Genomic DNA, 144,179 nt, shown 5'->3' with positions numbered 1-144,179 from the left:
TAGAACCGGTCCACCAGCACGGTCCACGCCAATCCCTCTCTGGCACAGAGGATCCACCTCCAGCCAGCCAAATCGTGACAATAAGGTAGTATAAATTGATTAACCCTCCTCCCATTACTTAATTCTACTATTCTTGTAAGGTCTGGACTCATTACTGACCACTTCAGAACTCTCCAGCGTCCGTTTCTGGGTGCTTTTTGACGTATGTTTGGGTTCATTGTCCTGCTGGAAGACCCAAGATCTCGGACGCAAATCCAGCTTTATGACACTAGGATGTACAGTGTGACCCAAAATCCGTTGGTAATCCTCAAATTTCATGATGCCTTGCACACATTCAAGGCACCTAGTGCCAGAGGAAGGAAAACAACCCCAAAACATAATTGAACCTTCACCATATTTCACTGTAGGTACTGTGTTCATTCCATTTTTGGTAAACAGTAGAATTACTGTGTTTTACCACAAAGCTCTATCTTGGTCTCATCTTTCCACAAGATGTTTTCCAAGAAGGATTTTGGCTTACTTACTTACTTAGTCTTGCTTTTTTATGTCTCTGTGTCAGCGGTGGGGTCCTCCTGGGTCTCCTGCCTTAGCATTTCATTTCATTTAAATGTCGACAGATAGTTCGCTCTGACATTGAGCTTGCAAAACAGCTTGGATATCTTTGGAGCTTTGTTTGGGACTGCTTATTAGTGATGAGCGAACTTACAGTAATTCAATTCGTCACAAACTTCTGGGTTCGGCGTTTGCTGACTTTAGCCTGCATATATGAGTTCAGCTTTCAGGTGCTCCGGTGGGCTGGAAAAGTTGGAAACAGTCCTAGGAGACTCTCTCCTAGGACTGTATCCACCTTTTCCAGCCCCCCGGAGCACCTGAAAGCTGAACTAATTTATGCAGGCTAAAGTCAGCAACTGTCGAGCCGAGAAGTTTGTGACAAATTGAATTACTGGAAGTTCGCTCATCTCTACTGCTTATCCACCATCCGGACTATCCTGCGTTGACACCTGTCAATAATTTTCTCTTCCATCCACACACAGGGAGATTAGCTACAGTGCCATGGGTTGCAAACTTCTTGATAATGTTGCACAATGTTGACAAAGGCAAATCTAGATCTCTGGGGATGGACTTGTAACCTTGAGATTGTTGATATTTTTCTACACTTTTGGTGCTCAAGTCCTCAGACAGTTCTCTTCTCCTCTTTCTGTTGTCCATGCTTAGTGTGGCACACACAGACACACAATGCAAAGACTATGTGAACTTCTCTCCTTTTTATCTGCTTTCAGGTGTGATTTTTATATTGCCCACACCTGTTACTTTCCCCAGGTAAGTTTAAAGGAGCATCACATGCTTCAAACAATCTAATTTATCCACAATTTTGAAAGGGGGCCAATAATTTTGTCCAGCCTATTTTTGGAGTTTGGTGTGACATTATGTCCAATTTACTTTTTTTTCCTCCCTTTCTTCGTTTAGTTCAAATATACACAAAGGGAATAAACATGTGTATAGCAAAACATGTACTACTGCAATCCTTTTATTTGAGAATTACATAATTTTCTTGAAAAATTTGAGGGGTGCCAACATTTACGACCATAAATGTATACAGATTCTCCTGTAGCCTATGTGACACACAAAGCTGCACGGTTAAAATAGCAACTATGTCCATATGTTTCCTTGCAAACGTAACTTCTTTAGGAGGGAAAATAGACACTAACTAGTGCCGCCAACATACTGATATATTTACAACCTCTGTCGCGATAACTAATTCCATCCCTCACCAGGAACCACAGTGATAACTCTATTCCTCAAAATAATCCTTACCAATCCTTGTGCTTATCCTTCTACTCCACATGCCGAAATTCCACTTCCCAACCAATCTGTGGAAAGTAAACATGTAACATCATCATTACATGCCCTATGATGTGCAGCGATGCTGTATCACACCTCCTCACTCACACGTGCACAGTATCTCCCTACGGGAATCCACACCTCCCGGCATGCACAGTGCTATGAAATAAACACTTAGGGGGATATTTATCAAAGGATTTAGACTGTTTTTTCCTGTCTAAATTTGTCGCACAGAAAGTCGCAGTCTAAATATGTGCGACTTTTCTGCGACTTTTGCTCTAGAGGATTTTTAGAACATGAAACATTCTAGTCTATTTTAGATGGAAATGCATTGGAAAATGCATTGGTGCTGAATTTATCAAAAGCGATTTTTCAGCGACAAGTCGCATTGGCTGTAAGTACTCCGAAATGTCAGACCATGTTGGAGCAGGTTTAAATACAGTCTAAAGCATAGCTCACAAAGTCTGTGCACAGAATTTATCAAGAGCCATGCGCCTTTTGATAAAGTAGGCGCACAATAGACCGGCCTAACACTCTGTAGTTTGGTCTATATTGATGTGGGACATCTTTGATAAATATCCCCCTTAGTCTCAAAAACCATCTTGGGTGTATCTTACCACTGCGCTCGCTCACATCAACATTAGATAGGTGTAGACTGATTATAAAATGGGAGCGACGTAGAAAAAACAAACAAGTCACTGATCACTAAATAATCCTAGCCACTACCTGTCATGATATAGAGTTAAAACACTATATGTGTTTATCTTTTAATGGATACAGTGTAATCCAGCTATTATTCATATGAGTGGAAATTTTTATAATATCAGTGATTTATCATGAACGTGATCTTATATGTGAGAATATCCAATTAATGCATGGGGTCCCATAAATGAAATAAGATTACATAGTAACATAGTAAAATTGTTCATAAGGTTGAATAAAGACCAGAGTCCATCAAGTTCAACCTATAACCCTAATGAGTCGATACTGAGTTGATCCAGAGGAAGACAAAAAACCCTCATACTAGAGGTAAAAATTCCTTCCCGACTCCAAATAGGACAGTCAGAATAAATCCCTGGATCAACGTCCCTATAAATTTAGTATACATAACCAGCGATGCTATTATTCTTAAAAAATGCATCCAAACCCTTTTTGAACTCTTTTTTACAGAGTTCACCATGACCACCTCCTCAGGCAGAGAATTCAACAGTTTCACAGCTCTTACAGTAAAGAACCCCGTCTGTGCAAGTGTAGAAACCTTCTTTCCTCAAGACGTAGGGGATGCCCCCTTGTTATAGATACAGTCCTGGGTATATATAGATCATGGGAGAGATCTCTGTATGGCCCCCTGATATATTTATACATAGTTATTAGGTCGCCCCTAAGCCTTCTTTTACTAAACTAAATAACCCGAATTCTGATAATCTTTCTGGGAACTGTAGTCCTCCCATTCCCCGTATTACTCTGGTTGCCCGTCTTTGAACCCTCTCCAGCTCCACTACATCTTTCTTGTACACTGGTGCCAGGTACTGTACACAGTATTGTATGTGGGGTCTGACTAGTGATTTGTACAACGGTAGAATTATTTCCTTGTCGTGGGCATCTATGCCCTTATTGATGCAACCCATGATTTTATTTGCCTTGGCAGCAGCTGCCCGACTCTGGTCACTACAGCTAAATTTACTGTTAACTAAGACTCCCAAGTCCTTTTCTATGTCAGTCGTCCCAAGTGTTCTCCCATCTAATACATAATCCCAGCCCAGATTTTTCTTCCCCATGTGCATAACTTTAAATTTATCAGTGTTGAACCTCATCTGCCACTTCACAGCCCAAACCTCCAACCTATCCAGATCCATTTGTAACAGTCAGCTGTTCTCTATTGTGTTTACCGCTTTACAGAGTTTAGTATCATCTGCAAATATTGTTACTTTACTATTCAACCCCTCTACAAGGTCATTAATTAATATTTTAAATAGAACAGGACTCAAGACTGACCCCTGTGGTACCCCACTAGTAACAGTCACCCAATCAGAATAAGTACCATTAATAACCACCCTCTGTTTCCTATCACTGAGCCAGTTACTTACCCACTTACACACATTCTCCCCCAGCCCAATCCTTTTTATTTTATGCACCAACCTTTTATGTGGAACCGTATCAAATGCTTTGGGAAAATCGAGATATACAACATCCTGTGATCCCCCCAAGATTGATACATGATCAATAGATTTCAATAATTCACTGTGGATAGTTAAAGTAGTACTCTGGTGGAAAATAATAATAACTAAATTACTATCTGAGTACCTGGTGTTGCCCGGTTTTTCCTTCCTAATCCTTGTTGTGGTGGAAAATCAACAGAGGAAGCTTTTGACTTCATATCCCATCCTCCTATATTGTTGTCATATCCCAACCCCATATCCCGACCTCCTATCCAGTCCTCCTTTCCCGTCCTCCTATCCCGTCCTCATATCTCAACCTCCTGTCTCGACCTCCTATCCCGACCTCCTATCCCGTCCTCCTATCCCGACCTCCTATCCCGACCTCCTATCCTGACCTGTAATATGTGTACCAGGTATTGAAATATCTCCAGCCGTACAGAACTTATGTGGGAACATACATTTCCCATTGATTTGCATGGGACTTTAAACAAAAACCCCGACCCTCAGAAATGGGGGTAGTTAAGCGTTAAACTAAGTGGACATATAAGTAACATGTGACCAAGTATTATCAAAATATCTCCAGTCCTTTGAAAGTTATGCAGTAACATATATTTCCCAAGGACTTGTATGGGACTTTAAACATAAACCCCGCCCCTGACAAATGGGGGTGAGTAAGGGTTAAATCACCTATCCTATGTTTGTTGTTGACATATAAGTAACATGTGTGCCAAGGTTTCATGTTAATATCTTAAGCCGTTTGAACGTGATGCTGGAACATACACACACATACACAAATTGAGTTTTGTATACAGTATATATATATATATATATATATATATATATATATATATATATATATACAGACCAAAAGTTTTGACACACCGTCTCATTCAGAGTTTTCTTTATTTTCATGACTATTCTAGGTTCTAGCCACCTTTTGCTTTGATTAATGCTTTGCACACTCTTGGCATTCTCTTGATGAGCTTCAAGAGGTAGTCACTTGAAATGGTCTACCAACAGTCTTGAAGGAGTTCCCAGAGATGCTTAGCACTTGTTGGCCCTTTTTGCCTTCACTCTGCGGTCCAGCTCACCCGAAACCATCTCGATTGGGTTCAGGTCTGGTGACTGTGGAGGCCAGGTCATCTGGTGCAGCACCCCATCACTCTCCTTCTTGGTCAAATAGCCATTCCACAGACTGGAGGTGTGTTTGGGGTCATTGTCCTGTTGAAAAATAAATGATGGTCCAACTAAACGCAAACCGGATGGAATTAGCATGCCGCTGCAAGATGCTGTGGTAGCCATGCTGGTTCAGTTTGCCTTCAATTTTGAATAAATCCCCAACAGTGTCATCAGCAAAGCACCCCCACACCATCACACCTCCTCCTCCACACCAGTGAAGTGAAAACCATTTCAGGTGACTATCTCTTGAATCTCAACAAGAGAATGCCAAGTGTGCAAAGCAGTAATCAAAGCAAAAGGTGGCTACTTTGAAGAACCTAGAATATGACATATTTTCAGTTGTTTCACACTTTTTTGTTATGTATATAATTCCACGTGTTAATTCATAGTTTTGTTGCCTTCAGTGTGAATCTACAATCTTCATAGTCATGAAAATAAAGAAAACTCTGAATGAGAAGGTGTGTCCAAACCTTTGGTCTCTACTGTGTGTGTATATATATATATATATATATATATATATATATATATATATATATATAATTTTAATTTTTTTTTCCAAATCAGCTGGTGCCAGAAAGTTAAACAGATTTGTAAATTACTTTTATTTTAAAATCTCAATCCTTTTCAAGTACTTATCCGTTGCTGTATGCTCCAGAGAAAGATGTATAGTTCTTTCCAGTCTGACCACAGTGCTCTCTGCTGACACCTCTGTCAGTGCCAGAAGAGGTTTGCAAAGGGGATTTGCTCCTACTTTGGACAGTTCCTGACACGGACAGAGGTGTCAGCAGAGAACACTGAAGTCAGACTGTAAAAGACTACACAACTTCCTCTGGAGCATACAGTAAATGAGATCCCCGCTCTGGAAATCCGGGCAGAGTGGGGCAAAGATGACGGCGGCGGTTACTGGCAGCAGACAGCGGGGGACTGGCGGCAGACAGTGGCAGACCGCGGGGGACAGTGGAGGACCGGCGGCGGGAGGGCCGGCAGCAGCAGAATGCAGCAGGGAAAATCTGGTAAGGGATCTTCACTGCTGCATTGTAGTTTCACAACCACAACTCCCAGCATGCCCAGATAGCCAAAGGCTGTCTGGGCATGCTGGGAGTTGTAGTTCTGCAACATCTGGAGGGCTACAGTTTGGAGACCACTGTATAGTGGTCTCCAAACTGTAAACTTTCAGATGTTGCAAAACTACAATTCCCAGCATGCCAAGACTGTCTAGGCATGCTGAGCGTTGTAGTTCGGCAACATCTGAAGGGCCAGATGTTGCAAAACTACAACTCCCAGCATGCCCTTCAGCTCTCCAGACATGCTTGGAGTTTTGCAACAACTGGAGGCACACTGGTTGGGAAACACTGTCTGTTTCCTAACTCAGTGTTTCCCAACCTGTGTGCCTCTAGCTTTTGCAAAACTACAACTCCCAGCATGCATTGACAGACCATGCATGCTTGGAGATGTAGTTTTGCAACAGCTGGAGGTACACTGGTGCAGAAACACTGTTACAAGTGTTACACTAACATGCTTGTGTTGCCCCATACTTTTCATTTTTACAAGAGGTAAAAGGAAAAAAGACCCCCAAAATTTTTTATATAATTTCTCCTGAGTACGGAAATACCGTGGGTGTATGTGGGTGTAGAGTGCTCTGCGGGCGCACAACATGGTTTAGAAGTGAGAGCGCACTATGTACATTTGTGGTCTAAATTGGTGATTTGCACAGGGGTGGCTGCTAGTTACAGCGGTTCTGACATAAACACAAAAAAAATCACCCACATGTGACCACATTTTGGAAACTACACCCCTCATGGAACGTAACAAGGGATATAGTGAGCCTTAACTGCCCACAGGTGTTTGACAAATTTTTGTTAAAGTTGGACGTGAAAATGAAAAATCTGATTTTTTTTCACTAAAATGCTGGTGTTTCCCCAAAGTTTTTATTTTCACAAGGGGTAATAGGAGAAAAAGCCCCCCAAAATTTGTAACACCATTTTTTCTGAGTATGGAAATACCCCATAGGTGGATGTGAAAAGCGGAATCCCCCACCATGCGACCCCATTTTGGAAACTACACCCCTCATTGAATGTAATTAGGGGTACAGTGAGCATTTACACCCCAGAGGTGTCTGACAGATTTTTGGAACAATGGTCTGTGAAAATGAAAAATGAAAAAAATCTGTCAAACACCAGTGGGGTATAAATGCTAACTGCACCCCTTATTAAATTCTGTGAGGGGTGTAGTTTCCAAAATGGGGTCACATGGGGGGGGTCCACTGTTCTGGTAGCACGGGGGCTTTGTTAATGCACAAGGCCCCCGACTTCTATTCCAAACAAATTCTCTTTCCAAAAGCCCAATGGCGCTCCTTCTCTTCTGAGCATTGTAGTTCGCCAGCAGAGCACTTTACATCCACATATGGGGTATTTCCATACTCAGAAAAAATCGCCCTATCACCCCTAGTGGGTTTTCAAGGTCATGTTAGTATAAAAAATGAAGATTTTGAATTTTCTCCTCCACTTTGCTACTATTCCTGTGAAACACCTAAAGGGTTGAGAAACTTTCTGAATGTCATTTTGAATACTTTAAGGGTGCAGTTTTCATAATGGGGTCCATTATAGGGTATTTCTAACATAAAGACCCTCAAATTCACTTTGAAACTGAACTGGTCCCTGAAAAATTCCGATTTTAAAATTTTCATGAAAAATTGGACAATTGCTGCTAAACTAAAAAGCCCTATAATGTCTTCAAAAAGTAAAAACATGTCAACTTTATGATGCAAACACAAACCAGACATATCGTATATTTGAATCAACATATCATTTATTTGGAATGTCCACTTTCCTTACAAGCAGAGAGCTTCAAAGTTTGAAAAATGCTACATTTTCATATTTGTCATGACATTTTAGATTTTTTCACCAAGAAATTATGCAAGTATCGACAAAAATTTACCACTAACATAAAGTAGAATATGTCATGAAAAAACTGTCTCAGAATCAAATTCATAGCATCCCAGAGTTATTAATGCTTAAAGTGACAGTGGTCAGATTTGCCCAAAACGGCTGTTTCCTTAAGGTCATAATGGGCTGCGCCCTTAAGGGGGAAAACAAAAACAAATAAACACACGTTTGGTATCACTGCGAGTGGAATTGTCCAAACTATCACATTGTAATGTTTATGATTCCGCACATTGCTAATTTTTGGTTCTTTTATGTATGAGAAATATTTTCTTTTTCTTTTTTTTACAAAGTGATGTGATCAATAAATTAAACTGACAAAAACTACATATCATGGTACAAAAACATGAGCCCTTATACAGCCCCATATACAAAAAAATATATATTTATAGGGGCCAGAAAAGGGCAGTTTTAACTCCTTCCTGCATTAGGACGTTTATGTCCTTACAGCTAACACGTTAGCGTGAATAAATGTAGCCGTACATCCTGGCGTTTCCAGGTACTTAAAAACAGAGCGCACGAGATCAGAGGGGAAGCCACAACCAGGGTCCTACTGCAACTGTACTGACCATGCCATCTATAGCATTGACAGGGCAGGAGTTTCGAGTTCCAGATGTTGCAATCCTAAAAAAGACTTTTGGTATGTATGAATTATTAACTATTTGGGGGGAATGACTACCTGTCTCAAAACCAGTTTTCGGTATATTTTGGTGTTTTTACAAATAATCACAGAATGTGCTGTCCAACATATACCTTTCAAATAAAGCATAATGTGTCATGAAGAAATATTCCCCAAAATACTTAGGTTACTATAAACATTAAAAAGTGATTCCCATCTAAAGTAATAAATTAGATTTGAGAAAAAAATAGGCTGTGTCATTTCATAATATGTTTTCAGTAAATAAAATGCATTTTATTCTTTTGTTCTAATCATGTAGTAGACGCACAAGTGCAGGGATGTGATAGTTTTAGCAGTTATAACAGTTTGGTCTTATAATATTGTATGACCATCATATGACCAGGGTAGATTTTTATACTCTAGAAGTAAACAAAGTTTTTTTCCACTTGACAGTATGCAAAGATATAGAAAAATGTGAGGAATTAATACAATAATAGTAAAACTTATACATGAAAACAGAATAACCGATTACATTTTGCCTCATATCAAACACATGTGAACATTTGTAACCCCTTTCATATGCTTTATATGTGCCTTGTACTGTATACATTGCATAATCACTTTAAAGTATGAAATCATTAAGTGTACCAGAAGAACACACCATGCAATTTTCATGGGTGTTCCCCTTCTTAAGATAATAAAACCTTAAATCCGTCCAGTAAAATTATACTTATTTTCCTAGTTTATGACCTTTTAATCTATAAGCTCACTTTAAAGGGTGTAAACAAAAAGATTCTTATCTAAGAAGAAAAAAGTTTTCTTATCAGTGTGGATTAAATTCCCTTGCTTTGTTTGTTCATCAGGCTCACTGCTAAAGGTTTTTCAGTAGTGTAATGTTAGACATAGCAGGTGGAAGATGCCATTTCCTCTTACCAAACCTCAGAGATGTCACTTCAAACATCATTTTGATGAGGAAAATATTTTTTTTACAAGAAAAAAAGGAAATTGCCCTAATCTGTTTTAAAAATATACAATAAAATATATAGCAACTATATATTCCTTCCCTTTTTTTGATAAATGTAAATTGAACACAATAAATTAGACCATATGTACTCTTATTTCGGAATACAGATATCTTAAGCAGGCCATCATTTTGAGATAGCTGGCAATTAAATGTGTATTTCTCAACTCCACCATAAATGGGTAAAGTTTGCATGGTTATCTAGACAAGTGTAAGGCTGGTGTCACTCATGGTAGTTTTTTTGAAAATGGCCACTAAATTTTTTCAGCCAAAGCAGTGGATTCAACAGAAAGGAGACATATATGGGACATTTATCAAGGTATTTAGAGCCTTTTTTGCATACAAAAGTCACACAAAAAGTTGCCTAAGCATTTTTTTGTGCGACTTTTGTGAGTAAGCAAAAAGTTACAAACTGCCTTACCTAAGCAAATTTCAGTTTTCACTTTGCAGTGGTCAGGTATTTATGATGTGCTAAAGTCGCACGTGGGCAAAAAGCCCTTACAAAAAGTCGCAAGTCTACCCCAGGTCTGGCGTGGAGTACAAAACTCCTGTACCTAAGCAAATTTAAAAAGTCTCAGCTGCAACTATTTTGTTTTGCTTAGGAGCTTCAAATTCATCAACCCCCTGTGATAGTATGAAAAATATGTAGCACATAAGCAAAACTAATGCAAAAAAAAATAAAAAATGCCTTCAGAACATGCTTACTAAAGCAAACAACATAATGATAAATGTCCCCATATGTCCTCCCTTTATATTTCTCATTCCTTCCTATTCCACTAGTAGCTTTGGCTCAAAAACTGCAATGCCAATTTTCCAAACCTACCATGTGTGACACCAATTTTAAAGGGTTTGCTGGATAATTATTTGCACAGTTAAATCTTAAAAACAAAAAAAAGTTCTCAATATGATGTGGAATATACCTACATAGTCTCCTTGGCTTGTTTGTGGCACAATTCCCTGCTCCCTGATGCACCATACTTTTTTTTTTTTACCTCCTCTGGATCAACACAGTAGGGTTTTAGGTTCAATTTGATGGACTCATCTCTTTTTTTCAAGTTTACAAAACTATGTAACTCTGTTTATTCCTTCTGTACACCTTATTAAAACTACATTCCCTGTCCTCACTGCAGAGAACGGTAGATAAGGGGTTTGGTTTGCCAATATGATGTCAGAAGAGGCATGACTTGACAAGTTATTCCAGAGAGAGGGGTGGCTTGATTGGATGATGTATGAAGGCAATGTATGAAGATGTATGAAGGCGTGACTTGCTGAAATCACATCAGAGAGAGGGTTGCTCTCCAAGGCGAGGATGCTGAAAGCTAGGACAAAGTGTCACATGATCTCTGTCTCTATTGGGAGAGGAGAGTAGACGAAACATGACAAGTGCACACACTCATCACCCCTCCTCCCATAGACATGAATGAAGGGTCGTGGCCAGGAGTGGACTCTGCTGCCTGTACCTACTGTGGGGGGGGGGGGGGGAGGACTCTAACTCTGCTGTCTACACCTTCTGGGGGGAGACTAACTCTGCTGTCCACATCTACTGGGGGTGCTCTAACTCTGCTGTCTACACCTACTGGGGGGGGGAGGACTATAACTTTGCTGTCTACACCTACTATTGGGGGCTCTAACTCTGCTGCCTACTCCTACTGGGGTGGATGACTCAAACTCTGCTGCCTACACCTACTGAGGGGGGACTCTAACTCTTCTGTCTACACCTACTGGGGGGTCTAACTCTGCTACCTACACCTACTGGGGGGACTCTAACTCTGCTGCCTACACCTACTGTGGGGGAATCCAGATGCCTACACCTACTGTGGGGGATCCTGCTGCCTACACCTACTCTGGAGGGTCCAGCTGCCTACACCAACTGTGGGGGGATGCTGCTGCCTACACCTACTGTGGGGCAACCCTGCTGCCTACACCTACTGTGGGGGACTCTAACTCCTACTGGGGAATTTTTTTAACTCTTTTTGGGGTAAAATGGGAAAAAGGAATGATTTATATTGGGGGAAGGGACTATTTATTGCAATCATTTGACTGCAAATACTGTTCAGTGCTATGCATATGCATAGCACTGATCAGTGTCATTGGCGATCTTCTGCTCTGGTCTGCTCGATCTCAGACCTGAGCAAAAGACCCTAGGAGATGGATGGAAGCAGGTGAGGGGACCTCCACCTCTCCAAGGGCGATCCAATCATCCAATATAATGCCTGCATGGCCGCAGATGCAGTGATTAGAGATGAGCAAACTTACAGTAAATTTGATTCATCACAAACTTCTCGACTCGGCAGTTGCTGTCTTATCCTGCATAAATTAGTTCAGCTTTCAGGTGCTCCGGTGGGCTGGAAAAGGTGGATACAGTCCTAGGAAAGAGTCTCCTTAGACTGTATCCACCTTTTTCAGCCCACGGGAGCACCTGAAAGCTAAACTCATTTATGCAGACTAAAGTCATCAACTGCCGAGCCGAGAAGTTCGTGACAAATCAAATTTACTGTAAGTTCGCTCGTCTCTAGCAGTGATCTGTATTGATCAAGGCCTCTGAGGTGTTAATGGCTGACATCAGCAGGATTGCTGGTGTTTGCCATTACCGTCGGGTCCCTGGCTGCTGATTGCAGCCGGGACCTGCCGTCCATGATGCGAGCACAGGTCCGGTGCTCACGTCATGTACAGGACAGAAATGTACAGGGTGGGCCATTTATATGGATACACCTTAATAAAAAGGGAATGGTTGGTGATATTAACTTCCTGTTTGAGGCACATTAGTATATGTGAGGGGGGAAACTTTTCAAGATGGGTGGTAACCATGGCGGCCATTTTGAAGTCGGCTATTTTGAATCCAACTTTTGTTTTTTCAATAGGAAGAGGGTCATGTGAAACTTATCAAACTTATTGGGAATTTCACAACAAAAACAATGATGTGCTTGGTTTTAACGTAACTTTATTCTTTCATGAGTTATTTACAAGTTTCTGACCACTTATAAAATGTGTTCAATGTGCTTGCTGGAAAAACTCAGGGAACGTGCCAGCTTCCGTGCATAAAGAGGGAAACACATCATCATGTAGCAACTTTTCATATCCAGTGGCCTTGAGGTTTTCATTGATGAAGAATGGCCCCACTATCTTTGTACCCCATATACCACACCATATCATCAATTTTTGTGTTCCAGCAGTCTGGGAGGGATCTATCCAATGTGATTTAGTGTCAGACCAATAGCGGTGGTTTTGTGTGTTAACTTGACCATTCACATAAAAGTTTGCCTCATCACTGAACACGTGACGTTCCCTGAGTTTTTCCAGCAAGATGGTGCACCACCACATTATGGGTGTCAGGTCCGAGCATTCCTAGATGAACAGTTTCCTGGAAAGTGGATTGGTCGTCGTGGGCCAGTTGAATGGCCCCAAAGGTCTCCCGATCTGACCCCCTTAGACTTTTATCTTTGGGGTCATCTGAAGGCAATTGTCTATGCTGTGAAGATACGAGATGTGCAGCACCTGAAACTACGGATACTGGAAGCCTGTGCTAGCATTTCTCCTGTGGTGTTGCTATCAGTGTGTGAAGAGTGGGAGAAGAGGGTTGCAGTGAAAATCCAACACAATGGGCAGCACATTGAACACATTTTATAAGTGGTCAGAAACTTGTAAATAACTCATGAAAGAATAAAGTTACGCTAAAACCAAGCACATCATTGTTTTTCTTACTTTAAGATCTTAAAGCTGCTGAAGAAAAGTCCTATGGAGGACTTGAAACGTGTCCAGCTCCGCTACTAACGCCACATATATCCAGTCTCTATATTGGAATACAGCTATTGCGCTTATACGGAATCTGCTAAGCCTCAGCTACTTATGCATATTGCCACGGCCACGAGGACGCCACATACCCTCTGACCTCATCGGGTATTACCTGTACAGCCTCAAAAAAACTGGATCTTTCATTATTGCTGTAACTTCTGAGACGGCTGAGTCTCTATCAGCATATGCCACACATAACAGGACCGTGAATTTGAACATTCTCTCTGCGCATTTTACACGATTTTGAGAAATTCACGGCTCATTGAAGTGCTGCAGTCCCCATCATTGAAGCCCACTATCACCGCTATCCACATGAGACGGCCAATCTATCCTTCAGCTCTTCAGTAGTGCAAGTATACTTAAGATTGCTACTGTTTGCTCATAAACACTGCTAGTATACCATTGCTACATTGTTATCATGCAATAATTGTTACATTGTTGCCAACGGACACCACTCATTCTACAAACAGCGCATCGAACAGTACAATTTTGCACTTTACATATTCGTTTCTATTCAAAAGACACGTGCACCACTATTTTATTCTTACAAGCTGGAATATCCACAGACGTGTGGCTTTTATATTGATTGTATTTTATTACATATTTTTATATTATAATGTATTCTATGCTATGTAATTTTATAATTTATTAAATTGTATTTTGTGTCCCCGCTAACCCACAAGGGCCCTGGGCGTCACGGAGCACATTACATATTTTAAACAATTAATGAATAAATGTCTATCCAGTATTCAAGATCCTGAGCCTCAATTTTCCTTTTAATCACTTAACTTTCCGACACTGTGGGTATAGGTGCCATTTGAGTTGCTAGGATCAAGGTAACTAGCAGATAGGAGCCTCTCCTAGTTTCTATAGATTTGTAAATTACTTAATTAAAAATGAATCCTTCCAGTACTTATCAGCTGCTGTATACTCCAGAGAAAGTTAGGAAGTTTTTTTCAGTATGACTACAGTGCTCTCTCTTGCCACCTGTCCAGAGTAGCAAACCTCTCCTTCTCTGGACAGTTCTTGACATGGACAGGGAAATAATGAGGAAAGGAAAAAGCCGGTAATTACTCACCGGTAATTCTGTTTCCCCGAGCCATGACAGCACTACCTGAAAGAGGGACTCCGCCCCTAGGGACAGGAAACTTGAGGATACCCTCCTCCCCGGCCTCAGTGAATTTCCGAGACCAGAAGAGCCTTGTAATATTAACCAGTACAAAAAAATCATTAACATAATATACTTAGAAACAACACCAGAAAAAAATAAGGTGGGATTGCCCTGGTGCTGTCATGGCTCGGGGAAACAGAATTACCAGTAAGTAATTACCGACTTTCCCAGTTGCCATGACAGAACCACAGAGGGGAATATCAGAAATAACCAAATTAGAATGGGACAACAGATTGCAAGACTTTGTGACCAAAAGCAAGAGAAGGAAAATTCTCAACGTCCACCCTATAGTGACAAAAAAAAGTATGTGGTGAAGACCAAGTAGCTTCTTTGCAGATTGGGTCTATAGAAGCACCCCTCCTTTCAGCCCAGGAGAAGGCAAGCGCCCAAGTTGAATGGACCTTAAACTCAACAGGAGGGACAACTCCAGAAGAAGAGTAAGCTAGAGAGATGGCTGGTCTAATCCATCTAGCTAAAGAACTACTGCTGGCCTTACTACCTTTATTCTTTCCTGGAAATTTAATGAAGATGGCAGGAGATTTCCTAAATTCTCTAGTTCTGCTAGATAATGGAGAATGCATCTTCTCACATCTAAATTAGGGAAAGATCTTTCTTTATCATTAGAGGGATTGGTACAAAAGGAAGGTGGTACAATATCCTGGGATACATGAAAGGCAGAGACTACCTTTTGGAGATAAGCCGGATCTGGGAGAATTACAATACAGTTTTCTAATATTTTAGTGTAAAGTTCTGTACTAGACAAGGCCGCCAAATCTCCTACTCTTCTAGTGGTAGTAACTGGTACTAATAACACTGTTTTAAGAACTAGATTTTTTAAAGGGATTGACTCAATTGGCTCAAAAGGTTCAGATAGAAAAGCTTTTAAAACTAAGGACAGGTCCCATAAAGGAAGTCTAGGAAATTTGCAAATAGAAAGTCTCTCAATCGCTTTCACAAATCTTATTATCCATGGATGATCAGCCATCTTAGTGTTATATAGGGCACCTAGGGCTGATATCTGGACTTTTAGAGTGGCCAGCTTTAAACATTTATCAAGAATTTTTGGAATGTTAGGGGCAGCGAAACCTGAAAAGGGCTCATTAAGGAAAGGCAAAAAGGCCCTCCAGGTTCTAAAATAGATTTTGTTGGTAACTGGTTTCCTACTGGCTCGCAAGGTGGTGATTACAGAATCTGAAACACCCTTACTTCTAAGGATCATCCTCTCAAAGGTCAAGCCTCCAGATGAAGATTTTTCACATATGGATGTGAAACTGGGCCCTGTGACAGTAGGCCCGGAATTTCCAGAAGGACCCAAGGGTCCAATAGGCACAGCTCTCTCAAAGGTGAAAACCAGGCCCTGCGGGGCCAAAAAGGCGTTGCTAAAATGACACGGGCTCTGTCCATCCTGATCTTCTTGATTACCCTTGGAATTAAGGAAATGGAGGGAAGGAGTAGGCTAGATCCCATTTCCAAGGGTATGCTAGGGCATCTACTGCCCATGGAATGTCTGCTGGATTCAGAGACCAGAACATTTTTACTTGGCGGTTCTGTTTCGTGGCAAATAGGTCTATTTGAGGAGTGCCCCATAGGTGACATATGTTTTCGAATACCTGAGGGTTGAGTCTCCATTCTCCTTGATGCAACCCGTGCCAACTGAGTCTGCTCTTGTGTTTAAAGAACCTTTTAAATGAACTGCAGATAAAGAGAGAAGATGGTTCTCTGCAAAATGGAAAATTCTAGTACATATATATGCATAAGGGATTTGCTTTTTGTGGTTCCCTGTCTGTTTATGACGGACACTGTAGTGGAATTGTCTGAGAACATTTTTACATTTTGTTGGTGTTGCAGACTTTGAGCTTTTAACAGACTGCAGTGAACTGCTAGGAGTTCTCTGTCCTTTGATGAAAGTAGTTTTTCCTGAAATTTCCTTGGAAATGTAACTCTCCTAAATGCACTCCCCACCCCCAGGGGCTGGCTGTAGTAGCAATTTTTGAATCTTCCACTACCCAGTTTAGACCCTTTTTGAAATGGTCTTCCACCAAAGAAGAGAGTCTCTATTTTCCTGAGTTAGAATTATCTTTTTGTCTAATCTCTCTAATGACCCGTCCCAAGACAACAGAAGATTTGTGTCAGGGACCGACTGGGGGGGGACAGGGAGAGTGAGCCCTAAACTGACCCTAAAACATCTCTCCCTGCCTACTTGCCCACTCACTCTAAACGTTGAGTCGACAACAGGGAGCCGGTCCCTTCCTACGCTAAAGTGCAGTGGCGTAAAAACAAATAATAAACATAGTCGGTCCAGGCAAGAAACGGAAAACTACTAGACATCCACATATACCAGACAATACAAATACTAACAAGGCAGAACATAAACTCACAAACAGAACAGAATATAGTGAATTAACAAACAGTTCACTAAACCAGATATCAGATAAACGGCAGACATGATAAAAATGAACAAGACTAGACATGATGAGTATACAGCAGAATCCAGGAGATGAAGGGGATAGCGGAAGAACCGAGAGCCAAAATACTAAAACTGAACGGGTAAAATAGAACACTGTTCACATACAGGTACAAGTACAAAGATCAGATCAACCAAACAGGATTTAAATAATGGACACTGTTCACACTGGGACACAGAACCAGGATACCAACCAGGAATATAAAATACAGACCACAGGTAACAAGCAAGAGTCAGACACAGTGTGAACACCAACAAAGCTGAACAGACATAATACTGAAACCGACTAAAGTAACATAGACCGAAATACAAGGAGCATGCTATATAACCATGGCTAAAAACCCAGATAAAAAGACAAGATAAATGCTCAAGCAGACATAGAAGTATAGCACTCAATAACCAGCAACTAGAATACAGACTGAGCTGGAGTTATATAGCCACACCTTGCACATTTGGCTTTTTTAAAGCAAATTTTGCTCTGGGGGCATGCCGCATTTAGGAAGCCCCTATGGTGCCAGAACAGCAAAAAAAAAAACAAAAAAACGCATACTATTTTGGAAACTAGACCCCTCGGGGAACGTAACAAGGGGTAAAGTGAACCTTAATACCCCACAGGTGTTTCACGACTTTTGCATATGTAAAAAAATAACTTTTGTTTCCTAAAATGCTTGTTTTCCCAAAAATTTTACATTTTTTAAAAGGGTAATAGCAGAAAATACCCCCCAAAATTTGAAGCCCAATTTCTCCCGATTCAGAAAACACCCCATATGGGGGCGAAAAGTTCTCTGCTGCCGCACTACAGGTCTCAGAAGAGAAGGAGTCACATTTGGCTTTTTGAAAGCAAATTTTGCTCTGGGGAATGCCGCATTTAGGAAGCCCCTATGGTGCCAGAACAGCAAAAAAAAAACACATGGCATACCATTTTGGAAACTAGACCCCTAGGGGAAAGTAACAAAGGGTTAAGTGAACCTTTATACCCCACAGGTGTTTCACGACTTTTGCATATGTAAAAAAAAAAATTTTTTTTTTTACCTAAAATGCTTGTTTTCCCAAAAATTTGACATTTTTAAAAAGGGTAAAAGCAGAAAATACCCTCCAAAATTTGTAGTGCAATTTCTCCCGAGTAACGAAATACCCCATATGTGACCCTAAACTGTTGCCTTGAAATAAGACAGGGCTCCAAAGTGAGAGCGCCATGCGCATTTGAGGCCTAAATTAGGGACTTGCATAGGGGTGGACATAGGGGTATTCTACGCCAGTGATTCCCAAACAGGGTGCCTCCAGCTGTTGTAAAACTCCCAGCATGCCTGGACAGTCATTGGCTGTCTGGTAATACTGGGAGTAGTTGTTTTGCAACAGCTGGAGGCTCCGTTTTGGAAACAGTGGCGTACCAGGCGTTTTTCATTATTGTGGAGGGGAGCGGGGCTGTGTAGGGGTATGTGTATACGTAGTGTTTTTTTTACTTTTTATTTTATTTTGTGTTAGTGTAGTGTTTTTAGGGTACAGTCGCACGGGCAGGGGTTCACAGTAGTTTCTCGCTGGCAGTTTGAGCTGCGGCAGAAAATTTGCCGCAGCTCAAACTTGCAGCCGGATACTTACTGTAAACCTCCGCCCATCTGAGTGTACCCTGTACGTTCACAATCGGGGGGACATCCAGCTGTTGCAAAACTACAACTCCCAACTGACAGGCTGTACATGCTGAGAGTTTTAGTTTTGCAACAGCTGTAGGCACACTGGTTATGTATCACTGAGTTTGTGACCTAACTCAGTGTTTCACAACCAGTGTGCCTCCAGCTGTTGCAAATCTACAACTCCCAGCATATACGGTGCAAGCTGGGAGTTGTAGTTATACAACAGCTGAAGGTACACTTTTCCATAGAAAAAATGTGCCTCCAGCTGTTGCAAAACTACAAGTCCCAGCATGCCCATAAGGGCATGCTGGGAGTTGTGGTGGTCTGCCTCCTGCTGTTGCATAACTACAGCTCCCAGCATGCCCTTTTTGCATGCAGGGAGCTGTTGCTAAGCAACAGCAGGAGGCTCTCACTCACCTCCTACTGCTGCTCCCGCACACATGTCAGTCCCTCGTCGCCGCCGAGGGGCCCTGATCCCAACAGGGATGCCAAGGATTGGGGTCCCCAGCTGCCGGGGTCCTCATCCCGCACACCCGCTCACGTCCTCCGGAAAAGGGGCGGAGCGGGTTGCGGGAGTGACACCCGCAGCAGGTGCCCTGATTGGTCGGCCAGTAAACCGGCCGACAAATCAGGGTGATCGTGATGTGGCACAGTGCCACCTCACCCCTGCTGGCTATGGCTGTTCGGGGCCATCAGAAACGGCCCTGAAAAGCCTGTAATTCCGGGTCACCTGGTCACTGGAGACCCGATTGACCCGAAATCAGCCTGTCTGCTTCAATGGGTGGAGTGATCGCTTGGTGAGATAAACTGCAACTAATGCAACAGCTGTAGGCACCCTGATTGAAAACCACAGGTCTTTTGATGGATGCAGCTCATTTATGTTTTAATAGGTGGGGTGACTGTGGGAGGGAGGAAAATAGAATTGTGGGATTTGTAGTTAAAAAAAGAAAAGTCAAACAGGAAATACCAGTTCACAAAAAGCTAGCCACAGTGTTATGGTAATCTCACAACATAGTTACCGTATATCGTGGGGGAAAAAAACGACTTTTAAACCCCAAATTTTCTTTTGAAAAGTCGGGGGTCGTCTTATACGCCGAGTATTGAGGTCCTGGTTAGGAAAACTTCTGATTATCTGCCCGGGCCGCCTCCCGTGTGTGGCTGCAGGCAGGGGCAGGCCAGAGCAAGTAAAAACTTATACTGTATACCAAAAACCAGGGTGCCTCCAGCTGTTGTGAAACTACAACTACCAGCACAGCAAAGGCTGTCCGGGCATGCTGGGAGTTGTAGTTTTACAACAGCTGGAGGCCCCCTGGTTTTTAGTATACAGTATTAGTTTTTAACTGCTCTGGCCGGCCCCCGCCTGCAGCCACACACGGGAGCCGGCCCGGGCAGATAATCATAGGTATTCCTATGCTGGACATCCCTGTGTCCCGAAAAATCTTTTCGGGACATAAGGATGTCCGCCGGTCACTTACCATTCCCCGGCGGCGCATGTCCTCCTGCGATCCTGCTTCGGTCCTCCTGCAGTCCGGTCCTCCGTCTCTATGGTTGTACGCACGGGACGTCAATGACATCACTTGCCTACAACCATAGAGGCAGAGGAGCGCAGGACCAGGAGGACTGCAGGAGGATGCATGCCGGGGCCTGGTGAGTGACCGGCCGTGCTATCTTAAGTGATCCAGTCCTGGCACCTACTGCTATGGTCCATAGGCCATAGCAGTAGATGGTGACCCGGGCCGGAGGAGCGGTGATCGGAACACTGTGGGGGCAGACCAGTACAGACATACAGCCTGCAGCCATACACTGTATATGGCTGGAAGCTGTATGTCTGTTGGGGGGAGCTGCCAATCTAATGAGGGGGGAGCTTCCTACTATTGTGGGGGAACTGCTGACCTAATGTGGGGGGAGCTGCCTACAAATGTGGGGGGAGCTGCCTTCAAATGTGGGGGGAGCTGCCTGCAAATGTGGGGGGAGCTGCCTACTATTGTGGGGGGAGCTGCCTACTATTGTGGAGGGAGCTGCCTACTATTGTGGGGGAACACTATTGTGGGGGAAATGCTGACCTAATGTGGGGGAATTGCCTACAAATGTGGGGGGAGTTGCCTACTATTGTGGGGGAACTGCGGATCTAATGTGGGGGGAGCTGCCTACAAATGTGGGGGAGCTGCCTATTATTGTGGGGTAACTGCTGACCTAATGTGGGGTAACTCACGACCTATTGTGGGGGAGTTGCCTGCTATTGTGGGGGAACTGCCGACCTAATGTGGGGGAACTGCCGACCTGATGTGGGGGAACTGCCGACCTAATGTGGGGGAGCTGGCAATCTAATGTGGGGGAACTGGCAACCTAATGTGGGGGAACTGGCAACTTAATATGGGGGAACTGCCAACTTAATGTGGAGGGAACTTTACTGCCTACCTAATGTGGGGGGAACTATACTGCCTACCTAATGTGGGGGAACATGATGCCTACCTAATGTGGGGGAACTACAAGGTACCGTACATCGCGGTAGGAGGGGTAGTCTTATATGGCGAGTATATCCCAAACTCTATATTTTAACTGTAAAAGTTGGGGGTCGTCTTATACGCCAAGTCGTCTTATACGCCGGCATATACGGTACATGGTTACATAGTTAGTATGGATGAAAAAAGACATACGTCCATCAAGTTCAACCAGGGTATTGAAGGGAAGGGTGTAATCTGCCCGGGCAAATAATCATAGGTATTCCTATGCTGGACATCCCTGTGTCCCGAAAAATCTTTTCGGGACATAAGGATGTCCGCCGGTCACTTACCATTCCCCGGCGGCGCTTGTCCTCCTGCGATCCTGCTTCGGTCCTCCTGCAGTCCGGTCCTCCGTCTCTATGGTTGTACGCACGGGACGTCAGTGACGTCACTTGCCTACAACCATAGAGGCAGAGGAGCGCAGGACCAGGAGGACCGCAGGAGGACGCACGCCGGGGCCTGGTGAGTGACCGGCCGTGCTATCTTAAGTGATCCGGTCCTGGCACCTACTGCTATGGTCCATAGGCCATAGCAGTAGATGGTGACCCGGGCCGGAGGAGCGGTGATCGGAACACTGTGGGGGCAGACCAGTACAGACATACAGCCTGCAGCCATACACTGTATATGGCTGGAAGCTGTATGTCTGTTGGGGGGAGCTGCCAATCTAATGAGGGGGGAGCTTCCTACTATTGTGGGGGAACTGCTGACCTAATGTGGGGGGAGCTGCCTACAATTGTGGGGGGAGCTGCCTTCAAATGTGGGGGGAGCTGCCTGCAAATGTGGGGGGAGCTGCCTACTATTGTGGGGGTAGCTGCCTACTATTGTGGAGGGAGCTGCCTACTATTGTGGGGGAACACTATTGTGGGGGAAATGCTGACCTAATGTGGGGGAATTGCCTACAAATGTGGGGGGAGCTGCCTACTATTGTGGGGGAACTGCGGACCTAATGTGGGGGGAGCTGCCTACAAATGTGGGGGAGCTGCCTATTATTGTGGGGTAACTGCTGACCTAATGTGGGGTAACTCCCGACCTATTGTGGGGGAGTTGCCTGCTATTGTGGGGGAACTGCCGACCTAATGTGGGGGAACTGCCGACCTAATGTGGGGGAACTGCCGACCTAATGTGGGGGAGCTGGCAATCTAATGTGGGGGAACTGGCAACCTAATGTGGGGGAACTGCCAACTTAAAATGGGGGAACTGCCAACTTAATGTGGAGGGAACTTTACTGCCTACCTAATGTGGGGGGAACTATACTGCCTACCTAATGTGGGGGGAATTATACTGCCTACCTAATGTGGGGGAACATGATGCCTACCTAATGTGGGGGGAACTACAAGGTACCGTACATCGCAGTAGGAGGGGTAGTCTTATATGGCGAGTATATCCCAAACTCTATATTTTAACTGTAAAAGTTGGGGGTCGTCTTATACGCCAAGTCGTCTTATACGCCGGCATATACGGTACATAGTTACATAGTTAGTATGGATGAAAAAAGACATACGTCCATCAAGTTCAACCAGGGTATTGAAGGGAAGGGTGTAATCTGCCCGGGCAGATAATCATAGGTATTCCTATGCTGGACATCCCTGTGTCCCGAAAAATCTTTTCGGGACATAAGGATGTCCGCCGGTCACTTACCATTCCCCGGCGGCGCGTGTCCTCCTGCGATCCTGCTTCGGTCCTCCTGCAGTCCGGTCCTCCGTCTCTATGGTTGTACGCACGGGACGTCAGTGACGTCACTTGCCTACAACCATAGAGGCAGAGGAGCGCAGGACCAGGAGGACCGCAGGAGGACGCACGCCGGGGCCTGGTGAGTGACCGGCCGTGCTATCTTAAGTGATCCGGTCCTGGCACCTACTGCTATGGTCCATAGGCCATAGCAGTAGATGGTGACCCGGGCCGGAGGAGCGGTGATCGGAACACTGTGGGGGCAGACCAGTACAGACATACAGCCTGCAGCCATACACTGTATATGGCTGGAAGCTGTATGTCTGTTGGGGGGAGCTTCCAATCTAATGAGGGGGGAGCTTCCTACTATTGTGGGGGAACTGCTGACCTAATGTGGGGGGAGCTGCCTACAATTGTGGGGGGAGCTGCCTTCAAATGTGGGGGGAGCTGCCTGCAAATGTGGGGGGAGCTGCCTACTATTGTGGAGGGAGCTGCCTACTATTGTGGGGGAACTGCCTACTATTGTGGGGGAAATGCTGACCTAATGTGGGGGAATTGCCTACAAATGTGGGGGGAGCTGCCTACTATTGTTGGGGAACTGCGGACCTAATGTGGGGGGAGCTGCCTACAAATGTGGGGGAGCTGCCTATTATTGTGGGGTAACTGCTGACCTAATGTGGGGGAGTTGCCTGCTATTGTGGGGGAACTGCCGACCTAATGTAGGGGAACTGCCGTCCTAATGTGGGGGAACTGCCAACCTAATGTGGGGGAGCTGGCAATCTAATGTGGGGGAACTGGCAACCTAATGTGGGGGAACTGGCAACTTAATATGGGGGAACTGCCAACTTAATGTGGAGGGAACTTTACTGCCTACCTAATGTGGGGGGAACTATACTGCCTACCTAATGTGGGGGGAACTATACTGCCTACCTAATGTGGGGGAACATGATGCCTACCTAATGTGGGGGGAACTACAAGGTACCGTACATCGCGGTAGGAGGGGTAGTCTTATATGGCGAGTATTTCCCAAACTCTATATTTTAACTGTAAAAGTTGGGGGTCATCTTATACTCCAAGTCGTCTTATACACCGGCATATACGGTACATAGTTACATAGTTACATAGTTAGTATGGATGAAAAAAGACATACGTCCATCAAGTTCAACCAGGGTATTGAAGGGAAGGGTGTAAGGGGATAAGGGGAAGGGATGTAGTTTTATAATTCTGCATAAGCATTAATGTTATTTTGTTCCAGGAATGTATCTTACACTGTTTTAAAGCTATTAATTGTTCCTGCTGTGACCAGTTCCTGAGGTACACTGTTCCATAAATTCACAGTTCTTATGGTAAAGAAGGCGTGTCGCCCCTTTAGACTAAAACTTTTCTTCTCCAGACGGAGGGAGTGCCCCCTCGTCCTTTGGGGGGGTTTAAACTGGAACAGTTTTTCTCCATATTTTTTGTATGGGCCATTTATATACTTATATATGTTTATCATATCCCCCCTTAAACGTCTCTTCTCAAGACTAAACAATTGTAACTCCTTTAATCGTTCCTCGTAGCTAAAATGTTCCATGCCCCATATTAGTTTAGTCACACGTCTCTGCACCCTTTCCAGCTCCGCAGTGTCCCTTTTATGGACAGGCGACCAAAACTGAACAGCATATTCCAGGTGAGACCGTACCAATGCTTTATAAAGGGGGAGTATTCTGTCCCTCGAGTCCATGCCTCTTTTGATACATGACAATATCCTGCTGGCCTTGGAAGCAGCAGCCTGACATTGCATGCTATTCTGTAGTCTGTGATCTACAAGAACACCCAGATCCTTCTCTACCAGTGACTCTGCCAGTTTAATCCCCCCTAAGACGCATGCATGTTATTTGTACCCAGATGCATAACTTTACATTTATCCACATTAAACCTCATTTGCCAAGTGGATGCCCAGACACTTAGTCTATCCAAGTCATCTTGTAACTTATGCACATCCTCTATAAACTGTACCGTGCTACAAAGCTTGGTGTCATCTGCAAAGATAGAAACAGAGCTGTTAATGCCATCCTCTATATCATTGATAAATAAATTAAACAGCGGGCCCAGTACAGAACCTTGGGGTACACCACTAATAACCGTGGACCAATCAGAGTATGAATTATTGACCACCGCTCTCTGGGTACAATCCATGAGTCAGTGTTCAATCCAGTTACAAACTAAAGTTTCCAAGCCCAAAGACCTTAACTTACCTGTCAGACAACTATGAGGGACAGTATCAAATGCTTTAGCAAAATCCAGAAACACTATATCCACAGCCATTCCTCTGTCAAGGCTTCTACTCACATCTTCATAAAAGCAAATTAGATTGGTTTGACAACTTCAATCCTTAGTAAACCCATGCTGGCTATCACTTATAATACAATTATCCCCTATGTATTCCTGTATGTAATGCCGTATAAGTCCTTCAAACAATTTACCCACAATGCACGTTAAACTTACCGGTCTATAATTGCCTGGCAAAGACCTAGAGCCCTTCTTGAAGATTAGTACCACATTCGCCTTGTGCCAGTCCCTTGGCACAATACCAGACACCAGAGAATCTCTAAATATCATGAACAAGGGTACAGATATTACTGAACTTACCTCTCTAAGAACTCTTGGGTGTAGTCCATCCGGTCCTGGAGATTTGCTTCCATTTACTTTACTTAACTTACCCTGTACCATTTCTACATTAAGCCAGTTCAGTACATTACATGATGTGTTCCCAGCACTGACCTGTCCAATGTCAGCTCCTCCTTCTTCCATAGTATATACAAAACTAAAGAACCCATTCAGTAGCTCCGCCTTCTCTTGATCGCCCGTGACAACCTCCCCATTATCATTATTAAGGGGTCCTACATGCTCTGTCCTTGTTTTTTTTCTATTTATATATCTAAAAAAATATTTAGGGTTAGCTTTGCTTTCTTTGGCCACCTGTCTCTCATTTTGAATTTTTGCTGTTTTTATTAAATTTTTACAGATTTTATTAAGCTCCTTGTACTGTTTAAATGTTATATCTGACCCATCAGATTTGTATTTTTTGAAGGCTATTTTTTTGTTGTTTATTGCTCTTTTAACATCATTTGTCAGCCATGTAGAATTTAGTTTTAATCGTTTATATTTGTTCCCCTTTGGTATTCATTTAGCTGTATAGTTATTTAGAGTTGATTTAAAAATTTCCTATTTACCTTCTGTGTCAGTATTTGAGAACACCTCCCCCCAGTCTATGTCCTGTAGTGCAGCTCTCGGCCCAGGGGAAATTTGCCTTTTTAAAGTTATATGTTTTTGCCTTCCCCGTCTGTCTTTGTTTTCTACATTTTAAGTCAAAAGTAACTATATTGTGGTCGCTATTACCAAGGTTTTCCCGCACAGTTACATTACCAACCAGCTCTACGTTGTTGGAAATGATCAGATCCAACAAGGCATCACTTCTTGTTGGGTCCTCCACAAACTGGCCCATAAAATTATCCTGCAATAAATTTAGGAATTTTCTCCCCTTTGTAGTTTTAGCCAGCCCCCGGCCCCAATCTATATCTGGATAGTTAAAATCTCCCATTATTACCACTGTACCTGCCCGGGCGGCCCTCTCTATTTGTTTATGCAGCCGACCTTCTATCTCTTCAGTGATAGTAGGGGGTCTGTAGATTACACCAAATACAATTTTTTCAGTATTTCCCTCCTTTTGTAATTCTACCCACAATTATTCCACATCCTCAAAATCATCACACACTATGGCATCGTTCACACTTACTTTCATACCACTTTTAACATACAGACAGACTCCACCACTAGTGTTGAGCGGCATAGGCCATATTCGAATTCACGATATTTCGCAAATATATGGACGAATATTCTTCATATATTCGCTAAATTCGCATATTCGGAATATTCACGTTTTATTTTCGCATATGCGAAAATTATTATATACACAAATTAACATAAGCAAAAATTTGCATATGCGAAAATTCGCACGCCAGTCTCCCACAGTAGTATTAGAGCCTTCTTTACACCACACAAGCTAGAAGCAGAGAGGGGTGATCACTGTGATGTGTACTGTGGAAAAAAAAACAATATTCGTAATTATGAATATATAGTGCTATATTCGCGAATATTCGTGAATTCGCTGATATGCGATATTTGCGAATAAAATTTGCATTGCGAATATTCGCGAGCAACACTATTGTCACGATGCCGGCTGGCAGGTAGTGGATCCTCTGTGCCAGAGAGGGATTGGCGTGGACCGTGCTAGTGGACCGGTTCTAAGCCACTACTGGTTTTCACCAGAGCCCGCCGCAAAGCGGGATGGTCTTGCTGCGGCGGTAGTGACCAGGTCGTATCCACTAGCAACGGCTCACCTCTCTGGCTGCTGAAGATAGGCGCGGTACAAGGGAGTAGGCAAAAGCAAGGTCGGACGTAGCAGAAGGTCGGGGCAGGCAGCAAGGATCGTAGTCAGGGGCAACGGCAGAAGGTCTGGAAACACAGGCAAGGAACACACAAGGAACGCTTTCACTGGCACTAAGGCAACAAGATCCGGCAAGGGAGTGCAGGGGAAGTGAGGTGATATAGGGAAGTGCACAGGTGAACACACTAATTGGAACCACTGCGCCAATCAGCGGCGCAGTGGCCCTTTAAATCGCAGAGACCCGGCGCGCGCGCGCCCTAGGGAGCGGGGCCGCGCGCGCCGGGACAGAACAGACGGAGAGCGAGTCAGGTAGGGGAGCCGGGGTGCGCATCGCGAGCGGGCGCTACCCGCATCGCGAATCGCATCCCGGCTGGCAGCGGAATCGCAGCGCCCCGGGTCAGAGGACGTGACCGGGGCGCTGCCGCGGGGAGAGTGAAGCGAGCGCTCCGGGGAGGAGCGGGGACCCGGAGCGCTCGGCGTAACAGTACCCCCCCCCTTGGGTCTCCCCCTCTTCTTAGAGCCTGAGAACCTGAGGAGCAGACTTTTGTCTAGGATGTTGTCCTCAGGTTCCCAGGATCTCTCTTCAGGACCACAACCCTCCCAGTCCACAAAAAAAAAATTTTTCCCTCTGACCTTTTTGGCAGCTAAAATTTCTTTGACCGAGAAGATGTCCGAGGAGCCGGAAACAGGAGTGGGAGGAACAGATTTGGGAGAAAAACGGTTGAGGATGAGTGGTTTGAGAAGAGAGACGTGAAAGGCATTAGGGATACGAAGAGAGGGAGGAAGAAGAAGTTTATAAGAGACAGGATTAATTTGACACAAAATTTTGAAAGGACCAAGATAGCGTGGTCCCAACTTGTAGCTAGGGACACGGAAGCGGACATATTTAGCGGAGAGCCATACCTTGTCTCCAGGGGAAAAAACGGGGGGAGCTCTTCTTTTCTTATCCGCGAACTTCTTCATGCGTGATGAAGCCTGTAAGAGAGAATTTTGGGTCTCTCTCCATATGATGGAAAGGTCACGAGAAATTTCATCCACAGCGGGCAGACCAGAGGGCAAGGGAGTAGGGAGGGGGGGAAGAGGGTGACGGCCGTACACCACGAAAAATGGGGATTTGGAGGAAGACTCAGAGACCCTGAAGTTATACGAGAATTCGGCCCATGGGAGGAGATCTGCCCAGTCATCCTGGCGGGAGGAAACAAAATGTCGCAAATAATCACCCAAGATCTGGTTAATCCTTTCTACTTGTCCATTGGACTGGGGATGATATGCAGAAGAAAAATTTAATTTAATCTTGAGTTGTTTACAGAGAGCCCTCCAGAATTTAGACACGAATTGGACGCCTCTATCCGAGACAATCTGCGTAGGCAACCCGTGAAGACGAAAAATGTGTACAAAAAATTGTTTAGCCAACTGAGGCGCAGAAGGAAGACCAGGAAGAGGGATGAAATGTGCCATTTTGGAGAATCGATCAACGACCACCCAAATAACAGTGTTGCCACGGGAAGGGGGTAAATCAGTAATAAAATCCATACCAATCAGAGACCAAGGCTGTTCGGGGACAGGCAGAGGATGAAGAAAACCAGCGGGCTTCTGGCGAGGAGTCTTATCCCGGGCACAGATAGTGCAGGCTCGCACAAAGTCCACAACATCCGTCTCCAGAGTCGGCCACCAATAGAAGCGGGAGATGAGTTGCACAGATTTCTTGATACCCGCATGACCTGCGAGATGGGAGGAGTGACCCCATTTGAGGATTCCGAGGCGTTGGCGAGGAGAAACAAAGGTCTTTCCTGGAGGAGTCTGCCTGATGGAGGCAGGAGAAGTGGAGATCAGGCAGTCAGGTGGAATGATGTGTTGCGGAGAGAGTTCAACTTCTGAGGCATCCGAGGAACGAGAGAGAGCATCGGCCCTAATGTTCTTATCGGCAGGACGAAAGTGAATCTCAAAATTAAATCGGGCAAAGAACAGAGACCACCGGGCCTGGCGAGGATTCAGCCGTTGGGCAGACTGGAGGTAGGAGAGGTTCTTGTGGTCGGTGTAGATAATAACAGGAGAACTTGATCCCTCCAGCAGATGCCTCCATTCCTCAAGTGCTAATTTAATGGCTAGAAGCTCTCGATCCCCGATGGAGTAGTTCCTCTCCGCTGGAGAGAAGGTCCTAGAGAAAAAACCACAAGTGACAGCATGCCCGGAAGAATTTTTTTTGTAGAAGAACAGCTCCAGCTCCCACTGAGGAGGCATCAACCTCCAATAGGAAGGGTTTGGAAGGGTCAGGTCTGGAGAGGACGGGAGCCGAAGAAAAGGCAGACTTGAGTCGTTTAAAGGCGTCTTCTGCTTGAGGAGGCCAGGACTTGGGATCAGCATTTTTTTTGGTTAAAGCCACGATAGGAGCCACAATGGTAGAAAAATGTGGAATAAATTGCCTGTAATAATTGGCGAACCCCAAAAAGCGTTGGATAGCACGGAGTCCGGAGGGGCGTGGCCAATCTAAGACGGCAGAGAGTTTGTCTGGATCCATCTGTAGTCCCTGGCCAGAGACCAAATATCCTAGAAAAGGAAGAGATTGGCATTCAAACAGACATTTCTCAATTTTGGCATAGAGTTGGTTGTCACGAAGTCTCTGAAGAACCATACGGACATGCTGGCGGTGTTCTTCTAGATTGGCAGAAAAAATTAGGATATCGTCCAGATATACAACAACACAGGAGTATAACAGATCACGAAAAATTTCATTGACAAAGTCTTGGAAGACGGCAGGGGCGTTGCACAGTCCAAAGGGCATGACCAGATACTCAAAGTGTCCATCTCTGGTGTTAAATGCCGTTTTCCACTCGTCCCCCTCTCTGATGCGGATGAGGTTATAGGCGCCTCTTAAGTCCAATTTAGTGAAGATGTGGGCACCTTGGAGGCGATCAAAGAGTTCAGAGATGAGGGGTAAGGGGTAGCGGTTCTTAACCGTGATTTTATTAAGACCGCGGTAGTCAATGCAAGGACGTAGGGAGCCATCTTTTTTGGACACAAAGAAAAATCCGGCTCCGGCAGGAGAGGAGGATTTACGGATAAAGCCCTTTTTTAGATTCTCCTGGACGTATTCGGACATGGCAAGAGTCTCTGGGGCAGAGAGAGGATAAATTCTGCCCCGGGGTGGAGTAGTGCCCGGGAGGAGGTCGATAGGGCAATCATAAGGCCTGTGAGGAGGTAGAGTCTCAGCTTGTTTTTTGCAGAAAACATCCGCGAAGTCCATATAGGCCTTAGGGAGACCGGTTACTGGAGGAACCACAGAGTTACGGCAAGGGTTACTGGGAACCGGTTTTAGACAGTTCTTGGAACAAGAGGACCCCCAACTCTTGATCTCCCCAGTGGACCAATCCAGGGTAGGGGAATGAAGTTGAAGCCAGGGAAGTCCAAGGAGAATTTCCGAGGTGCAATTGGGGAGGACCAAAAGTTCAATCCTCTCATGATGAGATCCGATGCTCATAAGAAGGGGCTCCGTGCGGAAACGTATGGTACAGTCCAATCTTTCATTATTTACACAATTGATGTAGAGGGGTCTGGCGAGACTGGTCACCGGGATGTTGAACCTGTTGACGAGAGAGGCCAAAATAAAATTTCCTGCAGATCCAGAGTCCAAGAAGGCCACTGTAGAGAAGGAGAAGGCAGAGGCAGACATCCGCACAGGCACAGTAAGACGTGGAGAAGCAGAGTAGACATCAAGGACTGTCTCACCTTTGTGCGGAGTCAGCGTACGTCTTTCCAGGCGGGGAGGACGGATAGGACAATCTCTCAGGAAGTGTTCGGTACTAGCACAGTACAGGCAGAGGTTCTCCATACGGCGTCGTGTCCTCTCTTGAGGTGTCAGGTGAGACCGGTCGACCTGCATAGCCTCCACGGCGGGAGGCACAGGAACAGATTGCAGGGGACCAGAGGAGAGAGGAGCCGAGGAGAAGAAACGCCTCGTGCGAACAGAGTCCATATCTTGGCGGAGTTCCTGACGCCTTTCGGAAAAACGCATGTCAATGCGAGTGGCTAGGTGAATAAGTTCATGTAGATTAGCAGGAATTTCTCGTGCGGCCAGAACATCTTTAATGTTGCTGGATAGGCCTTTTTTGAAGGTCGCGCAGAGGGCCTCATTATTCCAGGACAATTCTGAAGCAAGAGTACGGAATTGTACGGCATACTCGCCAACGGAAGAATTACCCTGGACCAGGTTCAACAGGGCAGTCTCAGCAGAAGAGGCTCGGGCAGGTTCCTCAAAGACACTTCGGATTTCCGAGAAGAAGGAGTGTACAGAGGCAGTGACGGGGTCATTGCGGTCCCAGAGCGGTGTGGCCCATGACAGGGCTTTTCCGGACAGAAGGCTGACTACGAAAGCCACCTTAGACCTTTCAGTGGGAAACAGGTCCGACATCATCTCCAGATGCAGGGAACATTGGGAAAGAAAGCCACGGCAAAACTTAGAGTCCCCATCAAATTTATCCGGCAAGGATAAGCGTATCCCAGGAGCGGCCACTCGCTGCGGAGGAGGTGCAGGAGCTGGCGGAGGAGATGACTGCTGAAGCTGTGGTAGTAACTGTTGTAGCATAACGGTCAGTTGAGACAGCTGTTGGCCTTGTTGCGCTATCTGTTGTGACTGCTGGGCGACCACCGTGGTGAGGTCAGCGACAACTGGCAGAGGAACTTCAGCGGGATCCATGGCCGGATCTACTGTCACGATGCCGGCTGGCAGGTAGTGGATCCTCTGTGCCAGAGAGGGATTGGCGTGGACCGTGCTAGTGGACCGGTTCTAAGCCACTACTGGTTTTCACCAGAGCCCGCCGCAAAGCGGGATGGTCTTGCTGCGGCGGTAGTGACCAGGTCGTATCCACTAGCAACGGCTCACCTCTCTGGCTGCTGAAGATAGGCGCGGTACAAGGGAGTAGGCAAAAGCAAGGTCGGACGTAGCAGAAGGTCGGGGCAGGCAGCAAGGATCGTAGTCAGGGGCAACGGCAGAAGGTCTGGAAACACAGGCAAGGAACACACAAGGAACGCTTTCACTGGCACTAAGGCAACAAGATCCGGCAAGGGAGTGCAGGGGAAGTGAGGTGATATAGGGAAGTGCACAGGTGAACACACTAATTGGAACCACTGCGCCAATCAGCGGCGCAGTGGCCCTTTAAATCGCAGAGACCCGGCGCGCGCGCGCCCTAGGGAGCGGGGCCGCGCGCGCCGGGACAGAACAGACGGAGAGCGAGTCAGGTAGGGGAGCCGGGGTGCGCATCGCGAGCGGGCGCTACCCGCATCGCGAATCGCATCCCGGCTGGCAGCGGAATCGCAGCGCCCCGGGTCAGAGGACGTGACCGGGGCGCTGCCGCGGGGAGAGTGAAGCGAGCGCTCCGGGGAGGAGCGGGGACCCGGAGCGCTCGGCGTAACAACTATCCACCACCTTTTCTGTTCATTTTATCCTTGCGAAACAATGTAAACCCCTGCAGATTAACAGCCCAGTCATACGAGGAGTCCAGCCATGTCTCAGTGACCCCAACTATATCAATATGTTCCTCCAGTATCAAGGCCTCAAGCTCCCCCATTTTATTTGCTAGGCTTCTGGAATTTGTGAACATACACTTTACATTTCCATTAAGTTTTACACATATAGTCTCACTAATGGGATTTTCTGAGTTATTGGGGTTAATGTTATTATTTGAGTTATAAGGGCTAATTGTACTATTTAAGTTAATGGGGCTAATGGGATTTTTTGAGTTATTGGGTCTAATGTTATTATTTAAGTTATTGGGGCTAATGGGATTTTTTTAGTTAATGGGGCTTATTGTAGTTATTGAGATATTGGGGCTAATGGAATTTTTTGAATTATTGGGGTTACAATTTTTCGGCCTACATTTATTTTTACGGCTGGTTTGTAACCCATGGATCTCCTTATCCACTGCTCTTAACCTCCCCCACAGGACTCCTCTCCACCCACCATTATGTCCTGACCCCTCTCTAACCTATCCATCCCACTGTCTGCTTTCTTTGCTTTATTATCCTCCCCTTCACTCACTTAGTTTAAATACTCTGCCACCCCTTCGAGGATTCTCTCCCCCAACATATGCATTTAGCCCCAAGGCAAGTGCAGATCCTTCCTAAGCATGTCCATTACTGCCTGCCAGGTACGTACTAAAATCACCTTGTGGTGGATAACCCCTTTAAAACCCAGGAGCTGTTGGAAATACTCTCCATTTCTGCCACAAAATTTCTCAGCCTGCCTCCAACTCGCCACAAATCGTCATTGCTGACCAGATTTTTTGGTACCTGAGGATGACTGATTAAAGAGGTAACCTTTTGTCTTTTTGGGAAACCGCCATCTAGCTGTTTCATCCGATCTCCGCCCCTGACCTCTGGACTTTTTACTGGAAAATAAAGGTCTATTAGGTCTGGTAAGAAGTAAAGTAGGGAACTTTTTCTGGTCAAATTTGACAGGGCTGTGGATATGGCAGCAAGTCTTAATGCATCTGATGAGGCATCAGCCAAAAATGCAGCAGAATGTATAATTAATGGTAAAGTATCCATTAACTGCTCATGTGGGGCCCCATTCTGAACATCCGTAGACAGTTGGCCCAACCAGAGTACCATTGATCTGGTCACCCAAGATGCTGCCACATTAGGCTTAAAAGATGCTGTAGAAGCCTCCCAAGAAGCTTTTTAATACATCGGATCTTTCAACCAGGGCCGGACTGGCTATTGGGCATACTGGGCATTTGCCCAGTGGGCTGAGCTGTCCATCTGCCCCGGAATAATTTTTAAGAAAACAAATGCGGTCCAGCCACTCTCAACAGCTCCTCAACCCTTTTCCACCCGGCCCCAAGTAAAGTGAGCGGGGCAGGGGCACTGCCGCTTTAAGAGAAGCAGACGTCCGCACGCAGGCACGCCTGACGTCACGGACGTGTCCCTGCCCCAGCTCAGCAGCAGAAGTATGATCCCGCTGCAGCTTCTACAAGGTGTGGACACTGTGGAGTTGTACAGAGGAAGGGGTGGGGGAAGGCTGGTGCTGAGGAGTGTTGAGGATGAGCAAGGGGAGGGGGGGTGCTGAGGATTGTGGAGAGTGACGCGGGTGGGGTGGTTGCTAAGCAGTGTGGAGGATGACTGGGGGGGGGGAAGAATGGGGGAAAGTGGAGGATGATGGGGTGTGTTGTAGGAGTGTGGAGGATGATAGGGGGAGGTCTGTGGAGTGTGTAGGATGACTGGGAGGGAGTACTGAGGAGTGTGGAGGATGACGGGGGGGTGCTGATGATGAGTGTGGAGGATGACAGAGGGGGTGCTAAGGAGTATGGAGTATGACTGGGGGGGATAGAGGAAAGTGGAAGATGACAGGGGGCTGAGGATTGTGGAGGATGACAGACTGGGGGATTCTGAGGGGCGCTGTAGTAGTTTGGAGGATGAAAGATTGGGGGGTTCTGAGGAGTGTGGAGGATGACAGAGGGGGGCACTGTATTAGTGTGGAGGATGACAGAGGAGGGCCCTGTAGTAGTGTGTAGAATGACAGAGAGGGTGCTGTCATGCTGTGGAGGATGACAGAGGGGGGGCACTGTAGGACTGTGGAGGATGACAGGGGTCACTGTAGGACTATGGAGGATCACAGAGGGGAGACACTGTAGCATTGTGTAGCATCACAAAGGAGGGGGCTGCGGAGTGCGGAGGATGACAGGGGGCACTGTAGGAGTGTGGAGGATGATGGGGGAGCTAACGGACTATGGAGGATGACAGAGGGTGGTACGCTGTAGCATTGTGGAGGATGACAGAGAGGGAGGGCTGAGAAGTGTGGAGGATGAAAGAGGGGGCGCACTGTAGGAGTGTGGAGGATGACAGGGGCACTGTAGGACTGTGGAGGATCACAGGGGGTGGTGGAAGCTGTAGCATTGTGGAGGAAGACAGAGGAGGGCTGAGGAGTGTGAAGGATGACAAACTGGGGCGCTGTAGGAGTGTGGAGGATCACAGAGGGGGGCGCTGTAGTAATGTGGAGGATGACAGAGAGGGCGTCGTAGGAGTGTGGAGGATGACAGAGGGGGCCCTGTAGGAGTGTGGAGGATAACAAGGGGGTTTCTGAGGAGTGTAGAGGATGATAGTCCAGTGCTGTGGAGGATGACAGAATGGGGGATCTGAGGAGTGTGGAGGATAACAGAGGGGGAGCACTGAGGAGTGTAGAGGATGGGGGGCTGAGTTTGGTGGATGACTGAGGGGGAAGGCACTGAGGAGCGTGGAGAATGAAAGGGGCTCGGCGAGAGAGAGTGGATAGTGGTCAAAAAAAGCGGAGGAGAAGGGATCTGGAAGGGAAGAGGAGTGTGGAGGAGGACTTAGGGGTCTGAAGAAGCAGGACTAAGAGGTCTGGGGCACTTAGTACTTGTCCACACTGGGATTCTCCTGCTCTGTGAATAAAAGTTTTAACCACTACCACAACATTAGGGAACTGCTGCACTCCGAAGTGGATAAACAATATGTAGGGGAGAAGAATGGCAAAAGGGAGGAGCTGCTCGTATGTAGAAGCAGATGGAATCACAAGCATAGCACAGGGCAACATAAAATTTATTGGTTTCAGTATGGACAACGCGTTTCAGCACACTCTTGTGTCTTCATCAGGTCCACCAGATATCTTTCCCAGGAAAGCCAGTAGTTTCAGTCTGGGAGCTGTTGGGGAGATCCTGCTCAGTATCTGTGCCGCTTTGATGAGGGCCTCCCAAGACCTCTTCTGCTGTTCTTCTCCTCTACGACATGGACAGAGGTGTCAGCAGAGAGCACTGTGATCAGACTGAAAAGAACTACACAACTTCCTCTGGAGCATACAACAGCTGATAAGTACTGGAAGGATTAAGATATTTTAATAGAAGAAATTTACAAAATATGTTTAACTTTCAATTGATTTATTTATTTTTTCCAGTGGAGTACCCCTTTAATAAAATAATAATAATAATATTCTTACATTTATTTATCCTCTCCTTCAGGGATATGACTTCATAGTCCTGCTTAGCTCAGTAACTGAGGCAGGACACACTGATTGGGTCCCCTAATGGGAAGTGCCACACAGCATGGACCAGAGCTTCATGATACCAGTGGTAGCAAGAGAAGAAGGAACATAAGTATGTGTTATTGGTTTTTATTTATTTATTTACCACCTCCCAGAGCAGAATAAAAAAAAATATGTTACCTCTAGGGTTAATAAATAAAGTTCTTAAACAGCTGTTCACTCCATTATCTATTTTATACAAACAGAGAAAAAACACATGGCCAGTCAATGTAAAAATGTAAATAACTGAATTTTTACTGCAATGTATATAGAACAGCACATTTTTTGTAACACAAGGAGCTATTGATTTTTAATAACAATGCTCAACTACAAACATATTTTGCATACATTTCATACGTGCCATTCTAGTATGAAATAAGCAACCTATTATCAGTAATCCTACATAATAAAAGATGGCTTTGGTATTAGCAAACACACCCACTATGATTTTGCATGTCAATGGTAAATAAAATGAATATAGCAATTGGAAACAACTTTTACACGTACATCAGAAATAATAAGGCAATTGACTACAGACAGGCCCTGCAGCAGTAACAAATGTAGATATGTAATATTGAAAATCATCAAGAGTCATCACTAGACCTTAGGGGTTAACTTTATTTACTTCTATTGATACTAGCATTAGCCCAGAATTAGACTATATGTCCTTTTTACCTGTCACTCAGGCTCAAGTTAAACAGGTTACACCCAATATCTTCCACGTACTCCTACAAAGATTTACATAAATTATCCCTTTTTCCTTAACTGATACTGAAAAATGCAGTTTAAACAAGCCTTCTTTTCCTTTCTGTCCATTATATCCTGTCTGTTTTACTGTACATACTACTTTGCACAATTCCATGCATACATTTTCAAGCAATAAACAGGCACAGATCCAGATTAAGAGGCCAAAAGTCAGATAAGGACAATAGATTTCTTTTTGTATTCAGTACAAGAAAAAAACGCTAAAACGTCTAGACAAGTAAAATACTTAACAAAAATGCCCTCTTCCAAACTAAACCAAATATATATATATATATATATATAGATTAGTTAGGAGTAGCCGTATTTATATATATATATATATATATATATATAACAAAGTTTACTTTATTATATTTCTAAATTTGAGTCTGGCAATCCACATCCTCCTCTATTTCCAACTAAAGTCAAAAAGAAGTACCCCCATATTATGAAGTTTTTGGTTCTATGCATGGATGTCTGCAGAAATCTTTCCAGGGGGGGTGGTAATAACTTCCACAGGGTACTCCACTACTTTAAAACCTATCCCCTATCTGCAGGATAGGGAATAAGTGTTTGATTGATTGCAGGTGTGTGTGGGTTCCAACTGCTGAGACCCTGACGATCTCCAGAACAGCCACCCATCTCTCCCTGTTCATGGAGCAGCATGTCAGCACATGCTCCATTCATTCTCTACCGGAGAGCTGAAGGTACACGAGCCCTGTATTCTGGCACTCCCATAAACAGTAGATACATACATAGATGAAGATAGGACTGATAGACACCCTCCTACCTGTAACAGATAAATGGGAGCAGACAGCTTATCTTCTCTCTACTGAGCATAGGAGGGGAGGTGCAACACCTAACCTGTTCCCCCTAGGGAACTGTTAGCAGTGATCTCTGGATTGGCCAAGTGGTTCTTTTCTACTGATACATGCTATGTTACAGATTGGGTGTTTATAAACATATCTACATACAACAGACTAAATCCAGACTTGAAATTTGTGATGAAAGTAGCAACATTGTATAAACTAGGATATTTGGACATTACGTTTCTCCCTGTGGTGACCACCATCTGGCATATGGAGTCTTACAGGCCAAGCAAATCTTCCTGGGGGGAAAAAAAAACAGTCTTCAAAGCATGTGTAAAGCGTCCATCAAGTTCAACGTAAAACCCTACTGTGTTGATCCAAAGGAAGGCAAACCCCCCATGAGGCTGATGCCAATTGCCCAATGACAAAAGAGAAATTCCTTCCCAGCTCCAATATGCAATCAGAATAAATCCCTGGACCAATGTTCTATCCAGATAAATCTAGTATCCATAACTTGTAATAATATTTTTTTCCATGTAAACATCCAGACCCCGTTGTTTATTTAGTCAGACTTCACAACATCATGTTGCAGAGAGTTCCATAGTCTCACTGATATGACAGTAAAGAATCCCCGTCTGTAATGATGGTGAAACCTTCTTTTCTCATAGAAGTTGCCCCTTTGTCATGGTTATCGTCCTAGGTATAAAATAATCAATTCAATGTCAATTGATATATTTGTACATTGTGATCAAATCGCCCCTAAGATGTCTTTTCTGCAAACTAGTGATGTACACTAGTTACAAATGGATCTGGATAGGTTGGAGGCTTGGGCTGGGAAGTGACAGATGAGGTTCAACACTGATGAATGTAAGGTAATGCACATGGGGAGGAAAAATACGGGCTGGGATTATATATTAAATGGGAGCACACTTGGGACTACTGACGTGGAAAAGGACTTGGGAGTTTTAGTTGACAGTAAATTTAGTAGTGACCAGTGTCGGGCAGCTGCTGCCAAAGCAAATAAAATCATGGGGTGCATCAATAGGGGCATAGATGCCCACAACAAGGAAATAATTTTACCGCTGTACAAATCACTAGTCAGACCACACATAATAATAATTTATTTAACCCCTTAAGGACTCAGGGTTTTTCCGTTTTTGCACTTTCGTTTTTTCCTCCTTACCTTTTAAAAATCATTACCCTTTCAATTTTCCACCTAAAAATCCATATTATGGCTTATTTTTTGCGTCGCCAATTCTACTTTGCAGTGACATTAGTCATTTTACCCAAAAATGCACGGCGAAACGGAAAAAAAAATCATTGTGCGACAAAATCGAAGAAAAAATGCCATTTTGTAATTTTTGGGGGCTTCCGTTTCTACGCAGTGCATATTTCGGTAAAAATTACACCTTATCATTATTCTTTAGGTCCATACGGTTAAAATGATACCCTACTTATATAGGTTTGATTTTGTCGCACTTCTGGAAAAAATCATAACTACATGCAGGAAAATTTATACGCTTAAAAATGTCATCTTCTGACCCCTATAACTTTTTTATTTTTCCACGGACAGGGCGGTATGAGGACTCATTTTTTGCGCCGTGATCTGAAGTTTTTATCGGTATGATTTTTGTTTTGATCGGACTTTTTGATCACTTTTTATTCATTTTTTAATGGTATAAAAAGTGAACAAAAATGCGCTTTTTTGGACTTTGGAATTTTTTTGCGCGTACGCCATTGACCATACGGTTTAATTAATTATATATTTTTATAGTTCGGACATTTACGCACGCGGCGATACCACATATGTTTATTTTAATTTTTTTTACACTGTTTTATTTTTTTTTATGGGAAAAGGGGGGTGATTCAAACTTTTATTAGGGAAGGGGTTAAATGACCTTTATTAACACTTTTTTTTACTTTTTTTTTGCAGTGTTATAGGTCCCATAGGGACCTATAACACTGCACACACTGATCTTTTACACAGATCACAGGCGTGTATTAACACGCCTGTGATCAGTGTTATCGGCGCTTGACTGCTCCTGCCTGGATCTCAGGCACGGAGCAGTCATTCGCCGATCGGACACCGAGGAGGCAGGTAAGGGCCCTCCCGGTGTCCTGTCAGCTGTTCGGGACGCCGCGATTTCACCGCGGCGGTCCCAAACAGCCCGACTGAGCAGCCGGGTCACTTTCACTTTCGCTTTAGAAGCGGCGGTCATCTTTGACCGCCGCTTCTAAAGGGTTAATACCGCACATCGCCGCGATCGGCGATGTGTGGTATTAGCCGCGGGTCCCGGCCGTTGATGAGCGCCGGGACCGACGCGATATGCTGCGGGATCGTGGCGCGATCCCGCTTCATATCGCGGGAGCCGGCGCAGGACGTAAATATATGTCCTGCGTCGTTAAGGGGTTAATAATAATTTATTTATATAGCACCTACAGATTCCGCAGCTCTTACAATTATGGGGTACAAACAAAGACAAGTATCAGACATAATATTACACAATAACTATTCAAACAAGAGGTGTGGGGATATGTTGAGGATATGTTGAGGCCAATTAAAGAATGTTATAGGCCTGTCTGAAGAGATGTGTTTCAGGCCACGTTTGAAACTATGGATGTTGTTGTTGAGTCTGAGGGATTGAGGGATAGCATTCCAGAGAATCGGTGCAGCACGAGTGAAGTCTTGGAGACGGGAGTGAGAAGTTCGGATTATAGAAGATGTTAGTGTGAGATCATTAGCAGATCGTAGAGAATGTGTAGGATGGTAGACAGGGATTAGAGAGGAGATGTAAGGAGGTGCAGCATTGTGTAGGGCTTTGTGAGTGACTGGCACAGGGAGGAGGCATCGGTGTAGTGGCTGGAGAGGAAGATGAGTCTAGCTGCGGCATTAAGGATGGACTGGAGAGGAGAGAGTTTGGAGAAAGGAAAGCCTATTAGTAAAGAGTTACAGTAGTCGAGGCGGGAGTGAATCAAAGCAATAATGAGAGTTTTAGCAGATTCAGTAGTGAGAAACGGGCGGATTCTGGAAATGTTTTTGAGATGCAGGTGACAAGAACGTGAAAGGGACTGAATATGGGGAGTGAAAGACAGATCAGAGTCAAGTATAACTCCAAGACAGCGAGCCTGCTGCCCGGGAGTTATGGTAGTACCACATACCGAGATGGAAATGTCAGGGTTAGGTACAGTAACAGTTGATGGAGAAAAAACAAGAAGTTCTGTTTTTGAAAGATTTAGTTTCAGATATAAAGAGGACATGATGTCTGAGACGGCAGAATGACAGTCACTGGTATTCTGTAGGAGTGCAGGGGTGATGTTGGAGGAAGAGGTATAGAGTTGGGTGTCATCAGCATAGAGGTGGTACTGGAAACCAAATCTACTGATTGTTTTTCCAATGGGAGATGTGTAGAGTGAAAAGAGTAGAGGACCCAGGACCGATCCCTGGGGAACCCCGACAGCAAGGGGAAGAGGAGAAGAAGTAGAGCCAGAAAACGAGACGCTAAAGGAGCGGCCAGAGAGATAGGAGGAAAACCAGGCGAGAGCAGAGTCCTTTAGACCGATGGAGCGGAGACTACTGAGGAGGAGTTGGTGATCCACAGTGTCAAAAGCCGCAGAGAGGTCCAAGAGAATCAGTAAAGAGAAATTGTCACTTGATTTGGCCGTCAGAAGATAGTCAGTGACTTTGGTTAGGGCCGTTTCTGTGGAGTGAAGGGAGCGGAAACCAGACTGTAAGGGGTCAAGGAGAGAGTTCTCGGAGAGATAGGGGATAAGGCGGGAGTAGACCAAGCGTTCCAGGAGTTTGGAGATAAAGGGGAGATTTGAGACGGGCCGATAGTTGGCTGCACAGGACGGGTCCAGAGATGTTTTTTTCAATAGTGGGGTTATGATAGAGTGTTTGAAGGAGACCAGAAGAGAGGGAGGGGTTAAAGATTTTAATTAGGTGACAGCTGATAGCAGGAGAGAGAGACTGGATGAGGTGTGAATGCATGGGGCCACTAGAGCAGGTAGTGGGGCGGGCGGAGGAGAGGAGCCTGGAAACCTCATCCTCCGTTACAGGCTCAAAAACTGAGAGTGATGAAGAGGAGACGTGGCTGGGAATTGGATCAGAACTTTTAGGGGACTGGGAGAGGATTTCATCAGGAATGTCATCGATTTTAGTTTTGAAGTATTTGGCCAGGTCTTCAGCACAGAGATCAGTGATTGGGGTCTGTACTTTAGGCCGAAGGAGAGAGTTGATCTTGTCAAAAAGGCGTTTTGGGTTTTTAGACAGAGAGGAGATGAGGGAGGTAAAATATGTTTGTTTGGCGAGATGAAGAGCGGAGTAATAGGATTTAAGCATGAATTTATAGTGCAGAAAGTCTGAAGAAGTCTTAGTTTTCCTCCACAGACGTTCAGCACACCTAGAGCATCGCCTGAGAAAGCGGGTTGTTTGCGTGTGCCAGGGTTGCTGCCGTCTGTGTCGGGAGGTTCATGTTTTAGGAGATGCCATTTGATCCAGGGTAGACTTTAGGGTGTCATGGTAATGTTTGGCTGTTAGATTAGGGCAGGAGAGGGAAGAGATTGGTGATAGTGAAGATTCTGTGAGAGCTAGCAGATTAAGAGAATTAGTGAGAACTAAGTCATGAATCCGGGTGAGTTTATTGCACACAGATCGAGAGTTTAGGAGAGCTCAGTTAAAGTTTGTTGTGGTTCCGCAAGAGGCAGGTAGTGTAGAGCAAGTATTAGTGAAAGGTGGGCCAGGGTTAGGAGCAATGTCCCCAGCAGCTAAAAGCAGAAGAAAGAAAAGGGAGAGCAGATGGCTGGGTGAAGTGATGGAGCGACTTCTGTGCTGTACCATGGAATTAGGTGTCTTTGGGTGGTTTATGATGGTGAGCAGTGCATGCGAGCAATACATAGGTGAGGGAAGGAGACATGGACAGATGTATATAGAGTCCACCGTAGAAATTGGTGGGGGATAGAAGAGAAAATGTATCGCAATGATGTAAATAATAAGTGTGTGCATGTTTGGTACAGTAACCCCCCGACCTACGATGGCCCCGACATATGATAAAATCGACATACGATGGCCTCTCAGAGGCCATCGCATGTCGATGTCAGCATCGACATACGATGCTTTTATATGTCGGGGCCATCGCATTAACTGCTATCCGACAGCGCAAAATGCTTAAGCTGCTGTCGGATAGCAGTGTAATGTGCCCCAGCAGGTTCACTTACCTATTCCCGATGCTCCGGGTCCACTTTGCGATCCTCCGGTGTCTTGCGCATCTTCTCCAGGGTCCGGGCCTTGCTTTCCGGCGTCGTTATTACATCACTACGCATGCTGCGCCGGCGCAGCAGCGTAATAACATCACCAGAAAGCGAGGCCCAGACCCTGCAGAAGATGCGCAAGACACCGGAGGATCGCGAAGAAGACACCGGAGCAGCGGGACAGCAGCGGGAGCCCCTGGAACAGCAGCGGGAGCGGTGAGGACCTGGTGCGGAGCGGTGGGGACAGGTAAGTATAACTTCCTATACTTTACATTGCACGGATCCCTCAACATACGATGGATTCGACAAACGATGGGTCGTTTGGAACGAATTACCATCGTATGTTGAGGGACCACTGTATTTGGTTTTTTTCCTGAAAAAGAGTGACTTATTTTTGTAGTTATAATGTTGAGTTAGTTCAATTCTGGTATACAAATCACTAGTCAGACCACACATAGAATACTGTGCACAATACTGGGCACCAGTGACTCTGTTCCCTGACATATTTAGACATATTTATACATAGTTATTAGGTTGCCCCTAAGCCTTCTTTTTTCTAAACTAAATAACCCTAATTCTGATAATCTTTCTGGGTACTGTAGTCCTCCCATTCTCCGTATTACCCTGGTTGCCCGTCTTTGAACCCTTTCCAGCTCCACTATATCATTCTTGTACACTGGTGCCCAGTACTGTACACAGTATTCCATGTGTGGTCTGACTAGTGATTTGTACAGCGGTAGAATTATGGCCTTGTCGTGGGCATCTATTCCCCTATTGATTAGTGTTGCTCGCGAATATTCGCAATGCGAATTTTATTCGCGGATATCGCATATTCGTGAATTCGTGAATATAGCACTATATATTCACAATTACGAATATTAGTTTTTTATTTTTATGAAAATTTTTTTTTCACAGTGATCATCCCTCTCTACTTCCAGGTTGTGTGGTGTAAAGAAGGCTCTAATACTACTGTGTTAGACTGGCGTGCGCATATTTTTCGCATATTCGAATTTTCGCATATGCTAATTTTTGTATATGCTAATTTTCCCATATGCAAATTCTTGCATATGAAATTGTCGCATATGCAAATTTTCGTATATGCGAAAATATGCTGTGAATATTACGAATATGCGAATTTAGCGAATATATGACGAATATTCGTCCATATATTCGCGAAATATTGTGAATTCGAATAGGGCCTATGCCGCTCAACACTACTATTGATGCACCCCATGATTTTATTTGCCTTGGCAGCAGCTGCCCGACTCTGGTCACTACAGCTAAATTTACTGTTAACTAAGACCCCAAGTCCTTTTCCATGTCAGTCGTCCCAAGTGTTCTCTCATTTAATAGATAATCCCATCCCAGATTTTTCCTCCACATGTGCATTACCTTACATTTATCAGTGTTGAACCTCATCTGCCACTTCTCAGCCCAAACCTCCAACCTATCCAGATCCATTTGTAACAGTGCACTGTCCTCTATTTTGTTTACCGCTTTACAGAGTTTAGTATCATCTGCAAAGATTGCTACTTTGCTATTCAACCCCTCTACAAGGTCATTAATGAATATATTAAATAGAATAGGACCCAAGACTGACCCCTGTGGTACCCCACTAGTAACAGTCACCCAATCAGAATAAGTACCATTAATAACCACCCTCTGTTTCCTATCACTGAGCCAGTTACTTACCCACTTACACACATTATTCCCCAGCGCAATCATTCTCATTTTATGTACCAATCTTTTATGTGGCACCGTATCAAATGCTTTGGAAAAATTCAGATATGCGACATCCAGCGAGTCCCCTCGTCCAGTCTGGTTCTCACCTCCTCATAAAAGCTGATCAGGTTAGTTTGACAGGACCGATTCCTCATAAACCCATGCTGATATGGAGTCATACATTTATTTTTTACTCCAAATTAGCATCTCTTAGAACGCCCTCAAACAATTTACATACAACGGAGGTTAAACTAACATTACACTAACTTTTTAAAAATTGGTACCACTTTTGCTATGCGCCAGTCCTAGGGAACCTTCCCTGTCACTATAGAGTCCTTGAATATAAAAAATAGTGGTTTGCCTATTACATTACTTAATTCCTTTAGAACACGGGGGTAAATTCCATCTGGACCTGGTCATTTGTCTATTTTGATTTTTTGTAGGTGGCACTGTACTTCTTACTGGGTTAAACAGGTGACCTGTACTGGGGAGTTTATCTTATCTTGCTGTATTTCACCTGGCATTTCATTTTCCTAGGTGAATACAGTGGAGAAGAATTTGTTTAAAGGAGTACAATGGCGCTTTTTTTTCATTAACCCTCCGTGCCCGGGCTGCAAAATGAAACAAAACAAACTTTAACTCACCTGCCTATGTTCCCCGTTGCTCCGATGTTCTGGCGTGTGATACCACCTAGTGAGGAGTTTATAGTGGCCCTCCTGCAGTTTCACACACTTGGAAAAACCATGAGAGTGTCTCAGTACCTTTCTGCGTTCCTCCATAGTGAGCGACACGTCTATCTCCTTCTCCATGGAACTAGAAACAGCGGAACCATGGACTCTGCCTCCTGTACCATGTGTGCAATGTGAGCCCAGTGGGGGGAGCAATCAACGCCACCCGCTCCAACCAATTTAGATCAGCCCCAGGACATACACCCTCAGCATAGCAGCACACGCTCTCCTAATTAAGTAGTAGAGATAAAAGTTAAATTTGGCCGTAGGTGGCAGCATTTGGATGTGTCCAGGTGTCAGAGGTTCGTTAGTAGGGCACAGGTTCTTGAGCGGGATACAGTCCAATTTTGACCAAATATCATCAATGTCTAACGATTGAGGGTGCGAGATGAAGTGTATAAGAGAACTAGGCATCGCTGGAGAAAGAACCTTATGATCAGAGTCCCTATCCATATGTCGTTTGTCATGAGTCTGTTTAAGCATTAGTGTAGCCTTCGTCAGGGGGTTAGTTCCTGTCCTAAGAGACTGTGTTGAAGGAGCTCGGGAGACCAGTCCTACTGCCTGAATCAAGTGGTGATATTCTAGAGAATGATCTGAAGAGGACTTCACCTCTGATACTAGCTCTGCCCATCTCTGTAAATGTACTGCCCTGTAGAGTTGAGCTACATATGGGACCCCCATTCCCCCTGACTCCTTGCAACGGATCAGGAGAACATGGGGTAAACATGTTTTTTTGCCTTACCACAGGAATGAGTGGAATAAGCGTTTCCATTGCTGGAGATGGTGGGCAGGTAGAACAATAGGAACCATCCTAAAGATATACAACACAGATGGGATAATATAGGTTTGAAGTAAATTTCTATGCCACATAAAGGAGAGGTAGGGTAACTTATTGTCACGATTCGACTGGCTGGAGGTGGATCCTCTGTGCCAGAGAGGGATTGGCGTGGACCGTGTCGGTGGACCGGTTCTAAGTTGCTACTGGTATTCACCAGAGCCCGCCGCAAAGCGGGATGGTCTTGCAGCGGCGGTAGCAACCAGGTCGTATCCACTGGCAATGGCTCAACCTCTCTGACTGCTGAGATAAGCGCGGTACAATGGAGTAGACAAGAGCAAGGTCGGACGTAGCAGAAGGTCAGGGCAGGCAGCAAGGATCGTAGTCAGGGGCAACGGCAGGAGGTCTGGAACACAGGCTAGGAACACACAAGGAAACGCTTTCACTGGCACAATGGCAACAAGATCCGGCAAGGGAGTGCAGGGGAAGTGAGGTATAAGTAGGGAAGTGCACAGGTGACGGTACTGATTAAAACCTCATGCGCCAATCAGTGGCGCACCGGCCCTTTAAATCGCAAAGACCTGGCGCGCGCGCCCTAGGGAGCGGGCCGCGCGCGCCGGGACAGCACAGACGGGGAACGGGTCTGGTAAGCGAGTCGGGATGCGCATCGCGAATCGCATCCCGGCTGGGAACATTATCGCAGCGCACCCGGTCGGCAGGTCTGACCGGGGCGCTGCGAATAGGAGAACGCTGTGAGCGCTCCGGGGAGGAGCGGGGACCCGGAGCGCTCGGCGTAACACTTATATTGTTCAATTTGTGTTTTCATTTCATTGAAGAGAGGTATATAGTTAACGGTAAAAAGATTGTCTAGTGAACTGGACAAAATGACACCTAGGTATTTAATGCCTTTCCTCGGCCAGCAGTATGGAGAGGAGGATTTTAAGGATGTCGCCTGATTTGGGGGAAGTTTGACATTTAAGATTTCAGATTTGGTGTAATTTACCTTAACATTTGACAAGGTTCCATATTGCTCTATGAGTGACTGAATTTTAGGGAGAGATTGCTGAGGATTAGTGGTCATGATCAGCAAGTCATCTGCGAATGTCCCCATTAAATGCGTGCGCCCCCCTACTGTGAGCCCCTGAATGCCATCATCCTGGCACAAGGCTTGTAATAATGTTTTCATAACTGAGATATGTAGAGACGGGGGGCAACCCTGTCTCGTCCCGTTGTGGATTGAGAAGGAAGGAGACAGGGTGACATTGATCCTAATTCTGGCCTTTGGGTCTGTATAAAGGGACATTATGGCTCGCACGAAGGGGAGAGGGAAGTTAAATTGAAGTATAGCGGGATGGAGGTAGTCCCAGGCAACCCTATCAAATGCCTTCACGGCATCCGTCCCCAGAAGGAGAAAAGGCGTATTGGTGTGCTTGGCATGATGGATTAAATGTAGTACTCTGTGTGCATTGTCTCTACCCTCCCTGCCCCTTACAAATCCCGTCTGGTCTATATAGAAGAGACCCAATAGGAGCAGCCCAATATGGAGTGAGAGGAGCTTGGCCCAAATCTTTACATTCAAATTGAGCAAAGAAATGGGCCTGTGGTTAGAACAAAGCGTACGGTCTTTGCCCTCTTTACGGAAGATTGTAATGTGTGCTTCTAGTGCCTGGGGTGGTAAAGGCACTCCTGAGGGGAGTGCGTTGCACCACACTGATAAGCGTGGAAGTAGGGTGTGTTTGAATGCTTTTTAATATTGGAGACTAAAGCCATCTGGTCCCGGACTCTTCCCCACCAGGAAAGAGGAAAGGACCTTCCCAAGCTCCTCTTCTGTGCAAGGGCTAAGTAGGGAGGATCCCTCGTCTGCCAAAAGTCCAGGAAGGTGCAACTTGTCCAGAAAGGACTTGATCGCTTGTGTCCTATCTAGGGGTACAGTAGCAGTGGGTGTTAAATTATACAGGGAGGTGTAACAAGCAGAGATGACTGACACAATAGAGGCTGTATCTAGACACTGGTGACCCTCCTCGATCTTTCGAGGTATGAACGTTTTTGCTCTCCACTTCTTAATCATTGCTGACATGAGCCTGCCTCCTTTGTCCCCATGAAGGAAAAGTTTTTGTTTAAAACGGGTGACATTCGCAGCATACTTGCTGTGAAGGGGGTCTCTCAGATCCTTCCGTAACTTGGCTAATTCCCTTAAGACTTCAGAGTCCATGGCTATGGTCGAACATCCAGACATGACTGCCGGCCAAAGCATGTATGTTGGCATGAAAAGGGGGGGGGGGACTGAGCATGAGGGGAAACAGTCCATGCGAGTTAGGATGATGGGCAAAAAAAAACAAAAATGAAATCAAAAAGTATAAAACAATTAGCAAAAACGGTCTTCTGCAGGAACATCTCCGGCAATAGGGTCGTGGCGAGCTTGTAAGCTCGAAAACAAGAGCCCAAAAACAAAAATGTGAGAGTCACATCAGGTCAGCTCCTTCGCCTGCAATTCTTGGGTCTTTTGCGCTGCTTTGCGGGCTTTAGGTGACTTCTGCTTCTCTGCCTTAGACCAAGCCACCAGTTTAGGCAGCGCGTGCAAGCGATGACTCATCTGTACAGGTAGCCATGATGGGATGTCCATCAGCAGTATTGTGAGGGTAATCCCAGAGTTTCTTGAGATCATCTGGAGAGCGTACAGCCAGTCGTTTTCCATCTTTCAATATGGAGAGGCCAAACGGGTAGAGCCAGGTGTAAGGCACCCGCAGTTCTCAAAGCTTTTGCAGAAGCGGGTTCAGGATCCAGTGTTTAGCCAGAGTTGCAGGTGAGATATCTTGAAATAATTGCAGTGGATGGCCTTCGAAGTGTACCGCCTCAGCTTCTCTGTTAGCGGACAAAACAGCCGCAGTCTCCATATAGCTGAGTACAGATCACATCGCAGGGTGGATCTTTAGGAGAAGGCTTCGGGCACAGCGCCCTATGGACTCTCTTAACTACAATGGTTGTCAACCGTTTCTCGCCAGGGAGTGAGGCGAAGATCTGGTGAGACACCGAGAGCAGTGTTTCAGCAGCGTATGATTCAGGTAGGCCTTTTATTCTCACGTTTTTCCTCTGACTTCGGTTTTCTTGGTCCTCCAGAAGCAGGAAGGCTCTAATAAGTTGCTCTTCTTGGTGCCTCAGCTGGTGCGTAGCTGTATCGCAGAACGACATCATCTCTGTAATGGCATCTTCTAAGAACTCACTGCAGTGGCCTATGTGTCTGACATCCGCCTTTATTTCTGCTAGCTCCAAAAGCACCGGGTTGCCTTAGCCACCGCCTGGTGCACGTCTTCTTTATCACTGAACGGGAGAGGATGCTGCGGGTCTCCTCACCTCCCGAGTCCACCCGGTTACTGGGTATGCTGTCCATATCAGACTTGTTTTCTCGCTCAGCCTAACTCACTGGCGCCGATGCCATCTTAGGAGAGGGTGTCGGACTGTGAGCAAACTTTTTACCGAAGTATTTTGCCATGCCAGACTTTTTGCATTTTTTTTTTTTAAATTCGTTTTATTGAAAAGTAAATAACTGTAGACCACAGGCCCATTAAAGTGAACATGAAGCATATCCACAGTACATAGAAAAGGGTCATGAGACCATACATCAATTTACAGAATGTAAGCGACAGGATACTCCAGGTTACATCACATGGTAAACATCGAAGTCATAAAACACTACCCAACTGAGGTAGGGAAACTGAAAACAAAATAGAACAAGAAGGCGAACATTCGCCAAAATTAGCAATCTTATACCATCCCGCGAGGAGCACCAATACTATCACTAGTTAGTGGTACCATCAAATAACCCATGATAAATAATCCCGAAAGGCACCCACGCATCCAAAGAGGTAGAAAAAGAATCGACAAACGTACACAGAAAGAGAAACGAAGGTTAGTAGAGACGACAGATAGCAAGCATAGCATCAATGTATCTTACACTGTCCCAGAGGGGATCACAGAATACGAGCATTGAGTCAAGGGAGAGGAACACCAACCACCCCACACAGAATAAAATTTACCCGGGCACTTCCTATTTTTGTACACTATGTGTGAGAAAGGCAATGTAGCATTTACCATAGCCTTCCATTGAGTCAGGGTAGGAGAGCCGGGGTCCATCCATTTAAGAGCAATAGCCTTCCTGGCCAAGAACAGAGTTTCCCGCAAAAACGTACGTACGTGATGTGTCCATATCTCTTCATCTAAGACACCAAAAAGGCAGATCAAAGGATCAAGAGATAGGGAAGGTTGAGCCAGAGTAGCTAAAAAAGTGAGCACTGCATGCCAGAAAGCTGCGATATATGGGCAAGCCCAAATCAAATGCCAAAAGTCTGCCCTGGCAGCGCTACAACGATGACAAGCATTGGAGTCCGAACGACCCATTCTATGGAGCCTTAAAGGAGTGATATAACTATAGTGTATAATGTTCAATTGGATCAATTTATTATTCGCCGCCGGGGACACTAACATGTGGGAGGAAAAAATGTCCTCCCATACATCCTTAGTCAAATTAGGGATATGGGATTCCCAATGCCGGACCGCCGGTACTGGATTGCGGGAGTTCTTGGCCTGAATAAGGTGCGTGTACAGGATGGACACCAGCCCCCTGGGACCCTGTGACTTCAGAACCCCAATGAGGGGAAACGCTGATATCAATGGGCTCCCAATGGGGAACTGGGCATTCAGGGCGTGTCGGAGCTGGAGGTATTTAAAAAAACTGTTTCTGGGAAGAGCATGACTGGATTGCAACTGATCAAATGAACAGAGCACATTGTCACGATAAACATGCCCCAAGGTGAGCACCCCCGCGTTCTGCCAGAAGACTGGGTCCAGAGCATCGCTCACTTGAGGAAGTTGAGGATTATGCCATAGAGGGGTATCCTCAGCGATGTCAGCATATCCATATATCCCCTTAACAGCCCGCCACACCTTTATAGCCAGCTTATGAAGTTGGAGATAAGCTCTACCACCCAGGACAGGACTATCTAGCAGCATCCTAAGGGACATTATCGGGACAGACCTAGCTAGGGACTGTTCGGAGTCCGGCACCACATCCCCAGAGATCCAGTGCCTGATATACCGAAGTTGACCGGCCAAATAATATAAATAAAAATCAGGGAGTGACATTCCCGCCGCCAACTTGGGGCGTTGTAACGTGGTTAGCCGAATTTTAGGTCTATTGGGGCCCCAAATAAATGGTGAAAGAAGGGAGTGAAGAGAATCAAAGAAGTGTCTAGGTACAGGCACTGAGGCATGCTCCAGCGCATGAAGGCACTTAGGTAAGACAATGAGTTTAATAAGATTGATACGGCCAGCGACCGACAATGGGAGCGTGGTCCACACCCGGAACTTCGCTTTAACATAAGGAAGTAGAGTGAGTATGTTGGCGGACAGGTCAAGCAAAGGATCTCTGTGAATGTGCACCCCCAAATACTTAAATGAGGAAACCACCGGGAGGCCATTCATTACCGGGGGCCAATCCCTAGACAGAAGCGGCATCACTGCAGACTTAGTCCAGTTGATGAGTAGACCAGAGAAATACCCAAATCGGTCCATGAGTGTCATGACATAAGGTAGCATCAATGTAGGGTCAGAGAGGAATAACACCATATCATCGGCATAGAGGCCTATGCGCTCCTCCCGGCCCCCTGTAGACATACCTCGGAAGCCAGGATCCTGCCGAATGCGGAGGGCGAGGGGCTCCACTGCCACCGCAAACAGAAGCGGGGACAAGGGACACCCCTGACGTGTGCCCCGGCCGAGAGCAAATGGGGAGGAACACACACCATTCACCAGGATCTGGGCCTGCGGGCATCTGTACAGGAGGGACACCCATTTTCTAAAATTAGGACCAAAACCAAATTTAACAAGGGTAGCCTGCAAATAACCCCATTCCACGGAATCAAAGGCCTTGGCGGCGTCCAGCGACGCCAAAGCCCAATCTCCCCCCAGAGCGTTACCCACCTGGACAGCCGCCTGTACCCTACGGATGTTATCGGATGTGGATTTGCCAGGCATAAAGCCGGATTGATCTGGGTGAATTATGGATAGGATTACCTTGTTCAATCGGTTAGCTAAAACTTTCGTAAGCACCTTATAATCCAGATTCAGCAGCGAAATGGGTCTGTAAGAACCGCACTCCACAGGATTTTTATCAGGTTTTAGGAGGACAACTATGGTTGCCTCATACATAGAGGCTGGTAGAATACCATCCTCAAATGCCCGTTCAAACATTGCAAGCAGGGAAGGAAGGAGCATGTCGGAATATCGCAAGTAAATCTCCAGTGGAAGGCCATCAGGGCCCGGAGATTTACCCTTAGTCATGGACTTTTTGCATTTTAACAGAGCCAGGGGTGTCCCCCATCCGATTCTTGTCCTCATTGCCCATGAAAACGGGTGGAAAGGGCTCTTTTAAGCAGGTTTATTGCTCGGCTGTGGAGAGCTGCTTTCTCAAGCGGCCATCCAGCTCCGCGGTCATGCTCCGCCCCCTACACTTTCATTTTTGACCTTTTTGCTATTAATATAGTTAAAGAACATTTTGGGGTTAGTTTTACTCTCTTTGGAAATAAGTCTTTCTGCCTCTATTTTTGCGGCTTTTTTTTTTTTTTTTTTTACATATTTTAAATTTTTCACTATACCTTTTTATTGCTTCTTCACTGCTGTCCTGTTTTAGTAGTTTAAATGCTTAATTTTAGTTTAAATAATTTTTTTTTCATTTAATGCCCCCTTAATATTTTTATTCATCCACATTGGTTTTCTTTTATTCCTGACCCTTTTATTCCCATAAGGTATATATCTCTTACAGTGAGAATTTTAAATATTCTTAAAAGTCTCCCATTTAGTGTCAGTATTTTTGTTTTTGAGGACATTATCCCATTTTAAATTGTTAAAGGACATCTGCAATGAATTAACACATATCCCCTATCCACAGGATAGGGGAGAAGTGTTTGATCGCAGGGGGTCCGACCGCTGGGACCTCCCGCGATCTCCCAAATGGTCCCTGGCATTGCTGCTCTGTGAGAGCGGCTAATGCGCGTATCGTTGATCTCAGTGAGGTTGACGATACGCCCCTCCATGCCCCATCCCCATACAGTGCTATTGGAGAGGCGGGGAGGTACAAACGCTGCCTCCTCGCCTCTCTCATAGAGGTACATGAAGGAGGCATGTCGGCTGCAACGTGACGCTGCGGCTGGCACGCCTCCTGCACAGGAGAGCCGCGGCAGAGCCGTGTCCCCATGCAGGAGATCGTGGGGGGGGGGGGTCCCAGCTTTCAGACCCCCTGCGTTCAAACCCCCGCGATCCTGTGGATAGGGGATAAGTGTTAATTCGCTACAGATGGCCTTCAAGGGCTTCTCTGAGTTGTTCAAACTTTGCCTTCCTAAAGTTCATTGTTTTTGTGGCCCCTCGAGTGGTTCCCTTATTGAAGAACAAGTTATAATGTATTATATTAGGATCACTATTCCATAGGTATCCTTCTATCTGTACATTGGTTACTCTGTCAGGTCTGTTGGTTAATATTCAATCTAGTAGGGCGCCCCCTCTGGTCCGACCCAGATAATTGTCTTTAGCTATAGTCAGAAACCTGTTTCCTTTATGAGATTCACAAGTCTCAGTCTCCTAGTTGATATCAGCATAGTTAAAGTCCCCCATTATTATCATATCATTTTGATTTGCTGCCTTGTTTATTTGCCTCAGTAATTGATCTTCTGCCTCTTCCATTATGTTTGGTGGCTTGTAGCAAACCCCTATCAGAATTTTTTTATTTTTTATCTCCATATAATTCTACCGATAATGACTCCACATTATCTTTCCCTCCCGTATATCCTCCCGCAGTGCGGCCTTCAGACTGGATTTTACATAAAGACAAACTCCTCCCCCATTCAGTTTTGTTCGATACTTCCTGAATAGACTATAACCCTGAATGTTGACCGCCCAGTCATAGCTATTGTACAACCATGTCTCTGTTATACCCACTATGTCATAATTTTCCTCAACTCCAGTTTGTCAGTTTTTTTGGTCAGACTTTTGGCATTAGTCAACATGCAATTCAAAGGTGTATGTTTTTTTTTCTCCTATGAAGCCTATCCCTATTCTAACCCTCCACTCCACCCCCAAATACATTACTATCTACCCCTCTATGTTGCTGGGTCCCACCCCCAGTCCCTAGTTTAAACACTCCTCCACCCTTCTAGCCATCTTCTCCCCAAGCACAGCTGCACCCTCCCCATTGAGGTGCAACCCGTCCCTATGGTAGAGCCGGAAACCGACAGCGAAGTCGGCCCAGTTCTCCATGAACTCAAACCCCTCCTTCCTATACCAGCTTCTGAGCCACTTTTTTACCTCCCTGATATCCCTCTGCCTCTCTGGTGCGGCTTGTGGTACAGGTAATATTTCAGAAAATATTACCTTGGATGTCTTTGCCTTAAAGGGGTACTCCGGCGCTAAGACATCTTATCCCCTATCCAAAGGATAGGGGATAAGATGCCTGATCATGGGGGTCCCGCCGCTTGGGACCCCCGTGATCTTCCACGCTGCACCCCGTTAGAATCAGCCCCTTGAGCGTGCTCGCTCCGGGTCTGATTACTGGCGATCATGGGGATGGAGCATAGTGACATTACGGCTCCACCCCTGTGTGATGTCACGCTCCGCCCCCTCAATGCAAGCCCATAGGCATTGATGGCAGAATCTTCCAGAATCTGGTGGGAGGCGACAATGTTTTTTGTTGATTTCAAAGAACAATTCACAGATTATGCCCTCCTTTGTGCAATATTCATTGATGATATCCTAATTTTGTTGCACGGAATGGTATCATCATTCAATGAATTTATCCAATCCCTGAATGGGAATGTCATAGGACTACACTTTATTTTTGAAACTCATGAGACAAAACTATCATTTTGGCCATCTGTATACAGAAGGACGGCTGTGGCGGACTACAGGCAACCATACATAGGAAGGCCACCAATGGACTCCCGAGGGGACAGTATCTCCGCCTCAGGAGGAATTGCTCTGAACAACAGGATTTCTTGAGAGAGGCTAAGAAACTGAGAAATCGGTTTAAAAGTAGGGGGTATCCGGAGCATGTACTGACATCAGCTTATAAACATGCTATTATGACATCTAGGAACTCCTTACTCACCCCTAAACAGCAAGAAACAGGCTTTAACACCTCCCGCATAATTGCTACCTTCGAGGCTACCTATCTGCTATCAAGGTTCTTTTACCATGTGAGAAATCCTAAGTAGACACTGGAACATATTATGCATGGACCAAGATGTTCGGAATATCATTTCGGAGTTCCCCCAAATAACATATAGAAGGGGTTGCAACATTGGGAATTTAGTTACCCCTAGTCATTTGACACCTGATATAACAGCACAGGAGACCTGGCTGAATAGATAATATAATGCGAACGGATGTGTTTACAAATGATTCCACAGGGGAAAGAATAAAAATGAGAGACTTTATAAATAGTGCCGAGCTTTTATCTATCTAGCTACCTGTGATTGCTCGCTGAAATACATTGGGAAAACCTCTAGAGAATTTTAAAAAATGCATTTTGGAGTACCTAGGGGACATCAGGCATGGCCATGACACCTCTGTGGCGAGACACATTAATGAGATGCATGGAGGGGATGCTAGGTCTCTTAGATTCATTGGCATAGAAAAAGTCAAACCAATGGCAAGTGGGGGGGGGATATTGACCACATACTGCTCCAAAAAGAATTCAGATGGATCTATAGGCTTGGCACAACTGCCCCCAGAGAACTAAGACCATTTAAATTTTGCGTGTTTTTTGCGTGTTGCATGTATAACTTCTAGTTTTATTAGTGGTGCCCCCCCCCCCCTTTTCAGAACAGTGAGCCCTAGGTAGAGAGTTGAGACCGTAGTGGGTCTACAGTTAGTCTCACCGTTAGACAGCTTTGGAGTAGGTTAGTAGGAGGTTCAGGAGTGGGGCCACACTTTTTAGGGTGTCATACCCTGCCTAGGTTTAGGGGTTATACTGGTTACACCAGGGACAGTTCAGGCACTCTAGACCCATGTTCCACCCCTATCCCTTATGCTAGCTAGAGACCCCAGGAGGGGCCACCATTATTTATTTATTTATTTATTTAATTTACCTTTGGTACATAGAAATTGAGGTCCCTTGGTCCTCCACAGTCGTCCTCTGTGTAAAACATAAAATAAAATAAAAAACATACGTCTTTGTAATTCTTATTTACAATCAAATAATTGCATATTTGCTAGGAGCCGCTTCCACAAAGCTGCAGTAATTTAGTGTTCCCTTTTAATCCTATAGGAAAACGGGGATGCAGCATCATATTTAGTCATTTGTTTTCCATCAATAGTAAGTCTGGCAAAATATGTCACTGTGAGAGACATTAATCAATGTCCCTATGTTATTCCTAACATCATTTGTGATACATATTTATTATGCACTTTCTTTTATTTTGCATATATCATATATTGATCGTTGATCACCTGAAAATTGCGCTGTGGGCTTAAAGTGTACCTGTCGCCAACAAAAACTTTTGATATAATGTAGATTATACCATTATTTGTATATTTGTAATATACATTGATTTAAAAATATGTTTATTTTTGGGTGACAAAAATGCTGTCTCTGCAGCTATTGCCAGTTTGTGTCTATGAGGAGTCCAAATACAGGAAGTGAGGGCAGGACAAGCAGTGGTCTGTGCAGGCTCCTTGATTGTCAATCATCCTGCTGTGTGAGCCGGGGGCTTATAATAGAGCCTCAGTGTGCAAAGCCCTGCTTGTCCTCAGTGCACAGAGCCCTGCTTGTCCACCCACACTTCCTGTATTTGGACTCCTCATAGAGACACACAGTCAATAGCTGTAGGGACAAAAGTATACAAATTTTTTAACCAATGTATATTACAAATATACATATAATGGCATTATCTACATTATATAAAACGTTTTTGTTGATGACAGGTGCACTTTAACATTAGTCCTAATATAGGTAATTTCTCATTTTAATATACCTAATACACCTAAAATACATATATACTGGTAGTATCCGGCACTTAGTTCTGCAACCCAGCCGGTCCTCTGGCTCTGAGTGCAAGGTAGCGATCGCAGTACCTGACTGCTCCCGCCACTGCAGTTTTGAGCCCCGGCGAAAAACACTGGACCAGCAGGAGATCGGGAGTAGGCTAGGATTTGGCATGTTGAATCCAGTTCTTTATCAGGTCACCGGAATATGTATTGTGATGGGGCTTTTAGTATACTTTATTGCAGATTATCTATGGAGGCTACTGTGGCCTTGAGTGATAACAGCATATGTGCTAAGTGCAGTACAATTGGTTTCCTTCCAGGTTGTATTATATCGGGGCCCTCTCCTTTGTTTTTTACAGGTGACCAGGACCTCTACCATGATACTCCTGACATACATATATATATAATTTTAACCTCAGTAGGTTTAATCGGCTACATTTTAATAATTTTGTATATTAATGTTTTACTCACCTGTGCACCGGAACTATTCAGGTGACCACGCTCACCTGCAAATAAAAATGCAAAGTGCGATGACGTATTCAGAGGCCGGAAGAAGCACATACGGCGCAAAATTGCCGGTAATCGCCTCACTTCTGAGTGCTATGCACCTGATGCTGCCCTGAACTGCATTTCCATACATATCAGCCTGATGGTTTACACATATCAGCTTGAGTTCTGCAATAATGCTCTAATAATATGTGAATTAAGCATGTGATAACCTCTGACATAAGTGTTTCCCCTGAAGACGCCAAGCAAATTCGGTAGTAAGGCATTGGAAATTGACATATATTCCACTTTTCGGTGTTGACAGATAATAGTGCTCCAGTGATTACCCATTACCAAATGTTTAAAAACTTGACTGGGATCAAGTCAAGATTTTAAACATCTGGTAATGGGTAATCACTGGAGCACTATTATTTTGGTGATATGTTTTAACCAGAGTCATTAAAGGTTACGTTTTAGGCATCCCTCCCCCCCCCCCCCCCCCCCCCCCCCACACACACACTGATACTATAGATGTTATTTTGGTTCTATCAATTGGCAAGGTAGAAAATCATTTCTACACAGCATAATACTAAACACAGACAGCACCACCTGACTGTGCTCCTTTTCTGGAAGTTTTTTTTTTTTAACCTACAGTTTTGCCAACACCTAAGCTGATCAGACCAGCAGGCCTACATCTGCTACATTTGAAAGGTGTCTTGCCCCTACCTCAGCTACACCCTTCTTCGTTGTCACTATCACTACCTTCTTGCTTTAAACATGTCACCTCCTCCTTAACTTGCTCCCACATCTTGTCCAAGACTACATCTTTATCATCAAACTCCTCCTCATTGTCTCCTCCACTCATCTCTACCAGTCAACCAGTCCACAAGGACTTTGCTATCCTCTATAAACAATGCAACCCTTGGAAGACTGTGAGAACTCTTGTTTGCTGACGTGGCTGCTGCTTCTGACACCAGGGACCTGGCTGCTGCTGCCACCAACATTCTTACTTGCAGAGGACATGGCAGATGTGCTCTGTCCACTGCCCTGTCTAACAATTCCTTTACCAGACATATTTTTTTGTAAAAGCTTTGGATATTTTTTTTTATCTTTTCAGGGTAATTTCTCACTCACCTACTAGTCAACTCTCACTGTCAGTGCTTTGAACTGTGTTATGTTACACACAAGTAGAAATAATTAACTACACATAAATGGCACTTAGATGGCAAAGCATTGTTCGATTTGAACGCCTTTAACTGCATTGTTATGTTACCCGCAGGTAGGAAAAATATGTGTGATTAAATTAGCAACTACACGTAACTGACACTTAGATGGCGTAGCCATATTCGATTGGAATGCCTTTAACTGCATTATTATGTTTCACACAGGATGGAAAGACTATGTGAGAATTAACTACATGCAACTGACATTGGTGACGCTAAAATACAAATCAGCCCACAGCTTTGCTCAGTTTGCTTGATATTTGTATGTGCACTGTCTTTAGGAATGCCTTAATCTGGTTGTTCCGGTGGTAGTGTACATCCCTTTGGGAACAATTCATGTCAGGCATGTGTTTCTTATTTATTGTAACATAGTAATATAGTTCATAAGGTTGAAAAAAGACCAGAGTCCATCAAGTTCAACCTATAACCCTAATAAGTCCCTATTGAGTTGAGTTGATCAAGAGGAAGGCAAAAAACCCTCACACTAGAGGTAAAAAGGGAAAAAATTCCTTCCCGACTCCAAATATGGCATAATATATCAGAATAAATCCCTGGATCAACCTTCTGTCCCTATAAATCTAGTATACATAACCAGTAATGTTATTACTCTCCGAAAATGCATCCAGCCCCTTTTTGAACTCTATTACAGAGTTCACCATGACCACCTCCTCCACGAGAGAATTCCACAGTCTCACTGCTCTTACAGTAAAGAACCCCCATCTGTGCTGGTGTAGAAACCTTCTTTCCTCTAGACGTAGAGGATGCCCCCTTGTTATTGATACAGTCCTGGGTATAAATAGATCATGGGAGAGATATCTGTACTGTCTCCTGATATATTTATACATAGTTATTAGGTCTCCCCTAAGCCTTCTTTTTTCTAAACTAAATAACCCTAATTCTGATAATCTTTCTGGGTACTGTAGTCCTCCCCGTATTACTCTGGTTGCCCATCTTTGAACCCTCTTCAGCTCCACTATATCTTTCTTGTACACTGGTGCCCAGTACTGTACACAATATTCTAAGTGTGGTCTAACTAGTGATTTGTACAGCGGTAGAATCATTTCCTTGTCGTGGGCATCTATGCCCCTATTGATGCACCCCGACACTGGTCACTACAGCTAAATTTACTGTTAACTAAGACTCCTAAGTCCTTTTCCATGTCAGTCGTCCCAAGTGTTCTCCCATTTAATAAATAATACCAGTCCAGATTTTTCTTCCCCATGTGCATTACCTTACATCTATCAGTGTTGAACCGCATCTGCCACTTCCCAGCCCAAACCTCCAACCTATCCAGATCCATTTGGAACAGTGCACTGTCCTCTATAGTGTTTACCACTTTACAGAGTTTAGTGTCATCTGCAAAGATTGCTACTTTACTATTCAACCCCTCTACAAGGTCATTAATGAATATATTAAATAGGACAGGACCCAAGACGGACCCCTGTGGTACCCCACTAGTAACAGTCACCCAATCAGAATAAGTACCATTAATAACCACCCTCTGTTTCCTATCAATGAGCCAGTTTCTTACCCACTTGCACACATTCTCCCCCAGCCCCTTATTGTGATATTATTGAGCACATTCCCAGGTTAAAATTCTCATGAAATTTTGGAGCTTTTCACAAAGAAACCCTGCAAGTATTGATGGAAATTTTCCACTATCATAACATAGAATATGTCACAAAAAATGATCTCAGAATTAGTAAGATAGGTAAAAACATCCCTGAGTTAATTTAAATAATATAAATGTAATATATTAAGTGACACAGGTCAGATTTGAAAAATGTGGCTGTTCCTTTAGGACTAAACAGGCTTCGTCTATAAGGGGATACATATAAACTAATACAGGAACATACATACATATAGCCACATACAGACACATAAATACACAAGTACAGATACATCCACATTGTATAATACAACCATAATACATACATACAAGTTCATTGCAGTGAAGTAGGCAGTGGAGAGCTTTCAAGATGTGAGGCCTGGAGAAACACCCCATGTGCCATTTCATCACCCCCCTTCATCATCTCCTGTGGCATTTCATCACCCCTCTTTTGTACCACCTTTGCCATTTCATCACCCCCTTTGCCATTTAATGGTCACACATCTGGCCTCTGAATATCCTGTGTCTCTACATCCCATTTCACAGCAGGCCCAGGCTCAGAGGCTACCACTTAGATCTGATGTCTCCTGGCGAGTGGCATCCTCCTGCTCTGCTCCTCAGGTTGAATGTCAGGGGCATTACAAATCCTAAGTCCAACAGACACCACTGCTCACTGACTTAAACTGCCATCCAGCATCTTGTCACTTTAAGATCAGGCAGCCTGGATCATGCCTACTTAAGAATAGGGACCTGCAGCAGCCAAATAGAATAGTCCTGCGACACATCTGCAGACTGCCACAGACACACAAATGTGTCACGACACACAATTGTAAAACTTTATTGTCTTCTACAAGCAACATTTACATATTTTGTCTGCACAAGGTGTGTTCCATGAAGATTAATATAACTTTAAAATTTGGAAGGATGCACAAGTGATCCATATAAAGAGGACGCAACAGTACAGGTTGAACTCATTTTCAATGTTTTGCTCCTACATGAAACATGTTAAAACCGCTGATTTTCAGATTATACGGTAAAAGAAATGTAATGACAGTAAACAAAATGTTCTTCTGCCTATTCGCCTTTACATTTTATTCATATCAATAAATTCAAATTAGTTTAAAATGCAGAAGGACATAAAGTGTAATTAAATAAAATACATTAAAGAAATTACAGTGGTTGTGCCAGAAGTAACAAATCAGACACTAGAAAACAAAAGAGCTTGAATCTGATTGGTCCTTATTAAAGTGTTTTATTTGCATTCATTTGTATGCATTGCATATAACACATGGTGACTTCCACTATTAAGACTTCCACGTGGCTGGTTTACCAAAATGTTACAGCCCATGGGAAAAAAAATGTGCAGTAGTGTGTGTAAATACTGTAAATGTCTTTCATCACTCTCCATTTGTCTGTAACAATAATGATTCACATTTTTTTCTTTCTGGTCCATATCTGCAATATTAACATTGCATACCATTATGGCTGCATACTTTGTGGTTAACTCTTTTCATGTCACCACAAGTTCTATTAGTCCTTTAATGTATGCTTCCTATTTATCAACATACAAAAACAGAATTAACACTGATGAAAACATAACTAAGGAAAAGGAAATAACCCTAACTGCTTTTGTCGCTCCATTTAACAAAAAATGTGGTCTTCACCTCAGTCTCATTCACGGCAGACATTATCTGCGTGCTATAAACACACGTTATCTTGGTCCTTTTTTGAAAATTTTCCATGTTTTTAGAGGAAGAAAAACAAGCTAGTCACAATGTCTGTTGAGCTTAATTTAATTTTTATGGTGACAGTATTATCTGATTTAGTTGATATTGTGCATTTTATAACGTTACATAAGAGGTTGTAATTCGTTATGTGACATCATCCTAACATTATGTCCAAAATTTAATACAGATTAAATGGATGAAATGCAATGTAGCAGTCAGCATAGTTACATGTGTGGCACTGCTGCTTCTTATGACTAAAAATCCCTGGTCTTTATGTAAAGAAGAGTTAACCCTTAGTAACCTAAATTTGCCACTTACAAAAAAACATTATAAGCATTTGCTTGTAAGAAGTGTTGATTGAACTTTTTTGTGTTAAGTACTATAAAGTTATCACCAAATAAACATATTTCCGGAAAACCTGGTAAAAGTGGTGTATACCACCAAATTATATTTATATTTACAGAAAAAAATACCTTAGTAACAGACAAGGGAAAGTGCACACAGACATATCAATAATTCCTAAATATATCTTTATTAAATTAACATAATAAAATACATATAAAACAATGGGACTATATGGACACCACAGCAGTGGTGGATCCAGGGGGGGGGGCAACGGGGCAATTGCCCCCCCCCCCCCCCCCCCGAGATTGCAGCATGCAGCACCCGCCCCACCACCTTGCATGGTGGAGCCGAAGCTGTAAACTCCAGCTCCACCATTCACTAAACTTTCACACACTGTGATTACACAGTGTGTGAGCTGCGGGGACACGATCCACTAGAGGCAGGCGCGATGACGTCACATCATCGCGCCGGCGCCTAGAGATCCTGTCCCCGCAGCCCGCATACTGTAAGTACTCAGAGTATGCTCAGGGCCCAGGGGATTTGGGGAACTATATCGTATAGGAGGAGGGGGAGGGGGATTTAAAAACTTGGGAAAAGGGAATATTTAATGTGAGGGGCTACAGGGCAAAGCACAGGGGGCATTATATGGGAAGAGCACATGGCACGGGGCCCCCCTGTGCTGTGCCCCTCACATATAATGCCCCCTGTGTGGTGTCCCACACATATAAATTATATGTGAGGGGCACAGCACAGGGGGCATTATATGTGAGGGGCACCGTACAGGGGGCATTATATGTGTGGAGCACAGCACAGGGGGCCTTATATGAAATAATGCCCCCTGTGCTTGGCCATTCACATATAATGCCCCCTGTGCTGTGTCCCACACATATAAATTATGTGTGTGGGGCACAGCACAGGGGGCATTATATGTGAGGGGCACAGCACAGGGGGCATTATATGTGAGGGGTGCATGATGGGGGCATTATATGTGAGGGGCAAAAAATGGGGGCATTATATGTGAAGGGCACAGCACGGGGCATTATATGTGAGGGGCACATGATGGGGACATTATATATGAGGGGCAAAGAACAGGGGCATTAAATGTGAAGGGCGCATGATGGGGGCATTATATGTGAGGGGCAAAGAACGGGGGCATTATATGTGAAGGGCACAGCACAGGGGGCAATATATGTGAGGGGCACAGCACAGAGGGCATTATTATGTGGGGAGAACAGGACGGGTCATAATTATTATATGTAGGGGCACAAGATGGGGGCATTATTACTATATGTGAAGGCACAGAGTGTTTTGTATTTTAGAAGTATAATGTATATGATGAGGAATTTCTGGGGTGGTATGTTTTTTATGGGCCACAAAACATTTGGGTATTTTATTCAGAGGGTGCACTGCACAGCAAGTTATATTCACAGAGTGCAGTGTGTGGTAGTATTAAATTTAGAGAACACAGTGTGTGGTAGTATTATATTCAGAGGGTGCAGTGTGTGATAGTATTATAAACAGAGGGTACGGTGTGTGGTAGTATATTCAGAGAGTGCAGTGTTTGCTAGTATTAAATTTAGAGGGCACAGTGTGTGGTAGTGTTATATTCAGAGGGCACAGTGTGTGGTAGTATTATATTCAGAGAGTGCAGTGTGTGGTAGTATTATATTCAGAGGGTACAGTGTATGGCGGTATTATATTCAGAAGGTACAGTGTGTTGTATATTCAGGAGGTACAGTGTGTCAGAATTATATTCAGAGGGTGTGTGGCGGTATTGTATTAGAAGAATACAGTGTTTGGTAGTATTATATCAGCTGACATAGAAACCATCTGTCACGATGCCGGCTGGCAGGTAGTGGATCCTCTGTGCCAGAGAGGGATGGCGAGGACCGCGCTAGTGGACCGGTTCTAAGCCACTACAGGTTTTCACCAGAGCCCGCCGCAAAGCGGGATGGTCTTGCTGCGGCGGTAGTGACCAGGTCGTATCCACTAGCAACGGCTCACCTCTCTGGCTGCTGAAGATAGGCGAGGTACAAGGGAGTAGGCAGAAGCAAGGTCGGACGTAGCAGAAGGTCGGGGGCAGGCGGCAAGGAACGTAGTCAGGGGCAACGGCAGGAGGTCAGGAACACGGACTAGGAACAGACAAGGGAACTGTCACGATGCCGGCTGGCAGGTAGTGGATCCTCTGTGCCAGAGAGGGATGGCGAGTCAGGTACGGGGACCGGGGTGCGCATCGCGAGCGGGCGCCACCCGCATCGCGAATCGCATCCCGGCTGGAGGCGGAACCGCAGCGCACCCGGTCAGTGGATCTGACCGGGGCACTGCAGCAACAAGGATGAGGCGAGCGCTCCGGGGAGGAACGGGGACCCGGAGCGCTCGACGTAACAGTACCCCCCCCCTTGGGTCTCCCCCTCTTCTTGGGGCCAAAGAACCGGAGGAAAAAAAACTCAATTTTTCCGTGATGAGGTCCGATGCACATTAGGAGGGGTTCTGTGTGAAAACGCACGAGACAGTCCAATCTTTTATTGTAAAAACAATAGATGTAGAGGGGTCTGGCGAGACTGGTCACAGGAACGTAGAACCTGTTGATAAGAGAGGCCAAAAAAAATTTTCCTGCAGATCCGGAATCCAAGAAGAGCATAGTAGAGAAGGAGAAGGTAGAGGCAGATATCCGCACAGGCACAGTAAGGCGTGGAGAAGCAGAGTTGACATCAAGAACTGTGTCACCTTTGTGCGGAGTCAGCGTACGTCTTTCCAGGCGGGGAGGACGGATAGGACAATCCTTCAGGAAGTGTTCGGTACCGGCATAGTACAGGCAAAGATTCTCCATGCGGCGTCGTGTCCTCTCTTGAGGTGTCAAGCAAGACCGGTCAACTTGCATAGCCTCCGCGGCGGGAAGCACAGGAACAGAATGCAGAGGACCAGAGGAGAGAGGAGCCGGAGAGAAAAAACGCTTCGTGCGAACAAAGTCCATATCCAGGCGGAGCTCCAGACGCCATCCGGAAGAACGCATGTCAATGCGAGTGGCTAGATGAATGAGTTCATGTAGGTCAGCAGGAGTCTCTCGTGCGGCCAGAACATCTTTAATGTTGCTGGATAGGCCTTTTTTAAAGGTCGCGCAGAGAACCTCACTATTCCAGGACAACTCGTAAGCAAGAGCACGGAACTGAATGGCGTACTCGCCAACGGAAGAAACACCCTGGGCCAGGTTCAGCAGGGCAATCTCGGCTGAAGAAGCTCGGGCAGGTTCCTCAAAGACACTTCGAATTTCCGAGAAGAAGGAGTGTACAGAGGCAGTGACGGGGTCCTTGCGGTCCCAGAGCGGTGCGGCCCATGACAGGGCTTTTCCAGACAGAAGGCAGAACACGAAAGCCACCTTAGACCTTTCAGTAGGAAACTGGTCCGACATCATCTCCAAGTGCTGGGAACATTGCGAAAGAAAGCCACGGCAATACTTAGAGTCCCCATTAAATTTGTCCGGCAAGGACAGGCGGAGGCTAGGAGTGGCCACTCGCTGCGGAGGAGGTGCAGGAGAAGTTGCGACTGAAGTTGGTGCGAAATGGTGGACATTTCCGACAGCTGACGGGTTAGAAGGGCGATCTGTCGGGCTTGCTGGGCGGCCACCGTGGTGAGGTCAGCGACAACTGGCAGAGGAACTTCAGCGGGATCCATGGCCGGATCTACTGTCACGATGCCGGCTGGCAGGTAGTGGATCCTCTGTGCCAGAGAGGGATGGCGAGGACCGCGCTAGTGGACCGGTTCTAAGCCACTACAGGTTTTCACCAGAGCCCGCCGCAAAGCGGGATGGTCTTGCTGCGGCGGTAGTGACCAGGTCGTATCCACTAGCAACGGCTCACCTCTCTGGCTGCTGAAGATAGGCGAGGTACAAGGGAGTAGGCAGAAGCAAGGTCGGACGTAGCAGAAGGTCGGGGGCAGGCGGCAAGGAACGTAGTCAGGGGCAACGGCAGGAGGTCAGGAACACGGACTAGGAACAGACAAGGGAACTGTCACGATGCCGGCTGGCAGGTAGTGGATCCTCTGTGCCAGAGAGGGATGGCGAGTCAGGTACGGGGACCGGGGTGCGCATCGCGAGCGGGACTGTCACGATGCCGGCTGGCAGGTAGTGGATCCTCTGTGCCAGAGAGGGATGGCGAGGACCGCGCTAGTGGACCGGTTCTAAGCCACTACAGGTTTTCACCAGAGCCCGCCGCAAAGCGGGATGGTCTTGCTGCGGCGGTAGTGACCAGGTCGTATCCACTAGCAACGGCTCACCTCTCTGGCTGCTGAAGATAGGCGAGGTACAAGGGAGTAGGCAGAAGCAAGGTCGGACGTAGCAGAAGGTCGGGGGCAGGCGGCAAGGAACGTAGTCAGGGGCAACGGCAGGAGGTCAGGAACACGGACTAGGAACAGACAAGGGAACTGTCACGATGCCGGCTGGCAGGTAGTGGATCCTCTGTGCCAGAGAGGGATGGCGAGTCAGGTACGGGGACCGGGGTGCGCATCGCGAGCGGGCGCCACCCGCATCGCGAATCGCATCCCGGCTGGAGGCGGAACCGCAGCGCACCCGGTCAGTGGATCTGACCGGGGCACTGCAGCAACAAGGATGAGGCGAGCGCTCCGGGGAGGAACGGGGACCCGGAGCGCTCGACGTAACACCATCTGGGCGTCAAGTTCTGCTGAGAGAAAATATAGCTGGAACAATTCCTGGCGGTATGTACATCTGAATAAGATAAGGAAAGACTATAGAGAAGACGTCACCTGTAGTCACTGATATCATTCTGTATTCTCCTTACTGTGTCCTATCAGAGCCGGAATCACTTGTAAGTTCTGCAGTAATGATGGGTGAAACAACAACTCCCAGCATAACCTCACCACTACTTAGGTCATACTGGGAGCTGTAGTTTTAAATGGTATAAACCTCTTTAGCACTTTCCCATTCTGTGACAATAGGTATATTTGATAATTATTCTGACATGTGAACACGGCTTAAGAGTCTTAAACAAGGTTAGGACTGTATGATACAGTTAATAATATTGTAAGTTCCGTGAGCAACATCTTGTTTTCTGTCCGCCAACACAAAATACTCTAATAGTGCCCCTCCCGAGACTCTACTCTGGATCCGCCCCTGCACCACAGGAGGATACACATAGATAAAGGCACACAAATATAGGACCTCAGGCTGCAAAAAAATAAAACATACAATGTACAAAACTGACAAAACTTACAATAACGAAACGCACGTTGGGGTAGGTACAAATTGATTGGGCATCACAGTAGGTTCTTTACGTTGCTTCCTCTTGCTCTGCTGTCGTACATTCTTTGTGAGTAATGTCACTTATCCAGCTTCTTTGAGTCTATCATTATATAACTCTATTAATCTGCATGGTGATTTTTCTTACATTTAGTTTTGTACATTGCATGGTTTTTTTTTGCATCCTAAGGTCCTATATTTGGGTGCTTTTGTCTATATGTATCCTCCTGTGGTGTTAATTTAGTCCCATTGTTTTATATGTATTTTATTATGTTAATTTAATAACAATATATTTTGTTATGAATTATTGATTTGTCTGTGTGCACTTTACCTTGTTTGTTACTAAGGTTTTTTTCAGTGAATGTAGTATAAAGTACTGAATATTTGTGCCATATACCAGCCACCTTCCTAGGATGTTGGTTAAGCTCTGGCAATCAACTGCACATAACTGAATCTCCTGTTTAAATCGAAGTCACCAAAGAATAACATTTTTGAAAGTATCCTGTAGGAGAAAGAGGTATCATAAGTGACCATTGCTATGACAAGGAACGCTGTGGCAATGATGGCACTGAAGGTGGGGATGAGGTGCATCCATAAAGGTGGGAATTTTACACTCAGTTGGTATATGCACAGTACTGCACATGGCAAGTGGCGAGACCTGCTGTAAAAGAGAATGGAAGTCTGAATCTAATTCAACCACAGCTCAAGGTCTGTACTAGGCCACTGTCGCTGTTGTCGTGTCTGAGCTTTTGTTACAGCCAATCAAATAATTGCTTATGCAAGTCCCATAGAGGGACTAAAAAGGTGTTAAAAATTTTTAAAAATCAGTAAAAATAAATAAATATATATATATATATATAAAAAATAGTAGTGAAACAAGAAAAGAGAGGGCACACAAGAGGCAACTTCACCTTGGCTAGGATGCAGCACAGTCTCGGCGACCTCTATGGTCATCTCCTGCAGGGTGCACATACAAAGATATGAAGTATGAATATAAACAAAAAAAAAGCACGTACGTGCACTCACCGCTCAGCAGAGACAGTTCGGTTCACGGGGAGCTGGATCACAGCATCAGAGCAGGTGTTATGGCACTCGGAGGCTACGCCGGCAGTTTCGCACTTGAATACGTGCATTCAAGTCTGAAACTGCCGGCGTAGCCTCCGAGCGCAATAACACCCATGCTGATGCTGTGATCCAGCTCCCCGTGAACCGGACTTCCACACCGAACTGTCTCCGCTGAACGGTAAGTGCACGTACGTGCTTTCTTTTTTGTTTATATATATATATATATATATATATATATATATATATATACATATATATATATATATTAAAAAGTAATGAAAAATTCAAATCACCCCCTTTTCCCATTTTCAAATTAAAAAATTTAAACAAATAATAAACAAATTTGTTATTACAAACAGATAAAATATAATGTTATCAATTCCAAATGGTGAATAGCATAAACAAAACCAGAACACCAGATTCCTTGATCTCATCAAATCCCAGAAAACAATCCCTTAAAGTGTACCTGTCGTTAACAAAAACTTTTTATATACCATAGATAATACCATTATATGTATATTTATAATAAACATTGATTAAAAAATGTGTATATTTTTGGGTGAAAAAATTATGTCCCTGCAGCTATTGCCTCTGTGTCTCTGTGAGGAGACAAGCAGGGCTCTGTGCAGGCTCTTGGCTTGTCAATCATCCTGATGTGTGAGCCAGGAGCGTGTCACAGAGCCTCACTGCACAGAGCCCCGCTTATCCTCAGGGCACAGAGCAATGAGACACGGGCAATAGCTGTAGGGATTAATAATATACACATTTTTTACCAATGTATATTACAAATATACATATAATGGTATGATCTACATTATATAAAAAGTTTTTGTTACTTTGACACCCTTCACTTGGGCTCCGGTCACGTTAATCGAAACCTCCCACTGCCCTGACACCTCATTGTGCAACACCTCGGATGTCCGGACCCCTGATGTCGATCCGCTTCGCAAGGTAAATTAATCCATTAGGTTAGACCATTCTACGTCCTCCTCTCCCTACACCCGCCTTTTCTTCCCCCCCCTTGCTTTCCTACCTGTTCTTGCTACCTGTTTTTCCTTTTCACCCTTTCTGCACATCTCGTGCCTGACACGAAATGCAATAAATAGATAACAATCTGTTCGGAATTGATGTTTTCAGTGTGCTCTAGCCGCATGTGATCCTAGTCCTGAGTTTGCAGATTTTGTTTATACTTTGACGAATTCACTAAGACTTGGATAGTGCCAGGATATGCATTAAGAAATAAAGACAAAAAAGACAACCGGGAGGCAGCGCCTCGTGTATTACCCTTGGCAGGTGAGGGAACCAAAAAGTATGCTGAATGTACACCCAGGACTTAAGTCAGGGTGGCCGCTCACCTTAAAGTAGAAAAATTGCGCATATCACCCCTTGATTGGGGTACCAGATAGAGTTGGATGAGCTGCCGAGCCTGATGGTCACAGGAGCGTGTCAACGCCCTGTAGAAACTGGAATACTTGTGAGAAAAAAGACCAATGGATCCAGGCGCTGCTCTATCCAGGTATACACAGGATGCAGGTAAGTGTTCTTAATCAAGCAATTTTATTGAACACAAAACAACAAAAGGATCATGACGCGTTTCGGGGTAAATTCCCCTTCCTCAGATGATCACGGAGATCACCTGAGGAAGGGGAATTTACCCCGAAATGCGTCATGATCCTTTTGTTGTTTTGTGTTCAATAAAATTGCTTGATTAAGAACACTTACCTGCATCCTGTGTATACCTGGATAGAGCAGCGCCTGGATCCATTGGTCTTTTTTCTCACAAGTATTCCAGGATATGCATTAGGAAGTGCTAGCCGATAGTATACTAAGAAGTAGTCCATCTCCTGTGCACTCTTTGTTGTGAACAGACTACCTAGAATGTATGGTTGATGTTATCTGCTCCAATGACCTTATTGTTCTATGGGTATTCTCTACATGGAAAACTTTAATAAACATATACTTTGAAAAAAAAAGTTTTTGTTAACGACAGGTACACTTTAACCCCTTCCTGCAAATGGACATTTTTCCTGTCACTTAACGCAAATGGACGTTCATAAACGTTCAATACATTTTCTATCACCATGTCCCATGGCATGGTGATAGAAACGTCATCGCAGCTGTTCTGAACAGCTGACCGATGACACTATGCAGCTGAGGACCAATCAGAATGGTCCCCTGCTGCTGATCGTTGTCATTGGCCAGTCAGTAAGTGACTGCCCAATGACAAGGGACTTTTGGGGTCCGCGGCGGTTCCAGGCTGATCGGGTCTCTGGTGACCCGATAGCCCGGAAAATAGGAATGATCTACAACTACAACTCCCAGCAAGCCCAGACAGTGGAGGGCCACAGTTTGGAGACCACTGTGCAGATGTTGCAGAACTACAACTCCCAGCATGCCTGGACAGTCTGGGCATGCTTGGAGTTGAAGTGTTGCAACATCAGTAGTCTCCAAACTGTTCTTCTCCAGTTGTTGCATAACTACATCTCCCAACATGTCCTTCTGCTGTCTGGGCATGCTGGGAGTTATAGTTTTGCAACAAATGGAGGCACACTGGTTGAGAAACACTGAGTTAAGTAACAAACTCTCAGTGTTTTGCAACCAGTGTGCCTCCAGCTGTTGCATAACTACAACCCCCAGCATGCACGGACAGCCAAAGGGCATGCTGGGAGTGTTAGAAGTATGCCTCCAGCTGTTGCATAACTACAAGTACCAGCATGCCCTTCAGTTGTCACTGCATGCTGAGAGTTGTAGTTTTTGCAATGGCTGAAGGCACACTGGTTGGAGAGTTTGTTACCTAACTCAGTGTTTCGTAACCAGTGTGCCTCCAGCGGGGGCAAACTAGAACTCCCAGCATGCACTGATAGACCATACATGCTGGGAGTTGTAGTTTTGAAGCAGCTGGAGGCACACTGGTTGTGAAACACTTAGTTAAGCAACAAACTCTGTGTTTTGCAATCAGTGTGCCTCCAGCTGTTGCATAACTACAACCCCCACCAAGCACGGACAGCCAAAGGACATACTGGTATTGGTAGTTTTGCAATAGCTGGGGGTTTGCCCCCCTCCCCCCCCCCCCCCATGTGAATGTACAGGGTACATTTACACGGGCGGGGATTTACAGCAAGCTTCTCGCTGCAAGTTTGAGATGCAGCAACTTTTCTGCCGCAGCCCAAATTCCCAGCGGGAAACTCGCTGTAAACCCCCGCCGTGTGAGTGTACCCTAGAAAAAACTACACTACGCTTACAAAAAAAAAAAAAGTAAAACACTACATATACACATACCCCTACACAGTCCCCCTCCCCCAAATAAAAATAAAAAACAATATTTATGTATCATCTTGTTGTAGTTAGCGAAAGCAGCCTTACTGTAGTGTAAGAAAAACATTAAAAAGCTTGGTTAAGTAAAGAACAAGACATATCTGGGCCCTGTGACACATGAACAATTCATGCACAAGGGGGGCTGGAGTCAATAGTGAGTGACTCTACAAATGGCGTAGATTCGCGAGGTTAAGGATTTAAACAAAGGTATCCCGGGAGGAGATTGTGCCCAACCTGGCCAGAAGAAGATTTAGGCAGTTGGCCATAACAAAGAATCATGTAGCTGGTAAAATTTATTTTAACATTTACTTTTCTATTGACCAGCTATATGAATTGGTTACAGCCACAACTGCCACACTTTCCCTTTACAGATGCTTTAAATACTAGCCCAACCATGGCTTTGGATTAAACGACAAGTATGAGGATTCCAAACTTAGTATTTCGGTGTGGTTCCTAGCGCTGAGACCCCACCGCGATCTCCTGTTTCTAGCCCCGGGTCTCCAGCCTAGGAGCGCATCACGCCCCCGCCCCAAAGCCAGAGCCGACACGCCCCCTCCATAAAGCTCTATGGGAGAGCCGAACCTTTATGAATGTCTCTCATTTAGAGCTATATGTAGGGGGCGTTGCGGCTCCAGATTCGGGCGGGGGGCGTAACGCGCTCCTGTGCTGGAGACCCGTGGCTACAAACAGAAGATTGCGGTGGGGTCCCAGCGCTAGGACCCACAGCAAAATAAAAGTTATACTCTATCCTTTTATAGGGTAGACTTATAAAATCATCATACTTGTCCTTTAAACTTTCATCAAACCATATACACAGTTAGAATTATAATCACCATAGCATCACCATCAATGTGTACATAAGTAAAGTTAAAACACGAGTTAAAGGGGGTTAGGCTTTTTTTTTTTGGGGGGGGGGGGGGGTATTTTGAAATTATTCTAAAAATAAAATGAATTCTTCCAGTAATTATCAGCTGCTGTATTATACAGATAAAATTGTGACTTTATTTTGAGTCTGACCACAGTGCTCTCTGCTGACACCTGAGTTGCAGAGTTGGCAATAGCAACCAATAAGATAGCTTATTTCATTTTGCTGAGTCCTTTTCAAAAATTACGGTAACTAAGTAATCTGCTTTTTTGCTATGGCCAAATGCATAAATGTTCCTCTGTACATTTTTTAAATAATACAATAATTTAGTATTTATTAATATAAAATTAATGACTACTAATTTTTATGTATGCTCAGGTTTGCTGTGCCAAGTTGGACATCCAGCCGAACAATTATAAACATGGACACACCTAAAGATGGTAAGTTGGCTTACATGTCAGGCTTCGCACACACTTGATAAAAGTAAAGGCAAGCCTTTTGTGTTGTGACCGTAGGGGGATATTTTTTGAAACATGTCCAGAGGCAAAGTTGCTGAGTTGGCCAGAGCAACAGATCACATATTTCTGAGGCCTAGTACAAAATGAACTAAGTTATGTGATTGTTTGCAATGGCCAACTCACCTGCTTTAACTGTGGACATGTTTTTGAAAATCTAACCCTCTGTGTTGCTTCAGTCTTTTAACCATTTTTTTTCTTTCAAACAACAATCAAGAATGTAATAACAACAAGCCAGAACTGTGATAACAACAAGCCAGAATGTGATAACAACAAGCCGAAGGAGGCAGAGGCAACTTCCAAAAATCTAGAGTCACAAAATCCTGAAGCTACCCAGCTAAGTAATATTCTTTCCTGATCAATCTAAAGAAAGTGAATCTTATCTTCTAACTAGATCAAATTTTTACCTTTTGTACTCATATTTTAAGGTTCTACAGAAGAACTGGGATGACAAATTAGACCAAATGGTCTGCCTTCTATTGGAGCCTCTCAGCCTCACACAACAACTAGAAGGGGAAGAGACACGCAACAATCCATTATGTTTAAATCCGGAACATAACCTTACTGATGTCCAACTCTCAAGAATAGAAAGCAATCCTGGTACAACCACTATTCAGATCCATACAGTTAAATTGCTTGTTACATTCCTTGAGGGGTGTAGTTTCCAAAATAGTATGCCATGTGTTTTTCTTTTTTTTTTTTTGCTGTCCTGGCACCACAGTGGCTTCCTTAATGGGACATTCTCCCCAAAAACCATTTCAGCAAAATTTGCTTTGCAAAAGCCAAATGTAACTCCTTCTCTTCTGAGCATTGTAGTGCGCCCGCAGTGCACTTGACATCCACATATGGGGTGTTTCCATACTCAGAAGAGAGGGGGTTACAAATTTTGGGGGGCATTTTCTCCTATTACCCCTTGTAAAATGTAAAATTTGGGGGAAAACCAGCATTTTAGTGAAAAAAAAAATCATTTACACATCCAACTTTAACGAAAAGTTGTCAAACACCTGTGGAGTGTTAAGGCTCACTGTACCCTTTGTTACGTTTCTTGAGGGGTGTAGTTTCCAAAATAGTATGCCATGTGTTTTTTTGTTTTTGTTTTTTTTGCTGTCCTGGCACCATAGGGACTTCCTAAATGGGACATTCCCCCCAAAAACCATTTTGGCAAAATTTGCTTTTCAAAAGCCAAATGTGACTCCTTCTCTTCTGAGCATTGTAGTGCGCCCGCAGTGCACTTGACGTCCACATATGGGGTGTTTCCATACTCAGAAGAGATGGGGTTACAAATTTTGGGGGGAATTTTCTCCTATTACGCCTTGTAAAAATGTACAATTTGTGGGAAAAACAGCATTTTAGTGAAAAAAAAATTATTAACACATCCAACTTTAACGAAAAGTCATCAAACACCTAAGGGGTGTTTAGGCTCACTGTACCCCTTGTTACGTTCCTTGAGGGGTGTAGTTTCCAAAATAGTATGCCATGTTTTTTTTGCTGTTCTAGCACCATAGGGGCTTACTAAATGCGACATGCCCCCCAAAAACCATTTAAGAAAAACTCACTCTCCAAAATCCCACTGTCGCTTCTTCCCTTCTGAGTGCACCCACAGAGCACTTGATATACACATTTGAGGTATTTCTGTACTCGAGAGAAATTGGGTTACACATTTTAGGAAGATTTCTCTCCTTTTACCCCTTGCAAAAATTCAAAAACTTGGTCTACAAGAACATGCCAGTGTAAAAAATGAAGATTTTGTATTTTCTACTTCAATTTGCTGCTATTCCTGTGAAACACCTAAAGGTTTAACAAACCTTTTGAATGTTGTTTTGATTACTTTGAGGGGTACAATTTTTATAAAGGGGTCATTTATGGGGTATTTCTAATAAGGCCCTTCAAATCCACTTCAAAATTGCACTGGTCCCTGAAAAATTTCGATTTTGAAAATGTTGTAAAAATTGGAAAATTGCTGCTATACTTTGAAGCCCTCTGATGTCTTCCAAAAGTAAAAACATGTCAACTTTATGATGCCAACATAAAGTAGACATATTATATATGTGAATCAATATATAATTTATTTGGAATATCCCTTTTCCTTATAAGCAGAGAGCTCTAAATTTAAAAAAAAAGGTAAATTTTAAATTTTTTCATCAAATTTTGGAATTTTTCACCAAGAAAGGATGCAAGTATCGACACAATTTTACCACAAATATAAAGTAGAATATGTCACGAAAAAACAATCTTGGAATCAGAATTAAAGGTACAAGCATCCCAGAATTATTAATGATTAAAGTGACAGTGGTCAGATGTGCAAATAATGGCCCGTCCTACATTGAAAATTGGCTGGGTCCTTAAGGGGTTAAGGACCAAGGGCGTACAGGTATGCCCTGACGTCCTGGTACTTAAGGACAGCAGGCACCTGTCATTCAGCAGGGACCCCATGCGAACCCCTAGGGGATCAAATCAGATCAGCGATTTGCGGCGATTCCGGGCTGATCGGGTCTGTGGTGACCCAATCACCAGATAATAGGGATGATCGGAGCTGTCAGTGACAGCTCCAACCATCCTGAAGGATAGGAGCCAGGTGGCAGGGGTGCCACCTCCTCCTATCCCCTGCCATTGGTTGGTCAGGAGTGACCCACCATTGGCATTTGGGGATGGCGGGGATAAAGTTGAAATCCCCGCTCTGCCCGCCCCTGGATGTCTGGGCAGAGTGGGGGGAAGATGGCGGCGGGTATACCGGAGTGCAGGAGGAGGCCAAGGGACCGGCAATCGTGGCGGGACTGGCGGCAGGCAGTGGCGGGATCGGCGGCTGTAAGGAGGCAGCAGATGCAGCAGTGAAGATCAGTGGTAAGTGAAAAGTGGAAAGGCTGTCTGGACATGCTGGGAGTTGTAGTTTGGCAACATCTGGAGGGCCACAGTTTGGAGACCATTGTGCAGTGCCATCCAAACTGTAGCCCTTCCAGATGTTGCATAAGTACAACTCCCACCATGCCCAGACAGTCCAGGCATGCTGGGAGTTGTGGTTCTGTAACATCTGGCCCTTCAGATGTTGCAGAACTACAACTCCCAGCATGCCTGGACAGTCTGGGCATGCTTGGAGTTGAAGTTTTGCAACATCTGGAGGGCTACAGTTTGGAGACCACTGTGCAGTGGCATGCAAACTGTAGCCCTTCCAGATGTTGCAAAACTACAACGCTTACCATGTCCAGACAGTCCAGGCATGCTGGGAGTTGTGGTTCTGTAACATCTGGCCCTTCAGATGTTGCAGAACTACAACTCCCAGCATGCCTGGAAAGTCTGGGCATGCTTGGAGTTGAAGTTTTGCAACATCTGGAGTGCTACAGTTTGGACACCACAACACAGTGGTCTCCAAACTGTTCTCCTCCAGTTGTTGCATAACTACAACACCCAACATGACCTTCGGCTGTCTGAGCATGCTGGGAGTTGTAGTTTTGCAACAACTGGAGGCACACTGGTTGCGAAACACTGAGTTAGGTAACAAAATCTGTGTTTGGCAACCATTGTTCCTCCAGCTATTGCATAACTACAACCCCCAGCATGCACAGACAGCCAAGGGGCATGCTGGGAGTGTTAGTAGTATGCCTCCAGTTGTTGCATAACTACAAGTCCAAGCATGCCCTTAAGCTGTCAGTGCATGCTGAGAGTTGTAGTTTTTGCAAGAACTGAAAGCACACTGGTTGCGAAACACAGATTTTGCTGCCTAACTCAGTGTTTCGCAACCAGTGTGCCTCCCACTGTTGCAAACTACAACTCCCAGCAGCTCAAACTCCTAGCAGAAACTCGCTGTGAACCCCTGCCTGTGCGAATGTACCCTAAAAACACTACACAACACTACAATAACACATAACAAAAAGTAAAAAAACACTATATATACACATACTCCTACACAGTTACCTCCCCCCCCCCCCCCCCAAATAAAAATGAAAAACGTCTGGTATGGCAGTGTTTCCAAAATGGAGCCTCCAGTTGTTGCAAAACAAGAACTCTCAGTATTGCCGAGCAGCCATTGACTGTCTAGTAGGGCTGCATGATATATCGCAAAAGCAATCGAATCGCGATTTTTGATTTTTGCGATATGGCTATGCGGCCCCCCGGGAAAACATGCAATTATCTGCTCGGGCTGGCTCCTGTGGCAGGGGCCGGCCAGAGCAGGTAAAAACTAATTTAAATACTAAAAGTCAGTGTTTCCCAACCAGGGTGCATCCAGTTGTTGCAAAACTACAACTCTTAGCATGCCCGGACCGGCAAAGGCTGTCCGGGCATGCTGGGAGTAGTAGTTTCACAACAGCTGGAGGCACCCTGCTAGAAAAACACTGAGCTAAGGGTGCAGGGAGAAAAATAAAAAAAAACTTCTGCTCACCTAGTCCCAGTCCCTGCAGATTCATCTCCGTGCGCTCCGAGGTGTCCTCTCTTAGTACAGTAGGACCTTTCCCTTTTCAGCCAATCACTGGCCGCAGTGGTGTCACGTGTCAAGCCAGTGATTGGCTGATAGGGAGAGCTCTTGTACTACAGTAATACACTAGGTTTCCCGGGTCCCGCAGAAGATTTGAAATCCGCCCGGAACACCCAGTGTATTTCTGCAGTACAAGAATGTGACAGGAGGGGAGGGGGGGGGGGGGGTGTGACAGAAGGGAGGGGGGGATGTGACAGGAGGGGAGGGGGGGAATGTGACAGAAGTGGGAGGATGTGTCAGAAGGGGGGGGGGAATGTGACAAGAGGGGAATGTGACGGAAGGGAGGGAATGTGACAGAGGGCAATGTGACAAGGGGGGATGTGACAGGAGGGGAGGGGGTGTAATGTGACAAGGAGGGAATGTGACAAGGGGGGGAATGTGACAAGGGGGGGAATGTGACAAGGGGGAATGTGACAAGCTGGGGAAATGTGACAAGGTGGGGGAATGTGACAAGGGGGGAGAATGTGACAAGGGGAGGGGGGAATGTGACAAGGGGGGAGAAAGTGACAAGGGGGGGGTTTGACAAGGGGAGGGGGCAATGTGACAAGGGGGGGATGTGACAGGAGGGGAGGGGGGGTAATGTGACAAGGGGGGAATGTGACAAGGGGGGGGAATGTGACAAGGGGGGGAATATGACAAGGGGAGGGGGGAATGTGACAAGGGGGAATGTGACAAGCTGGGGAAATGTGACAAGGTGGGGGAATGTGACAAGGGGGAGAATGTGACAAGGGGGGAGAATGTGACAAGGGGGGGGGAATGTGACAAGGTGAGGGGGGAATGTGACAAGGGGAGGGGGGAATGTGACAAGGGGGAATGTGACAAGGTGGTGGAATGTGACAAGGGGGGAATGTGACAAGGGGAGGGGGGGATGTGACAAGGGGGGAGAATGTGACAAGGGGGGGTGTGACAAGGGGAGGGGGCAATGTGACAAGGGGGGGATGTGACAGGAGGGGAGGGGGGGTAATGTGACAAGGGGGGAATGTGACAAGGGGGGGGAATGTGACAAGGGGGGGGAATGTGACAAGGGGGGAATGTGACAAGGGGGAATGTGACAAGCTGGGGAAATGTGACAAGGTGGGGGAATGTGACAAGGGGGGGGATGTGACAAGGGGGGAGAATGTGACAAGGGGAGGGGGAATGTGACAAGGGGGGAGAATGTGACAAGGGGGGGGGATGTGACAAGGGGAGGGGGGAATGTGACAAGGTGGGGGGAATGTGACAAGGGGAGGGGGGAATGTGACAAGGTGGTGGAATGTGACAAGGGGGGGGGAATGTGACAAGGGGAGGGGGGGATGTGTCAAGGGGGGAGAATGTGACAAGGTGGGGGGATGTGACAAGGGGGGGTGTGACAAGGGGAGGGGGAATGTGACAAGGTGGGGGGAATGTGTCAAGGGGAGGGGGGAATGTGACAAGGGGGAATGTGACAAGGTGGTGGAATGTGACAAGGGGGAGGGGATGTGACAAGGGGGGAGAATGTGACAAGGGGGGAATGTGACAAGGGGGGAATGTGACAAGGGGAGGGGGGAATGTGACAAGGGGAGGGGGGAATGTGACAAGGGGAGGGGGGATGTGACAAGGCGGGGGGAATGTGACAAGGTGGGGGAATGTGACAAGGGGGGGAGAATGGGACAAGGGGGGGGAGAATGTGACAAGGGGGGAGAATGTGACAAGGTGGGGGGAATGTGATAAGGGGGGGGGGAAGAATGTGACAAGGGGGGAACATGACAGAAGGGGGGAAATGTGACAGGGGGGAATGTGACAAGGGGGGGAATGTGACAAGGGGGGATGTGACAAGGGGAGGGGTGAATGTGACAAGGGGAGGGGGAATGTGACAAGGTGGGGGGAATGTGACAAGGGGGGGGAGAATGTGACAAGGGGGGGGGGGAATGTGACAAGGGGAGGGGGGAATGTGAAAGGGTGGGGGGAATGTGACAAGGGGGGGGGAATGTGACAAGGGGGGGGAATGTGACAAGGGGTGATGTGACAAGGGGAGGGGGGAATGTGACAAGGGGGAATGTGACAAGCTGGGGAAATGTGACAAAGGGGGGAATGTGACAAGGGGAGGAATGTGACAAGGGGAGGGGGGGAATGTGACAAGGGGAGAGGGGAATGTGACAAGGGGAAGGGGGGGAGAATGTGACAAGGGGGGAACATGACAGAAGAGGGGCAATGTGACAGGGGGGAATGTGACAGGTGGGGGATGTGACAGGAGGGGGGAGGGGAATGTGACAAGAGGGAATGTAACAAGGGGTAATGTGACAAGGGGAGGGGGGAATGTGACAAGGGGGGAGAAAGTGACAAGGGGGGGTGTGACAAGGGGAGGGGGCAATGTGACAAGGGGGGGATGTGACAGGAGGGGAGGGGGGGTAATGTGACAAGGGGGGAATGTGACAAGGGGGGGGGAATGTGACAAGGGGGGAATATGACAAGGGGAGGGGGGAATGTGACAAGCTGGGGAAATGTGACAAGGTGGGGGAATGTGACAAGGGGGAGAATGTGACAAGGGGAGGGGGAATGTGACAAGGGGGGAGAATGTGACAAGGGGGGGGGATGTGACAAGGGGAGGGGGGAATGTGACAAGGTGGGGGGAATGTGACAAGGGGAGGGGGGAATGTGACAAGGGGGAATGTGACAAGGTGGTGGAATGTGACAAGGGGAGGGGGGAATGTGACAAGGGGGGAGAATGTGACAAGGGGGGGGGGTGTGACAAGGGGAGGGGGCAATGTGACAAGGGGGGGATGTGACAGGAGGGGAGGGGGGGTAATGTGACAAGGGGGGAATGTGACAAGGGGGGGGGGAATGTGACAAGGGGGGGGGGGGAATGTGACAAGGGGGGGAATGTGACAAGGGGGAATGTGACAAGCTGGGGAAATGTGACAAGGTGGGGGAATGTGACAAGGGGGGGATGTGACAAGGGGTGAGAATGTGACAAGGGGAGGGGGGAATGTGACAAGGGGGGAGAATGTGACAAGGGGGGGGATGTGACAAGGGGAGGGGGGAATGTGACAAGGTGGGGGGAATGTGACAAGGGGAGGGGGGAATGTGACAAGGGGGAATGTGACAAGGTGGTGGAATGTGACAAGGGGGGGGAATGTGACAAGGGGAGGGGGGAATGTGACAAGGGGGGAGAATGTGACAAGGTGGGGGGATGTGACAAGGGGGGGTGTGACAAGGGGAGGGGGAATGTGACAAGGTGGGGGGAATGTGTCAAGGGGAGGGGGGAATGTGACAAGGGGGAATGTGACAAGGTGGTGGAATGTGACAAGGGGGAGGGGATGTGACAAGGGGGGAGAATGTGACAAGGGGGGAATGTGACAAGGGGAGGGGGGAATGTGACAAGGGGAGGGGGGAATGTGACAAGGGGAGGGGGATGTGACAAGGTGGGGGGAATGTGACAAGGTGGGGGGAATGTGACAAGGGGGGGGGGGAGAATGGGACAAGGGGGGGAGAATGTGACAAGGGGGGAGAATGTGACAAGGTGGGGGGAATGTGATAAGGGGGGGGGGAAGAATGTGACAAGGGGGGAACATGACAGAAGGGGGGAAATGTGACAGGGGGGAATGTGACAAGGGGGGGAATGTGACAAGGGGGGATGTGACAAGGGGAGGGGTGAATGTGACAAGGGGAGGGGGAATGTGACAAGGTGGGGAGAATGTGACAAGGGGGGGGGGGAGAATGTGACAAGGGGGGGAGAATGTGACAAGGGGAGGGGGGAATGTGAAAGGGTGGGGGGAATGTGACAAGGGAGGGGAATGTGACAAGGGGGGGGAATGTGACAAGGGGTGATGTGACAAGGGGAGGGGGGAATGTGACAAGGGGGAATGTGACAAGCTGGGGAAATGTGACAAAGGGGGGAATGTTACAAGGGGGGGATGTGACAAGGGGGGAGAATGTGACAAGGGGAGGAATGTGACAAGGGGAGGGGGGGGAATGTGACAAGGGGAGAGGGGAATGTGACAAGGGGAAGGGGGAATGTGACAAGGGGGGGAGAATGTGACAAGGGGGGAACATGACAGAAGAGGGGCAATGTGACAGGGGGGAATGTGACAGGTGGGGGATGTGACAGGAGGGGGAGGGGAATGTGACAAGAGGGAATGTAACAAGGGGTAATGTGACAAGGGGGGGATGTGACAAGGAGGAATGTGACAAGCTGGGGAAATGTGACAAGGTGGGGGAATGTGACAAGGGGAGGGGGGAATGTGACAAGGGGAAGGGGGAATGTGACAAGGTGGGGGAGAATGTGACAATGGGGGGAGAATGTGACAAGGGGGGGAGAATGTGACAAGGGGGAGAGAATGTGACAAGGGGGGGGGGAATGTGTGGAGGAGGGAATGTGACATGGGGGGAATGTGACAAGGGAGGAGAATGTGACAAGGGGAGGGGAAGAATGTGACTGGAGGGAATGTGACATGTGGGGGGAATGTGACAATGGGGGGGGATGTGACAGAAGGGGGAATGTGACAGAGGTGGGAGGATGTGTCAGAAGGGGGGGAATGTGACAAGAGGGGAATGTGACAGAAGGGGGAGAATGTGACAGAGGGGAATGTGACAAGGGGGGGGGGAGATGTGACAGGAGGGGAGGGGGGTAATGTGACAAGGGGAGAATGTGACAAGGGGGGGAATGTGACAAGGGGGGAATGTGACAAGAGGAAATGTGACAAGGTGGGGGAATGTGACAAAGGGGGATGTGACAAGGGGGGAGAATGTGACAAGGTGGGGGAATGTGACAAAGGGGGGGATGTGACAAGGGGGGAGAATGTGACAAGGGGGGGATGTGACAAGGGGGGGAATGTTACAAGGGGAGGGGGGGATGTGACAAGGGGGGAGAATGTGACAAGGGGGGAGAATGTGACAAGGGGGGGAATGTGACAAGGGGGGGAGAATGTGACAAGGGGGGGGAATGTGACAAGGTGGGGGAATGTGACAAGGGGAGGGGGGAATGTGACAAGGTGGGGGGAATGTGACAAGGGGAGGGGGAATGTGACAAGGGGGAATGTGACAAGGTGGTGGAATGTGACAAGGGGGGGGGGGGAATGTGACAAGGGGAGGGGGGAATGTGACAAGGTGGGAGGATGTGACAAGGGGGGTGTGACAAGGGGAGGGGGGAATGTGACAAGGTGGGGGGAATGTGTCAAGGGGAGGGGGGAATGTGACAAGGGGGAATGTGACAAGGCGGTGGAATGTGACAAGGGGGAGGGGATGTGACAAGGGGGGAGAATGTGACAGGGGGGGGAATGTGACAAGGGGAGGGGGGAATGTGATAAGGGGGGGAGAATGTGACAAGGGGGGGGAATGTGACAAGGGGAGGGGGGAATGTAACAAGGTGGGGGGATGTGACAAGGGGAGGGGATGTGACAAGGGGGGAGAATGTGACAAGGGGGGAATGTGACAAGGGGGGAATGTGACAAGGGGAGGAGGGAATGTGACAAGGGGAGGGGGATGTGACAAGGGGAGGGGGATGTGACAAGGTTGGGGGAATGTGACAAGGTGGGGGGAATGTGACAAGGGGGGGGGGATGTGACAAGGGGGGGAGAATGTGACAAGGGGGGGAGAATGTGACAAGGGGGGAGAATGTGACAAGGGGGGGGGGGAGAATGTGACAAGGGGGGGGGAATGTGACAAGGTGGGGGTAATGTGACAAGGGGTAATGTGACAAGGGGGGGAATGTGACAAGGGGGGGAATGTGACAAGGGGGGGAATGTGACAAGGGGAGGGGGGAATGTGACAAGCTGGGGAAATGTGACAAGGTGGGGGAATGTGACAAGGGGGGAGAATGTGACAAGGGGGGGGAATGTGACAAGGGGGGGGGATGTGACAAGGGGGGGGAATGTGACAAGGGGGGGGGGAATGTGACAAGGGGGGGAATGTGACAAGGGGAGGGGGGAATGTTACAAGGGGAGGGGGGAATGTGACAAGGGGGGAGAATGTGACAAGGGGGGGAATGTAACAAGGGGGGGAGGATGTGACAAGGGGGGGATGTGACAAGGGGAGGGGGGAATGTGACAAGGGGAGGGGGGAATGTGACAAGGTGGGGGAATGTGACAAGGGGAGGGGGGAATGTGACAAGGTGGTGGAATGTGACAAGGGGGAGGGGATGTGACAAGGGGGGAGAATGTGACAAGGGGGGAGAATGTGACAAGGGGGAATGTGACAAGGGATGAATGTGACAAGGGGAGGGGGGAATGTGACAAGCTGGGGAAATGTGACAAAGGGGGGAATGTGACAGAAGGGGGGAAATGTGACGGGGGAATGTGACAAGGGGGGGAATGTGACAGGAGGGGATGTGACAAGGGGAGGGGGGAATGTGACAAGGGGAGGGGAGAATGTGACAAGGTGGGGGGAATGTGACAAGGGGGGGAGAATGTGACAAGGTGGGGGGAATGTGACAAGGTGGGGGAATGTGACAAAGGGAGGAATGTGACAAGGGATGAATGTGACAAGGGGAGGGGGGAATGTGACAAGCTGGGGAAATGTGACAAAGGGGGGAATGTGACAAGGGGGGATGTGACAAGGGGGGAGAATGTGACAAGGGGGGGAATGTGACAAGGGGAGGGGGGGGAATGTGACAAGGGGAGGGGGGAATGTGACAAGGGGAGGGGGGAATGTGACAAGGGGGGGAGAATGTGACAAGGGGGAAACATGACAGAAGGGGGGAAATGTGACAGGGGGGAATGTGACAGGGGGGATGTGACAGGAGGGGAGGGGGGGAATGTGACAAGGGGTAATGTGACAAGGGGGGGATGTGACAAGGGGAGGGGGGAATGTGACAAGGGGGAATGTGACAAGCTGGGGAAATGTGACAAGGTGGGGGAATGTGACAAGGGGAGGGGGAATGTGACAAGGGGAAGGGGGAATGTGACAAGGTGGGGGGGAATGTGACAAGGGGGGAGAATGTGACAGGGGGGGGAGAGAATGTGACAAGGGGGGGAGAATGTGACAGAGGGGGAAGAATGTGACGGGGGTATGACAAGGGGGGAATGTGACAAGGGGGGTGTGACAAGGGGGGGATGTGACGGGAGGGGAATGTGATGGGGGAGGAGATTGTGACAAGGGGAGATGGCATAAAATGGGTGGATAGATGTGAAATGGAGGTGATTGGACATGAAATGGGGGGATTTCACAATATTTTTATTATATCGCATTGCATATCGCAATCGTAATATTTAGGCCCAAAATCGCAATCGCACATTTTCCCCATATCGTGCAGCCCTACTGTCCAGGCATGCTAGGAGTTTTGCAACAGCTGGAGGCACCCGGTTTGGGAATCACTGGCGTAGAATGCGCCTGTGTCCAACCCTATGCAAATCCGCATGGCACTCTCTCACTTCGGAGCCCTGTCGCATTTTAAGGCAACAGTTTAGGGTCACATATGGAGCATTTCCATTCTTGGGAGAAATTGCCTAATACATTTTGGGGGGCTTTTTCTCCTTTCAGCCCTTATGAAAAGGTAAAGTTGGGGTCTACTCCAGCATATTATTGTAATTTTTTTTTTTTTTTTTTTTTTACACTAACGTGCTGGTGTTCCCCCATACTTTTCATTTTCACAAGAGATAAAAGGAAAAAAAGACCCCCAAAATTTGTAACACAATTTCTCCTGAGTACGGAAATACCCCATATGTGGATGTAAAATGCTCTGTGGGCTCACAACAAAGCTCAGGAGTGAGAGCGCCATGTACATTTGAGGTGATTTGCACAGGGGTGGCTGATCGTTACAGCAGTTCTGACATAAACACACAAAAAAAAAAAAACACCCACATGTGACCCCATTTCTGAAACTACACCCCTCATGGAACGTAACAAGGGGTATAGTGAGCCTTAAAAGGGTATTCCAGGGGAAAACTATTTTTTATATTTCAACTGGCTCCAGAAAGTTTAACAGATTTGTAAATTACTTCTATTGAAAAATCTTAATCCTTCCAATAATTATCAGCGGCTGAAGTTGAGTTGTTATTTTCTGTCTGGCAACAGTGCTCTCTGCTGACATCTCTTGTCTCAGGAACTGCACAGAGTAGAAGAGGTTTGCTATGGGGATTTGCTTCTACTCTGGACAGGGTGTCATCAGATAGACAGAAAAGAACAACTCAACTTCAGCAGCTCATAAGTACTGAAAGGATTAAGATTTTTTAATAGAAGAAATTTACAAATCTGTTTACCTTTCTGTGAGCCAGTTGATATATATAAAAGCTTTTTCATTAAAGTTGGACGTAAAAATTAAAAATGTTAATTTTTTCACAAAAATGCTGGTGTTATCCCAAATTTTTCATTTTCACAAGGGGTAATAGGAAAAAAGCCCCCAAAATTCGTAACACCATTTCTTCTGAATATATAAATACCCCATATGTGGATGTACAGTGCTCTGCAGGCGAACTACAATGCTCAGAAGAGAAGGAGCGCCATTGGGTATTTGGATAGAGAATGTGTCTGGAATTGAAGGCCATGTGCGTTTACAAAGCCCCAATGGTGCCAGAACAGTAGAACCCCACCCACATTTGACCCCATTTTGGAAACTACACCCCTCACAGAATTTAATAAGGGGTGCAGTGAGCATTTATGCTGAACAGGTGTCTGATAGTGTTGCGTGAATATTCGCAATGCAAATTTTTGTTGCGAATATCGTAACTTTGCGAATTCGCGAATATTTTGAATATAGCGCTATATATTCGCAATTACAAATATTAGTTTTGGTTTTTTTCCACAGTACACATCACAGTACACATCACAGTTATCATCCCTCCCTGCTTCCAGCTTGTGGTTGGTCTAAAGAAGGCTCCAATACTATTTACTGTGACTGGCGTGCGAATATTCACGAATATTGATCCCTCCCTTCTTTTAGCTTGTGGGTCAATGAGAGTGATGCAGATACAGTCGTCAGAGGTTAGCAACATCCCTAGCAACCAATAGGAAAGTATCCCACTCCTTCACTATATAAGATTCCTCCCAGCAGCAGCTCCCTGCAGTTTCTTGTGATGGATATTGTGATAGGAGCTAGAATACTGTCCGTGTGCTTTCAAGTGCTTTTTAAAAGCAAATTATCCAGCAAATTAGATAGTGTTAGAGTAGGTTAGCTTAGTAGATAGGTACTAGTGTAGGGTATAGAGTTAGAGCTTTGCTTTTTTAAAAGCAAAGCAAATCCTCTAGGGAATTTATAGTGTAAGGGTACGTTCACATGCGCCGATTTTCGCAGCATATTTAGCTGCGGATCCGCTGGTGAAGGCCTGCTCTATGCTGGCTTTACATATGCCGGCTGGTTGCAGTGTGAGGTGAAACACAGCGGCAATACGCCCCTACGAGCAGACACCCTGCAGCGATGTGCACGGCGTACTCGCACATCGCGGCCACTCTCCGTGCTCTAAGCTAGGCAGAGAGCTCCCGCGATGTGCGCGTATACTGCCACTCGCACATCGCAGTGTGCCTGCTGGTAGCGGCATATTGCCACTACGAGCAGGCACATGTAAAGCCAGCATAGAGCGGGCCTTCACCAGCGGATCTGCAGCTCGATCTCCGGCAATAATTCTGCCCAGAAATTCCACAGTGTGAACCTAGCCTTAGATATAGTAGGTTAGCTTAGCAGATAGTTTCTAGTATACGGTATAGAGTCAGTGCTTTGATTTTTTATAAAGCAAATAATCTAGAGTAGGTTAGTTTAGCAGATAGGTTTTAGTGTAGGATATAGAGTTGGTTAGTTTAGTTAGAATATAGTACAGGATTTAGGTGTGTTTTATTGTTTTTAGTTTATCATCTGTGTAAAGAAAAAGTTTATTAGTTTTAGTTTTTAGTTAGTTTAAATATTGTTTAGAGCGTGTAGTTAATTCTGTCTGTGTCCGTGTCTGCGTGATTGTCTTTGGGTTGTAAAAAAAAAAAAAGTTTATTAGCATTAGGTTTAAGTGTTAATCTCTTCGTCAGTGTCTGTGTCAGTGTCTTTTGTTAGGTAAGGTAATTTTTGCCCTAGAGTTCCCATCCCAATAAAGTTTTTCCCCGATACAATGAGTAGTTCTCGTGGCCGTTCAGGCAGCAGGGGTAGGGGAGTTGGTTCCTGTGCTGGACCACCGCCAGCACGGGGCAGCTCCTCTAGAGGGTCAGGCGCAGGTGACAAGGGCATCCGTCTCATTAAAGACTTTTTTGGTGGTGACAGCCGCCCCATTACCTCACAGGATGCCGAGGAAGTAGTGGCTCTTGTGGCACAAGCCAATGCCATGGATTCCTCTGTCCCGGCTCCAAGCAACAGCAGCACTCCGGTTCCTGTAGGAGCAGACCCCAAGAATCTAGCCTTCTCCTGTTTGATAGCAACAGTGAGAGGGACCTCTTGGGGCAGGTCCTGCATCAGGCTGATTTCCATCTCAGTGCTGATGCTCAGGACCTTTTGAAAGGGATGATGGAGGAGGAGGAGGGGTAACGGCTGTCAGTACCCCAGTGACATCCCTTCCAACTGGTGCGGGTGGTTGTAGCCAACAAACCCCCGCACCTAGTCACACCCAGGCATCATCGAGGGGAAAGCGGAGCCAGGTCAGGGGCTCCATGTCTGCTGTTCCCCTCAGTCCACCACAGTTTGGCCCTGGGTCGGACATATCTGGGGGCGAAGAGGAGGGTGACCCAGAATGGGTGCCATCTCCCTTGTCAGTTCACAGCAGCAGTGACGAGGAAGGTAGACACCCTAGGGAAATGGTTCACCAGGTAACCAGGGAGACCAGCATCAGGGGCTCCACTGGTAATGGCAGCAGGAGGAGGCAGCAGCAGCCAGCTCCACCTGTGCGCACTGAGCCCATCTGACAGGTCGGTGCTTGTCACCTGTTTGGGCTTACTTCACAGCTGTGCCATGCCAGGGTGAGGGGAGGGAGGTCTTTGGCTCGGCAGGGTACCACTGCCCTTACCTACCACCTGAGAGTCAACCACTGGCAGGAGTGGAAACAGATGCAGGGTGGTGGTAGCAGCGCCAACAGCAGTGTGCAGGGGACAGCAGCTCCTGCCAGTGTACTGCAGGCACCCCAACCCCTTCCAGCCATGCATTCCCACTCCCCGCTCCCTCTTGTAGAGGTACTGGTACCGGCAGCCAGACCTCTGCCTCCGCTGCACTCTCCTCTACGTTCTCCACTCCCGTCCGGCGCCAGCCATCGGTTGCCGACGCATCTGAACGCACAGCGCGCTACCCCCCGGGGACCGGCGCGTGCGTTCACTCAATGGGCTCCTGGCAAGGGTTATCGCCCAACATCTGCTGACCTTCAATCTTGTGGACAGCAATCCATTCCTGCAGATGTTGGAGCAGGCCCAACCCAGATGGCGTGTCCCCAGCTGCCATTTCTTCTCCAGGACCGGCATCCCTGCCCTACACCATCACATTGTACATAATGTATCCCTGTCGCTTGAGCACGCTGTCAGCAACAGGGTGCATTTGACATTGGATGGTTGGACCAGCAGACATGGGCAGGGACGATATCTAAGTTTTACTGTCCATTGAGAGGGATCGGCGGCATCTTAGTTTGTGGTCTGCCCTGGGGTGTCCAGGGGAGAACTGCTGCTCTCCCACAAGCCACTGCCTCCACAGCTGCTGAGCCCCCCAGTAAGCATCCCCGTAGAAAGACAACTGTCGGGCACATGCGCTGCCAGGCCGTTCTCCAGCTTGTGAGTCTAGGGGAATGGAGACACACTGGACCTGATGTTCTGGCCGCACTACAGGTTCAGGTCCAGAAGTGGCTGACACCCCGCAGGCTAGAAGCAGGTATGGTTGTCTGTGGCAATGGCAGCAACCTACTCGCACCCTCCATGCTGGCAGTCTCACCCACATGCCCTGCCTGGCAGATGTCCTTAACCTTGTGGTGCAGAAGTTCCTGCACATATCCAAGGTTGAGTGACATGGTGAAAAGGGAACGGAGGATTGCCAGCCACTTCCGACTGTTACGCCGAGCGCTCCGGGTCCCTGCTCCTCCCGGAGCGCTCGCGGCTTTCCTCTCTCTGCAGCGCCCCGGTCAGACCCGCTGACCGGGAGCGCTGCACTGACTTTGCCGGCGGGGATGCAATCCGCATAGCGGGACGCGCCCGCTCGCGAATCGCATCCCAAGTCACTTACCCGTCCCGGTCCCCGGCTGTCATGTGCTGGCGCGCGCGGCTCCGCTCTCTAGGGCGCGCGCGCGCCAGCTCTCTAAGATTTAAAGGGCCAGTGCACCAATGATTGGTGCCTGGCCCAATCAGCTTAATTAGCTTCCACCTGCTCCCTGGCTATAATACCTCACTTCCCCTGCACTCCCTGGCCGGATCTTGTTGCCATTGTGCCAGTGAAAGCGATTCCTTGTGTGTTCCTAGCCTGTGTTCCAGACCTCCTGCCGTTGCCCCTGACTACGATCCTTGCTGCCTGCCCTGACCTTCTGCTACGTCCGACCTTGCTCTTGTCTACTCCCTTGTACCGCGCTTATCTCAGCAGTCCGAGAGGTTGAGCCGTTGCCGGTGGATACGACCTGGTTGCTACAGCCGCTGCAAGACCATCCCGCTTTGCGGCGGGCTCTGGTGAATACCAGTAGCAACTTAGAACCGGTCCACCAACACGGTCCACACCAATCCCTCTCTGGCACAGAGGATCCACCTCCAGCCAGCCGAATCGTGACAGTAGATCCGGCCATGGATCCCGCTGAGGTGCCGCTGCCAAGTCTCGCTGACCTATCCACGGTGGTCGCTCAGCAATCGCAGCAAATCGCCCAACAAGGACAGCAGCTGTCGCAGTTGACCGCCACGTTACAGCAACTTCTGCCACTGCTACAGCAGCAACCATCTCCTCCGCCAGCTCCTGCACCTCCTCCGCAGCGAGTGGCCGCTCCCAGCCTCCGCTTGTCCCTGCCGGACAAATTTGATGGGGACTCTAGACTCTGCCGTGGCTTTCTGTCGCAATGTTCCCTACATATGGAGATGTTGTCGGACCAATTTCCTACAGAACGGTCTAAGGTGGCGTTTGTAGTGAGTCTTTTATCTGGAAAGGCTTTATCTTGGGCCACACTGCTCTGGGACCGCAATGATCCTGCCACAGCCACAGTCCAGGCCTTCTTCGCTGAAGTCCGTAGTGTCTTCGAGGAACCAGCCCGAGCTTCTTCTGCCGAGACTGCCCTGCTGAACCTGGTCCAAGGTAATTCTTCAGTAGGCGAGTACGCCATCCAATTTCGTACTCTCGCTTCCGAATTATCTTGGAATAACGAGGCTCTTTGCGCGACCTTTAAAAAAGGCCTATCCAGTAACATCAAGGATGTGCTGGCCGCACGAGAGATTTCTGCCAACCTGCAAGAACTTATGCATTTGGTCACCCGCATTGACATGCGTTTTTCTGAGAGACACCAGGAGCTCCGCCAGGAAAAAGACCTAGATCTCTGGGCACCTCTCCCAAAGTATCCTTTGCAATCTACCCCTGTGCCTCCCGCCGAGGAGGCCATGCAAGTGGATCGGTCTCGCCTGACCCAGGAAGAGAGGACTCACCGTAGGGAAGAAAATCTTTGTCTGTACTGTGCCAGTACCGAACATTTCTTGGTGGATTGCCCTATTCGTCCTCCACGTCTAGGAAACGCACGCACGCACCCAGCTCACGTGGGTGTGGCGTCTCTTGGTACGAAGTCTGCTTCTCCACGTCTCACGGTGCCCGTGCGGATTTCTCCTTCTGCCAACTCCTCCCTCTCAGCCGTGGCCTGCTTGGACTCTGGTGCCTCTGGAAATTTTATTCTGGCCTCTTTGGTGAATAAGTTCTGCATCCCGGTGACCCGTCTCGTCAAGCCGCTCTACATTTCCTCGGTCAACGGAGTTAAATTGGATTGCACCTTGCGTTACCGCACAAAACCCCTCTTAATGTGCATTGGACCCCATCACGAAAAGATTGAATTGTTCGTCCTTCCCAATTGCACCTCTGAAGTCCTCCTCGGTCTTCCATGGCTCCAGCATCATTCTCCCACCCTTGACTGGACCACCGGGGAGATCAAGAATTGGGGTTCTGCTTGCCGCAAGAGATGCCTCACGTCTCCTCCCAGTCCCGTCAGGCAAGCCTCAGTGCCTCCTCCTACACCTGGTCTCCCCAAGGCCTATCTGGACCGTGCCGTGCCTCCTCATGGCCCCCGTCCTGGTGACACCCTGCCCCGTGCCAAGCTTCACCCTCTGCCCTCCCTCCCCATTCCCACTCCTGCTGTACTGCCTGCCTTTGAGGAAACCCTACAATCACTCCCAGTGTCCTCGTCCCAGGTGAAGCAATTGGCGGACAAAAAAAGGGGGAGACCTAAGGGGAGGGGGTACTGTTACGCCGAGCGCTCCGGGTCCCTGCTCCTCCCCGGAGCGCTCGCGGCGTTCCTCTCTCTGCAGCGCCCCGGTCAGACCCGCTGACCGGGAGCGCTGCACTGACTTTGCCGGCGGGGATGCGATTCGCATAGCGGGACGCGCCGGCTCGCGAATCGCATCCCAAGTCACTTACCCGTCCCGGTCCCCGGCTGTCATGTGCTGGCACGCGCGGCTCCGCTCTCTAGGGCGCGCGCGCGCCAGCTCTCTAAGATTTAAAGGGCCAGTGCACCAATGATTGGTGCCTGGCCCAATCAGCTTAATTAGCTTCCACCTGCTCCCTGGCTATAATACCTCACTTCCCCTGCACTCCCTGGCCGGATCTTGTGACCATTGTGCCAGTGAAAGCGTTTCCTTGTGTGTTCCTAGCCTGTGTTCCAGACCTCCTGCCGTTGCCCCTGACTACGATCCTTGCTGCCTGCCCTGACCTTCTGCTACGTCCGACCTTGATCTTGTCTACTCCCTTGTACCGCGCTTATCTCAGCAGTCCGAGAGGTTGAGCCGTTGCCGGTGGATACGACCTGGTTGCTACCGCCGCTGCAAGACCATCCCGCTTTGCGGCGGGCTCTGGTGAATACCAGTAGCAACTTAGAACCGGTCCACCGACACAGTCCACGCCAATCCCTCTCTGGCACAGAGGATCCACCTCCAGCCAGCCGAATCGTGACACCGACGCTCCCCAACAGCCGCCACGTCCCTGTCCAAACTGCAGCGGAACAACAGCCTGCCCCCTCACAGGCAGATGATTGTGGACAGCATGACGTGGTGGAACTCCACCCTCCACATGCTGGAGAGGTTGTTGGAGCAGTAATGGGCAGTGAGGGAGTACCTGCTTGCACTCCACGACCATCACACATCACTAATGCGGAGTGAGGGCAGATACAGCAGGTCTACCATGTGTTGGCCCCATTCGAGACCATTCGGGGAGATTGTTGGCCTCAGTGACGTTCTCTCCATAGTATTTCTACTGGACAGGGCACTAGATCGTCTGCTCGAGGCTGGGGAGAGTGCCTTGGTGGAGCAAGAGGAGGCAACACTGCTCCACCAAGACCAGGCCCAGGACGAGGAGGAAGAGTCTGTGGACATCCAGAAGTCTGGGCCTGGTTAGGAGGGAGAGACTGTGTCGGGGGCACCATTAGTCCTGGGGTGGGGCAGCTCCCACCGGGAGCAGCAGTGACAGCAGCAGGAAGACCAAGAGGTCATGGTCCTGGGCAGTCATGAAGTCACATGTCCTCTTCCCCATGGCTGCCCACATGCTGCGATTCCTCAGGAGGGATGAGTATTGGTTGGCCACCCTTTTAGACCCCCGCTGCAAGGGGAAACAAGAGCAGTTCATGCGAGCCGGAGGAAGGACCGGATGCATTAACTGCAGTCCTGTCTAATCAGCAGGTTGGAGCAGGCAACTCCCCGGCCTCCATTTCTCCCCGTTCATTATCTCCAAGCAGGTGACCTTATGGGTGAGATGAGGCTGTTCTGCCAGCCTGCGCAACCCAGTAGCAGCAGCAGTCACCACCATCTGCTGGCCCGCATGGTGGTAGACTACATGGGGTAGACTACATGGTGCTTCCGACAGCATGAGCACCGACAACCCCATTGAGTATTAAGTTGCCAGGCTGGACACCTGCCGCAAGCTCGCTCAGTATGAGCTGGAATTACTGTCCTGCCCCCCTCCAGCGTACTGTCTGAGCGGACATTCAGCACGGCAGGTGGGGTGGTCACAGTCAAGCGGAACCGTCTGTCCACAGACTCCGTGGACAGACTCACATTCATTAAAATGAATGAGTCCTGGATTGGCGGCGACTTCTTTGCCCCCGCTGTCGGTTCTGGGCGCCGAAGGGTCCCTTGTCAATCCCTCTCCTTGGCTCTCCCTCCAATACCGTTGTTTTTTAACTATTTATTTTATTTATTTATCCCCTTAAAGACTGAGCCCTTTTTCACCTTAAGGATGCAGCCCTTTTTTGCAATTCTGACCACTATCACTTTATGCATTAATGACTTTGGGATGCTTTTACCGATTATTCTGATTCCGAGAGAGTTTTTTTTTTTCCGTGACATATTCTACTTTAACACAGTGGTAAATTGTCGTCGTTACTTGCATCCTTTCTTTGAAACTCTCTGCTTGTAAGGAAAATGGATATTCCAAATAAATTATTTATTGATTCACAAATACAATATGTCTACTTCATATTTGCATCATAAAGTTGACATGTTTTTACTTTTGGAAGACATCAGAGGGCTTCAAAATTCAGCAGCAATGTTCACTAAATTTCAAAATTAGAATTTTTCAGGGACCAGCTCAGTTTTAAGTGGATTTGAGGGGTCTTCATATTAGAAATACCCCATAAATGACCCCATTATAAAAACTGCACCCTCAAAGTATTCAAAATGACATTCAGAAAGTGTGTTAACCATTTAGGTGTTTCATAGGAATAGCAGCAAAATGAAGGAGAAAATTCAAAATTGTCATTTTTTACACTCTCATGTTGTTGTAGACCTAGTTTTTTAAATTTTACAAGGGCTAAAAGGAGGAAAAGCCCCCCAAAATGTGTAACCCAATTTCTCTCGAGTAAGGAAATACCTCATAGGTGGATGTCAAGTGCTCTGTGGGTGCACTACAAGGCTCCGAAGGGAAGGAGCGACAATGGGATTTTGGAGAGTAGGTTTTTCTGAAATGGTTTTTGGGGGCACCCCTATGGTGCCAGAACAGCAAAAAAAAAAAACAACATGGCATACTATTTTGGAAACTAAACCCCTCAAGGAAGTACAGGGGTACAGTGAGCCTTAACACCCCACAGGTGTTTGACGACTTTTCGTTAAAGTCGGATGTGTAAATAATGTTTTTTTTTTTCACAAAATATGCTGGTTTTCCCCCAAATTTTACATTTTTGCAAGTGGTTATAGGAGAAAATGCTACCCAAAATTTGTAACCCCATCTCTTCTCTAATGCTTTCAATTTTGAACCTAGAGAACCATATAAGCGCTTGTTTTTTGTGTCACCAATTGTACTTTGTAATGACATCAATCATTTAATAACAAAATCTAATGCAAAACAAAAAAATATATATAAATTTGGGGGGTGAAATTGAAAAAGAAAAATGCCATGTTGTAACTTTTGGGGGCTTCTGTTTCTACACAGTGCAATTTTTGGTAAAAATTACACCTTATTTTTATTCTGTAGGTTTATACATTTATAAGGATTTATTTTATGACTTTAAAAAAAATTATAACTTCATGTATCAAAATTTGAATGTTTAAAATTGTTATCTTCTGACCCCTATAACTTTTTTTTATTTTCCTGCATACGGGACTATATGAGAGCTCATTTTTGCACTGTGATCTTTATTTTTTATAGGTGCTATTTTTATTTTGCTCTGACTTTTTGATAACTTTTTATTCATTTTTATGGTATATGAAGTGATCAAAAATAATGGACTTGGGTGTTTTTTATGTGTACGCCATCAACAGTGCGGTTTAACTAACGTTAGTTTTTAATAGTTTGGACATTTATACACATACCACATATGATTAGGTTTATTTTTTATTACATTATTTTATTTAAAAAAAAAATGGGAAAAGGGGGTGATTTAAAGTTTTATTAGGAAAGGGGTTATTTCACTTTTATTAACTTTTTTTTACACTTTATTTTTCTTTTTAGTCCCCATAGGGGGCTATAACATGCAATCTTAAGATTGAATACACTGTTCAATGCACCGTTAACTCCACACTTTAGACACCGCAAAAACTTTGGGTTCTGACTGCCTTTAGCAACCGGGACCCACCAGGTTTGAAGCGTTCTCAGTTCGTGAGAACGCTTCAAACCCCAGTAACGGGACCAGGGCATACAGGTACACCCTCAGTCCTTAAGTATCAGGAAGCAAGGGCCTACCCATATGTCCTCTGTCCTGGAGTGCTTAAAGCTCAAATCCTCCATTGGTCTTTCATTGACTGCACACATCATCCCACTCAGCAAATTACAGAGATTATAACTTAGTGAAAAATAAAAAGGTGATAAACATGCAGTCTGATTTGCTAACATCATTATACAGAGCAGGAGTAGCTGAGCAAATTGATATTAAGTGTCATGGTGAAAGATTCAATATAACTTGTATTTTATGTATTTAAAAGAACCTGTCAGACTAAGTATGCAGCTTGATCTGTCAGCAACATGTAGGAAAAACTGGGCAGACTGATATGCAGTTTTACATGAAATATTTAGTAGACTGTGTAATGTATTTCATGTAAATTTCTGCAGATTTAGGTTTTAGGAGTCCAGTGGGTGGTGTTGTCGTTGACAGCTATCTCTGTTTCAATGTAGGGAAGGTTGTCAATCCCTAAGTAGGACCACCTTGTGAACATGTAAATACATTAAAAGCTCAATAATTGATTCTAATGCTCTTATTCCATAAGGTTGCAGTGATTGTAATATTGGTGTGCTCTATGGTGTGTGTGTGTATATATACATATATATATATATATATATATATATATTTATATATATATATACCTATATACCTATATAATTTCTCAGGTCATCTGTACCAGTTTTTTCTTAAGAATCATCTTGAGTGTTGTTACACTACAGGGTAAGGGTGACTAAAAAGCCTTCGTGCATGCTATTTTTCTGTCCCCCTTTTCGGCTTAAAACAATAGAAAAAACAGCAATTGAAGACTTTGTATAATCTAATGTTATGTTCTTCTTGATGGGATCTTATGACATTGTTTTCCTTGACACTTCTCTCTTTGACGCCATCAATATAGCCTTGTGCATCTAAAGTGTATTTGGTTGAATCCTACTTAATCCCAGCTATGTTGTGTTTCCTCTCTGACCTGAATTATCCATGCTCTGATCTACTAGACTTCCACCTGTCATGTTCCCCCTACAGTGTCAATCTTATAATTTTTCATTGTCACTCAGAGCAAGCAATGCAGCAAAGCACTGCCTATGTTTAGATTTGTATAAATGTTGTTTTTTTTCTCCATAAATGTGTTTTTAATTCTTGACTGCTAGAGAGCATATATTAACAAGAAAAAAATAACACTATTTTTTTTTTTATTAACTGCTGTTATTCCCACAAAAATAACTTCTGTGGGCTGCTCAGTCACTTATATATGAAGAACTCCAGTATTGATACAGCTCAAAGAGGTGCTCAGCATTGTATATAACATAAGGCTCGATAATATGGCAATATGTTTCTTCATCCAATTTGACTTTCTTATGTCGCAGACTTGACTGAAATAATTGAGGGACTGTCTGCCAATTTAAATGCAAATTATTTTGGCAGAATGTTGTACAAATTATCAAGTTTAGAGATCATACACCCCCTCTTGAAACTTTTGTAGGGTACTTGTTGAGCTTCAGTGGTTGACTTTAGCAAACAAGCTCAAATCTATGAGTGTCATACCTTAGAAGTATACGAGTGGGTGGACTTGCTATACATTTGATGTCATAGGATTAATTTCCAGAGATCACTAAGAATTGTCATGGGAAGGCTAGGTTTCCACTTACAAAAACACCAATAAAAACGCCCATTCTGCCGCATGGCGTTTTTTTTGGGAAAAAACGCTGCAGCCAGATGTTAGCTGCAAGTCAATAGTAAACTGCAAAATGGCAAATCCACTTGGCGTTTTTCAGTTTGGCGTTTTTTTTTTATCCTTTTGGCGTTTTTGGGCTCCTTGGCAGTTTTTTAAAAAATGACCTCTTGTCGAGACTTTGGCATTTTTTCGGGAAAATCTTGGCGTTTTTCTCCCATATAAGTCTATGGGAGTGAAAAAACGCCAAGAAAAACGCCATGTGGGTTTTAAATTTGGCATTTTTTCAGGCGGTTTTTATTCTCTTTTGGACTTTAGCGATCCAAAAAAGTGTTGGAGATACCTTTTTTATTAAAATTTAGTAGGGTACCATTAAAAAATAATAATAAAAAAGATACAGTAGTGATGGAAAAAATTGTATTTAACGAAATGTATCTTTTTTATAACAACATTTTTAAACAGGGATCAATTTATGTGCGCGGGTAGGGCACTAAAAATGTAGCCGACAATAATAAAAATGTAGTGTGTGTGTATGTTTCACACTGTTCCATGATAGGAGTAGTAGTTACCTGTACTAATTGAAAGATCGCTGGGGTCCGTTGCGATCCTCCTGTATAATGTATAGATGCGGCTCTTCTATGGTCCCCTGCACTGCCGTATATATACACATATTCATATTTCCCACAGAGAGCTGTGATTGGTCAGATGGTTCCAGCCAATCACAACTCTGTGGGAAATAGGATTATGTGTATATATACGGCAGTGCAGGGACCATAGAAGAGCGGCCGGCCGCATCTATACATTATACTGGAGGATCGCAACGGGTGTCAGGAGGAGTGACACTCGCTGCGATCTGTCTATTAATGCAGGTACTACAGCTCCCAGCATGGAGCAGAGTGTACTCCATGTTGGGAGTCGGAGTACCTGCAGTAAGGGACAGATCCCAGCGGATGTCACTCCTCCTGACACCGCTGCGATCAAAGTGACTGTCGGGATCAGCTGTTCTCAGGGCTACAGAGTCGGGAGATCAGCTGATCCTGAGCAGTATATATACATCGTATACATACTGCCCAGCAAGAACTTACAGTGAGCCTGCAATGTGTATACAGTATACACATTGCTGGCTCACTTAACACCTTGCTGAGCTGTGCGCTATGCACCAGCCCAGCAAGGAAAGAGTTAACTTACATTGCTGGACAGTGTAGGTTAACCCTTTGGGCGGTATACACTATCTACAGCTATCTATAGATAGCTGTATATAGTGTATACAGAAGATGGAGAAGTCCCCTTACCTCCGTCCAGTCCCCGCGGGTCCGTGTAGCTCCGCCCCCTAGTGATGACTTCATTAGAGGCGGAGCTACAGACGTAATCCAGGCTGGCAAGGGTATAAGGCTCTGTTAACATTGTCCGTATTGGATAATGGGAACAGACCCTTCTGCCAGTGTCTACCCAGACAGGGAGACTCCAGCTGTTGCTAAAATACAACTCCCAGCATGCCCAGACAGCCAAAGGCTGTCTGGACATGCTGGGAGTTGTAGTTTTGCACCAATTGGAGGCTCACTGTTTAGGTAGACATTGCATTATGGGCGCTCTTACCTGCAGAAAGTGCAAAAAATTTCCTAACCTATTTTTTTGTGTTTTTTTTCTTTCTTCTCGTTTCAGATCCGTGTATGCAGAGGATTACGACGGATGAACAGGATTTTTTTAAATATTTTAATAAAATGGTTAACGAGGGCTGTGGGGGAGTGTTTTTTAAAATAAAATAATTTTTCCAATGTGTTGTGTTTTCTTTTTTATTGAATATTCAGGCTTAGTTATGGAGGCTGTCTAATAGACGGAATCCATTACTAAGCCGGGGCTTAGCGTTAGCCCAAAAACAGCTAGCGCTAACCCCCAATTATTACCCTGGTACCCACCGCTACAGTGGTGCCGGGAAGAGCCGGTACCAACAGGCCCGGAGCGTCAAAAGTGGTGCTCCTGGGCCTAGGCGGTAACAGGCTGGCGTTATTTAGGCTGGGGAGGGCCAGTAACAATGGTCCTCGCCCACCCTGGTAACATTAGGCTGTTGCTGCTTGGTTGGTATCTGGCTGATACTGAAAATAGGGGGAACCCTATGCGTTTTTTTTTTAATTTATGAAAAAAAAAAACGCATAGGGTTCCCTGTATATTCAGTATCAGCACGATACCAACAAAGCAGCAACAGCCTGACATTACCAGGGTGGGCGAGGACCATTGTTACTGGCCCTCCCCAGCCTAAATAACGCCAGCCTGTCGCCGCCTAGGCCAAGGAGCACCATTTTTGACGCTCCGGGCCTGTTGGTACCGGCTCTTCCCGGGACCCCTGTGGCGGTGGGTACCAGGGTAATAATTGGGGGTTAGCGCCAGTTGTTTTTGGGGCTAACACTAAGCCCCGGCTTAGTCATGGATTCCGTCTATTAGACAGCCCCCATAATTAAGCCTGAATATTCAATTTAAAAAAGACACAACACATTGGAAAAAATATTTTATTTTAAAAAACACTCCCCCACAGCCCTCGTTAACCATTTTATTAAAATTAAAAAAAGAAAGTTCATCCGTCGTAATCCATCGAATCCATCGTAACCCTCTGCATACATGGATCTGAAACGAGAAGAAAAAAAACACAAAAAAATAGGTTAGGACATTTTTTGTGTTATAATTCTCTTCCTGACATATTTGACAGTGTGACCTAAAGTAAAAACACAGATAAATGTTCAGAACACTATGATCACATGAAAGAATATTCTTATCTTTCTGCCTTTAATTTTAATGTTCCAACATGCTCGAGTTGGACGTTTATAGATGCATGGCAGATTTCTTGGAGAATGTCTCCAGCATATGGTTTTGCAAGGAGACATCTTGGGGCAGTAATCTTGTCTACAACTATGTAGTATGTAGCTGCAGGGAGCGAAGGGGTCTGTACGGACTCTGTCATGATGCACGACATCTTACTCCTATACAATCTGCACAAGCTGCCTGCATTCCAGTCATGACTTTTCATGGGAGATTTTGATTGTGCTTCTATATGTCAGCCTTAGCTTTTTCTATTTCTGTTTCTATTTTCTGTCACAGAAAACTTGCTTTACAAATCTCAGCGATCATAAGAAGCTTTTGTGTACTTAAAAACATTACAAACATCTACTGAACTATACTTTTTACTTTCATTATTTCCAGTGCTCTGCAGAAGAATCTATCTATCTATGTCAAAGAGGAAAGCAGCACCCCTAATAATGTGAATAGGTGCCTCCAGCCAGGGTCCCGGTCCAGGATCCTACCAACGTACTCCAAGGAAAATGCATTTTCCTTGGAGTATCTATCTATCTATCCAGACTATTAATATACCAGAGCTGTCATGCCTCTGAAAAGTGGAAAATGAATTTAAAAAAAAAACTGTGTTGTGCAACTATGCACAGGACAGTTTGAGTCACTCCCATTCGTCTGAAATGTTTGAACCAGGTGTGTCTACAAGAAAGAGCTGTTATGCATTACTGTATAGCTGATGTTTGCTTTGTAGCCAGCGATGATAGACAAGTGACCTGTTAGTAAAGTCAATAGTAAGTAAGCAAATGAACAGCATTCCAGCGTACAACAAAAAAACACCCTGTCAGTACTCACAATATAAAAACATATATAAAGAACATGCACATTAATCCCTATTTAGCTGAATTTCTTTACCTACTTAACCCTTTTTAGGTGATTTAGAATCAATTGACTCTTCAAAAGATAAGTGCGGGGGGAAAAAGTACTAAATTGCCCCGCAAATAGTCTTTGTCACTTTATTTAGAATGAAGTCAAAGTGGGTCCCATGTCTTCCTCACCCACAGCATAACAAGTATGATGCATGTCTAATCATATCACCATGTGCCCCCTATGCCAAGTGAGCCGTGAAATCTGTTCAAGTTTATCTGTTGCCAATCAGGGCCGGACTGGAACCTAAAAAAGACTCGGGCATTTTAGACTGAGCAGCCCATTTCAGTCATGGGTGTAGCTATGTAAAGGGGGAGCCACAAAGGGAAGGATAAAATGTCAATCATAGTTGGGCATAATACGGTACACAGAAGGAAAAAAATATATATGATAATTCTCCATGATAAACACATGAATATGGTATATATGGAGGAATATTATCACCATACATATTACCATCATATAGTTTCTGACCAAATCCTGTATACTGACCAATATTACCAATAATACCAGTATACAAGGAGGAATATTATCACCATACATATTACCATCATACTGTTATGACCAAACCCTGTATACTGAGACCAATGTTACTAAAAATACCAGTATACAAGAAGGAATATTATCACCATGCATATTAACATCATACTGTTACTGACCAAATCTTGTATACTAACCAATATTACCTATAATACCAGTATACAGAGAGGAATATTATGACCATACATATTACCATCATACTGTTACTGACCAAATCCTGTGTACAGAGACCAATATTACCAAAAATACCAGTATTCAAGGAGGAATAATATAACCAAACGTATCATCATTATATTGTTCCTGGCCAAATCCTGCATACTAAAACTAATATTACCAGTAATACCAGTATAAAAGGAGGAAATATCTCCCTACAATGACCATATAGTGGTATCAGTTTTACACTGCTCTTCAGATCATATAAGTGATTACATACAGTTAAATCAGGTGGCTTGCAATTAATATCTTCTTTGATTGGAGTCGTTAATTTTTCCTTTTTCTTCTCCATCTGGCCTAGGCCATCATTATGATTTCTTCTTTCAGTCACAACTCATCTCCACAGAACCTGTTAAACAAATATTATAGGATCTGCATTTTTACAAACATTAATAACCCTCTTTGTGTCCTACACAGTAGAAAGGGTAGATAAGTGGGTTGGGAAAGAATAGTTAGGTTCACATCCCCCTATGAAGTAGTTAGGTCACTCTAGTAGGTATACAGGTCCCTTCATGTAGTTTCCCCTATTATGCAGGTGCCCTTAGTAGGTCGGTACCCCTGTAGGTATGTGTCACCTGTAGGTAGCTGCCTCTGCAGATAAGTAGAGTGCCCCTATAAGTAGAGTTTACACTCTATTGGTAGGTCCCCTTGTAGATAGTAGCCCCCTGTACATAGTAGCAGCCCTTTTAGGTAGTTGTAGTGTAGCAGCCCCCTTTAGGTAGTTATAGGTGCAGCAGCCCCCTTTAGGTAAATGTAGCGTCAGCAGCCCTCTTTAGGTAAATGTAGGTGCGGCAGCCCCCTTTAGACAAATGTATGTGCGGCAGCTCCCTCTAGGTAGATGTAGGTTCGACAGCCCCCTTTAGGTAAATGTAGGTGCAGCAGCCCCCTTTAGGTATTTGTAGTGCAGCCCCTTTAGATAGTTTTAGTGCAGCAACCCCCTTTGGGTTGTTGTAGTGCAGCAGCCCCCTTTAGTGCAACAGCTCCCTTTAGTGCAGCGGCCCCCTTTTGGTGCAACATCCCCCTTTAACGCAGCAGCCTCCTTTACAGCAGCAGTCTCTTTAATGTAGCAGCACCCTTTAGCTAAATGTAGTGTCAGCAGCCCCCTTTGGTTAAATGTAGTTGTGGCAGCCCCTTTAAGTAAATGTATGTGTGGCAGCCCCCTTTAGGAAAATGTGGATGCGGCAGCCCCTTTTAGGTAAATGTAGGTGCGGCAGACCCTTTTAGGTAAATGTAGGTGCGGCAGCCCCCTTCAGGTAAATGTAGGTATGGCAGCCCCCTATAGGTAAATGTAGGTACAGCAGCCCCCTATAGGTAGTTGTAGTACAGCAGCCCCCTTTAGATAGTTTAAGTGCAGCAACCCCCATTGGGTTGTTGTAGTGCAGCAGCAGCCCCCTTTAGTGCAACAGCCCCCTTTAGTGCAGTTGCCCCCTTTGGTGCAACAGCCCCCTTTAAAGCAGCAGCCTCCTTTACAGCAGCAGTCCCCTTTAATGCACTAGCCCCCTTTAGTGCAGCAGCCCATGTTTAAAAAGAAAACAAAAAAAACTATACTCACCTATTTCACCAATAGTCCTCAGTAGTGTTGCTCGCGAATATTCGCAATTCGAATATTATTCGCGAATATCGCATATTCGCGAATTCGCGAATTTCGCTAATATAACGCTATATATTCGTAATTACGAATATTCGTTTTTTTTTTTTGTTTTTTTTTCTTCACAGTACACATCACAGTGATCACCCCTCTCTGCTTCCAGCTTGTGTGGTGTAAAGAAGGCTGTAATACTACTGTGTGAGACTGGCTCGCGGAAATTCGCATATGCGAAAATTAGCATATGCTAATTTTCGCATATGCGAAAATTAGTATATGCTAATTTTAAATATACTAATATTCACATATGTTAATTTTCGCATACGCGAATGTTCGCATATGCGAAAATAAAACGAGAATATAACGAATATGCGAATATTCGCGAATATATGACGAATATTCGTCCATATATTCGCGAATATTCGCGAATTCGAATATGGCCTATGCCGCTCAACACTAGTCCTCAGCAGCGTGGCCTCTCTCCACTTCTTGACTTCTCTTCCAGCATATGCTCTGGCGCATGATTATGATGTCACTCAGGAGCATAGGGTGCAGTGGACAGATGCACAAGCCTCTTGTCGACTGCCGCAAGAGTGATTGACAGGGCGAGGAGCCAATGGCTCTTCGCTCTGTCAATCTGCAGAGCCCTGCATTTAACTATTGGCATGTCTGTTAGAAGTGCTTATAGTTACATTTGTTTGGAAAGAAAAAAATGACCGGTACCTAGTGTATTACCCTCAGTATAAGAAAACAGGAGTCCAATATAGGACTCAAAAAAAAAACATATAGATGGCTGCTCACCTTGTTGTAAGGATAAATAGGCCTATCACCCAAGTGATAATGGGGTACTAAACGTCTGGATCTGCCGCTTCAGCCTTCTGGGTTGCAGGAATAGATGCTACTATCCTGATATAACAGATGAGTGAGAAGAAAAGAACCCTCATAGAATGGCGCTGCAGGCTTCCAGTATAGATGCACGTAGACCAAAGTGTGATTCAAAGAGTCCTCAGCACGACCGTTTTACTGCAAAACATGAAGGAAAAACAAAAAATTGGGGGATGACGCTTTTCGGGAGGCTCCCTCCTTTCCTCAGATCAGCATCATTCTGATCTGAGGAAGGGAGGGAGCCTCCCGAAATGCATCATCCCCCAATTTTTTGTTTTTCCTTCATGTTTTGCAATAAAACGGTCCTGCTGAGGACTCTTTGAACCACACTTTGGTCTACGTGCATCTATACTGGAAGCCTGCAGCACCATTCTATGAGGGTTATTTTCTTCTCACTCATCTATAGTTAAATTTGGCATGGATCGGTCAGCCCTGAGGACGGCCTAGCACACTGGGCAAGTACTCGGTGTGCCCGATGGCCAGTCTGACCCTGTTTCTGATGCTGGCTTTACTCACAAGGGTCCAGACAGTTTTGTTAGGCACAAAAATTTAGAGAATTGCCAGTCTCTAACTAGCAGAACAAGATTTATTTAAACTGGTTCGTGACCAATCAGATTTGAACTCTTGGGGTACTGTTGGGTTGACATGGCAGCAAGAGGATAGGTAAAGGCCTCCAGAAATGTCATTATAGTACTGCTATTACACCATGCTAGGGGCCAGGCTCGATAGGAGATCAGCAAAATGACAGTATCCTGCCATACGTGTGTACTGTGGAAGCGACCAAAGGACTGTAAAAAGAAAAAAAAGGTAAAAAAAAAAATAAAAAATAAAACAATAACATTTTATGATGAAGAACTGAGGCAAGACAATGCATTCTGGGACTTGTAGTGATGGGAAGGAAAGTTATGGATTAGAGCAGGGGCGGACTGACAACACTCAGGATCAAAAAAAATAAGGGCCCCCAGCGATGCTCTGCTGCTGGTCACACTTCTTCCCCTATTCTACCCAAATCCCTCCACCAGCCCTACACACAAATTAAACTAAATTTTATATATATAGAAGAAACACTTAAAGGTAATTTTTTTATGACCAGTAAAACCAGTATATAAGGAGTAAATATTTACCACCACACAATAACTGGATGATACAGCTATACTGTACTGAATTAAACCACTATATGCAGACCATTATACTATACAGAATCTGTATACAATATAAGTGATTATATGCAGGACCATATGGCGGTAGATATCAGCTGTAAACAGGAACTGTACACCATATAAGTGATTACAGTTACATCTAGGAACTCACAATTACATCTTTTTTGATCAGCGGTGTCCTTTTTTCTTTTCTTCTCCATCTGAATCAGACAGCCATGTTGATCTCTTAACATCTGCAGGACAAACATGTTAGACTCTGCGTTTTTCCAGTGCCCCCCCCCCCATCCTCTACACAATCTTTCCATCTATAAGCCCCTAACTGTTATGAAGCCCTCCTTGGTGTCCTGCACAATAAAAGGGCAGGTAGGTAGGTAGCCAGGAAAATAGTTTGTATGTAGGTAGGTAGCAAGATATGTAGATAGGTAGTTAGGCAGCCAGGTGTGTTGGTAGTTAGATAGCTAGGTAGGTAAGTAATTAGTTAGGCATCCATAGAGAGATGCAAAGGCCACAGCATCAGTCTTGAGGTTCTGGTCAGTAAAAATAGAGCTGAAGTTTATTGGTTACAAAAAGCAACGTGTCGGCTCGATATGAGCCTTTATCAAGCAATGCTCCTCGCTTTTTGTAACCAATAAACTTCAGCTTTATTTCCAGTGCTGTGGCCTTTGCATATCTCTATGGTTGTTTTCTGGATTGGCAGTCCAGGTGACCATGGGCACAGTGGATGGGTCCAGTGCTGTTCTCCACCTACCTTCTGTAGTTACGCATCCAGGTACAACAATAGGTAGCCAGGGAGTTAGTCAAGTAGGTAGCCAGCATCCTCTCCACCGAGTGGCAGATGCAGTCTAGTCTCAGGAGGGGTATTATGAAATTCTCCTATGTAGTTAGTAGGTAGCCCTCCTATTAGTTTAGTAGTTTGTCTCCATATTAGCTAGGCAGGAACATAGTAGATAGTCCCTCACTTTAGGTGTAAGCAGCAGAGTTCCCTCACATTAGGTGTAGGCATCAGAGTTCCCCCATAGTGGGTGTAGGCAGCAGGATCCCCCACAGTAGGTGTAGACAGCAGGGTCCCCCCACAGTAGTTATAGGCAGCAGAGTTTTTTCCCCTCTCCAGTAGGTGTAGGCAGCAGAGTTAGAGTCCCCTCCCCGGTAGATGCAAGCAGCACTTGGTGTAGGCAGTTAGAGCCCCCCTCCCCCCAAGAAGGTGTAGGTAGGCATAATAGATGGCTAGGACCACACAGGAATGCATACGGCTATGGATTTTATCGCGATGACCCCGATCAGCCCGACTGAGCAGCCGGGAAGCATTTACTTTCACTTTCGATGCGGCGCTCAGCTTTGAGCGCCGCATCGGAAGGGTTAATAGCGCAACTCTCAAATCGCAACTATAGCGCAAATCACAACTCTCTGCGGAAATATGAATAATAGGTGTATTTGTGGCAGTGCAGGGGACCAGAGAAGAGCGTCTGGCCGCCCGCATCTATACATTATACAGGATGATCACAGTAGGTGTCAGAAGTGACACCCACTGTGATATTTCCTTAACTGCAGGTACTACTGCTCCCAAAATGGAGCACACTCTGCTCCATGCTGGGAGCTGTAGTACCTGCATTAATAGACAGTTCACAAAAGGTGTCAATTCTTACACCTTTTCTGATCTGTCTATTAATGCAGGTACTACAGGGACTAATTATCGGAAGCGATACTATACAGTATACATTTTCATTTTTCTTTTTTAGCTCCATTTATAAAAAAAATTTCGGGCATTTAGATGTGCTGGCATGAATAATTGTGGGGGTCAGAGACGAGCCGAGGACAGGGACATCAGTAATATGTATAATACAGTAGGCAAAAAAAGGCTGACAGTTTCCTTTAATTTACCAAAAATCCATAAATTTACAGAGATGTATGTATTGGGAAAGACGATGTCATTGTAATTATACAGTATGAGCTGGTTTTAACCACTTAAGGACCCAAGGTGTACAGGTGCGCCCTGACACTTAAAGGGGTATTCCAGGAAAAAAAAAATTTTTTTATATCAACTAGCTCCAGAAAGTTAAACAGATTTGTAAATTACTTCTATTAAAAAACTCTTAATCCTTTCAATAATTATCAGCTGTTGAAGTTGAGTTTTTTTCTTTCTGGCAACAGTGCTCTCTGCTGACACCTCTGCTTGTCTCGGGAACTGCACAGAGAAGAAGAGGTTTGCTATGGGGATTTGCTTCTAAACTGGGCGGTTCTCAAGACACGTGTCATCAGAGAGCACTTAGACAGAAAAGAACAACTCAACTTCAGCAGCTCATAAGTACTGAAAGGATTAATATTTTTTAATAGAAGTAATTTACAAATCTGCAAAGTAGAAAGGTAGGTCAGCTCACCCGGCCACCGCACGGCAATATAATCCTCCAAGGATATGAAGAAAGCAGGTAGATGCCAGCGATTAAGAAACTTTACCTTTATTGGAACCATGTAAAACCATCAACACGGAGAAACTTCAATATGACAAACATTTAAAATTCGAGGAGTCAGCGCCAAGCATGATGCGTTTCAGGTCATGTGACCTTTCATCAGAAGCATGGTGGGAAGCAGAAGGGTAGGGGAATAAATACCAGCCTCCTAATGGAACAGGTGAGTAGCTTGTAACACAGGAATTAACCATATCCGTTCCAGAAGTGGAGGCACCCTTCTGCTAAACATCTTAATAATTTATGATTCAATACCTGTGATGTTTAGCAGAAGGGTGCCTCCACTTCTGGAACGGATATGGTTAATTCCTGTGTTACAAGCTACTCACCTGTTCCATTAGGAGGCTGGTATTTATTCCCCTACCCTTCTGCTTCCCACCATGCATCTGATGAAAGGTCACATGACCTGAAACGCGTCATGCTTGGCGCTGACTCCTGGAATTTTAAATGTTTGTCATATTGAAGTTTCTCCATGTCAATGGTTTTACATGGTTCCAATAAAGGTGAAGTTTCTTAATTGCTGGCATCTACCTGCTTTCTTCATAATTTACAAATCTGTTTAACTTTCTGGAGCCAGTTGATATATAAAAAAAAACGGTTTTCCCTGGATAAACCCTTTAAAGACCCAGAGCGTACCTGTACGCCCATGGAAATTCTGGTCCCCGCCGCTCGCCAGAGGGGGACCGGGATGCCTGCTGAAATATTTGGATCCTGAGACCCCCCATGTCGGCGATCACCGCAAATCGCCAGTCAATTCAGACCGGCAATTAGTGGCGGTTCCAGGTCAATGGCACCATAAAGGTTTCCTAAATGTGACATGCCCCACAAAAACTATTTCAGCAAAATGTGCTTTCCAAGAGCCGAATGTGACTCCTTCTCTTCTGAGCATTGTAGTGCGCCGACAGTACACTTGATGTCCACACATGGGGTATTTCCATACTCAGATGAGATGGGGTTACAAATTTTATGGGGCATTTTCTTCTATTACCTCTTGTAAAAATGGAAAATTTGGGGGAAAAAATGAATTTTAGTGAAAAATGTATTTATATCCAACTTTAACGAAAAGTCGTCAAACACCTGTGGGGTGTTAACCCCTTAACGGCACAGGACGCAAATGTACGTCCTGGTGACGTGGTACTTAACGCACCAGGACGTACATTTATGTCCTGAGCATAACCGCGGGCATCAGAGCAATGCCGGCATCATGCACGGCAGGTCCTGGCTGTGCATCGCAGCCAGGGACCCGCCGGTAATGGCGGACACTCGCTATCCCGCGGACGTCCGCCATTAACCCCTCAGATGCCGTGATCAATACCGATCACGGCATCTGCAGGATCGCGGTCACTTAACAGGATGATCGGATCGCCCACAGCGCTGCCGCAGCGATCAGATCATCCTGCACGGCAGACGGAGGTCCCCTCACCTGGCTCCGCTGCCTCCTGGGAGTCTTCTGCTCTGATCTGCCTTCCTGCACACTGAACAGGATTAGCAATCGAGTGATTGCTTTAAATAGTCCCCTATGGGGACTATTAAAGTGTAAAAATAAAAGTAAAAACAGTAAAAAAATAAAGTTAAAAAATTTGAAAAACCCCCTCCCCCAATAAAAATGTAAATTGTCCCATTTTCCCTATTTTAACCCCAAAAAGTGTAAAAAAAAATATTTTATATACATATTTGGTATCGCCGCATGTGTAAATATCCGAACTATTAAAATAAAATGTAAATGATCCTGTACGGTGAACGGCGTGAACGTAAAAAAAAAATAGCTGCTTTTTTATAACATTTTATTCCCAAAAAAAGTTATAAAAATGTAATGAAAGTTTTGTATAAGCAAATATAGTATTAATAAAAAGTACAGATCAGAGCGCAAAAAATTAGCCCTCATACCACCGCTTATACGGAAAAATGAAAAAGTTATAGGTCTCCAAAATAGGGGGATTTTAACCTCTTCAGGACATAGGGCGTATGGATACGCCCTGCATTCCGAGTCCTTAAGGACCGAGGGCGTATCCATACGCCCGTGGGAAATCCGGCCCCCACCGCTAGCCGGAGGGGCGCCGGAGCCGGATGCCTGCTGAAATCGTTCAGCAGGCATCCCGGCATATCGCCCAGGGGGGTCATTATGTCCCCCCATGTCGGCGATCGCAGCACATCGCTCATCAATTCAGATGAGCGATGCGCTGCGATTCCGTTCCCCGCCGCTCACCGGGCGGGGATCGGAGCCGGATGTCTGCTGATTTCTATCAGCAGACATCCCGGCAGTGTGCCGGAGGAGGTCCGGAGGACCTCCTATACCGGCGATCGCTGCAGGACGCCGGTAACTACTAACCGGCGTTCTGCAGCGGTTCCGGGTCCTCAGGGTCACGTGTGACCCTGTTACCCGGATATAGATGGTGACTGGTGGTGTAGTATACACCACAAATCACCATCCGTACTGTACTGGGGGCTGGCATTGTGGCCACCCCCCTCAGTACAGTTGTGATTGGGTGGCCAAAGTGGCCACACCAATCACAGTGTAATGGGAGGGGATGGTGGGGGGTAGGAGCACGTAGCTCCGTTCTGCCCACCATTCCACAGAGATCTGGTGTGCAGGACGGAGCCCCGTGCTGCCCACCATCCCCTCAGTAAAAAAAAAGTGCCCCTTGCCCCCTTTCTGTGGCCCCTTGTCACAGAAATCCCCAGGGATAGCTTTAGATTTAGGTAGGGACAGGTTAGGGTTAAAAAAAAAAAGTTTTCTTTTTTTTTCTTTTTTCGGCGTACCTCAGTGGGTGTCCGTGGGTCCGTAGCACCTTTAGCTGCGTGACCCCGGCCCTGCTGGGTCGCTGCGGTCTGCCGCCAGCCTTTTTTTTTTGGCGCAGATCTTTTTTTTTTTCTTTTTTCCCTAAGCGTGTGTGCGGACCCTCTTAGTTATAAAAGAGCGGTCCGCCACCGTTTGTTAAAGCCCACCCGCCGCTGATCAGTCCCGTAGTACTGATCAGCGTTTTTTTTGTGGTGCCGGCGCTTTTTTACGCGTTTTCTAGCGCTTTTTTTGCACCCATAGGCGGTCCGTGCCACCAGTAGCAGGCGTGTACTGTGTGGCCGGACCTTACCTGTGTGTGCGGCGTGCCTCACCGCTGTCAGTGATTTATCACTGATCAGCGTTTTTTTTGTGGTAAAGGCACTTTTTTCGGTTAACGCGTATTTTTTTTGCACCCATAGGCGGTCCGTGCCACCAGTAGCAGGCGTGTACTGTGTGGACGGACCATACCTGTGTGTGCAGCCTGTCCCACCGCTGTCGGTGATTTATCACTGATCAGCGTTTTTTTTTTTGTTCAGGCGGGTGCATTTTTTCCGGGGTTAAGCGTTTTTTTATTTTATTTTTCGGGTTTTTTGTGTGGGGGTCTGAGTACAAGCCACCAGCCACTGTTCTGGGCTGAGTGGCCGGACGCCCCTCTGACTTCTGCGCCCCTTGCCGCCACAAGCGCTAATCAGTGCGCACACCACTGATTAGATAAACGCTTATTTTTTTGGCGCAGGGTTTTTTTTGCGCTAGAAGTCCCCCCTTTTTTTTTTAAAAGTCCCCTTTTTATTTTATATTTTTTTCTGTTAGGGCGGGTTAGTTTAGTTAGGTTAGGTTAGGGCGGGTTAGGGCGGGTTAGGGAGGTAGTATCGCACCACACCACACGCAGCACACACACCAATAAAGTTTCCCCCCCCCCCACACACACACATACCCGTATCCCCATTAGAGTAGGGAAATGGCCCGCAGAGCGTTTTCGGCGGAGGAGGCATATGCCATAATTGCCTCCGACACCGAGAGCGGCTCAGAGGACGATGAAGACCCCACCTTCCTTATTTCATCGTCCTCCTTATCATCTAGTTCTGATGATGAGCCACCAAGGCGGCGGAGACGCCGCCGTGCGGTGCCGCAAACCTCCTCTGCCCTTGACCCTGTGCCCCATGCTAGTATGAGTCCCCCTGGCGCTCATACTAGTGAAGCCCCCCTGCCAAGGTCACTGGTACCTCGTACCGGAGAACTTGTCTGGGCTGAGCCAGCGGACCACGAGCCCGTGATTCCTGAGTTTGTTGGCGAATCAAGAATCAGGAATCAAGATTAACATCGCCGGGTTCACTGAAAAGGACTTTTTCGGTCATTTTTTCAGTGACGACTTTGTTAATCTAATGGTTACACAGACGAATCTGTATGCCCAACAGTTCGTCGCCGCTAACCCGGGCTCACTTTTAGCTAGACCCGGTGGCTGGACTCCAGTCGATGCAGCCGAAATGAGGACCTTTTGGGGCCTTGCGCTGCATATGGGTCTAGTTAAAAAACCCAGTGTCAGGCAATATTGGAGTGGGGACGTCTTTTACCAGACACCCCTCTACAGTATGGCCATGGCACGTTCCCGGTTCGAGGCCATTCGGAGATGTTTGCATTATGCTGATAATGCGGCATGTCCCCCCCCGAACTGATCCCGCTTATGACCGCCTGTATAAAATCAGGCCGGTCATCAATCACTTCGGGGCCAGATTTTGGGAGGCCTATGTCCCTGGAAGGGAGGTCGCTATTGATGAGTCGCTCATCAGCTTTAAGGGGAGACTCAGCTTCCGGCAATACATCCCTACCAAGCGAGCGCGGTATGGCGTGAAGATGTATAAACTTTGCGAGAGTACCTCCGGGTACACTTGCAAGTTTATGGTGTATGAGGGACGAGATTCCTGCATTGAACCCCCAGATTGTTCCCCCACTCTGGGTGTTAGCGGGAAAATCGTTTGGGGCCTTTTGCACCCATTGCTAGATAAAGGTTACCACCTTTACGTGGATAACTTTTATACTAGTATCCCTCTCTTCACATCCCTCGCCGCCAGATCCACGCTCGCTTGTGGGACAGTCCGGAAGAATCAAAGAGGCCTTCCTTCCTATCCCCTGCAGACTCCTATCCCCCGGGGTGAGTCCCGTGCCCTCACCCATGATAACCTGTTGTTGGTCCGGTATAAGGACAAGAGGGATGTCCTTATGCTCACCACAATTCATGGGAATGGCAGCACCCCTGTCCCTGTGCGAGGTACCGTGGGACCGGTCCTCAAGCCCGATTGTATTCTGGACTACAATCGGTATATGGGGGGAGTTGATCTTTCTGATCAAGTCCTCAAGCCATATAATGCCATGCGGAAAACAAAGATATGGTACAAAAAAGTTGCGGTCTACATGGTACAGGTTGCCATGTACAACTCTTTTGTACTGTACAAGAACGCTGGCAACACAGGGACATACCTGGAGTTCCAAGAGGAAGTTCTAAAGGCCCTCATCTATGGTGACCGCCAAAGAGCGGGTCAGAGCACCTCTGTAACTTCAGGTCCCCGGATCGTCCCCGGCCAACACTTTCCAGGTGTGATCCCCCACACTGGAAAGAAGGGACGATCTCAGAAGAAATGCAGAGTGTGTCGCAAGAGGGGGATTCGGAAGGACACCACCACTCAATGCGACACTTGCCCCGATCATCCGGGCCTCTGCATAGGCTGCTTCAGAGAGTATCACACTTCCATGGAGTACTACATTTTCCGTCATTTGCCCTAATTTTAATTACCCACAATTCGACTCCAATGTACCAGTCCAGGGTACATTGTCTTCCAAATTTTATACCAAACCCCCCCCCCCCCCCAAAAAAAAAAAAATAACCTTTTTCTCAATACCCCCAATATCTTTTTTTTTTCTTCCCCCTAAAAAATGGGTCATGGGACACAGAGTCAACAGCATTGGAGGTTTGCAGTTGCCTCAAATGCGCAACGCTCTCTCTCCCCACCTGAGCGGGTTGCGCATTTGAGGTAACAGAATAGGGATGGCCCCACACATCCCCTTCCCAGAATGATGATTCAGAGTATAGGGTTTGGGGCGGGCATCCTTTTTACTTTTGGCTGTACTCTTGGTCATCATTCTGGGAAAATAATTGGCATATCAGTTCTAAAATTGCAATTTTCTTCCCCCCATAGTACACTTCATCCATTCCTGGAAAATAAATGAAGGGAACACCCATCTGTTCCAAATCTCCACTTCATCCTATACACCTTCCCTAGGGGGTGTACTGTTTGTAATAATCTCACATATGGGTGTTCCTTTCTTGTATTTTCCTCTGAATGTATGTAACTGTTAGGTCCGTAACAAACATCAAATGCGAAGAGTTCTCGCTGAGCTCTGTCGTATTTCCAGGCGACAATTCAGAGTCACATGTTAGTTGTTCCCAAAAAGATGAAGCAGAGCATAGGTTGAAAATTGCAATTTTCAAAAGCTACCCTTCATCCATTCCTGGAAAATAAATTTAGGAAACCCCTGTGCGTTAGAAATGTCCTCTTTACCCCTATACCCATTCCTCAGGGTGGGTACTTTCTGTAATGGTGTCACATGTGGGTGTTTCATTTTTGTATTTTCCTCGGAATGTATGTAACCGTCAGCTACTGATATGCCATAGGCCACAAATACAAAGTGACCTCTATGACTTCTGAGCCTTGTTGTGCGCCCGCCCAGCACGTTACCCCATATGTGGATGGATTTTTATAGTCAGGGGAAAAAGCCCTCCAAAATTTGTAACCCAATTCCTCATATTACCCCTTGTGAAAATGTTAAAAATTGGGTAACCCCAGCATTTTAGTGTAAAAAAATCAAATTTTTCAATTTAGGCCCACTTTTCAAAAAACCTGTGAGGTGTAAGAACTCACTGTAACACTGTTACGTTCCCCGAGGGGTCTAGTTTCCAAAATGTAATGCCATGTGGTTTTTTTTCTGCTGTCCTGGCACCAAAGGGGCTTCCTAAATGAGGCATGCCCCCAGAGCAAAATTTGCTTCCAAAAAGCCAAAATGTGACTCCTTCTCTTCTGAGACATGTAGTGCGCCAACAGAGCACTTTTTACCCCCATATGGGGTGTTTTCTGAATCGGGAGAAATTGAGCTTCAAATTTTGGGGGGTATTTTCTGCTATTACCCTTTTCAAAAATGTTAAATTTTTGGGAAAACAAGCATTTTAGGTAAAAATTTTAAATTTTTTTTTACATTTGCAAAAGTCATGAAACCCCTGTGGGGTATTAAGGTTCACTTTACCCCTTATTATGTTCCCCAAGGGGTCTAGTTTCCAAAATGGTATGCCATATGTTTTTTTTTTGCTGTCCTGGCATCATAGGGGCTTCCTAAATGCGGCATGCCCCCAGAGCAAAATTTGCTTCCAAAAAGCCAAATGTGACTCCTTCTCTTCTGAGACCTGTAGTGCGCCAGCAGAGCACTTTTTACCCACATATGGGGTGTTTTTTGAATCGGGAGAAATTGGACTTCAAATTTTGGGGGGCATTTTCTGCTATTACCCTTTTCAAAAATGTAAAATTTTTGGGAAAACAAGCATTTTAGGTAAGAAATTTTACTTTTTTTTTACATTTGCTAAAGTCATGAAACCCCTGTGGGGTATTAAGGTTCACTTTACCCCTTGTTATGTTCCCCAAGGGGTCTAGTTTCCAAAATGGTATGCCATGTGTTTTTTTTTGCTGTCCTGGCACCATAGGGGCTTCCTAAATGCGGCATGCCCCCAGAGCAAAATTTGCTTCCAAAAAGCCAAATGTGACTCCTTCTCTTCTGATACCTGTAGTGCGCCAGCAGAGCACTTTTTACCCCCATATGGGGTGTTTTCGGAATCGGGAGAAATTGGGCTTCAAATTTTGGGGGGTATTTTCTGCTATTACCCTTTTCAAAAATGTAAAATTTTTGGGAAAACAAGCAGTTTAGGTAAAAAAATTTTACTTTTTTTTTACATTTGCAAAAGTCATGAAACCCCTGTGGGGTATTAAGGTTCACTTTACCCCTTGTTATGTTCCCCAAGGGGTCTAGTTTCCAAAATGGTATGCCATGTGTTTTTTTTTGCTGTCCTGGCACCATAGGGGCTTCCTAAATGCGGCATGCCCCAGAGCAAAATTTGCTTCCAAAAAGCCAAATGTGACTCCTTCTCTTCTGAGACCTGTAGTGCGCCAGCAGAGCACTTTTTACCCCCATATGGGGTGTTTTCTGAATCGGGAGAAATTGGGCTTCAAATTTTGGGGGGCATTTTCTGCTATTACCCTTTTCAAAAATGTAAAATTTTTGGGCAAACAAGCATTTTAGGTAAAAATTTTTACTTTTTTTTTTACATTTGCAAAAGTCATGAAACCCCTGTGGGGTATTAAGGTTCACTTTACCCCTTGTTATGTTCCCCAAGGGGTCTAGTTTCCAAAATGGTATGCCATATGTTTTTTTTTGCTGTCCTGGCACCATAGGGGCTTCCTAAATGCGGCATGCCCCCAAAGCAAAATTTGCTTCCAAAAAGCCAAATGTGACTCCTTCTCTTCTGAGACCTGTAGTGCGCCAGCAGAGCACTTTTTACCCCCATATGGGGTGTTTTCTGAATCGGGAGAAATTGGGCTTCAAATTTTGGGGGGCATTTTCTGCTATTACCCTTTTCAAAAATGTAAAATTTTGGGGAAAACAAGCATTTTAGGTAAAAAATTTTACTTTTTTTTTACATTTGCAAAAGTCATGAAACCCCTGTGGGGTATTAAGGTTCACTTTACCCCTTGTTATGTTCCCCAAGGGGTCTAGTTTCCAAAATGGTATGCCATATGTTTTTTTTTGCTGTCCTGGCACCATAGGGGCTTCCTAAATGCGGCATGCCCCCAAAGCAAAATTTGCTTCCAAAAAGCCAAATGTGACTCCTTCTCTTCTGAGACCTGTAGTGCGCCAGCAGAGCACTTTTTACCCCCATATGGGGTGTTTTCTGAATCGGGAGAAATTGGGCTTCAAATTTTGGGGGGCATTTTCTGCTATTACCCTTTTCAAAAATGTAAAATTTTTGGGCAAACAAGCATTTTAGGTAAAAAATTTTACTTTTTTTTTACATTTGCAAAAGTCATGAAACCCCTGTGGGGTATTAAGGTTCACTTTACCCCTTGTTATGTTCCCCAAGGGGTCTAGTTTCCAAAATGGTATGCCATATGTTTTTTTTTTGCTGTCCTGGCACCATAGGGGCTTCCTAAATGCGGCATGCCCCCAAAGCAAAATTTGCTTCCAAAAAGCCAATGTTACGCCGAGCGCTCCGGGTCCCCGTTCCTCCCCGGAGCGCTCGCCTCATCCTCGTTGCTGCAGCGCCCCGGTCAGATCCACTGACCGGGTGCGCTGCGGTCCCGCCTCCAGCCGGGATGCGATTCGCGATGCGGGTGGCGCCCGCTCGCGATGCGCACCCCGGTCCCCGTACCTGACTCGCTCTCCGTCGGTCCTGTCCCGGCGCGCGCGGCCCCGCTCCCTAGGGCGCGCGCGCGCCGGGTCTCTGCGATTTAAAGGGCCAGTGCACCTATGATGGTGCCTGGCCCAATCTTCCAATTAGCTTAATTAGTTTCCACCTGTGCACTTCCCTATATCACCTCACTTCCCCTGCACTCCCTTGCCGGATCTTGTTGCACTTGTGCCTAGTGAAAGCGTTCCCTTGTTTGTTCCTTGCCCGTGTTCCAGACCTCCTGCCGTTGCCCCTGACTACGATCCTTGCTGCCTGCCCCGACCTTCTGCTACGTCCGACCTTGCTTCTGTCTACTCCCTTGTACCGCGCCTATCTTCAGCAGTCAGAGAGGTGAGCCGTTGCTAGTGGATACGACCTGGTCACTACCGCCGCAGCAAGACCATCCCGCTTTGCGGCGGGCTCTGGTGAAAACCTGTAGTGGCTTAGAACCGGTCCACTAGCGCGGTCCTCGCCATCCCTCTCTGGCACAGAGGATCCACTACCTGCCAGCCGGCATCGTGACAGTAGATCCGGCCATGGATCCCGCTGAAGTTCCTCTGCCAGTTGTCGCCGACCTCCCTACACTGGTCGCCCAGCAAGCCCTAAAGATCGCCCAACGAAATCAACAGCTGGCATACTTGACCTCCGTGACACTGCATCTTCAGTCACAGATACAGCAAATTCAGTCACAGCTACAGCTGCAACAACCATCTCCTCCGCCGGCTCCTGCAACTCCTCCGCAGCAACCGGCCGCTCCTAACCCCTGCTTGTCCCTGCCGGACAAATTTGATGGGGTCCGCAATGATCCTGCCACAGCCACAGTCCAGTCCTACTTCGCTGAGGTCCGTGGTGTCTTCGAGGAGCCTGCCCGAGCCTCTTCTGCCAAGACTGCCCTGCTGAACCTGGCCCAGGGTGTTTCTTCCGTTGGCGAGTACGCCATTCAGTTCCGTGCTCTTGCTTCCGAGTTGTCCTGGAATAGTGAGATTCTCTGCGCGACCTTTAAAAAAGGCCTATCCAGCAACATTAAAGATGTTCTGGCCGCACGAGAAACTCCTGCTAACCTGCATGAACTCATTCATCTTGCCACTCGCATTGACATGCGTTCTTCCGGATGGCGTCTGGAGCTCCGCCTGGATATGGACTTTGTTCGCACGAGGCGTTTTTTCTCCCCGGCTCCTCTCTCCTCTGGTCCTCTGCAATCCGTTCCTGTGCTTCCCGCCGCGGAGGCTATGCAAGTTGACCGGTCTCGCTTGACACCTCAAGAGAGGACACGACGCCGCATGGAGAATCTTTGCCTGTACTATGCCGGTACCGAACACTTCCTGAAGGATTGTCCTATCCGTCCTCCCCGCCTGGAAAGACGTACGCTGACTCCGCACAAAGGTGACACAGTTCTTGATGTCAACTCTGCTTCTCCACGCCTTACTGTGCCTGTGCGGATATCTGCCTCTACCTTCTCCTTCTCCACTATGGTCTTCTTGGATTCCGGATCTGCAGGAAATTTTTTTTTGGCCTCTCTTATCAACAGGTTCTACGTCCCTGTGACCAGTCTCGCCAGACCCCTCTACATCTTTTGTATTAACAATGAAAGATTGGACTGTCTCATGCGTTTCCGCACATAACCCCTCCTAATGTGCATCGGACCTCATCACGGAAAAATTGACTTTTTTTTCCTCAGGTTCTTTGGCCCCAAGAAGAGGGGGAGACCCAAGGGGGGGGGTACTGTTACGCCGAGCGCTCCGGGTCCCCGTTCCTCCCCGGAGCGCTCGCCTCATCCTCGTTGCTGCAGCGCCCCGGTCAGATCCACTGACCGGGTGCGCTGCGGTCCCGCCTCCAGCCGGGATGCGATTCGCGATGCGGGTGGCGCCCGCTCGCGATGCGCACCCCGGTCCCCGTACCTGACTCGCTCTCCGTCGGTCCTGTCCCGGCGCTCCCTAGGGCGCGCGCGCGCCGGGTCTCTGCGATTTAAAGGGCCAGTGCACCTATGATGGTGCCTGGCCCAATCTTCCAATTAGCTTAATTAGTTTCCACCTGTGCACTTCCCTATATCACCTCACTTCCCCTGCACTCCCTTGCCGGATCTTGTTGCACTTGTGCCTAGTGAAAGCGTTCCCTTGTTTGTTCCTTGCCCGTGTTCCAGACCTCCTGCCGTTGCCCCTGACTACGATCCTTGCTGCCTGCCCCGACCTTCTGCTACGTCCGACCTTGCTTCTGTCTACTCCCTTGTACCGCGCCTATCTTCAGCAGTCAGAGAGGTGAGCCGTTGCTAGTGGATACGACCTGGTCACTACCGCCGCAGCAAGACCATCCCGCTTTGCGGCGGGCTCTGGTGAAAACCTGTAGTGGCTTAGAACCGGTCCACTAGCGCGGTCCTCGCCATCCCTCTCTGGCACAGAGGATCCACTACCTGCCAGCCGGCATCGTGACAGCCAAATGTGACTCCTTCTCTTCTGAGACCTGTAGTGCGCCAGCAGAGCACTTTTTACCCCCATATGGGGTGTTTTCTGAATCGGGAGAAATTGGGCTTCAAATTTTGGGGGGCATTTTCTGCTATTACCCTTTTCAAAAATGTTAAATTTTTGGGAAAACAAGCATTTTAGGTAAAAAATTTTACTTTTTTTTTACATTTGCAAAAGTCATGAAACCCCTGTGGGGTATTAAGGTTCACTTTACCCCTTGTTATGTTCCCCAAGGGGTCTAGTTTCCAAAATGGTATGACATATGTTTTTTTTTGCTGTCCTGGCACCATAGGGGCTTCCTAAATGCGGCATGCCCCCAAAGCAAAATTTGCTTCCAAAAAGCCAAATGTGACTCCTTCTCTTCTGAGACCTGTAGTGCGCCAGCAGAGCACTTTTTACCCCCATATGGGGTGTTTTCTGAATCTGGAGAAATTGGGCTTCAAATTTTGGGGGGCATTTTCTGCTATTACCCTTTTCAAAAATGTAAAGTTTTTGGGAAAACAAGCATTTTAGGTAAAAAATTTTACTTTTTTTTTTACATTTGCAAAAGTCATGAAACCCCTGTGGGGTATTAAGGTTCACTTTACCCCTTGTTATGTTCCCCAAGGGGTCTAGTTTCCAAAATGGTATGCCATGTGTTATTTATTTGCTGGTTTGACACCCTAGGGGCTTCCTAAAGGTGACATGCCCCCCAAAAACCATTTCAGAAAAATGTTCTCTCCAAAATCCCCTTGTCGCTCCTTCGCTTCTGAGCCCTCTACTGCGCCCGCCGAACAATTAACATAGACATATGAGGTATGTGCTTACTCAAGAGAAATTGGGCTACAAATACAAGTAAAAATTTTCTCCTTTTACCTCTTGCAAAAATTCAAAAATTGGGTCTACAAGAACATGCGAGTGTAAAAAATGAAGATTTTGAATTTTCTCCTTCAGATTGCTGCTATTCCTGTGAAACACCTAAAGGGTTAAAACACTGACTGAATGTCATTTTGAATACTTTGGGGGGTGTAGTTTTTATAATGGGGTCTTTCATGGGGTATTTCTAATATGAAGACCCTTCAAATCCACTTCAAACCTGAACTGGTGTCTGAAAAATAGCGAGTTTGAAAATTTTGTGAAAAATTGGAAAATTGCTGCTGAACTTTGAAGCCCTCTGGTGTCTTCCAAAAGTAAAAACTCATAAATTTTATGATGCAGACATAAAGTAGACATATTGTATATGTGAATAATAAAAAAAAAATGGAATATCCATTTTCCTTACAAGCAGAGAGCTTCAAAGTTTGAAAAATGCAAAATTTTCAATTTTTTCATGAAATTTTGGGATTTTTCACCAAGAAAGGATGCAAGTTACCACAAAATTTTACCACTATGTTAAAGTAGAATATGTCACGAAAAAACAATCTCAGAATCAGAATGATAACTAAAAGCATTCCAGAGTTATTAATGTTTAAAGTGACAGTGGTCAGATGTGCAAAAAACGCTCCGGTCCTTAAGGCCAAAATGGGCTTGGTCCTGAAGGGGTTAAACGTACTAATTTGGTTAAAAAGTTTGCAATTTTTTTAAGCGCAACAGTAATAGAAAAGTATATTATCATGGGTATAATTTTAATCGTTTTGACCCAGAGAATAAAAAACACATGTCATTTTTACCATTAATTGTACGGCGTAAAAAAAAAAACTTCCAAAATTTGCAAAATTGCGGTTTTCTTTTTAATTTCCCCACACAAATAGTATTTTTTTGGTTGCGCCATACATTTTATGATAAAGTGAGTGATGGCATTACAAAAGACAACTGGTCGCGCAAAAAACAAGCCCTCATACTAGTCTGTGGATGAAAATATAAAAGAGTTATGATTTTTTGAAGGGGAGGAGGAAAAAACGAAAACGTCAAAATAAAAGTGTCTGAGTCCTTAAGGTTTAAATGGGCTGATTCCTTAAGGGGTTTAAGACCAGGCCCATTTTGGCCTTAAGGACCAGAGCATTTTTTGCACATGTGACCACTGTCACTTTAAGCATTAATAACTCTAGGATGCTTTTACCTTTCATTCTGATTCCGAGATTGTTTTTTCGTGACATATTCTACTTTATGTTAGTGGTAAAATTTCATTGATACTTGCATCATTTTTATGAAATTTTATGAAAAAATAGTAATTTTAGCTTTTTTCTGATTTTGAAGCTCTCTGCTTGTAAAGAAAATAGACATTCCAAATAAATTATATTTTGATTCACAAATACAATGTGTCTACTTTATGTTTGCATCATAAAGTTGACATGTTTTTACTTTCGGAAGACATCAGAGAGCTTCAAAGTTCAGCAGCAATTTTCCAATTTTTACAAAATTTTCAAAATCTGAATTTTTCATGGACCAGTTTAGGTTTGAAGTGGATTTGAAGGGCTTTCTTATTAGAAATACGCCATAAATGACCCTATTCACAGTGTAGGGTCCGTCCCAATGAGGTCACCTTATCGCGGTGGGATGGTCCAAACTATTTGGCCAAATGGTGAGTAAAGCACCTAAATTTTTCATTGTAGCAATATAGCATTTCATGTTTTATCTGTATATTTATGCTAGCAGTGTGCTGCTGTATTCTACTTTTTGTGTGTATATATACATATTAAAGGGGTATTCCAGGCAAAACCTTTTTTTATATATATCAACTGGCTCCGGAAAGTTAAACAGATTTGTAAATTACATAGTTACATAGTTACATAGTTACTTCTATTAAAAAATCTTAATCCTTCCAATTGTTATTAGCTTCTGAAGTTTTCTGTCTAACTGCTCAATCATGATGTCACGTCCCAGAAGCTGTGCATGATGGGAATATATCTCCATAGGAACTGCACAGCTCCCGGGACGTGAGTCATCAGAGAGCAGTTAGACAGAAAAAACAACAACTCAACTTCAGAAGCTAATAACTATTGGAAGGATTAAGATTTGTTAATAGAAGTTTTTAACTTTCCGGAGCCAGTTGATCTATAAAAAAAAGTTTTGGCCTGGAATACCCCTTTAACCTTAATTTGCTCTAATTAGAGCAGCTACTGTATAGTTCAAAACTTTATTTCTTCCACTCATAAGGCCCCAGGACGACCATAGACTTTCTGCCGGTCCCACTGCAACCACTGTACTGGAATTCAGGAATTACAACTCCCATCATCCCCTACATAAAAAATAAAAGATTTTTCACATACAGAGCAGAGACATTGTAATTGCAAGAAGAATTTTTCAATAATTTGTCAATTAAAACCAGCTCATACTGTATAATTACAATGACATCGTCTTTCCCAATTACATTAAATACATACATACATTATTGTTCTGGCAAGCTGCCTCCCCAAATTACAATTTGAAGTATCTTTAAGTGACAACTGTTGCGATATGTCTATTAATGCAGGTACTACAGCTCCCAGCATAGAGCAGAGTGTGCTCAATGTTGGGAGCAGTAGTACCTGCAGTAAAGGAAAGATCACAGTGGGTGTCACTCCTGACACCCGCTGTGATCCTCCTGTATAATGTATTGATGCGGGCAGCCGGCCCCTCTTCTCTGGTCGCCTGCACTGCCATATATATACCTATTATTCATATTTCCCACAGAGTTTTCATTGGCTGAAACCATCTGGCCAATCACAGCTCTCTGCAGAAAATATGAATCTGTGATCATCACAGAACATTGTGAAGGATCGCGCAGAAGTGCGGCCAGCCACCTGCTTCTATGCATTATACAGGAGGATTGCAACGGGTGTCAGAAGTGACACCCGGGGCAATCTGTCTATTAGTACAGGTACTACTACTCTCATCATGAAACAGTCCGTTCCATGCTGGGAGTTGTAGTACTACCTAAAAAAAATAAAAAATTAAGGAAAAAAAGTGAAAAAAGTTAAAAGCACACACACTTTATTATATTGATGCGCCGTGAATGTATTCGGATTGAATCAAATCTTTTCCAAAAATGTAGCGAATCAGCCCAATCAAATTTTTTTTAAATGTGCTCATCTCTAATTGGAATCCTCGAAAGTGAACATAATTGGCACAAAAACCCACTATGCTAAATAAATAAATAAATAACCTAACCCTTAATCCTAACCCTAACTCTCTATCCCTATTCCTAACTCTCTAACCTTACTCACTAACCATAAATCCTAACCCTCACCCTAACCCTCCTAAATCTAATCCTAACTCTATCCCTAGAACTAGCTCCTAACCCTATTCTGACCCCAACCTTTACCTCAAGCTTTACCCTAAACCTAACTTTATTCTAATACTACTAACCCTAACTCTAGCCTTAAAGGAAAGTATCATGATGAACAACTAAGCGGTCAGACCCTCAGCAATCTAAACCTTATCCCCTATCCTTTGGATAGGTTTTAGCATAATATATCTCCTTTAACCCCTAATCCTAGCACTTACTCTAATCCTATCCCTAGTGTTCACCCTAACCCTAATTACATGTATTTATGTCTAGTTTAAAAAAGACCCATGTCAGGGCGGAGCCTGACCGCTGAGCTGGATGGCTGCTTAACAGAGCTGCTCTCCACAGCCACAGCTCTAGCCTGCCATTAATTGATTCCACACCGCTAAAATGGGGAAGTCTAACAAGGAATGCCCGGGGGGCACCCCCAGGAGATCGAAAGGGCAGAAAAACCAGGTGGATATGGACAAATTGTTAAAGAAACGGACTCTGCAGAGCCCCACCAGATACCCCAAGATGGCGCCGGCTCCTGCGAGTGAGGCGGAGGAAGACACTGATGATGAAAGCTATTGCGGTAGTCAGATGGACTCCGGAGAAGAGGACGGCAAGCTGGTCTTTACCAAATCCTTTTTAAGAAAAACGGTTTCCTCCACTAGCCTTCTACAAGGCACCTCTTTCTGGAGGGATTTGACCAAGACACTGCCTGTAATTGTGGGATCGCAGGTACTGTTGACACTGGCGCAAATTTTTCTAGGTCTTTCGAACCCCACTTGCACCCTCTCTAGAAAATCATTGATGTTCCATCTTTTAACCGCTGCGAAGGCTCTGGTCCCGCTACATTGGAAACGGTCTGATCCTCCTAGAATACAGGAATGGATAAGTAAAGTGTCTAAACTGTGTAGAATGGAGGAGCTCTCCAGCTGGTCTACTCACACTCATGATCTTTTCATTTCAGTTTGGTGTCCATGGCAGGTGTTTATGGTCTCACTCCACCGGAGGTACTGGGGTCCACCGCACTAACATCTCTCAATTGGCAACCTTGCCAGACACCACCTCCTACAGTCCTGCTTTCCCATCCGAATACCACAGGAGCCGAGTACCATCTGAACAGATAAGTCTACCTGTCCAGAACCAATAGTCTATTGGTGGCTTTTACCCACTGATTCCTCTCAGATGCTAGATATTGAGGATAGCCACAGGTCTTCCCTCTCTCGGGAGGACTAGGTCATCTCGTCTCTCTATGATCACACTCAGCATAGAGTTCTGTTCTCAACAATTGTTTGTTACCTGTGTTATTCCCTCGCTGTCATTGTCTAAACTGTATGACTTTGGCCTGCGAGCCTATTCAGTTTGTCATGCCAATACCACTGCTTTTTCTAACACTGAATGTGAAGGCTTGACTTTGTTACTCTGTTAATTTGTTATTATTCTTGAAATTTTAAATAAAGGATTGAAAAAAAAAAAGACCCATGTTAATCAAGTTCTGTCAAGGAGGCGAATGTTAGAGGAATAGGTGGATGAAGGTAAGAGGATGTAATTCTATATTTCTGCAAATGCTTAATGTTTTTTTGTTATAAGACTGTATCTAAGGCTGCTTTGAAGCCCTTAACAGTTTTTGCTGTGACCAGTTGCTCAGGTAGACTGTTCGACAGATTTACAGTTCCGATTGTAAAGAATGCTTTTTGCCTCTGGAGACTAAATCATTTTTTTTCCAGATGGAAGAATTGCCCCTTGTCTTTTGAGGGGGTTTTACCCAGTAAAGTTTTTTCTCCGTGTTTTTTGAATGGGCCATTTATACACTCAAATAAGTTGATCATATCCCCTTTAAATTACTAAATTAATGTATTTATTTCAATCTTCCCTCATAGCTAAGAATGTTCCATGCCCCTTATTGGTTTAAATGTATGCCATTGTACTCTTTCTAGTTCCAGGATGTCCATTTTATGAATCAATGTCCAAAATTTTACAGCATATTCCAAGTGAGGCTGCACCAATGCTTTATAAAGTGGAAGTTTTTTGTTACCGTTTTGCAAGTACATGCCTCTTTTGATACAGGACAATATCCCGCTGGCCTAAGAAGCAGCTTAACATTGCACACTGTTCTGTAGTCTATGATCTACAAGTATATTGATAGAGACCGATATATGGCAGGTAGATTCAGTCAATTTACATATAGACGACCAGAGATGATCGAAAAATTACCCTATTTCCCATGTATACAACACCTATTAGCTTTATTAACCCCTTAAGGACGCAGGACGTAAATGTACATCCTGGTGCGGTGGTACTTAACGCACCAGGACGTACATTTACTTCCTGTGCATAACCGCGGGCATCGAAGCGATGCCCGTGTCATGTGCGGCTGATCCCGGCTGCTGATCGCAGCCAGGGACCCGCCGGCAATGGCCGACACCCGCGATCTCACGGGCGTCCGCCATTAACCCCTCAGGTGTCGGGATCAATATAGATCCCGGCATCTGCGGCAGTGCGCGATCTCAATGAATGATCGGATCGCCCACAGCGCTGCTGCGGGGATCCGATCATTCAGAACGCCGCACGGAGGTACCCTCACCTTCCGGCTCCCGGCGTCTCCTGCTCTAGTCTGAGATCGAGCAGACCAGAGCAGAAGATCGCCGATAACACTGATCTTTTCTATGTCCTATACATAGAACAGATCAGTATTAGCAATCATGGTATTGCTATGAATAGTCCCCTATGGGGACTATTCAAGTGTAAAAAAAAATGTAAAAGTAAAAAAAAAGTGAAAAATCCCCTCCCCCAATAAAAAAGTAAAACGTCCGTTTTTTTCCTATTTTACCCCCAAAAAGCGTAAAAAATAAATTGTATAGACATATTTGGTATCGCCGCGTGCGTAAATGTCTGAACTATTAAAATAAAATGTTAATGATCCCGTACGGTGAACGACGTGAACGTAAAAAAAAAAAAAGTGCAAAATTGCTACTTTTTTAATACATTTTATTTAAAAAAAATTATAAAAAATGTATTAAAAGACTTATTTGTCCAATCGGAATCTCATCCAGATTACTTACACTCAAATGCTCCTATCAGTTGGTATCTATTCTAACAAATCAGATCTCTTTGCCATCACCAGGCTGTTAATAGGTGAGTACCTTCAGATGATGTGCTGTGCCGTGACACCTGCTTCAGCACTTAGAAGAAATCGCGATCAAAATAGTCCTTATTGGCTCATATGTATGTGACGTGCTGCGCCTTGACATCTGCGCTAGCACTTAGCGAGTTCTCCCATACATAAACTGCATGAGACTACGGCCCTGTGCAAAATCATCTGCGCGATTACTTTGCTTATTATGTAAGATAAATTGATTGTTATAGAATAACAGATAACAACAACAACATAATAGATTAAATTATATGCACAATAGAATGATAGAACATGTACTATGGCATTAATTTAGAATAATAATTCCTACATTTGTAATAGAGAGTGAAAGTTAGCCAAAGCTAAAATGACCAAAAGGTCTAAGAAATCATGTGATAATAGGCTCACTACTGCTCTTATCTTATCTTAGCTAAATATTAGATTTATAAAATTATGCGGTTATACAATTCCATAGTCTACTGTATATATTTATGGTCATCACATCTCATTGGCAACTAAATGGATCACGTCATTCTATATAATATTTATTGTGCTTATACTGGGATTATTCTGATATATATCTGATCATGTTGTACACTTAGATGTACTCCTCGATGTACAAATAACTCAATTATGCTTGATCTCCTTTCGCATATCAAAATGCCGGTCACTCACCAATAAGTATCTGTATTTCTGATAACATTGGTCATTAAACCACATGTTACTAAGATGATCCGAAGGCTCACTTGTATCGACCGGCATGTACTATTGAAATGTTATCCACAGTCACCATATAATTGCTTAATTCCATTATGTGTTAAGGCAACCTTTCTTTTTTATTTCCATATTATTATTATATTCCTATGTCCATAATATATCTTTGCAATTCATCTCAGGATGAATTGCCATCCCTGTCTCAAAAATAAAAAAAAATGATGCTTACATGACCATAGCAACTGTAATAATGGAGGAATAATAATTGTCTCCCATCTCATATCTTTACATCAATACTAAGGCAATGTGTGTAATGATACTGTATATATATTACATATTGTTGCATTAAATACTGGTAGGAACAATTATACTTAAATGAAAGCCAAGAAAGTGAACCCTTCATTCAATCCAAAAGGACTCAAAGGCCCTGATTTACTATCGTAAACCCAACATGTTTTGTCGGGTTGCGCATCACAATCTGGTGCAATTACATTGTGCCAGAATTCTGTGCTCATTGCGCCAGAAATGAAAAAAAAATCTGACAAACTCTCCATTTAACCTGGCCAGGACCAAGGGCGTACAGGTACGCCCTCGGACCCTGGTACTTAACCCCTTAAGGACCAAGACCATTTTCACCTTAAGTTCCAGAGCGTTTTTTGCACATCTGACCACTATCATTTTAAGCATTAATAACTCTGGGATGCTTTTACCTAAGAATTTGATTCCGAGTTTGTTTTTTCGTAACATGTTCTACTTTAACGTAGTGGTAAATTTTTGTCGATACTAGCATCATTTCTTGGTGTAAAATTCTAAAAATGTTTAATTTAGCATTTTTCTAATTTTGAAACTCTCTGCTTCTAAGGAAAAGATACATACCAAATAAATGATATATTGGTTCACATATACAACATGTCTACTTTATGTCTGCATCATAAAGTTGACATGTTTTTACTTTTGGAAGACATTAGAGGGCTTCAAAGTTCAGCAGCAATTTTCCAATTTTCACAGCATTTTTAAATAAGAATTTTTCAGGGACCAGTTCAGTTTTGAAGTGGATCTGAAGGGCCTTCATATTATAAATACCCCATAAAATTACCCCATTATAAAAACTGCACACATCAAAGTATTCAAAATGACATTCAGTAAGTATGTTTACCCTTTAGGTGTTTCACAGGAATATTAGCAAAGTGAAGGATAAAATTCAAAATCTGCATTTTTAAAATTCAAAATCTGCATTTTTTATGCTTGCATGTTCTTTTAAAATGTTTAATTTTTATGGATGACTGTTCAAAAAATGTGTCAGACACCTGTGGGGCTTAAATGCTCACTGCCTCCCTTATTAAATTCCTTGAGGGGTGTAGTTTCCAAAATGGGGTCACATGTGGGGGGGGGGGGGGAGCATTGTTCTGGCACCATGGGGGCTTTGTTAACCCACATGGCCTTCAATTCCAGACACAATCTCTCTCCAAAAGCCCAATGCCGCTCCTTATATTCTGAGCCCTGTAGTTTGCCCGCAGAACACTTTACATCCAGGTATGGTGTATTTATATACTCAGAAGAAATGGGGTTACAAATTTTGGGGTCTTTTTTCCTATTACCTTGTGAAAATGAAAAATTTGCGATAATACCAGCATTTTAGTGAAAAAATACAACATTTTCATTTCCATGTTCAACTTTAACGATAATTCGTCAAACACCTGTGGGGTGTTAAGGCTCACTATACCCCTTGTTATGTTCTGTGAGGGGTGTAGTTTCCAAAATGAGGTCACATGTGGGTGTTTTTTTTTTTTGAGTTTATGTTAGATGTGCTGTTACGATCAACCACCCCTGTGCAAATCACCTCAAATGTACATGGCGCTCTCACTCCTGAGCCCTCCTGTGTGCCCGCAGAGCATTTTACGTCCACATATGGGGTATTTCCGTACTCAGAAGAAATTGCTTAACAAATTTTGGGGAACTTTTTTTCCTTCTACCTCTTGTGAAATTAAAAATTTTTTACAATAACATGCTGGAGTAGACCCCAACTTTACCTTTTTATAAGGGGTAAAAGGAGAAAAAGACCCCCGAAATTTGTTAGGCAATTTCTCCCGAGTACAGAAATACCTCAAATGTGGCCCTAAACTGTTGCCTTGAAATACGACAGGGCTCCGAAGTGGGAGAGTGCCAAGCGTATTTGAGGCCTAAATAAGGGATTTGCATAGGGACGGACCTGGATACAAGAATTAGACTTGCCTCAGATACCAAAAATGCCCTACGGCAGTGCTTCCCAAACAGGCTGACTCCAGCTGTTGCAAAACTTCCATCATGCCTGGACAGTCAATGGCTGTCCGGCAATACTGGGAGTTGTTTTGCAACAGCTGGAGGCTCTGTTTTGGAAACACTGTCATACCAGTCATTTTTTATTTTTTTGGGGGGAGGGGGACTATGTGTATATGTGATGTTTTACCCTTTATTATGTGTTATTGTAGTGTTTTTAGGGTACATTCACACGGGCAGGGGATTACAGTGAGTTTCCCGCTGGGAGTTTGGGCTGTGGCCAGGGCCGGATTAAGAGCATCATGGGTGTCACGATGCCGGCTGGCAGGTAGTGGATCCTCTGTGCCAGAGAGGGATTGGCGTGGACCGTGCTAGTGGACCGGTTCTAAGCCACTACTGGTTTTCACCAGAGCCCGCCGCAAAGCGGGATGGTCTTGCTGCGGCGGTAGTGACCAGGTCGTATCCACTAGCAACGGCTCACCTCTCTGGCTGCTGAAGATAGGCGCGGTACAAGGGAGTAGGCAAAAGCAAGGTCGGACGTAGCAGAAGGTCGGGGCAGGCAGCAAGGATCGTAGTCAGGGGCAACGGCAGAAGGTCTGGAAACACAGGCAAGGAACACACAAGGAACGCTTTCACTGGCACTAAGGCAACAAGATCCGGCAAGGGAGTGCAGGGGAAGTGAGGTGATATAGGGAAGTGCACAGGTGAACACACTAATTGGAACCACTGCGCCAATCAGCGGCGCAGTGGCCCTTTAAATCGCAGAGACCCGGCGCGCGCGCGCCCTAGGGAGCGGGGCCGCGCGCGCCGGGACAGAACAGACGGAGAGCGAGTCAGGTAGGGGAGCCGGGGTGCGCATCGCGAGCGGGCGCTACCCGCATCGCGAATCGCATCCCGGCTGGCAGCGGAATCGCAGCGCCCCGGGTCAGAGGACGTGACCGGAGCGCTGCCACGGGGAGAGTGAAGCGAGCGCTCCGGGGAGGAGCGGGGACCCGGAGCGCTCGGCGTAACAATGGGCTTGGTGCTGAAGATTTTGATGGGCCTTTTTATAGAAATATATAAAATAAAAACGGAACACAAAAAATTTAACACAAATAAAGTGCATTCATCACGTTTTAAGCACAATAAATTACCAGGATAGATGAATATATGATAGTGTATGGAAGCTTTGCATTTCTTTATAGAATCTGTTCTTCAGCTATAAAAAAAAAACACTGTTATGGGGGCCCAGAGTGTCAAAGAGGTGTGGTAGAGGGTCCGCTATACTCCCAGACTGTAACATCTATCTGATGTAAAGTCCCACCCACTACTTTTTTGGTTAAAACCAGGGCTTGCTTTCCAGCGACGCGTTGACATCCTGTGCATGCGACGTGAATGGGGATTGGGGTTCACAAGCTGCAAGTCTGAATTCAAAGCTGTCAGACTGCATCCATCACAATCCCCATTCACAGCGCATAGGGGATGCATGTGTCAAAGAAGGTGAGGAGAAGTGTTGTGGCCTTGTAGCACAGCGCAACCTAGCCACACCTCTTTGACACTTAATGCACCCATACAAAAAAAAATTTTGTTTAGCAAAATAAAGGACCAAACAACATCTATGAAGATATGCAAAGTATCGAACATCTTTTTTGGCTATGCTAGCAATTTCATTTGCATAAAACGTACGACAGATGCACTTTAAGCAATTTTAATTACCAATAAAGTGCCATAACAGAAACCTTATAGAAAAGATTTCTGCAATTATCCAGCACCCTTGGCCCCTCTATACAAACACTCTATGGGTATGTTCACATGACAGAATGTCCGTTAGGAATTCCACATTAATATCCCACAGTAGCAGAGTCCCATTGATTTAAATGAGAAGCTGCTGCACTGTTCACACGGCATGTTTCTTTCAGATTCTGGCATCCGCAGAAAGAATAGACGAGTCTATTCTTTTTGCGGATACCGTATGGAAATGCATTGCTGTCTATGAGACGGTGCATTCTCAAGCAGTCCTAATGCCCTCCGGTTAGTCAAATTTGCAAATGTCCAAACTTGCTTTCCATTGTTCGCAAGTGTGAACCCCGCCTATCTATAGTGCCCAAATGGTTAAAATGCCATATCTTTGTGGGACTCACAGGCAATATCTTCTCTCATCAGCGTCGTCCTCTTTTATTTATTTTTTTCATCTGGCTCGGACCGCTGTGACGATTCCTTCCAGACGTATATCGTTTCTGCAGAATTAGTAGGGAAACATTTTAGATGCAGCAATTACCCAGCACCACATAAAGTAGTACAGCTATAAGAAGATATGTCATTCAGAAATAAGGAAAAGCTCTTCACACCTAGCTTTTTCATGCTCCTGAATGGCATATATGTTTATAATAGCTGAGCTGATATAAGCAGATATGCCATTGAGGAGCATGAAAAAGCTAAATGGAAAATTGTCACCTAACTTTTCTGTGTTCCTGAATTGCATATCTGCTTATAGGCACATCTGTCTTATAGCAGATCTATTATGAGCAGATATGCCATTCAGGAGCATGGAAAAGCCAGGTGAAAAATTGTCACCAAGCTTTTTCATTCTCCTGAATGCCATTCCACCTACAGACTCATATAAGGGCTTGTTTGCTCCGTCACCAATTATACTTTGCAATGACATCACTTATTTTACCATGAAATCTACAGTGAAACACGGAAAAAAATATTAGTGGGAGAAAATAAAAAATTTATAAATGCAATTTTGCTATTTTTGGTGGCTTTCTACACTGTGCACTTTTTGCAAAAAGTGACATATTGGGAGAGATTTATCAAAACCCGTATAGCGCAAGAGGGGTGCAGTTGCCCATAGCAACCAATAAGATCACTTCTTTCATTTTTCAGAGGCCTTTATAAAAATGAAAGAAGCTATCTGACTGGTTGCTATGGGCAACTGCACCATGCTTCCTTGAAACAGGTTTTGCTAAATAGCTGAGCTATTATAAGCAGATATGCCATTCAGGAGCATGAAAAAGCTTGGTGAGAAATTATCACCTAGGTTTTCTGTATTCCTGAATACTATTTCTGCTTATTGCCTATAAGGATAACTTCCTCTAAATTATAGGCAAATCCTTCTATAATAGCTTAACTAATATAAGAAGAAATGGCAATAAGGAGCAGAGAAAAGCTGGGTGACAATTTCTCACCTAGCTTTTTTATGCTCCTGAATGGCATATCTGCTTATAATAGCTCAACTTTTATAGACAGATTTGCCTATAACATATAGTCAAAGCTGTCTATAATAGCTAATGTATTATAAGCAGATATACCATTCAGGAGCATGAAAAAGCTAGTCACCTAGCTTTTCTGGGCTCCTGAATGGCATATCTGCTTATCATAGCTCAGCTATTATATACAGATTTGACTAAAAGTTATAGGTTAATCTATTTATAATAGCTGAGCTATGATAAGCAGATGTCATTCAGAAGACCAGAAAAGCTAGGTGACAATTTCTCACCTAGTTTGTCTATGCTCCTAAATGGCATGTCTGCTTATAATAGTTGAGCTTTTATAAGCAGAAATGCTATTCAGGAGCATGAAAAAAGCTAGGTTAGAAATTGTCACCTAGCTTTTCTGGGCTCCTGAATGGCATATCTGCTTATCATAGCTCAGCTATTATAGAAAGTTTTGACCAAAAGTTTTAGGTAAATCTATCTATAATCTGAGCTATGGTAAGCAGATATGCTATTCAGGACCCCAGAAAAGCTAGGTGACAATTTCTCACCTAGCTTTTCCATGCTCCTGAGTGGCATGCCTGCTTAAAGGGGTACTCCGACGCTAAGACATCTTATCCCCTATCCAAAGGATAGGGGATAAGATGCCTGATCGCGGGGGTCCTACCACTGGGGACTCCCGTGATCTTCCATGCCGCACCCCGTTAGAATCAGTCCCAGGAACGTGTTCGCTCCGGGTCTGATTACTGGCGATCACGGAGACAGAGCATAGTGATGTCACGGCCCCGCCCCCGTGTGACATCACGCTCCGCCCCCTCAATGCAAGCCTATTGGATTGGGCGTGACAGCTGTCACGCCCCTCCAATAGACTTGCATTGAGGGGGCGGAGCGTGATGTCACATGGGGGCGGAGCCATGATGTCACTATGCTCCGTCCTCGTGGTCGAGATGGACTCAGCCTGAGGACCTCCAGCGGTTCCGGAAGCCGCTAAAGGTGGGTGCTGCATGGTAGATCCCGGGGGTCCTTTGGATAGGGGATAAGATGTCTTAGCGCTGGAGTACCCCTTTTCTGTGTACCTGAATGGCAAGTAAGTTCATGCCTGGTGGACTGGTGGTATCTTTGGGGGAGACTCCAGAGGCAGAGACCGCCGGCGGGACCTCAGGGATGCGGCAGAAACTGTCGGGTAATACTTCAATCTTAGCGTGCGCAGGCTGAACTAAAATGCAGCCAGGGGCGGACTGACAATACTCAGGGCCCCCGGACCAAATAAAGTCAGGGCCCCCAGCCACACCTCTGCCCCACCCCTATTCGGACATCAGCCTGATTGGTGATGTCTGGCATTAACCGAGGGAGTGGAAGTGGGAGCAGGCACTGTACATACATGTATGCCATGTGTCTTTAGGGCTCATTTACACAGATGGATCCGCAGCGTATTTTACATTGCGGATCCGCCAACAATGGACCCTACAGTGCTGCCTCCATCTGTGTTTGCTCAAAGCAGCAATCAGTTGATACGAACAGACCCGCTTTGATGTGCATGTTCGACGCACGCATGCGCAGTATACTCGCACACATCGCAGCTGCTCTCGGCCTAGCTCAGGGAACAGGAGGACCGGCTGTGATGTGTGCGAGTATACTGCGCATGTGCGAGGTGAACATGTGCCTCGAAGCATGTCTCCTCGTAGCGGTGGTTTGCCGCTATGAGCAGACACAGATGGAGGCAGCACTGTAGGGTCCATTGCCGGCGGATCCGCAGCGTAAAATACACTGCGGATCTGTCAATGTGAATAAGCACTTAGGGTACGTTCACACGTACAGGATCTGCTGTATATTTTCTGCAGCTGATTTTGCTACCTATTGAGCCTATTGGTTTGCAAAGTCAGCTGCACAAAATATGCAGCAAAAATATGCAGCAGCTCAATTACACGTGAATGTACCCTTAATGATAAGTAAACAAGCAGTGTTTTCACATGTTGTCGCCCCAGTGGGGTCACTTTTCCTCCTCCAGTGTCCACAGGTCACCAACAGGTCACATTACCAGAACAATTTTTTGAAAAATCGCAACAAAAATTGTGGAGTTTTACCGCCATTTTTGCCGCGATTTTTCCAAAAATTGTTCTGGTAATGTGACCTGTTGGTTACTTGTGGACACTGGAGGAGGGAAAGTGACCCCACTGGGCTGCTACCACACACATCACCCAGCCAGAATATACTGCTGGTCAGAGGGGAGAGAGGCAGCACACAGGGACATCACTCACCTCACATGAAGCGGCTGCTCTGTGTTCCTGGGAGGTCTGTCAGCTCTTGCCCCCCTCCTCTTCCTGTGCTGGGGGCGGAGCCAACAATCAGGTCCTCTTCATCCCTGCGCTGCTGTCTGTCTCTGCTAATGATTTGCAGAGCAGAAGCAGTGCAGGGATATTTATATAAAGAAAGACATCACCTGAAAGTAGTGCTTGTCTGACTGGGGATCCGGACAAGTGTCCTGAATCCTCAGCAGCTGCAGTGGGCCCTTTACCCGTCCGGGCCTTCTGACCGGCCGGTCAGTCCGCCTCTGAATGCAGCACATACACTGCTTTTTCTGGCAAGGGGGAGGAGCCTCCTATGCTACCCTGAAGTCATGTGGGGCACGTGGGTCAAGAGATTATGCAGCCCGCTGTCCACGTCACCACCCAGGGCCGTAGGTAAGGAAACAGGACTGGCCTGGGACATCACATGGCCGGCCCTTTTTTTCCAGCATGAACCCTTTAGATCAAAGTTGATTGCGGTGTCTAAAGTGAAAGCAGATCGGGACTGTCGCAGAGCTAATGGGGACAATCGCAACAATTGGGATGCCCTGATCAGCTTACCGGATGATGAGAGGGTCCTTACCTGCCTCTTCGTCGTCCATTCGATGATCTGGTGCTCCAAGCCTGGCTCAGCAGGCTAGAGCAGCAGAGTGCCATGAACACTGATGAATGCTATGCTACGGCATAGCATTTATCAGTATATGCAATAAAAAGATTGCATGTTATAGCCCCCTGTGGGGCCTAAAAAAAAAAGTTAATAAAAGTAAATTAACCCCTTCCCTATTAACGGTTTAAATCCCCCCCCCCTTCTCCCATTTAAAAAAAGAAAATGTTTTAATAAAAAATAAAACAATCATATGTGGTACAGCCTCGTGCCTAAATGTCCAAACTATTAAAATATAAGGTTAGCTAAACAGCTCGGTCGATGGCATACATGTAAAAAAAATACCAAAGTCCAAGTCCAAAATTGTGCATTTTTGCGTTTTTGGTCACTTCATATACCATAAAAAACTAATAAAAAGCGATCAAAAAGTCTCTTCAATACAAAAATGGTACCGATAAAAACTACAGACCACGGTGCAAAAAATAAAAAAGTTGCACGGAAAATTGCACTGTGTGGAAACGGAAGCCCCCAAAATTACAAAATGGTGTGTTGTTTTTTCAATTTAACCCCACAAATATAGATTTTGCGGTAGATTTTGTTATTAAATGATCAATGCCATTACAAAGTACAATTGGTGGAGCAAAAAATAAGCCCTTGTATGGGTCTGTAGGTGCAAAATTGAAAGCGGTATGATTTTTGGAAGAGGGAAAAAACAAAAGTGAAAAAGTGCGAAAATTGGCCTGGTCTTTAAAGGGGTACTCCGCTGTTAGACACCTTATTTCCCCAGCGGTGGGCCCCCCGCGATCAGACATCTTATCCCTTATCCTTTGGATGGGAGATAAGATGTCTAACAGCAGAGTACCCCTTCAAGCTGAAAATGGGCTTGGTCCTTAAAGAGTAGCTATCATAAACTAATCTGTCCCTAAAACCCTCCAGCATATGTCCCTGACTAACCTTGACACTAATCCTGGTGTTTATTTTGTTTAACCCCCCCCCCCCCTGTACATTTTTGGCAGGCTTATCAGCCTGCACAGTCATAGGTGGTCTAGTGAGGGAGTAAGTGGGCGTGGCCCGGTAGGCTCGACGTCATGTGAGGCCTCCCAGGGCTGGCTTCCGCCCTTCTTCCTGTATGCTGTGCTCCCTTTTGGGAGCGCGCATACAGGCTGATTACAGGGCAGGGATGGCAGCTTCTGTGTCTCCTGCTCTATATTTGGCATTGCACGTGCCATACATAGTGGAGGAATGTCTGAATACAGCGCTGCCATGCCCTGCAGGAAGAAAGTAAAAACATGGTGAGTTCACAATTTGTATTAGTATACATTTATACTTTGGATGGAATAAGTTCTCTCTGATTATAAGTTCCCAGTCGCGATGACGTGAAATTAGAGGCTGGAAGAAGCACGCACTAGTTTGCAAAACAGCCGGCGTAGCCTCTGAGTGCCACACACCAGCGCTGACGCCGAGAACCGGCATCCCGTTACAGCCACCGGACTTCCAGGCTTGACTGTCCTTACTTTGCGGTGAGTGCATGTATGCTTCTCTTTGTTATTATTTATAGTGTATTATAGTTATTATAAGTAAGCTTATGTAGAAGGTAAAACTGCAGCCTTACAGTATAGATGGTGATGACAACAGTGAATTTTTCCATCCAAAAATATGCATAATAATTATAACCTGATAATGAGCGTGCATACCATGCTGGCTCATTACATGTAGTGAGCCAGCATGCTATGCATGCTCAATATCATGTAATAACCCAGCATAGTATGCACGCTCATTATCAGATATTGAGTCATCATGGTATGCACGCCCGGAACACATGATCAGGTGATTTATGGTCAGTAACGCTATGGGAGTGTGCTCGGCCACTGTTTACAATAGGCTAGGTAGGCACCGGGCTCTTGCAGTAATTTCTGTGAATAGACACACATCGCTATTGGTCCTGTGATTTCCCACATTATGACATGTACTCATACGGGGCACAATGATTGGTTGCCCTTCATATAAAATGAAGGTCCATTGCCTCCCTGTGATTACGCACCGGAAGAAGCAAAGTGAAAAGTTGTGTTGTGTTGGAGGTCCTACTGTGCTCCCACTAGTTGATACTTGTGTATACCCCTATTACTGTATTGCATGTACTATTTTTACTTATTTTACTGCAGTATTTTAGGGCATATTATCTATACATGATATGTTGCATGTTTGTTCAGCCTATACTCATGTAGTTATGTATTTTGTAGACCTCCTACTCTGTATCTCTGTAGACTAGTCTCTGTCATTACTTACCTGATACTTGTCTTTTTTAGTGATTTTAAATGTATGTCTTTTTGGTGCATATATGTTTGATAAAAATGTAATTATTTGATCCATAGATGCCTATTTTCTCTGGTTGCTCTGTATTTAATGCATAGGGTCCTAAATATTGGGCATTTCTTGTATGCATGATACAGTTTAAGCACAAGAAATATGACATAGAATGACGCAGGGATGTGGAAATCCTATCGCTCGACGCCCGGGACAAGTAGTTTTGGGCGCCGGGCAGGTGAAATTTTCACAGATTTAGCCCTGTATCGGGCAAGCAGGGACAGACCAACTTCCCCCTTATTTTTCTTTAATGCCGGTGTGAGGCGCAGGAGCCGATGCAAGTCTGCACCTCACACCGGCGCTCAGAGTGTATGGAGGGGGCGGCGGACCCCAGCTGACCGCAGAGCTCAAGGTCACACGTTTGCGTTACATAATTAAGCCACGCCCCCTTATCTCCCCTCCCGGAGGGTGGAGGACGCAGCTCAGAAGACACAGCAGGGTGAGAGAAAGGACGTAGACATCTGGGTACACAGCTCCATCCTCCGCACACAGCTCCATCCCCCTCCCCCTGCTCTGTCTCCACAGGACCTAATCCACCACGGGGAGGTTGCTAGTTTGCACGGGGGAAACAAAGAGCAGGGGGAGGATGGAAATCTCACCTCACACCAGCCAGTGTGACTACAGTTCTGATGTCCACTCATGGCCAGCTCAGGGGAGGAGGCCGAGAATGCAGGCAACAGGAAGGGTGGTTGTATATGTATGCTGTGAGTGTATGTGTGATGTATGAATGTAATGTATGATTGGGGGGGGGGGGGCAGCGGCAGGTGTATGTATGATGTGTGCATATGTATGGTGTATATGTATGGTGTGAGTGTATGGGTGTGTGATGTCTGTCTATGTGTGATGTGTATGTAATGCAGCGGTCTTCAAACTGTGGCCCTTCAGCTGTTGCAAAACTACAACTCCCAGCATGCTCAGACAGCCGTTGGCTGTCTGGGCATGCTGGAAATTGTAGTTTTGCCACATCTGGAGGGCCACAGTTTGAAGACCACTGTACTATGGCTAGGTGTCAAAACTGTGGACCTCCAGCTGTTGCAAAACTACAACTCCCAGCATGCCCAGACAGCCAACGGCTGTCTGGACATGCTGGGAATTGTAGTTTTGCAACATCTGGAGGGCCACAGTTTGAAGACCACTGATGTAATGTATAATGTGTGTATGTATGTGATGTATGATGTGGGGTGGGCAGCGGCGGGTGTATGTATGATGTGTGCATATGTATGGTGTATATGTATGGTGTGAGTTTATGTGTGATGTGTGTATGATGTCTGTATGTGTGATGTGTGTATGTAATGTATGATGGGGGGCAGTGGTGGGTGTATGTATGATTTGTGTGCATATGTATGGTGTATATGTATGGTGTGAGTCTATGTAATGTATTATGTATCTGTGATATGTGTATGTAATGTATGATGTGGGGGGGCAGTGGCGGGTGTGTGTGTGTATGTATGATATGGGGGCAGTGGCTGGTGCATGTATGATATGTGTATGCATGAATGTTTTGTATAGGAGCGGACTGTCACTGCCGCCGCCACCAGTTGTGCCATCTAATTTTTTTTTTGTGGCTTCTGGCCACCCGCACTAAATTGCACCCCCAGAATCCCGCCCCTTCATACTCGCCCGCCGACCAAGAGCCCCACAGATGCACGCAAACACTTCCGAACAAAACTACCACTTCCAGCATACTACACCATAACCTAAACTGTAGAACTATAAAGTGTAACATGCTGGGAGTTGTAGTTTTGGTTCGGGTCAGCTGCAGAGCTATAGGCTGCATCAGGCCATGCTGGGAGTTGTAGTTACTAACTGCAATTCCCAGTATTCCTTGACACAGCCTATGAATCTGCAGCTGACACAAACCAAAACTACAACTCCCAGCATGTTACACAATAACCTTAACTGGACTACTATACAGTGCAACATGCTGCAACACCCACACAACCATAGGCTGTATCAGGGCATGCTGGGTGTTGTAGTTATATAGTTACTTAATGCAAGTTCCAGCATTTTCTGACACAAAATGCACCACATAATCTGGAGAAGCAGAACACCCCCCAGTAACACATAAGTCCCTATTGAGACTGAAAAATAGTGATTAAAATATTTTAAAAAGTGCGTATATATGTGAATAAGCAGATTTCCTAATAAAAGTTTCCAATTTTCTTTAAATAAAAATAATGTACAAAAATAAACATAAGTGGTATCTCTGCATGTGGAAATGTCCAGGCTATTAAAATATGATGCTAATTAAACAGTACGGTAAACGGTGTAAATGTAAAAAATTGTCCTGAATTGCTAATTTTTGGTCACTTCATATGAGAAATTTTTTATAAGGTGATCAAAAAGTTACATCTAGACTTTTCTGGGCTTGTCTCGGGCGTAAAAGGAGCTACAGCTCTCCCGCCGCTAATATCCTGGCATGCTGCGATCGCCATGGCCGCTATTAAACCATTAGATCACCGCTGTCTAAGCTATCAGCAGTGTCTAAAGGGATCTTATATCCATCCCTGGTGGTCTAGTGGGGGGGGGGGGATCATACTATTTTGGTTGAAATTATTTTATCTACCAGGACAAGGGGATTTTCTTGAGGGACAAGTAGATTGTGTTCTGCTTTAGTCCCTTTGACAAGTAGTTTTTTTTTTTTATTTCCACACCCCTGTGACGTGATCCATTTAGTTGCCAATGAGATGCGTTGACCATAAATATATAGACTATGAAATTGTACAACCGCATAATTTTACAAATATAATTGGTTGAGAGCAGTAGTGAGCCTATTATCACATGATTTCTTAGAACTTTTGGTCATTTTAGCTTAGGCTCACTTTCACTCTCTATTATAAAGGTAGGAATTATGATTCTCAATTAATTCCATAGTACATGTTCTACCATTCCTATTGTTCATATAATTTAATCTATTACATTTCAGTTGTTATCTGGTATTCTATAACAATTAATTTATCTTACATGATAAGCAGAGGATTACTCTATTCGTCCCGTCGCACCTCCCTGTGAAATGTGGATCGTGTGAGTCATTTATAGCATGCCTTTTATTATTCTAAGTAATCGTGCAGCAGGGTTCTGTGCAGACACGTGGCTTGCATCACACTAAGTGTTCACGCAGATGATTCTGTGCAGTGGTGTAGTCTCATGCAGTTTATGTATCGGAGAACTCGCTAAGTGCTAGTGCAGATGTCAAGGCGCAGCACTTCATATACATATGAGTCAATGAGGACTATTTGGATTGCGATTTCTTCTAAGTGCTGACGCAGGTGTAATGGCGCAACACGTCATCTAAAGGTACTCACTAGAGGTGAGCGAACTTACAGTAATTTCAATTCGTCAGGAACTTCTCAGCTCGGCAGTTGATGACTTTTCCTGCATAAATTAGTTCAGCTTTCCGGTGCTCCGGTGGGCTGGAAAAGGTGGATACAGTCCTAAGAAAGAGTCTCCTAGGACTGTATCCACCTTTTCCGGGCACGGGAGCACCTGAAAGCTGCACTAATTTATGCAGGAAAACGCAGCAACCGCCGAGCCGAGAAGTTTGTGACGAATCGAATTTACTGTAAGTTCGCACATCTCTAGTACTCACCTATTAACAGCCCGGTGACAGCAAAGAGATCTGATTTGTCAGAATAGAGACTAACTGATAGGAGCATTTGAGTGTCAGTAATCTGGATGAGATGCTGATTGCACGAATAAGTCTGTAACCAATAGTGTTGAGCACGAATATTTAAATAACAAATTTTTACTGCAAATATCGGCACTTCGTGATTTTGCGAATATTTAGAATATCGCAAAATATATTGGTTTGCACGAATATTCATTCTTAGACCTTGATTCCATGATGCCACCGCACTTTTCATTATATGTCTGCCCCATCCCGTTTGTATGCTATGCCACTGTGAAAATAGCAGCACTTCCTGGTTATGGAGCCTGAGCTCCCATCATCCTCTTCACTCTGAAAAAAATTACTTCCTCTCAAGTCTGTAACATAATGTACACCCCCAAAGCCTGCCCATATCACGCCCTACTGTGCTAAATCTCTGCCCTTCTTATTGCTTACAGCTCCCCCCCACCCCCTGCTCTGTTTACACAGGACCTAACTTATCATGGGGAGGTTTCAAGTTTGCACAGGGAAAGCACTGAGCAGGAGATGTGTGAGGAGACATACTGCACTGCAGGGGCTGGGGATGATTTCTATATGGGAGGAGACATACTGCACTGCAGGGGCTGGGGATGATTTCTATATGTGAGGAGACATATTACACTGCACGGGCTGGGGATGATTTCTATATGTGAAGAGACATATTACACTGCACTGCAGGGGCTGGGGATGATTTCTATATGTGAAGAGACATACTGCACTGCAGGGGCTGGGGATGATTTCTAAATGTGAGGAGACATATTACACTGCAGGGGCTGGGGATGATTTCTATATGTGAGGAGACATATTACACTGCAGGGGCTGGGGATGATTTCTATATGTGAGGAGACATATTACACTGCAGGGGCTGGGGATGATTTCTATATGTGAGGAGACATACTGCACTGCAGGGGCTGGGGATGATTTCTATGTGTGAGGAGACATACTGCACTGCACGGGCTGGGGATGATTTCTATATGTGAGGAGACGTATTACACTGCAGGGGCTGGTGGTGTATAGACTACAGGGAATAAATATCATACTGGGATGATTTCTATGTGTGTGTGTGGGGGGGGGGGACTCCTGAATGACATGTAGTCCCTGTTATGTGTGTGTATGCTAGTGTTTCCCAACCAGGGAATGCTGGTAGAAGTAGTTTTGCAACATCTGGAGGCACCCTGGTGGGGAAACACTGGTGTAACATGATGTGTATGCTGAATAGGCTAGAACTGTGTTTCCCAACCAGTGTGCCTCCAGCTGTTGCAAATCTACAACTCCCAGGATGCCCAGACAAGCTGCCATGCTGGGATTTGTAGTTTTGCAACAGCTGGAGGGCTACAGTTTGGAT

At 45.5% G+C, this 144,179-nt stretch overlaps 1 long non-coding RNA gene across 1 annotated transcript; it reads left to right on the top strand.

Moving 5' to 3' along the window:
- The first annotated feature begins 61,624 nt into the window (after nucleotides 1–61,624).
- LOC130267228 (uncharacterized) lies at nucleotides 61,625–101,503 on the top strand. The gene is made up of 5 exons (XR_008843108.1): nucleotides 61,625–61,708; nucleotides 73,773–73,834; nucleotides 74,127–74,250; nucleotides 74,338–74,509; nucleotides 101,388–101,503. It is a non-coding gene; the product is annotated as an uncharacterized LOC130267228 (long non-coding RNA).
- The last annotated feature ends 42,676 nt before the right edge of the window (nucleotides 101,504–144,179 follow it).

Source organism: Hyla sarda, chromosome 4 (genome assembly GCF_029499605.1).
Source record: "Hyla sarda isolate aHylSar1 chromosome 4, aHylSar1.hap1, whole genome shotgun sequence".
In the NCBI taxonomy this organism is placed as follows: domain Eukaryota; kingdom Metazoa; phylum Chordata; class Amphibia; order Anura; family Hylidae; genus Hyla; species Hyla sarda.
The sequence above is the reverse complement of the archived record's forward strand: the minus strand, read 5'-3'. Positions and strand labels throughout refer to the sequence as shown.